At 41.9% G+C, this 144,179-nt stretch overlaps 2 protein-coding genes across 4 annotated transcripts in view; one reads left to right on the top strand and one right to left on the bottom strand.

The window, feature by feature from the left end:
- dusp8a (dual specificity phosphatase 8a) overlaps nucleotides 1–46,836 on the bottom strand; it is a 48,093-nt gene extending 1,257 nt beyond the window's left edge. The window contains exons 1-7 of one of the 3 annotated variants that reach the window (XM_056252123.1): nucleotides 46,566–46,836; nucleotides 34,406–34,762; nucleotides 27,002–27,140; nucleotides 2,895–3,061; nucleotides 2,609–2,768; nucleotides 2,235–2,358; nucleotides 1–1,959 (exon numbers count right to left, since the gene is read on the bottom strand). The exon at nucleotides 1–1,959 is cut by the window's left edge and continues 1,257 nt beyond it. In XM_056252123.1, coding sequence (XP_056108098.1) covers nucleotides 891–1,959; nucleotides 2,235–2,358; nucleotides 2,609–2,768; nucleotides 2,895–3,061; nucleotides 27,002–27,140; nucleotides 34,406–34,636 — 1,890 coding nt within the window. In that variant the 5' untranslated portion in view covers nucleotides 34,637–34,762; nucleotides 46,566–46,836 and the 3' untranslated portion in view covers nucleotides 1–890. Of the gene's footprint in view, nucleotides 1,960–2,234; nucleotides 2,359–2,608; nucleotides 2,769–2,894; nucleotides 3,062–6,692; nucleotides 7,153–27,001; nucleotides 27,141–34,405; nucleotides 34,763–43,295; nucleotides 43,499–46,565 lie in introns of those variants that run through there. The other 2 variants (XM_056252124.1, XM_056252125.1) reach the window with 2 other exon arrangements.
- Nucleotides 46,837–55,774: 8,938 nt separating this feature from the next.
- On the top strand, nucleotides 55,775–122,198 carry LOC130085977 (uncharacterized). The gene is made up of 14 exons (XM_056252054.1): nucleotides 55,775–56,016; nucleotides 69,848–69,875; nucleotides 71,623–71,679; nucleotides 72,240–72,305; nucleotides 76,389–76,445; nucleotides 80,484–80,549; nucleotides 85,332–85,388; nucleotides 89,438–89,503; nucleotides 90,660–90,716; nucleotides 101,605–101,670; nucleotides 101,977–102,033; nucleotides 103,890–103,955; nucleotides 114,192–114,233; nucleotides 121,702–122,198. Exons 1-14 carry the CDS (start codon nucleotides 55,951–55,953, stop codon nucleotides 122,196–122,198), a joined length of 1,248 nt encoding a protein of 415 aa, XP_056108029.1. The 5' UTR covers nucleotides 55,775–55,950.
- The last annotated feature ends 21,981 nt before the right edge of the window (nucleotides 122,199–144,179 follow it).

The following is a 144,179-nucleotide window of genomic DNA, read 5'->3' as shown; positions in this document are numbered from 1 at the left end:
GAAAAATAAAAACTCCACAATCTTTATATTATTTCTCATTACCAGAATGAACCAGTAGAATAAATTAAAAATGTAACTAAGAAAAATGACAAAAAAAAAAATTTAAACATCCATTGAAATCACTGTGTATAGTTCATATACTATTTGTTTGTAAGGAAAACAGCAGCCTCGAAGCATGCTCGGTGAGAGGAACGTGGGTTGCACAACAGTTCGAGCATCACCACTTGGGCACAGGAAGGGAAGAACAAGACCCTGAAATCTGGGTAACAAAAGAGTGACAGAACATTATGGGAATATGCCCACAATGCGTTTCCTTCATGACATGCCTGGTTCCTCCTCCAGGATTCCATGAATGCTAGGATACAGGACCAGGGTGGACAAGAGAACGGCACAAAGAGGCCTTCATTCAGCCAGTAAAAGCATGTACCACCAAGGCTAAGTCTATGCTGACTCCTTGTGCTGTGGCGGTGTAACTTCATAATATGGCATAATAAAAGAAACAAGTCTAAGCATAACAGCCATGCTTGATTCTCAATACACCAAAAGGCTGGAAAAGCTTTTATGAGGAAACCTGGGGGTCTGTTTCTAGAGTGAGGAAACGAGGGATTCTGCCACTGGAGTCTCAGCGCGTTGTCATCTGGGCATGGCTATGGCTTAAAAACAGTAGAAAGTCAAAAGCAAAGTCAATCTGTGTCAGGTTCCACTGGCTTAAAAAGACAAAAAAAAAAAGTGTCACATTTCTGAGAACCAGTCATTATCGACAAGCCTATGAACTAATATGAATGTTCCACACAACAGCCTCTCCAGGCCCACTCTCAGTCATCCTTGCTCATAAGTGACGCCTGTCCGCTGCCTGTGTGTAAAAGTCCTCAGGGGCTGTGCAGGTGATGTCAGGATACTTCAATGATCTCCATGCTCCCAGAGAAGCTGGATTGCTTGCTGATCTTTCCCAGTTCTTCCCTTGAACGTGTCTCTGATATCCCCTCTTCAAACTCCATCTGACAGCTGCGCCGCTTAAACTGCTTATCGGAAGCACAGGAAGTGGGAGCATCCTCGTGCCAGCTGCCCCTCGAGTCCCGTGGTTCCCCCACCTTCTCCCGCAGACGCACAGCCTCACACGGCCCAGGGAGACTGCTACAGCCTAGCGTAGGAAAGTGTACTGCCCCTCCTCCACCTCCATTACTGTTCATTGACTCCGAACTGTAGAACCAAGGGGCTTCGCCTGTTGGCGTAACAGGGGTTGTGGCCTGAACGGTGTCTCTATGCTTGGTCCACATGGGCCCGGTGCCCACAGTGGGAAGGCTGAGCAGCAGGGAGGGCTTCAGATTGTCATCAAGACTGGGACTTTTGTGTGCAGGGAGTGAGCGTCCGAAGTTTAGGTTGTGCGAGTGCACAGGAGAACTTCCAGCACTGCTACCATTGTGCTTGCTTTTCCTCCGTGAACGAGGTCTGGAGCTGCTCTCAGGAAACAGGCCTGGAGATTCAGCTAAACCGGGGCTGACTGAAACAGGTGAGTATTGGCATACACCATTGGCTTCTCCAGCCTCTGGGCTATCCAGCTTGCAGAGTTTAGGGACATCTTCGGTATGCACAGGTGCGAGGCGAGGACAGTGGTTGGGCTCGTAGACAGATTTTATGTCAAGTGAGAAAGAGCGCTTGAGACGGTTGGTGTCCAGGATACGCTCTGCCGAAAGATTCAAGCCATTAAAGCCCTGCTGGAGGGAGGTTGGAGAAGGTATCTTAACGTCAAATTCTGTGCGGTCTTTCTCCGCCTCCAGACGGCCCTTTTCAGGATCACTTGAAGATTCTCCTCTAGGTTCTGATAGTTCCTTTAACTGCTCCAACTTCTCCTGACCTGAGGACAGAGCTTTTAGCAACCTCAGACCCTTCTCAAACTCCAGCAGCTGTCCCAGGAAGTTGAAGTTGGGTGATATTGAAGGTCTGCGGTCCTTCACAAACCTGGAAAGACAAGAAGAGTAAGAATGATTACCCTAGGGACAAATCCGCATATAAGGATAGGAAGACATCTTCAACACAAAGACTCATCATGTGAGCTTGTAAAGGCCTTAAACAAAAATATGTGTTTAAGAAGGCTTCAACGGGTATTGTTTACTAGTTTCTATGTGGTCCATTTTACATGTTGCAGTAAATGGATATAAAATTACAGGTAGCAGAAAACGTTTTTTTTTCTGAGGCCGTGCAATTTAAGCTGCAGGGTGTCTGAGTGAGTTTACCTGTATGCGTCATCTGATGACAAGCCCATTGTCTTCATGATATAAGCAATGGCGATGGTGGCGGACCTGGAGATGCCAGCTAAACAATGGACAATGACTCGACAGTTGGAAACCTTGGCTTTGTCTGAAAGGGAGAAGGGAAACACGTGAGAAAACACAAAACATGCAAGACAACCAAATACCTGAAAAAAAACCCATATCATTTCTGAAAATATGCTTTTGAGGATCAAATTTGTTCTTCCTGATATCATAACAGGGCATGCTGCTCATTTTTCATGCTAACATGTGAAGTTCACATAAAAAAGATCAATCAGCAATGCAAAACTCTAATCAAGTGTTAAAACAACCTTCTAGAGTTACAAGCAGGTTCTTACCAATAAACTCGTTGGTTTTGTCTAGCCATGGCAGGAGTTTTTCACAGTAGTTGTCATTGACGGGTATACGCATGAAATGGCTTTCGGAGATGAACTCTGGCTTTGGGCAAGTGTTGCTTGCATTTAATACATATGTGATGCCATTTTGAGCCATTAGATCCTGAGAGTGCAAAGAACCAGGGTAAGAATTATGTAGCGTCATTACTTCTGTTTTGGATAAAATATTCAAACAATTATTTGGAAAAAATCTCTAACATTCCAAGATATTAGTTACAGTCAGTTGTACCTTGTTGAGCACATCTTTTTGTGAGCCAAGGTAGAGATGGGGCAGGATTCGTGTGGGACCAACATTTGCCACAGGCAGACATGGCTGAGACAAGCTCATAGGCAGAGTGGCCACTGGCTTGCCTTCACACAAGCCTGGAAAACAGGACGAGAATGCTGCAAAACCACCTGAGGAAACAGAAAAAAAGAGAGAACACATTAAGAACAAAATTACCCCCTACCTATGTGATAAAAGAAAGACAAGACCAACAAGAATGCTGGATTTTGCGACTGTCAACAGTCATTATGTATGGGATGCAACTCAAAATCTCTCAAGCAGGACAAAGAACTGAACAAAGAAGCTGCAACCTATAATAATAAAGGGCATGATTCAAGTAAAAACCTTTCATACTAACAAAGGACATGCTGATGTCACACATCATTTGTCAAAAACCAATAAAGAGAGGATTCAGATGTTATGAACAAGATTATGCCAATCTAGGTCAGTGCATGTAGGAACATAGCAGTCAAGTGAGCAAAGACCAGTTGGCCTAATGAAGGATCCTGTCTCTTTAAGAGGCGGGTGGCTCCAGTTTTGGCATTTGTCTGCTGGAGCTCCTTTTCCTGAATGACCTAATATCCTCAACTGAACAACTGCGTCAGGCTTAGAGAATGAGGGTGGTCACAGGTGCAGACCAGGCCCTTGATTCATAGCTTTAGGGTGTTGGGTGCGTGGGCAACAACATACACACATTCAAATGCAATGTATAAATTCGCAACTGCATTTACAACTATAAGCATTCACATTGTGCATGAAGCTGAACTAGAATGTATCAGTTTAATAGGGAAAGATGGAAACGTGGAATGGATTTACAGAGTAAGAAAGTTCAGTCTTCATCGAGCTGTGCAATGCTGCCAGAAAGTGTGAGCCCCAGCAGATGGGTTAAGACCTTAATCTCAGATGAGCTTCATGAGAATTTGGGACATGGTAACCCTGGGAGCGTGCAGACACAGCAGTCAACCAGGGAGCCATGAAATCATTTCGTCCCAGCCAGGAAACAGTGAAATAGTCCAAACAAAAGTGACTGTGTTAAACAGATCTGGGTGGGATGGAGTTAAAATGAAGTCAATAAAATGAGTCATGGCAAATAAAGAGTGAGGTGATAAGAAGGTTTACAACAAAGAAATGTAAGCCATGCTCAGAACATCATCTAGAGTCTATACAAGGGTGACACATCATATTTCAACACACTGTGAATTTTAAAAAGCCACCTGCTTTGCCCTAACGGACAACATGGAACACCTGTCCCTCTTATCCATGCATAAATCACCAAACAATTATTGTATGTTTGGGGGTGCCTGGTTTTTTAAGAGCTTGAGCGACAACCTGTCTGTTTCCTGCTATGAATGGCAACGATCGGTACAATGACATCATCTCTCAGCACAGAAGACTGAGAGGTGATTTGCATGTCACTCAAGCAGAACCAACGGGCCCCTGGTGCCTCCTCCATACGCCCTCGAAACTAGCGGTAGATGAATGACTACCGACCAAATGTTCTACGACCCCCATACTGGTTCAAATGCACCCTTCCCCCCAAACCCCACACACGTACACACACACACAAATACATTCAAACACATTGATACAACCATCTAATCTTGGATTTCTGTCCCCCTCCCCCAAATGCAACTCCCCTTAGCGGTCCAGTGACATAATCACCTAAAAATGTTGCTCATTATGTCAACACATTCAGCGATGCCTAAGATTCCAAATTTTACCTGGTTAAGGCTTGTTGAAACCTATCCCACATCTCTCAAATGCATTACTTAGGCCAAAACAGAAAAGCAATGCTGACCTCCCATCCCTCTCCCTTGAACTCAAAAGGTCAAGGATTTCAATGAGCATCTTGAATCTCTGAAAGGAAGACCACAGCTCTAAGCTCAAAAGGCAAGCAGACAGGATCTCCTTTTGCAAGTGATCTTTGATGCTCTTTTCATCTCAAGGATCTGGAATATTGCCCTGCTTCGAAGATCTAGAGGGGTGCTTTATATAGCTTCCTCGAAAAAATGTGTTTCTGTACCACAGCAACACAAACAGGAACAAGTACAGCACCACATTGTTGAAAAGCCAAGAGAGGAAATGCTTGAGTGAGGTCATCAGCTATCATTTCTAACTGGGTGGTGGTGGTGACAGTTAGGATTACAAGGAAACCATAAGCTTCCGTATCTGTCTTAACGTCAACAAACACCTCATTTTACTTTTGCAGCAAAAATATGAACAATTAATTGCACCGTAATAAGTAAAGTTAAAGAAGTTGTGCGAGGGACTATAACTGATAAAAAAAAATGCACAGACACACACTAACAGTTACAGTCACGGCGGACTTAGGCAACATTAGTCACTTTTATAGTCTCCAGTTGTGTAACAGGCCAGTGGTGACGTTTCTCAAAACCACAGGGAATATGAGTGCATGTGTGTTTTCAGCAAGAGAAGTGTGCCAGGGTCAAACTCACTCTGGACGAGAAGGCAATGTGCCACTCGCACACTTCCTCTATGTTTTTTTTTCCCTCTGTCTACAAACCTTACATAACCGTCCATTTGCCATCCAGCTTTCTCTGAAAACAGAACAGTGGAATAACCTTTCTTGTATGGAGGTACCACAACATTTATCTGAGTCTATAATGCTTGGGTCACCACAGACTTGTGGGATACTTACCTAACGTTCTACTGCAGCTTCAATGCCATGTTCCCCTACTGCGCAACAAAGAAGATGAGGTAAAAAGGTTACACTTTTCGGATATGGCCATGAACTATCAAGACCATGAACTATCGAGATGCATTTGTGTTTAATAACACAGAGTTGCAGAGTTCATTAACTCCAGCCTTTGATATCAGTTCATTGTCCTGCGGCACCTGACCTCCATCTTTAGGAGCCCCTCTGTTTTTCATCTTTTCAGCTGAGCTCTATAGGCACTCTCACACAGACTTCTATTCAAGGCTCTACATCCAGCGGCATTGATGGGCCCCTGAATGAAACTAATGCACACCAACAGACACACACACACACAAGTCTCCAGATGCAGAAGACATGACGCCATTGAGGAGCAGCCCCCATCTGTCCCCATCTCCGCGCACACACTCACTTATTAGCATCTCAATAAAGGCCCAATGACATCATTGTACACATGCATGCTGCACAATGAGGAACACAAAAACCAGCAGGGGGTTGGTGGCTACCTCATCACTCCCGGCGCTTTGTGTCATGCTTGACAGATTAGAAGTGTTAAACCCCGGGACCCTGTATCATCGAATCATTAACTGTTGCCGCTATTACAATTATTGCATTTCTGCCCTAAAGCCATTACGAAAACATAGACGTCACTGCAATAAAAGTAAATTGCTTGGCAAAGTCCAACTGTTTGACTTCTATTTGGTGACATCAGTAGAACGCACACACATGGTACCTCAAATATACTCTTGCATGTGTGCATAATGTTTCACAGGCTGTGAACTATGAACACACACGAAGACAGCGTTAATGTACTTAAATCATATAAAGCAACCCAATGCATGTCCATTTAAATTTGCTACTACTCTTGGAGATTATCATAGGAGCACTATAGCAACGCTAGGTTATTTTTTTACTTTTTAACATACATTTGTGGTAATAGAAAGACTGAAAAAGGAAGTTTAACATCAGTCAATTTAAAATATTTAGATAATAAGTAAACATAGCGCATAATCTCGAACCATACACGTGTTTGTGTTGGTACAGATGGGAAAGCACCATCTGTCCAGGTGACAACAGATGCTACACACCTCTAAGCTTGCGTTCCTTCCTCATCTTACGGACTCTGATTTTGAGCCTCATGTCTGTTCCCTGGATCCCCGGCCAGAAGCAATTCTCCGGAGGGGATATGACCACGTCTAGGGGCATCCGCACCAACTCAGAATGCACCAACTAGTCCAAACCACAGTCCAAGAACTATACGTCTGCAAGATGCTGGGTAACAAAAAAATGTAAGATCCTAAAAACAACACCTAGGAGGGAAACTCCACAGGAGAGAAACAACTGCATCCCCCTCACAGAAATAAGGGCAGAAGAAGTGTGTGGTCTTTCCTCAGGAGCGCCACGGATCCTTCCTCGATCTCATTCTGTGTGGCAACAACTGAAAGTGGAGCTCGCTATTGTTGTACAGCCTACGTTCAAGTCTTTCCCCGCCTTCTCTCTCTCTCTTTCTCTCTCTCTCTGCGTGACCTTAGAGTGAATGAGCTCATTTGCCGTGAGCATAGTCTGCCCTGTCTCTCTCCTCTCTCGCTTACTTTCACTCTGTCTCCCCCCCGTTTCTCTCTCTCTCTCTCTCTCTCTCTCTCTTACTGTGTGTGAGCTGAATCTGGCTCATGAGTAAGGCATGCAACCACATTCCTTACTCACCAAGCAAATATGCAGCCACCTTAGAGGCCCACTCTATGTTTTTCTGAAAATGAGAAAATATAACACTCTGTTTTAGACAGGAACCACCAGACTGCAAGTACACTCTTTATACAGTATATGTACGCTGAGATGCACATTTTAGCTTGAGCTTCTCTCTTCACACTCCCTAAATGCATCACATTTACTATAATACAAAATGCACTACATTGTGCAAATACATATAGAGGAAAAAACTAAAATTATATGCATATTAAATGCATTGACAATTATTTTTACTCTTATTGAGAGTGAATTTTGTATTTGTCTTCCAAAAATCAGAATTTTACATTTAAAATGCCGCTGAACTGGTGTAGCAATACTAAGGCCACGGTTTCTATTCCCAATAAATGCACATACTGAATGCACAAAGTCGCATTAGATAAATGAAATTTAAATGATTTTTTTTTTTTTTTGCAATATATTGATATATAACAAAGGCAATAAAGAAGCATTTGATTCGATCTATACAACAAGGTAAATTCACCTTACTTTAACAACATAAATCAATCAATTGCTCGAAACGGAGTGGGAAGAAGTCCGACTTATTTAGACCCACCCCGGTCTGTTACAATTAAAAAGAAAAACAACGGTAGCTGCTTCCTTAATTGCTAACGTTAGCATAACTCTCAATTACATATTTATATAAACACAAACATATCTTAATTACACACCATATTTTACCGCATGTAACAATTATAGTAATACGAACAATGGTAATCAGAATACCTACAAGGTAAGATAACACAGCCTATGAATACATGAATACATCACCAGACGATTAAGCTTGTACTGTGACAAGACCTTCTGTTCATAGAGTGCTTTGAACTGGTGAAAGCTTTGACATTGTTTGTGTTCGAGTAAATAATGCATCTGGCAAAAGTGTAAATGTAGTTTTATTTCTGAAATAAAAATGTCTAACATGTGCTGCAAGACGACACCTGCCTAAAACGCGTTAAATCCGACATAAAACGTAAGTTGCAATAGCCTTTTCTTCCCTATTGCGCCGTATATCCGAGTGAAGTGGCTTCTCAAACAAGAATAAATGTAGATTGGATCTTTGGATTGTTGTCGTATGTTATTGCTGTGATCTCATGTGAGGGAGAGGTTGTGAGATTATGAGGGTGCATAAATAAATAAACAAATAATGATGTGCATGGATAAATCATTTATAATAAACACTGCAAAATTCCATTAAAGATTAGAAATGTCAATTTAGATTTGATGGTGGTTTTGATTTTCATGCTGGTAGCAGTGATAACATTGCATGAATTAAATACAATGGCTGTTCTAAAGTGCTTTACTGCATGTTTCAAACACAGGTCCAGGTCCAGGCTGGTTTTTGCTAGTTAGTTCATTCACTGTCTGAAAGTTATTTGTAGTTCTTTGAACAACATGCAAGTACATCTGTACGAGTGATGCCCGTAAAGGTGCAGTAGGGAGCAGTTGTATCAGAATACAACATTACACAGCAGGATCATCTATCAGGAGAAGCAGAGAAGCTACGTCATTCGTGCAGTTTGACTGCAACTCCACTTGCCCGTATGTGGGGCTTAAGGAGTGTTGCCACAATATATTGAATCTATTTATACAAAGCTTTCGGACTCTAACAGAGGATGGTGTGTGTGTGTGTGCAAGAGACATTTTTGTGTGAATGCGTGAGTGGAGCAGGAAAACTGTTAGCGCTGATAGCTCTTGTTGTCAGAGCACCAGTGACATGTGATACGTGGATACATCAGTCCATGATGTAATGCTTACGGGGCCCCAGCTGTCATGCCTGAGGTGTGAGGTAGCCTCCAGTCGAGCACAACGCCAGCCTCAATCGCTCAACACTCACATGTGTGCATCAGTCTAAGTGTGTCTAAATCTCCCCGTCTGTGATAAAACAGCGTGAAATTTAGCTGGAGTTTGACAAACATATGACATAAATGGATCCCAGTGGGGCATCTCTCATTTACGCTCACGATATGGGGCGAAGGAGCTCGAATTCTCACTGCATGATTACGCTTCTAGATGTCTTGTGTATACAAGCCATAAGTGAAGTCATGATGAAGTCATGGAAAGAAAGAAACACGACACGCTGACATTAAATGCTAGCCATGCGTAGCTATATCATTTTACCGCCACCGAAACAGAGCAGATAGAAGCCATATTACAGAAAAATAAGCCTCTTTACTGCTGTGGTGTACCGTACTACTCTATATTTCATATCGTTTAATCACCATCATCCTTTGTTGGACCCAACTGTTGACGTGCTGTAAATCTGGCACACGTGCCGCAACAAATGTGCAATTTTAATTGTTTGTGTCAACTCGGACATATCCCAGCCGTTAGACAGCAGCCCACGTAGGAGTTTCCACACATGACATTTGGGAACGATATAGCTGAGCTGAGGTCAAGAAACAAAAAAAAAGTTGTGTATTTGAACCCTACAAAGTGTGATCTACCATTGGGTTCTTGAGAAAGACACTTCCCAGATTGCATGAGGGTGACGGTTTCTGTATTGGAAATTCCTCTTGAAACTTTTTCACTACACACTAAATTTGCCTAACACTATGTACTCTGCCATCAAGTATATGGATTTCAGAAGAATGATGTTGTCTCAAATTGGAACACTACTTTTTGACAACCATTTGCTGTTTTTCCATTTGAACAAAATTACATTTTAATTGCAGCTAATGTGTTGCTGCTAGTTTTAGCATCTTTCGCCCCTCCCCTTCCGCTATGTAGAGAAAGCTGCGACCATTGATTGTGGTCCAATATGTGGAAAAAAGGTCTGCGCACCCGGCGCATGGTCTAAAAGGGTTGGTCCTATTCTCTTAATGAGTAATGGGTGTGTTTTGGCGTAACGTGCAATAAACCAATCAGAGTCTCATCTCCCACTCCCTTTAAAAGCCAGTTGCACTCGCGCCATGGCGGATTCGCTATTTACATGGTGGAATTAGCAAGCGGAAAGACTGAACGCTTCTCTAGTCAGGAAACGGATCTGCTCGTGCACGAGGTTAAAGGGGTGGTTTACTGCTTTTTTTCTTTGCATGATTGTGTTTATGGGGTGCAATGTAACATGTATTTGTGGTTTTTCTTTTTTAAAAAGTCTTATTTTTCATAAATTTCACCTTTATTGTAAGCCTCTTTCTCCTCTGTCATTTGAACGACCGGTTGACTTCCTGATTCTATGAAACCACTCCCTCAGAAACAGGCAGTGGGCTCAGATTGGTTAGTTTGGGCCGGTGTGTTGTAATTGGCTAAACTGCGTAGCGCACGTTGTCCGGAACCGTCACGCCCCTTACCTTTACGGGCGTGAGTTTCATGTGCTCCGGTTAATGTAAATAATGGTGTCGATACTGCCGTATCAGTTTGAGCCCGAATCAGACCCAGAAAGCGGCGATGAAGAGTCAAACAGAACCTCCCCAAACACGGCTGTTACAAAACGTTTCTGAATGGTACGTTTTCGAATTATTATTATTCTATTCTTCTATTATTACATAAGAAGTTTGATACCCTGTTATACTTGAAAATGCTACTGCTGCTTGTTAGCTTTTTGAGATACGTTTATATCTTGATTAAACATTAAATACAAATGATTGCATGAGTAATACAGTTTTTAGCAACAGTTTCTTGTGGAATCCGGCATTGAATTGTTGGAGATTCTGGAAGCTGTCTTCAGTGAAATGTGCCGCACAAAGAGCTAAATTACGATTGTAATTGTCAGAAACATTATCAAACATAAATTGTAGCCATTGTTGACAAACTACAGCGTCCGTAAGACCTAACAGCTGGATGAAAATAACACACTTTCGACGGCATGGCTAGCTTCCTCTTCCTCTTCGGCAAAGCCGCAGAAATATGGCCATGCCCTTTTTTGCGTATTCCGGAGGGAGGGTTGATGCAAATGTATGGGTTAGTGACGTCTAAAACCCAGCTGTAGTCCCAATCGAGTCGTTTTTGTAGGCATTAACACTTCCTGATTTTTAAAAGACGATATCTCTGCTTACATTGAACTTTCAGCGCTGCAACTTTGCAGATACTGTTCATGCACCAACAGCAACATTACACACTATTTAAAATGAAAAAAGTGAAATCGCACTCAACCACCCCTTTAAAGCGCGTAAGCAGACCATCTAAGGGACAAAGTGTACGCGCGTTGTGGACCCGCCTATAGGCGCACATAACTAACACACTCTTTAAATAACAAAAAAATATTGTGCCATTGACTTTAGACCAGGTTTCAGTTGGTCAATGGCGCAGTCTATTTCAGTTGCCTCAAAATAGCAACGCGCCAATGCCAAGGTCAACGGCGCAAAGGACAAGACTATTCAGAGCTGGACAAAAATCGCGGACAATTTGTTAGATAAGCTGAGATGTTGACATCCTACATTTCCCTCTCTCCCCCCACCCCCAACTGGTATGATAAATAAAATAATAAATTGGATCACAAAAAAAAAAAAAAAAAAAACAGGCCAACAATGCGCCTGAACACACCTCGTTTTCAGACCAGCGCACAAATGGGCGCAAATGCAGTTGCTATTTAAACAACGTGGGCGTGGCACAGGACGTGAAAATGATAACTGCGTCAGGCTGAAACTAGCGAAAAACACTTGCGTCGCGCCTGGACCTGCACCGGGCTGATGATAGGGCCCTTGGTGTTGTAATTACGACTTCCCAACTTGTGATTACGAACTTCACAGGAGGACTTGAATGCACCATTACTACAAAATTAAAAAGTTTGTGAAATGCGACAAAACACTAGTTTTATTGTAAGTAATGTTACACATCCTCTTACAAGAGGATACAGCTATTTTTGCTGATACTGCTGTGACTCAATGTTTCTATCAATACCTCCAAATCTCCTAAAGCAAGCTGATCTATGAGGTGATAAACAGCATTGCCTGACATATCAGTTTTCATTTAACACTGCAAACCCTGTTAAGCACTATTAATGTTAAAAAGACTATGAACCAGATCTCACTCAGTTAAGAACAGACTCGAGGCTTCCAAGTGTAAGGGCTCAACAGGATGCCGTCACTCAGTACTGGGCTGAAACCCAGTGTACAGGTCAAAGGTCAAGTTCATTAATCAAGGTCTGCCATGTTTCAGCTATGTTACCGACAGCCGAAGGAGGACCCGGTTTAAACCGGTTTTAACACTCTTTTGGAAGCCAGTTACACCAGATTTAAATTTTCAGATGTTTTGCAAGGATGTGTTAACAGCCAAAAGCATAAAACCATCTTGAGTGATTCATATAGTTGGATGAGGAAATCGATGGTATTAAGCAAGCGATATGTTCTTCTTATGTCACTGTGACATGTGAAAAAGACAAGGTGTCCAGAGAAGATTATTGACAAACATTTGCACTTCTTTCTTTTCCTAAGCTTAAAATTAATGTCGTAATGTCAGATGTTCAAATATGAAGAGAAGACGAACACATAGAGAGCAGTTAGAGCCAGACATCCAACTTGTGGATATCTGCAAGCTTGTAAGTGCAAACCTCCAAAATGATATGCTTGAATGAAGAATTTTTATTTTGGGGTGAACTGTGCCTTTAACATGAGCACTGATGGTCCTCATAAATGGGTGAACATGCATTAAACCACACCTCCATCCATATTATATTTATATTTATATTTGACCACATTTCATGCATCAACTATTCCCATGTTATCCATCTTTCCTCACTAGAGAAGAAGGGGTGATTGAGAAACTAGGGTTGATCTATTAATATGGATAGACCCACCCTTCCCCCTTAAAAGACAGAGAAAGAAAGCGATCTAGACCCCCCTATGGAGAGCTATGATGTCATCGGGCCACATGTAAACCAGGATAGAGGTCTCCAGAGAGGGTTACACAACTGGGAGGATGTGCTTCGTGAGAGTGGGAAGGAAAGGGGGAGATGGAGAGCCTGAGAGAAAGAGAGATAAATGAGAGGGAGTATTAATGCTTCCAATAAGACAGACGAATTACGACAAAGCCCACATTCTTTACACAGGGGCTTCAAGCTCCGCTGGAAATCCAAATTTAGCCGAAGATGGAATGGAAGGACTTTGGGCCTCTATCAGGAAATGAGTGCTGGGTTGCGTCACTTGTTTGTGTATGTGCATGTCCTGTGTTCTGCAAACTTTTCCTGGAATTCATTGCATTCTTCAAGCGCCACCTTTGGAACTTTTGGAAGGTATTATAACTAGGAGTGTCGATTCAAAACTAGAACACATGTTCCTGTCAGCTTAAACATTCAAGCTGTTTAAAACCATTTGTAAAAAAATGTTTGAGCGCACGAAGACGCGAAAGAGAACTCAACACTGATTGTTTTCTGTGCGCACACACACACACAAAGAGCCACGCAGACGCACACCAACAACAAATTCCATTCTCTTGCGTGACTATTTGTGCTTGAACGTACACTTGCACACAAAATTATGTCAAAATCCCCATCTCAAAACACAGTCGCATATGGCTTACATGAACGCAAATAATTGAGAAAGAAAATGGATGTGTATTATTATATTGGATCCGTGCATTCGGTCTTAAAGTGACAGCAGCCTAATAAAACTGCTGCTGTCTGAGTTATTAATCTTAATCAAACAACAAAATACAAAGAGAAAAACACTTTTGTAGCTTTAACAAAGATTAATTATATTTAATTAATAAAGTGCAGACTATGCAGTGTTATTTTACATTTGATTATTCATTATTTGTACCTAAATACTGTTAAACGTACCTGAAAAGGCACTGTTTATTTAGTTTGTATCTTTGTTCTATTGTGTGCTTGTAATTTGTTTATTATTTTCTTTGCAGATTCATCCCCTAAAAAAAACACCCAATCATCCTTAAATGATTGATTCTATCCAAATAGAGCTATTCAATTCATCTAGTGATTTTTTTTTAAATATCGCAATATATTAACACAGAAAAACAAATATCACAATGTCAGTTTATTCCAATATCGTGCAACCCTAAGCTCATTTTAAGATGAACTACAGCAACAAAACGATCCAGAGAATTTACTGAAACTAAGCAGCACAGAAACGCCAGAAATTTCCATGACACTTCAAACACAAGCTAAATAACCTAAATTATTTGGCAGATGCCTTTTCCAAAGCAACTTACATTGCATTCAATGTATATATTGTATCAGTTCTTGCATTCCTTGGGAATAAAAAAAAAATAGCGTTTTGAAAATGGAGTAAAAACAAATTACTCAATACATTTCACACATAATTACAAAGAAACTGCAAGTTACACAATGAATTAAATGTGAAAATAGACTGAAATAGCCTTTTCTTGTTAGAAGAGTTACAAGAATTCCATAAACCATTTTTGCTTTCACTTGGCCCGTCCTGAATGAAATATGCTGGTGCTTGGAGGTTAGCCAATTATAACAAGTCATTTACATATAGAAATCTTTAAGCTACAGAAGCAAAAACGTTTTAATTTGAGAGGGTGTACAAATTAAATGATGCCCATTTTAATGCAAGAAAGCATCGCTAACAGTATAAAAGGGGGGAAATAAAATGCTAGAAAAGTGTTAACTATGTTCCTCTGGTTCTGTAAGTTGGACATAGAGTGGAAAAGTTTTCCTCCGTTTAATTAAGTGCAATGAACTTTTTTTTTATTTTTTGAGGGAAATGTGGATGATAGGTAGAATCCAGAAAGGAGAAGTGGGTGTGGGTAAACCGAGCGAGAAAAAGAGTGAAAAAAGAGGGAGACGGTAGCAGAGAGGAGAGGAGAAGTAGTCCATGTCATGCTGAAAGTATTTGGCACTGGTCGGCCCGCTGACATTTCTTCATTTCTTCAGCTTGTTTCTCAGAATTGACATAACACATATAATTTTGAGGTCTATGAGAGCACTGAGAAACTAAAGCCAAGTTTACAGTGGGCCATATGTAGGACAAATGCTACTCATTTCTTCATACCGCAAAGTGGTGTATGTGCATGTCGAGGGTACAGGGTGGAGACTGAAAGGTCATCTTTTTGACCCTTGCGAATCTGTGGCGTGTGTATGTGTGCCTGTTCAAGTAGGCGACTGGCGCCAGATGTGATGACCACAGGAGCCTGAACTAAAAATAGAGACATGCTCTAATCAGAAAGACATACAGCGAGAGAAAGACTTGAGTGTATGTGTGTGTTTGTTGAAAATAACAGAGCACCAAGATCGTCCCTCGAGAGCTTACCTCATCCTAATGGCAACAGTGGCTCTTTTTCAATTGAAACATTGATCCCCGTGCTGCCCTGGGACGATAATGGACACGGGTTACATCGACACAGGAAGTCAAGCTGCTACAGGACAATGTTTTAGATGTTAACCTTCTAAACTCATTCAAGATTCGTTTTATGGTGTGTCGTATTATGAGTAGGATTTAAATGTTCACATTATGTTGCTTTGATTCATGTAAGACACGTCGTCTTTAAGCATCTGACAAATAAATGATTCTAAAGGAAATGTGGTATTTGTTCGAGCAAATGAGTGGTGCTTGCTCGCGCAAAACTCGCCACTTGGGTGGTTTCAGGGGAAATGCTTTGTGGTTGCTAGGGTGTTTTGGGTGATTTCTAGGTGATTTCTACTGGCCCAAATCATAAGAAGCCCATCCCAAAGTCTCTAGATATGACTTGGGTCAAATGCAAGTTTGGGGATTTTCTTTGCCCATTTCATCCACCAGGCAAAAAATTCAAAAAAGTAATAGCATACTTTTCCTTGAAAGGCTGCACAATTTTAGGCTTCATTTAAATGTCTTGTTTTTTTTTTTACATTTATATGTAATAACTTCTAAAAGTACAGATGTTGAGCCTTGGCGCTTATATGCAGTGGTGGACGAAGTACACATCCCATGTACTTGAGTAAAAGTAAAGATACTCAAGGTAAAATATTACTCAAAGTTAAAGTAGAAGTGCTGCCTTTAAACATTCACTTGAGTAAAAGTACAAAAGTATTTGCCTTCAAATGTACTTAAGTATCCAAGTACTTAGATTTTTTTTTGGCTATAATGTCCTATTATAATTTGTCACAAGACTCTGGCTTAACTCAGTCTAAGTGAAGACTAATGTCACTCTTGGCACACCAATCTACTAATGAAATTACATTAATTAGTCTGATATATATATATATATTTGAATTTAATTAATTTTTTGTGTGTTTAATTTTGGAGGGAAGGGGACTGTTCCCATAAGGTATAAAACATTTACAGTATTTACTGTATATATTTTTCTCCAGCGCCTATGGTCATAATTATTAACATCTTAATGTTTTGATACATTCACATAAACCTGCACAACGCCATTATATATATATATATATATATATATATACACACACATATACACACACATACACACACACACATACACACGCGCGCGCACACACACACACACACACACATATATATTCTATATTTTATGTTATGGGAGCAGCCAATTTAAACACCGTTTTTAAACACAAAAACGTATTAATGCAGTGTTTCTGCTAGGCTACTCCCCAGAAAAAAAAGCTATTATAAGCAAGTCATTTTAGTGGCAACGTAAGCAATGTACATTATGCATCAATACTTACCGATAATTGCTGCAATAATAGCTGCTGCTCTCTGTCCCGCTTAAAATCATTGTCAACGCGATTTGTTTGGAACTATTGAGAGCTACACGAATAACGTGACCGCACGGCGGCGAGATCACTGTCACAACCATCTATGTTCGCACCTCTCTTTTAACGGCTCTGGTTCGCGCTTAGTAGATACGGTAGATACCGCCAAGGCAAGTTCAAAACAAAGCACGCGCGCTGTACTGTGATTGGTGGCTCGTTTGACCAGTTAGGGCCTACGTTTTTATCCACTCATAAATAAAAAGGAACGACTGATTTTGAAAATGTAGTAGAGTAAAAAGTAAGATATTTGACTTTGAAATGTAGTGGAGTTAAAGTAAAAGTCTCCCAACATGTAAATTCTTGAGTAAAGTACAGATACGCAAAAAAGCTACTTAAGTACAGTAACGAATTACATTTACTTCGTTACTGTCCACCACTGCTTATATGGAAAATGTAAGTTTGAATCTGGCCGACAATCCTTTTAGACAATTTTTCTTCACAAATTGTCCTTAAAAATAATCATAACATTAACGTGGTGTTTCTGACGTCACAAACTACTTTATAACCAATCAGGTCAATGTGTGATCATCAACGAGTGGATCTCTGAGCTGGTGTGAGTGAGTGGAGGCGGGGATCATTTGCATATTCATAGAACCACGTATACTAAATGAGGAAAGGGTGTAGTTACATACATGCTATTCTAAGACATGAGGACATTTTTTCATAGGAAAAAAAAAGTTTTATATGTCATTATAGTGATCAAATATGAGTTTTAAGGGATAACATTTTTGACTACAGGGGGACTTTAACTTTAACTGTATTTATTCTCTTTTCTAGTTTAGTTCCTCCTCTAGTTGTCTAATAAACCTGGCATTGTATATTGGCTCTATGACTAATTGCTTTTGTTCCTGGATAAAAGCGTCTGCTAAATGCATGCATGTAAAAAACAACAGCGGGATCTTATTTAGTGGCATTTTAGTGTTTAATTGACTTCAGAGTTGGAAGATTGACTGTACATTTATGTTTCAAAAATGCATCTTGGAACGCTGAATGTTTAGGCTAAAAATATGACTTGTCTTTCATAATCTTGGCTTACAACAGTTAAAGTCGCGCACATATAATCGGAAACATTTTTCCAGAGAAGTCTGTCAGACTTTTCCTGTGCTGGTTTAGATCATGAATGCCCTCCTGTCCTTTACCTCAACTGGGCGTAGAAACGGCGGCAAAACTGGAGCTTTGGCTGACCGTGGCGAGTCTGGAGTCTGAGAAAGAACGTAATGTTGAGGGCAGGCTTACAGTGAAAGGATATATTGATATTGTTTTAGAGCGAATGCGTCACCACCTGTTCATTACCTCATTTTGGCGAACACACACAAACACTTCAGCAAGAAACGCCCAGTTGCATAATAGAAGCCCGGGAGTTAGACAAAGCTGAATTCAGCTCCAAAAGCAGCGAAATACAAAGGGGGAAGGAACAGCCGCGCTCTGGTCCCTGCCAAGCTAAAACTTTCATCTTCTAATTGAGCATAATTTGCTACTTTCTGCTGAATTCCTCCCACTTTTGCTGAGTTAACTATTGGTGGTACAGAGGACATTTTATTCATCCTTTTTGAGTGGAATTGTGCAGCAGACAATTTTAGAGCATCTGGAAGTTTGTGTCAAGTTAGAAATTTACTCTCTGAAATTATGTTGGTTTCATATGATTTTGAAAAGCGTTTACACTATTTAAAAGAATTAAATAAAAATTGTATTAAACTGTCATGGTATTTTTTTTTTACTTGTGCATATCTTAATCACTCTCACAAAAGCTTTTAAATCTATTTTCAAGGTAAAAGTATCTTTTATGAACATTTTAATTGTAAAATCATAAATATCATTACGATTTTGTGGAGTTGCACCACATGACATTTTGCAATATGAACTAAACTTGGCTTGTCATAAAAAGGTCAAATTGTCTGATATTTTGAAAGACTTATTGACATTGACACACAGGCCTTGTTTACACCTGGTATTAAGATGGTCGATCGAATCACAAGTAGACGAGGGAGACCAATTGACCGTTCGCAAGCCCCTCCCCAAAAACGGCCATTGTCCAATCACACATCATAGCAACCGTTACTATGTGAGCAGGTCCGTCAAACATTGACTCCAAGCAAATGGTGAAGCGGTGCGCCCACGGCGTTTGTAAATCGGACACTAGATACCCCGAGAGATTGTCTGGAGGAGTTGTGTTCTTTCCATTCCTAAAGCCGAAAACACATCGTGAGCGGTGCCTACAATGGATAAAACAGTGTGGACGGCCCCACTCCCAGTTAAATGTGTCGAACATGGTTAACTCGCGTGCAGCACGCGTGAGAATGAGACACTGAGATTAGTCAAGAAACATGGAGAAAGCAGATCAAGAGGATCCACAAAGGAATTACGTTTTCTAAAGGGTTGTTGTTAACATGATATTTTCGGGGGGAAATGAGCAGCAGTCAACAGTGCAGCACCCGTAGCTACAGTTTAGAGGAGTGCACGTTCGCAACGGGGAACGCATGAAGCTTACTTGCCAACATCAGTTCATATATCGTTATCAATATCGTAATGAATAGAAATAACCTTAAATAATGTATGGTTATCTGCATCTTTCCATCTCTTATGTATAGTTACTTTTTAAACACGAAAATAGCATTCAGCATGACACGCAAGCGGTTGCCGTGGTAATGAACAACCTGCTTGTTAAAGCGAATGTATAATCCTGTATCTCAGGGAAAATTACTAAATATGCAGCGCGAGTTATATATTTCTAACTCCAAACAATTAGCCACTGAACCAGCTTATAAAATCTTCTTCCAGGCTGTGCTGGTTGTATTTGAGGTAACGTTACAGGTCATGGGGTTTCTCAGATTTCGCTTGAGACCGGTATAAGCATTCGCCTCGATAGTAGTCGTGTCTCCTTCATTGCGTATTTTTATGTTTTGAATATATCCCTCCACTGCATACTGTAACCCCTTGTGCCTCGATCGGGAGGATATCGCAGAGGTATTGCTCCAAAAAAGGTCACTGACACGCACGGGTTTACCTCTTTATCTGTGGCGCTGGTCGTGTTTGACCATTTGTTTGACGGGCGTAGTAACAATAACTAGGGGGCGTGGCTTTTGCAAACGGTCAATTACGTTTACACCTGGTGTTTAAAATGTGTTTTGCCAGAGACTATTTATATAGAGACATGCCACTTCATCAATCCTTAATACAACTATATAGGGAAAACCCGTAACGCCAAAGATGGCGGTTGTATGCACATGCCCCGCCCCTCCCGCTGGAAAGCCAATCGTCTGCTTTTAACAGTCAAGCCGGGAAACATTTAACCCTATCGTCTGGTTCCACTGACGCATGCGCACAGTTGAGGTTTGCGACAGCGCAAAATACGTTACTGTTTGAAAAGGCGGCAGATTTGATATGCAGTGTATGTGTGAGTTGTGTAATATCAGACATCAGAAGTCTCCCGCAGATTGGTAGCGGCTCCCTGATGCCCGCAAATTAGTTCAAATCTCCCGGAATCTAGAGCGAGCGAGCAAGAGCTCACACATACTGTGCTTCAAACTGTGTAGCGCGCGCACGACCGAGGGAGAGAACCCTTGCGCATGCATAGTAAAAGTATAACCTGTGGGGAAAAGGTGTTTTAAACCTTATTTTGGGGCAAAGTCATCAAACTTTTTCAGCGATTTTTATCATATTTTACTGCTGTTTCTATACATGCAGTTTTTATGTCCCGGTGACCAGTGAAACTGCAGTTCTGACTCTCTGCCCATTCATTTAGATAGGAGCCTGGTCTTGTTAGTCCGAAATAGCTGCCCGGAGGCCTTGCCAAGATGGTGGCCGAGTGGCATGACTTGCCTAAAAGGACTTTGGTTTTGCCCACTTTTAACCACTTCTGTCCTGATTTCTATGAAGGGAGGGGTCTATGGCTGGTTAAATATATGGGCTTTTCAGATCTTTCGATCTAATGAACGAAATAAGCTAAAGCAATTTACATAAGAGACGATGGAAAAAAAATATTAACATTTATTCAAATTTAAAAAATGTTGTCCAAAAATCTTAGTTATGTGGTATAACCAAAGACTATAGAATTACAGAAGACGCGTCACTCGTATTGTTTTGAATGGGGAAAAGTGCAACGCTCAATATGGCGGAATAAATAATAGCCAATCACGATTGGTAAAGTCATCGCGTCACTGCAGCGGACGTTAGAAGCTCCGGAGTCAGTCAGACTTGCGCATAAGCTTGATCCAGCAGGAAAAATTTTGTTTTCTGTCATGATTCGAGAGTCTTGAAACAGAATGTATTAGACAGTTGTCAGGTTTCATTGGTGGTTTCAAACATGAAATTTAATCGTAAGCTTGGCGAACAGTTTTGGAGAATTTGATGTTTCCCCATTTAAAAAGATAGGAGCTGCACTTGCATGCCCGAGAGGCGTTTCAAAGATGGCCGCCAAGTGAAGTGACTTGTCTTAAAGGGACTTTGGTATAACTAACATGCAGAACTACTGTACTTACATTTTTCTTTTCATGAAGTTCAATTTGAAGATTTTTTTCTTCGTTGTGATATCAGGACAATTGTATCAGACTGTATGTACCCCAAAAATATCAAAATATATTTTAATACCAAAAAAAACGAATTAACAGAGCAAAAAATGTGTATGATGTCATTGACCCATGTAATACCTGGAGAAAATGACACACATGCAAATGCATATATAGGTGACCCAGTGGAATTGACGTCCCACCATGCATAGAAAAAACAAAGGCAGATGGCGACAGGCTATCGAATTAAGAGTGATTGCACATCTGTAGGATGCACGCGTACGTTCTGCAGCACATCCCTGTGGGTAAGGTGTGAAAGCTTCAGGCTGTGAACTCCATGTGTGTAAATGTGTGTGTCATTCCAATAAGAAGGACAGCGTGGATGAGATGCCTGTGGAGGGAGATGGAAGATCAAATTCAACAACAGCACGCATAACATTTCAGTCCAAGAACCTGTGATCGCCACAGATTAACAGGAAACAGCAGGCCAACTCAACAGGCAACAAGGACAATCTTTATGACAGTCAACCGGGTGGACCCAAAGAGCTGGTTCAGATGTGTTCGAATTTCTTCACGCTAGGGATGTTCATTTGGGGGGTTTTCCCTAACCGACAAATGAAAGTCGTTAACCGATCATTAAAAGTGTGTTAAATTTGAATTAAAATAATTTAGAATTTATAAATGTCTGTGACCCATTAAAAATAACAAAATAATTTTTTTATGGGTTTCGTTTTTAGCAGCATAATAACAGAAAATTAGGATTCACACATCGTCACATCACGCATCTGCAGATATTCAGTGAATAGAGAAAAAATGAATAAAATTATATATGTATAGACGTTATCCTCCAGAGAAACATGGCCATGTATGTTTGCTAGCTTCCAAATTTGCACACTATACACCTACGGTTTCTTTGCTCTAATGCTTCACAATGCCTTAAATGTCAAACTGTGCCTAAAATGTGCCGAAATTATGGTAGCTTGTCAGATTAAATTTATGGTACATTGATATTTTTCATACAATGCATCTGTAAGGTTCACTGACCAAGATTTCACAACAGTTGCTAGACAAACTTCTTTAAGAACCACTCAAAAATGGCTTTTTTTTGTTACATAAAGTGGTAAAATTTTGTGAAATCTATTTGGAATGGTATTATCAAACAATGAAACCATCGCTTGCTTTCTGTTGCATCAGTCTGCACGTGTTTTGAGGGAGTTTCAAAGTTGATTTGTGCATAAACGAAACTCTCTAATCCAGATAGCATATATATAGTAAAGGAAACTGTGACGCCTGAGACAGGAAATGGTGATAAACTTCCTCTGAATTTAGACTCGCTTACTATCACTTACAATCATCACTATTCCGATCATAACACCTGATCTAATCTGCTGCTAAACCAAAAACATTGTTGCATAACTCAATGTTTCAAACCCTAGTGAGCAGGGTTTCTCTCTTCATAGGTAGCTTCTTAGTTAGGCATCCTAACAGTAGAATTATCATTGATCTGAAAAACTCTTCCTAGGCCGCAACTCCATTAATGATCACTCATTTGTACAACTGTGCTCCACCACTTAAGCCGCAAGCTTTTAGCTACTTGTGTAAAAATGGCGTAAAGTGAGGATGCTTTCAAAAATAATGTCATAAATAGATGTTATTTCTCAATTAACTTCTATTGCGTTTAAAACAGCTTGTGTCCTTGGTACACTTGCACATAGTTTTCCATGTAGCTTTGCAGGTAAGCGTCTTGGAGACGTCGCAACAGGTCTTCTGGATTTACTCTGTCTCAGTTTTTTTATGTGATCACAGACAGACTCAATGATGGTGAGATCAGATCTCCATTTTCAGCATACTGGCTGTTGTTACCGCCACAGAATAAAACATTTTAAAAGATTATTGCTACTTTTTATCTCACAAATGCAAGATATAAAGTCACAATTGCGAGAAATAAACTTGCAATTCTGCCTTTTTTTCTCGCAATTCTGACTTTATAACACGCAATTGCGAGTTTATGTCTCGCAATTCCGACATCTTTTCTCAGAATTGTGAGATATAAACTCGCAGAGTTATAAAGTCCAATTCTAAGGAAAAAAAATACTTTTTTCCTCAGAATTGCGAATTTATATCGCACAATTCTGACTTTATATCTCCCAATTGCAAATTCATTTCTTGAAATTGTGACTTTAAATCACGCAATTCTGTGGCGGAAACAAGCTGTCAGACTACTTGTGCATAGAAAAATTTCACTGGATTATTTAAATGAATGGCAAAAGGAATGTTTGGAAAGGTAAACTGATATTTCCTAGTCTACTGACACACTACAGCAAAAGATACAAATAACTGGCTTAAAACCATTTGTTTTTGGTGAAAATACTAACGTGCCTAAGACTTTTTCACAGTATTGTGTATGCTAAATGAAAACGAGTCGATACAAAATCCAGATCACATGAAACACATCACATTAAGTTAATATAATACTGCATGTGCTGGACTGAATACATCCAAAAACGTTACATCATCTCCTCTAGAGCTGTCCTTTAATGTTTATCAAAGGCCGCCAAGAGCCATTTGTCATTCAAATTGTCTTAATATGGTCTTAATAAAATAATGACGTCTTCTTTCCTGGCCTCATGTACACAAAGGACTATTTTCAGAGTCTGAAAATGATAATGCAAGCATGAATTCTGAAAAACACTTCATATTTCATGTCCCTAACAGCAATATTCCTGTATTTGCAGTGGTTGAGCAACAGTCGGTATAGTGATGCTTGCCTTAGCAAAGATGAGGAATGCCTTTTTAAAAATCAAGGTTGTGCTGTTTCGGCTTCAGTGATGGCCGTGTTAAAGGAGAACTCCGGTCAATTTTAACATTTAGCTCATTTTTTTGTACATTTGGAGTGCTGTCAGTACAGACAAAAACGACTAAAATCGGTGTTGCCTACACCGTGTTATCCTCTTTTTAAAATTCGCACCCTGTTGACTTCAATGGGGCAAGTTCTAAACCTGCTTTTAGCCTCTTAACAACCTTAATGTGTCATTGCAAGTGCACAGCCATGTGAGTGGTGTTATTAAGAGTGACCACGGTCAATCTGACTGCAGTAGATGTGAAAGATATTAATAAAAATGATGTCAATTGTCGAGTTTGCGCGCACGATCATTGGTAACTAATATAACTAATGATCGCGCGCGCGAACTCGACAATCGACTACTGTGGACTTCGAACGAAAACAGGAAGTAAATACAGGTATGTGAGCTGGCTGAATTAACATCATTTTTATTCATATCTTTCACATCTACTGCAGTCAGATTGACCGTGGTCACTCTTAATAACACCAATCACATGGCTGTGCACTTGCAATGACACATTAAGGTTGTTAAGAGGCTAAAAGCAGGTTTAGAACTTGCCCCATTGAAGTCAACAGGGTGCGAATTTTAAAAAGAGGATAACACGGTGTAGGCAACACCGATTTTTGTCGTTTTTGTCTGTACTGACAGCACTCCAAATGTACAAAAAATGAGCTCAATGTTAAAATTGACCGGAGTTCTCCTTTAAGTTTCCATGTCGTGCGTGACACTTCTAATTTAAGGTGGCAGAAGCTTAGCGAAAAAACACTAAATGTGACTTAAGCTTTAAAAGTGACAGACGCTTCAGCACAAGAAGCCACATAATCAAAGATTTGCAGAAGTGGTGAAATTCCCCCCAAATCCTGACTGAAATAAATTTGAGCTTCTTTTCACAGCTGACATATTTGGATCATGCAGCTTAGTAATAAGCGACAGAAGGAGGACGAAAAAAAAACATAAGCTTGCTTCACGCAGAAAACTGCCTACTCTGAGGGTTTCTACAGACTCATCACTTTGAGAGACAAACTTTGCTGTGACAGTCGCTATTAACCAAAAGTAATAATTATAGGTATTGGGAAGTGTGCAAAGAAGAAAGTGAAAAGAAGTCTGTATTTTTGGGATGTAAAAACTTTCTGAAGTGTTTTCTTAAGGTTTGCTCTGCATATGGCGGTTAACAATCATGCCTTTGGCAACTAGCAGCTCCTTTGTGAATGATGACATCATTATTTGATTGACAGCAGGAGATTCCTGTCAGACCAGTGCGTAGACACTGCAAACACTTAGCATTACATGATCCTTCACTCTTTCCCTCAGAAGTTTGCAGATAAGGATCGGCATTTGAGTAACACGCTCAACATACAAATAAATCAATAAAACAATTATGACGTACATAAAATTGTGTTTTATTATTGGTTTAAAAAAAGCTAACTTCAACACCTATTTAAAAAATAATCTTATAAATAATAGAGTGCAGCATTGTGACGTATTTTTCTTGGCCAACCCGAAGTTCGCATCACCACGGTTCCCTCGACAAAAACCCAATAGGATTTTTCCATTGGCTTTTGGATTATTGCAGAAATTAAACTCTGTGACCAACAAATGTTTATGATTCCTATACTTTTCGTTCATCATGATGATCTTCACAAATGAACACAACTTTAATGAAGCCTAAATACAATCACCATAAGTAGAAAGCTAAAGTTAGGCTATTAACGAACTACACCATTTATTTATTTTTTATTCCCTGAAAGTTTGAGTTTGAACGGTTTGCAAGAGCGGAATTATAAACACAAAGATGCTGTGAAAGTGAACTAGCGAGTAGATGAGTTCACCTGTTCGGCTGATGATGTTTAATGTCCCCGACAACCTCTATAGTCCCATTTAGCCACTTGTTAGCAACTGCCTTTTTCAAGACACGTAACAGATTTAAAAACTCACAATGGCGCAATCCTGATGTATTTGATAGCGTAGAATACACTGTGAAAATACCTTGAGCTTGTGTTCACCACAGACCTTATTTCAGGTATCTAACCAAAAACCAATAAAAAAAACCCATTGACAACGGGACGATGGAACAAGAAGTGCTAAAATGCTAACTCCGGGTTGCTAATTTTCCAGGTGTTGTCCGGAAAAAAAGGCAGAGCACTATAATCACTACAAATAAAATGACCAGTATGCATTGATTAAAGCATAAAAAGTGTCAAATAAATGAAAAACAACACCGGTAATGGAGGGATTTAGGTGAGTATATTTTGTTGGTGCCCACGCCAAGGAACACTGCAAATGAAAACTCAATTTGACAACAATGAATGTTTTTACTAGCCAACTACATGGTGCAAAATGAGTACTCGACAAGTTCGAGTGTGCGCATTCCTTAAATGGTGACATAACAAAAAATCTGTCAGTACACAACATTAATCATCAAGGCCTCTGATTCAATTGGACAGAAGAAAAAAAAAACACTCAGACAAGACAGAGCCGAAAGGGAAATTAAAAGAGAGAGAGAGAAACGTGTAAAGTAAATGTGAGGGAATGACAGCATAACGCAGGAGTGTGTTTGAGAATCTGTGATGTAAGAATCGCCATCTGCTGGTATAAACCAGAACCGATACGTCCCAGTCCCTGTCCTGCAGATCAGACCTCAGTTGCCCAGCGTAATCTCAGGAAATGCTGATGTTCTGTACCTGTGAGCAGAGACACCCTGTGGAAGGTGCCGTCCAGCTTGCTCAGGAGGATGTGGACGAAGCTGTCTTTGGAAAGCTGACCGGCGTCTTTAGTGCTCTGATCGTACACCACCACCTCCTGTCTGCGGGCCAGGTCCACCTTGAGTGCGCAAACACACAGGAACATATCAGTTAGAAGTCATAGATAGAAGCTGCAATGCAAACCTGCATCTGGCTATTTTCACAATATAGCAAGGCTGCCATGATGACATTGTAGCAAATGTTACATATAAAAAAAGCTAAAAATAATATTAATGACACATATCATTTATATAATCAGATACAACAATAATATATAAAGTGAAATGTATTGTTACATGCACGTGTATTAATACTGTAGTACATACGTACATTCAATAAGACAATGATGAATAATATATTACATGTGTAATTAGAAAAATTAATAATATATTAGACAATATTAACTATTTACAATATTTGATATTTATTATTTATAATATTTACAAGCATCTAAGAATTGTGAATATATATTATAAAACACAATATATTATTTAATACAAGCAAACACACACATACATACATACAAATATATATATATATATATATATATATATAGAGGGTTATTATTAATAACTATATTGTTAACTATAACGAACATTTATGTTAATAAAGCTCAAATAAAATATTAATATTAGTTGAAAAACTTCAATTTAACGAAAATTAAAAATGTTGCCTTGGCAATATATATATGATAATTTATAATATATTAGACAATGTGAATTATTTACAACTATATTTAATTTTTAGAATATGTACTCTAGGGCATTTAAACAGTATATTAGAATATAATATTATATAAATGATATATTATTAATAATAGGCTATATATTTACATACAGTATATACTGTATTATATATTGATAAGGATGTTGGGTTGTGTAACTTACAATATCATAATGCAATATATTATATGTCAATTATTACATAAACAATTAATACTAATATGTCTGTTTGAATGAGGGATATACTATAAATATAAACAATATACTATTAATACATCAGACAATTTATTGTGGAACTGACACAAGGGGGAGACAGCATTCTGGCCAGACGTGCATGTTTATTGGCCAATTAATCAATCCGTCCGATAAATCGCTCAATCACTGTACTATGACAGTGATCATTAAAGTGCATTTTTACGAACGGCCCCAGCTTTTTAATGTGCATTAATGTGGAACAGACAAACATGCGAGAATCAAGAGCAAAGGTGTGGTATCATTCTATTCCTGCTCCAAATGACACGCATTTCACACAAAACGTGTCGGCTGGAGGCTTTAGCGCGTGCACTAGTGCGTTACACCTGAATGGGAGTGCATGCACTTTGGGAGTGTGTGTGTGTGTTTGCGATGCAGCAGGAGTGTGAAGCTGTGTGTGGCTGCACGCGAGCCCGGCTGTCTCAATGTTGTCAGGCAGTTTTTGATCACATGACCATCAGCCGGAGGCGCTGCAGAATGACTCACTACAGTACTGGAGCACTACTGGAGAAAACAGAGAGAGAGAGGAGGGGAGATGGAACGAGGCCAGTGGCAGAGGAAGAAGATGAGGAAAGATGGAGGAGCAAAAAAGAGAGGATGAGAAGAGGGAAGTCATGCAGGAAGCGATATAGACGATTAAGGAATGCATAGATGGGTGTGTAGCAAAAACTGCTTTGGTTATATTGGTCAGCACTCCATTGTGATTTCCAATGACTTTAGTAACAAAAAAAGAAAAAGCAATTAATTAAATAAGCCAAGTATGACTACGGAATATGAAGATTTTTCCAGGGAAAAATGGAAAATAAACAGGGAATGAAGCTTTCAAGCCCTACAAAATATCATAATGTGGCCCATAAGACTGTTGTAAGAAACTTACATTTAAGTTGCTATTCAATTAAAATCTTGAAAATCCAGATTCATTTTAATTCAATAGTTCAAGCACTCCTCAGTGAGTTCACAAGAAATGACATAAATAATAGTGGTAACTGGCAACCTGTGGTGGCGAAATACTATTGGGTAAATTGGCAGCGTGCGATATCACACAGACCAAAGCAATAACACACATTCTGTGAACTCAGCATGTTTCCTAAATATCTGCAAACATATTATGGTATTTTATGCTTTAGTACAGTCAAAAACTTACATACAGCACCTTTAAGGTTGAAATCGACTAGTCGCTGATCATGGCCTATAGAGGGCGCAACAGGATAAGAAATCTCTGAAGTCCACTTTTACGCTCCGTTGCCAAACAGTAAAAATTACAAATAAATGCATACTCAGAGCGCTCCACAACATACGTTTGATTATACTATCTGGATGCTTAAAATTTATTGGGTGAATGCACATTTTAAACAGCTTATTGTACACGCAAGTTAATCGCCGTTCTAAACTAATGCGCAGCTGCATTGTAACACACACACAATCGTTCTCTCGCTAGTGCATAATTAATTCATCGTGCATTCATATAAATGCTTTACTGTGCTAAATATCTTTACTGTGCTACTTTATCTGTATCTTATTTAGAACAAGCAGAAATCTGTGAAATATAACGACCCAAAGACAAAAGAACTGATAAAAATAAGCTATATATTGATCATTTAATTCCAATCCACAGCACAACTAGTGAACCTTGCAACTGCAAAGTGTCTCTAAAAGTAAGTAAGAAGGTGAGAAGGTGTGTGTGAAAGAAAACGAAAGTCGGCGTGTGTACACACCACAACACCGTCAACTTGGCAGTGCGCCTAAAAGGTGATGTCACCTGCCGAAGGTCGGACTCGGGTGGAAGAGTACCAAGCGTTCCCTGCCAGCACAACTCGGCTGACTGAGAAAGTTCAATAATAGCTTCATAGTCCTGGTTTTAAAATATGTTTACACCTATCGTTCTTCATTTACCTTGACCGATTATGCAAGTGAAGCTTAGCTGTTAGATAAGGTATTAAACTGAGGCTATTGATTGACAGGGGATAGTGAGAAACTAGGCCTAAGCCTCCGTCCTCTTCGTCCTGCCCGTCTCCCACAGGCCCCTCCCGCTTCGGTACAAGGTGTTCCACCTTAATTGGATGAAAGCTAAATCCAGACATGACATCATCACCTGGGGATTATGGTCTTTTAGGAACATGGCCTCCCGTGAAGGCCTGCTGAACCTGGGTCACCTATAGGGCAAACACGAATGCTGCCACATTTACACATGTGACTTTGTTGTCAACTGTTTTTTTTACTTGTAAGTCCTTCTGTTGTATTATTTTTTATTTAGTATTTATTATTTTATGCATTTATTATTTTTATGTGATATTTCACACAGATAAGATTGATAAGATGAAATTGGAACAGTAATATTTTAAAAAATATGGTAGCACTTTATTTTACAGTCCTGTTCCCCATGTACTTACAGTAATAACTGGGAAATAACTAGGTACTAACCCTGATGCTACCCTTAAACCTAACCTTAACCCATGTAGTTACCTTATATTAGCCAGTCCTTTCTTAGCTAAGTACACTAAGTACACGTACTGTAAAATAAAGCGCAACCAAAAATATAGTTTATTCAGGTATTCCACACATACAGAAATTGACACAATGCAAATAGTATACAGTACATATTACAAACTGAAGGAATATAAAAAATATTATGGTAATATGCTATTCCGAAAATAGCCGGAGACACCTCGAAAATCCCATCAGCCAGTGCTGTGGGGTTGTAATTAGGTACCCACTTATTACTAAACCAAGCAATAGAGGTTCAGTAATAGTTAGGTGTCACCCACAAAGACGAGCATGTCAAATAGCTACATTTTCCAAGAACCACAGGATGTTCCCAAGGTCACTGTAGAGATCTGTAACATATTCGGATCGTTTGCATGCTGTGACATCAGCAGAATTTACAAAATGGCACGTTCAATTACTATTTATATCACCTGTCGGGGGCCTGTGTGGATACATATATCTTGAGACCATTGACCCGTGCCATTCAGCTCTCTGGCTCATTTATTATAATTTAACTTGTTGACAAGTATGTCCTCTGTCCTTTTACACGTTCAGTGAATCAGGATATAGTCAACAGTGTCGGAGTCAATTTTCGCATGAAAATATATATTCAGGAAGCTACAGTATAGGAAGCTACTTACTGCTTTTTAGTATGCTGATGTGATTTCAGATGTCGCATATATTTTAGCATACATATCGCTCAAGTCAAGTCACATTTAAGCATTTAGCATTTTATACAACACAGAATGATTCAAAGCAGCTTCACATTAATGAACAGGAATAGCATTGTTAATGTTGTAAAATTAATAAATTTAGCAGTAAAGCAGCTCTTTTGAGTTGATTCAGTGTTATTTCAAATCAGTTCAATAATTGTGTCGAATGCACCAGTTCATCAACTATGAAGCAAGTTCAATTCAGCTATAAGCTGCTCTATGGAAGGCATTAGTGTAACTATTCCACTCAGGTCAGTTCAAAGTCGATTCCATTCAGTTCAATAAGTGTCGATGATGCAAAGTTATAGTGTCTTTATTCAGCTCAATAACACTGAAGGAGGAACCCATGCATCATTGGTGCCAGAATCTCATTGAGACTTGGGAGTGGGCACATTTCTTTTCGCCATTAACCTGGCGGTGAGTTTTGCATGGAAAAACATCGTTAGAAAATAGAAAAATGTATTAGTGTCTACATGTGAAATTTTGAAAAGGTGATGTTCTACAAAGAGTGCAAGATAAAGCCCTGGATAATAACCTTCCTTTCTTAGGCCATTGTTCAATCCGTACATCCTTCAGATCTGTCTATTCGGCTGTCTTCGCTCTGGGCGACCACATAGCCATCTGTCAGTACCAGCTCAATGGAACATTCAGCAGCACAGATTACCATAAGCCAAGACTGTTCGTGGCTGCAAAGGAAGACCTGCTTCTGTACCATTGCACTCTATCTTCTGTACTTAACACTGACCCATTTACAATGCAGGCCAGGCAATTGGCGCATATGGTGCCTTCCGCTGATGTAATCTGAAATGGTCCGAACACAGAGCCATGGGGGACCTCGGGCATTATCTCAGTGTGGATGTGTGCTACCCATCCATTTATACCCTCTTTCACTTCCTTCCTTTATTCGCGCTTACAATGGACCACACTGGTGGCCTTTGGTTGCGGTGATGTCGTTACTTTCAGCTCACACATTGATGCCACAACTTCTGGCAATGGCAGCTGTCCAAAGCAGTGGGGGGGATGTAGGGGGTAGGGTTTTGTCTGGATCCAGTGCTAGTCGCGTAGACGATTTGCACGTGCTCAGCTAGCGCTCTGTCAGTGGCCACACTAAAGATTATGATGTCATGCTCATCCAATAACAAAGAGTTTCCTGAATTCGTCCCCCATCCCACCTCCCCCCACTTACACCCAGATAGCTCCAGCTTTATCCAGGACTTGCATTAATCACAAGTGTTATCCTCTTTACTGAGGGAGATAATAAAAGCCACACAGCCTCTAGGCTCGGCAGTGGAAAGAAATAGGGAATGCAGCGAAAGAGTGACCCAAGAAAACAGTGCCACTCTGTTAAGTTCAGATGGAACTGGTTTTGGCCAGAAAATCTGAATCAAAGTGCCTATTTTTTTTTGTTTTTTTGGAAACAAATAGCACACAAAGGCCCAGAGCTGACATGCTCAGTGCCAGTACCATACTAAAACATATGAAACATATTTTGAAGAAGTACCCAAAATATCAAGAGATGACGAATAGTTAAATCATACCATGACATAATCTAAATAATCGATATAAATTAAATATAGTTTAAAATGCAATTTGCCAAATTCGTAGAAACAGACCTTTTGTATTCATGTTGGTTTCGTCTGGTTATGAAAAACCATGACTCTAAAAATATAAAATATAACAAAATATTTACACACATCTTGAAATCTTAATCATTATTTTCAAAAAAAAATTTAAATATATTTTCAAGGCATCTAATTACCTGTTTTATGTTTTCTGCATGATTCTTTGTTCAAATATTGTTGTTGTTGCTTTTTAAAGAAATATTAATAGAGGACTATGCCAGCCTACTTAATATAGTTTTCTTTTCAACAATTGAATTATTTAATTTTTTCTTCATTATTATATCAGGACAGTTGCATCGCCCTGACATTTCTCAGTTTTTGCCACCCAAAAAATAAATCTATCCATCCATCAATCCATCCATCCCAGCATCTTCAGCTACAGGCAGGGGACACATTGGACGGATGGCCAGACGTTCACACTCTCATTTACACCTACAGACAATTTAGTGTCTTCAATTTCACCCAAAAAATATCAAAATGAATTTAAATTCCGAAATGAAAAACATTTATTCATGTATTCAAGTCATTGTAAGTGTGAATTGTGTAAATGAATAGATGGGACAAAAACGTGCATCTAAAAAAACTGTTGAAATGGGTTACAAAGAGCATGCAAACCTTCTAATTGCAAGCCAAACCGGAAAAGCACGAGTTGCATGCATGACAGGTGAACCTGAATATGAGGAACCGACAAAATAGATTTCATGAACCAACAATCAAAAAGGCAAGCTGTATCTATGCCCTCAAAAAAAAGGGTGTTGTGTCATGGTGGCTTTGAGACCATGACTTTGCTTTCAGTGTTCATCATTGGTGTGACATAAAATTGCACTGCATTCCCTATGCGGCATAATTTTTCCGGAAAGCGAGGTGCGCAATAAAGGCGGATCAGTTTTCGCCATTGACCTCATCAGTAATGGCATGAAGTTTTACGTGACATCTGTCGGTTGGACTTCCCCCTAAGAGTTCTGTCAGTTTCACAGAGTGCCTAAAAATATAAAGACTTGGCATGCCAGTCGGGCGGGAAAAATGATGTCATATTCGATGTAGAAGCAATGGAAAACTCAAGTCTCCAATTTCAGAGCCTCTGATAACCAATAAACCTACAGTGGTCCTCCAAATTTAGAAATGAGCAATCTGGGAAGATCAAGGGTAGCTGCTCGCCAGAAAACATCAAGACCCCTGATTTGTGTTCTCAAACATTTTCTTCGACTTCATACTGACTGTTGACTACTACACCTAATTACAAAATCATTTTACATAAGGAAGTGTCAAATACTATATGTGCATATGAATTTGCCTGCAGATGTTGCAAGTTGGCGCCAAAAGCAGGGACTCTTTAATGGGTGTTCACAAGTAAACATTAGTTCATTATAATATTGTGAAGCAACATGGTTGTGAAGTCCACACAAAACGAACAGCATTGTAAACTGAACCCTTCAAAGGCTCGCAGCTGTCCGCGTACAGACATCAACCGCCTTTGGATGTCACCGATAGTTCCCCAATTCCTTGATTACGTAAACTACCCACACATTCTCCCAAACACACGCTTGATACCTTGACCTTTCCGTTGGGTTGGAGGAGCTCGGTAACTGACACCTTGTCCTGCTGAAGCCTCCTCTTGACCAGTTTGGAACAGCAGACGTTGACGGCACCGTACACATGCGAGGCGTTGTACTCCGAGAAAGTCCGACTGTCGATGACCAGCAATCGCCCGGCTCCACGCTGGAGCAGCCCCGCCAGGCGCTTGATATCCATGACGCTGCGACGACCCTTTTCCCCCGCCATGGAGGTACCCAGAAGCCCTCTCTGGATGAAGGTTGCTCACGACGACAACCAAGGCAGAGGCGGTGGATCAGTGATAATAAAATCACTGACACGGGTCACAAAGAGACATCAAGGTGCGCATGGTGTCTGAGGAAAAACAAAAGCATCAGTTTTTTTATTGTTTTATTTCAATCATAACTGGGCAAGGTGAAACTCGTTTCGTTTTTTTTTTTGGTCACATAGGATTGTTGTTCCTTGTAAGGAAAAACTACACAGGACAAAAACAAGTTTGTTCCTGCTTGTTCTTCTTGTCAGGATATGAGCAAACATTACCTGTCAGAGCAAACATGTGAAAAAAATGATTGATAATGATGTACAGAAAATTTGTTTTTACATTTTACTTGACGGTTAAACCACATGTAACTTTTAAAGTCATTCAATTGAAACATTTCTTGTAAATGGTATAAGAGTCCTGTTAAGCCTTTACAATAATGTCCCATAAGTTGACATTAGTTAATGCTGAGTTTCACAAGCATTCGTGAATGTGGACTGAGACACACACACACACACAAAATAAATATTTACTTGCATGTCATGCAACCATTAACTGACATCAGAGAAGCAGAAGCTCAAACGCGCTGCGTAACACGAGAATGAACCTCATTGGTTCTTGCTAAAGCTCAAACGTGCTGCGTAACACGAGAATGAACCTCATTGGTTCTTGCTAAAGCTCAAACGTGCTGCGTAACACGAGAATGAACCTCATTGGTTCTCGCTGAAGCTCAAACGTGCTGCGTAACACGAGAATGAACCTCATTGGTTCTTGCTAAAGCTCAAACGTGCTGCGTAACACGAGAATGAACCTCATTGGTTCTTGCTAAAGCTCAAACGTGCGGCGTAACACGAGAATGAACCTCATTGGTTCTTGCTAAAGCTCAAACGTGCTGCGTAACACGAGAATGAACCTCATTGGTTCTTGCTAAAGCTCAAACGTGCGGCGTAACACGAGAATGAACCTCATTGGTTCTTGCTAAAGCTCAAACGTGCTGCGTAACACGAGAATGAACCTCATTGGTTCTTACAGAAGCTCAAACGTGCGGCGTAACACGAGAATGAACCTCATTGGTTCTTGCTAAAGCTCAAACGTGCTGCGTAACACGAGAATGAACCTCATTGGTTCTTGCTAAAGCTCAAACGTGCTGCGTAACACGAGAATGAACCTCATTGGTTCTCGCTGAAGCTCAAACGTGCTGCGTAACACGAGAATGAACCTCATTGGTTCTTACAAAAGCTCAAACGTGCTGCGTAACACGAGAATGAACCTCATTGGTTCTTACAGAAGCTCAAACGTGCGGCGTAACACGAGAATGAACCTCATTGGTTCTTGCTAAAGCTCAAACGTGCTGCGTAACACGAGAATGAACCTCATTGGTTCTTGCTAAAGCTCAAACGTGCTGCGTAACACGAGAATGAACCTCATTGGTTCTCGCTGAAGCTCAAACGTGCTGCGTAACACGAGAATGAACCTCATTGGTTCTTGCTAAAGCTCAAACGTGCTGCGTAACACGAGAATGAACCTCATTGGTTCTTGCTAAAGCTCAAACGTGCTGCGTAACACGAGAATGAACCTCATTGGTTCTTGCTAAAGCTCAAACGTGCTGCGTAACACGAGAATGAACCTCATTGGTTCTTGCCCATTAAGCGAACATGCTTGAGCTTCCATTTATCACAACTGATGTGTGAGTTGATGAAAGTTTATATGTGAATAAAAGCCTAAATTAAATCTGTTCATCATATAAAGCGAACGAGCCTCTTCAGAAAATTTTGACTAAACCGCTTAATTCATATGGATTAGTTTTACGATCTCTTTATGAACTTTTAGAAGCGTCAAAGTTCTAGTTGAGTAGCTGTCAATGGAGTGACAGAAAGCTCTCAGATTTCAATAAAAATATCTTCATTTGTGTTCCGAAGATGAAAGGAAGTCTTACGGGTTTGGAAGGACATGAGGGCGAGTAAATGATGATGACATTTTTATTTTAGGGTGAACTATCCCTTTAAATCTGTCAGACTGTATGCATTGTCAGCATTGTCATAAATGCATTTTATTAGCGGCGCTATAAAATGCATAAGAGTAAACTAACGTAAACTTCTAGATTAACTAGACTTAACTAGACTAGATTCTACAGTCAGAAGCTTGCTTAGCTAATTAATTCAATTAAATCACATGTTAATAGCTAGCAGTCTGAATAAGAAGAATTCTAGATTAATGGCAAAAACGTTTAAAGCTAAATGTATCGCTTCCTCGGGTATTGAGGTTTGCTACCGCCACAGTGCAAAAACACATGTTAGGTCTGCACAATGATACAGTGCACTTGCAATTCATTGGCCAAGCATTCACGTCTGCATTTGCGTAAGTTTCTGGCCTTAACGACACTAATGAAACAGGAACCACCTGCGTTAGGGCAAACTAAGCTCTGGGAGCATGAAAGCCAGCTGCAGCCCAAACAACATCTGCTGTCACACTAAAATCTTCAATAAATTCATCAAGTGCCCCCTCTCATTTATCGCCAGTGATCATAACATCAATTCTTAAATGCTCATTTAGATCCCAAATGCTAAAGTTACTGGAGAGTTACTTAAAAGGTATCGTAACACATCTTCTATGATAATTATACAGTATAGTTCATTTACAATACCTTTACCATAGCCAAAATGCCATAGTCACTACTGTTTATTTACATTTCTAATGCCATTCTAGCATGAAAGGCTGTATTCTTCGGAAAAAAATGTAATAATAAAAAATGACACATTATATAGGCCTAGTTAAATTCTTAAAATGACAATAACAACTATTTACAATCCTTCAGTTTAGTATTTGATAGAAAGGTGATGCTACTGTTAAATTGTAAGAAATGTATATTTAGGTAATGTTTTAAAATACTGTTTATTATACCCTTGTAGATTCGTTTAATCATTCATTTGTAATTCTTACCTTTTAGTTTGAGACTATAATGTTCCAAATAAAAATAATCTGATAAATATCCTTCATTTTAAGATATTTAATTCACTGTATTATACAAAAACAGTCATTACTACATTGATATTTAATATTTAAAACATGTTTTATCAAATTGTGAGCAACATAACTATATTATGATAAAGTTACCATAGTTTAACTGTATTTTGTGTAAATCTATGATTACCATCAAACTAATGCGTCCATAATGAAGCTGTAGGCTCATACAATTATGTTTTAAAGTATTTTATGAATGGCAATACTGATTCTAGCTCAGCAGATCTTTATCGGAAATATGCGATACATTACATACGGACCGTGTTTATATTACAGCCAGAGAGGATGTGACGTTAGGAAACTGAACCAAAACAGATTATGTAACAAGACTGGAAAACATGCCATTTATAGCCACGGCTGCAAGGATCATATATAGTCTTTTCAGTAATCCTGTTATTGCAGAGGCACATTTAGCCTAAATATTCCACTTGGCAGACTGAAAACAGTTTTATATGTTCAATGTACGTGCATCTGTGTTGGAGGAAGGCATCTGTGAGGGAGGGAGAGGAATTGTTTATGACTGTGTATGAGTGGGGTGATGTGTTGATCAGGCCTGAAAGAGCAGGAACCGCTTGAGTATGCAATGACCTTCTGAATGCTTCAATCTCCAAACCTCTCAATCCAATCTCTCACTCCTTTACATTATGCAGAGCAAAAGACTAAACCGAGCGCCAGTCGAGGATGAGGGAAGTATTCGTTTGCAGCAGCAACACTGCAGTGGGTTCATGTAATCTTATGAATAGAAAGCCATAACTACATTGCAGCAAAACACACAGCCTAGTTCAGCTGAGAAAAATGGTTGTGGTCGCGACCCATGCAGTCCAACACTTTACCATGATTACCGTAGTTACTATTATGTAACCGTTTCATTCTAAAAGGAAAGTCGACCCAAATATCCTGTCATCATTTATTCACCCTCATGTCATTAGCTATGTTTCCATCAACCTATTTTTTCGCCTAAAAATGCTGCGTAAATGCCAAGATGTACATCAATTCCTAAAATATGCATAAAAAATTTATGCAATAAATTGAGGTAGATATTTTTTATCCGATAAGAAGTACAATGGAAACACATTAACCACATAAATCCGTCGCAAAGCAACACAAAAAAACCTCATGTGACTTTGCCTCAACATGATGTGATTGGATAACTGGACTAACCAGCGGACCAATCGCATCTCAGATGTTAGTTTGGTCGTTCTGAAATGCCTGAGCCAAAGTCTGTCATCAAAATGGTTGGGTAACTGACCTCTCAGAACGGTATAGCCTAACACGTTTGCGTTCCCAATCACCAGGCATCCGGCTCTGAACGCAAGATAACATGACAGCTAGCGCTGGGCGCCGGTGTGATGATATATCGTTACCACGGTATACAATGTCTATCGTTAAAGAATGAGAATACATTTCTGTACTCATTTTAACTGCATGTTACATAAACCTATTGTACCTGCAAAACAAATTATTTGTTTCATTCATATTTTTTAGTTATTGTATTTGTTTGAAATTTGCTTCATTTTTTTCTTATTTTTAATAACACGAATAAGATCAAATAACACAAAATAACTATATTGTGATATATATCGTTATCGTAACATAAAATGTATCATATTGTGAAATAAGAATTTGGTCATTTATTGATTTCCACGGCCCAAATTATTTATGATTTGCATAAAAAGAGCCACAGAGGCTTCCCCCATTGAATCAACTTCCATTTTTATAACATATATTTTGTGCTAATTTTCCAGGAAGTGAGCGATTCTGTTCTCCTCAACACATGGAATGGAAACGCCGCTTTATTCAAAAAAAAATTATGCGATATTGCAATTTTGCACATAAGTTAAATTCGCAACTTTGGATGGAAACCAAGCTATTCTGTATGACTTTCATCTGAAGAACACAAAAAGATGTTTCAGCTGTTTATGTACATAATGTTGTTTCAAAATATCTTCCTTTATGTTTCACAGTCATGCAGGTTTGGCTTTATGATTTTACAGAAGTAACAGTTACTGTAATTGGAACCTATAATTAACATTGTTAAAAAAGAAAAACACATACAAATATCATAGTAGATCATCAAAGTCCTAAATTCTCAAACTAAATATCTCATGCGAGTCGTATTCCTCCAAACGTCTACTCTACGCAACACCCATCATAAAAAAAACATGGTGTTGGCTGTCACCCTCCTCCACTGGCTTACTAATGGAAGGTTAACCACACCAAAAGTGAAAGTGGAAAGAGGTAACCTTTCTCCTCCAACCGGACAAACATGTCACTCTATGGCAAATTCTGCTGCTTTAGAATTGGTGCCTTTGGCAGACCGAAGACTTACATATCATCAGTTTCCTAGAAAAAGCCCTTCTCACTGAACGCAGCAGAGCCTTGTGCACACGTTAGAGATAGCACACAGAACGAAGACAACCAAGGCTGTGGTTAAGGTTAAGGTTAAGCAGATGATCAGGATAAGCTCTCCTCTAACTGACTGGAAGCAAGGTTATTAAAGGTTTGGAAATTTAACTAGCTTTTTATTTAATACGTTTATTTTATGTTTAGTTTTTGTTCCATTGTATTTTAAAAAAAAATTGTATTTTTGTTCCATTTTCCTATAATGGCTCGAACAACCCTTAAAGGTTAAAGGTTATTATCATTTATCATAAGTTATATATTCTGCAGAATACAAAAGAAGATATTTTGAAGAACATTGGAACCAAACAGCATTGGTGCCCATTGACTTCCATTGTAAGGGAAAAAAAAACACTGAAACATTTCTCAGAATATCTTCTTTTGTGTTCCACAGAATCAATAAAGTAATATAGGTTTGGAATAACATTGGGGTGAGTAACTGATGACATTTTGGGTGAATTATTTCTTTATTAATAACAATCTGGTCTGTTGTTTTACATGATGATCAGACAGTTGCATCTTGTCTGAATGGTTGGTTCTTTTGAAAGAATACACCAATAGTCTAAAGTCAGGCTTAAAGCTAGGATAGGCAATTTCAGAAAGACTAGCAATAGCAAGCTAGCTTTGAAAGCATAAGATCCCCTCTCTTCTAAGTGCTGTCCTGAAGCTTCCTACACCGTAAACACACTAACGAACATTGACGTCGATTTTACCATATCAATCCGAGCGCGAGTCCGATGATGAAACACTAGAAGAACTAGTTATTCAACCGAACCTCCATCACAAGGACGACTGGAGCAGGACGTTTCTCAGTGATACGCTACTCAGTTTGAGGTACATTATGAGATGTAACAACTTTAATTCCTCACCATCAGCATTAACAAGTGCATGTCCATCAACAAGCCGATTATTTTACTTGTACTTATTTATTTACAGAGTATTTTTCTAATTTATTGTGGTGCACGTGTGGAAACTGTATCAATAACAGTGCATACATTAGCCGAGCTCTAGCGTGAATGACTGATGTAACATAAACGTTGGTAAAACAAATCTTACTCCATGCTTAATATTTCCTCAAAGTAGTGAGAACAACAGACAATCTGCATTAATAGACAGTTTTAGGTAATAATGACCCACAGCTGATTAATAGCAGAAGTATTTTAGTAAGACAGTAATAACGTAAGTTAGCCAGTTAGCAGGAGAGCTACACAATATAAAACTCAAAACTAAGTAGTTTGAACACCATCTTTCAAGAGCAAGCGGTTTGCGAATCCTAAATTGAACTCCGAGATTTGAGGAGCAGTCGTCAGTAAAATAAAGGGAACACAGCAAACGTTTAGGATTACACTGCTGTGGTATTGCGGTATCGTACCATTTCATTGACTCAGAGTCGACTCTTACTTTTGAAAGACAATAACTTTATATACGGTGCACTTTCAGATTTAAAACTTTGCAGGATGTTTTCATTCACTTAGAGCTATGTTACACACTACATGAAAGGTCATTTCAAAAATCCATGATAGGGGCCCTTAACAGTTCAGAGTAGAACGTCACAGGTTGCCATCTCGTAATTATCGGTAATTATGACATATGGCGTGAACATAGTAAAAGCTTGTTGTCTTGGTTCAGGAGGAACTGTAAAAGTGTTTGTTTGCGGTGCTCTGTGACTGACATCTGTCTAACTCTGCATTTGTCTCATGAACCGCGCTGATGACGTGTTATGTCTGCGTGAGCAGGTGTGTGAAGGTTTGCAATAGGTTGACAGGCAGGTAGGACATCCTATCATTGAATTTGGACCGAATGCAATGATTGGACAAAAATGTTTTGGTCCTCAGACTTCCAAAATAAGATATATGTATCTATCTATATATGCTATCAGGATTTGAAGAGAGTTTCAACCAGTATAACAAAAAGTGTTTATGAAAAACATTGCCTATACGCTACCTTTAAGAGATGAATTAAAGCAGTCCTTCCGACATTGATTGAAAATACGAAAACTCAAAAAATTACCAAACATCTATGAAGACTTTTTAAACTCCAAAAGAGTTTCTGTGTGCAAATGTTTTGGTTTTTATTTTACTTAAAACTAAACAAAAAATATATATATAAAGAAACAAGCATGACTATTTTTATCCAGTTTTATTAAGTTTTCATTGTATTTTATCACGCATTTATAGTTTTCGTTTTTGTCCGCTTGCAAACATTTTGTTTTTATTTTACTTAAAACTAAACAAAAAAATATATAAAGAAACAAGCATGACTATTTTTATCCAGTTTTATTAAGTTTTCATTGTATTTTATCACGCATTTATAGTTTTCGTTTTTGTCCGCTTGCAAACATTTTGTTTTTATTTTACTTAAAAAAATAAACAAAAAACACTATTAAGAAAAAACGAATGAAAAAAAATCATTTTAACCCAGATTTCAATTGTATTTTAGCGCACATTTATAGTTTATTTAGTTTTCGTTCACTTGCAAATGTTTTAGTTGTTATTTTACTTTAAAAAAAACTATGGAAAAAAACTAAGAATGATGAAAATGTATTGAGTTTTTATTTGTATTTTAGTGCACATTTACAGTTTGTTTAATTTTTGTTCAAAAATCAAAATCAAAATCTTTGTAATAGTTTTTGTTAACAATAATAACCTTGAATATAAGCTGCTTCAAACTTTCACACTTTATCTTTCTGTCTATTTCTCATTCTCTCTGCTGCTGCATTGAGGGAGGGTGATGCTGCAACGCTCAGATATCTGCAGCGCCTTGCAGAAATCACGAGGGAGAGATTGAGGCACACACACACACACACACATATATATATAAATAAAGGACTTTTTGCTATATAGGAAACAAAAGAAGAAAAACAATTATTCCAGCAGAATGTTTAAGAACATAAACAAACGCACACACACAATCTCCATTTCACTTCGCACTATCAGTGTTTCTCTCTAAACAGTTGTAAGTCAAATAATAATCCATCAGTTTCATAATGAAACGGCTCGTTTCACATCACGTCCACATATACAAACCCAGTGCGGTGCGAGAGCGACGCTGCCAGAGGACCAGCCTCACGCAACCAGCATCCCAACATGGACGCCTTTGTTTTGATCACCATCCCAGTCACCATAACCTGCATATTCTCACCAGAACACAAACACATGCAGGATTCCAGACAGGCAATAATCCACCAGAGACCGAAAACCTCCTTACCACCCTTCTGTCTCTTTAATCGCTCCACAGGAAGGATGTACAGCCACACCTTGGAGGAAAGAAACCCTCACTGTAACCTCTCCTGCAATCGGACGGTCGATAGCATGACAACAGCCCCCCCGCGGCCCGCAGGATGAGAGGAAGAAGTGGAGGCACGTCAGAGAATAACAAGGCTGACGCTGCATGTGTCTAATGGCGTTCCTTCGGCTTGACAACTCCAGTGGCAGGGTTGAGGCTGTGCACTGCAGTTTGACACTGTGTATGTCGAAATGAGAAGGTGTGTGTATTCTCTCGAGGCCACCGACCTTGTTCACTGTACAAAAATGATTGTTGGTTTAACTTAAAAAAGTAGCCCAAGTTACCTGGTCGCCTTAATTTTGAGTTCATTGAAATAACATATTTGAGTTAATACAATGAAGGAGATTGGTTTAATAAACAGAAAGTCAAAATATTATGTTATCTGCATTAATTATCAAAGTTGAAAGAAAAAAAAGTTGCGATAATAACAAATCAAGAAAAGATTTTTTTACAGTACACCTGTCTTGCATTTTCAAAGACGACAAGGTGTGACATGCTTTTTTATTTTAGTTGCATTGCATATTTTCCTCTACCGGACAATTTTTTTACATTTTATTTTATCCTCACATTTATTTGATCAAAAATACAGTAAAACAGTAATAGGTAACACTTTACAATAATGTTCCATTAGTTAATGCATTAACTAATATTAACTAACAATTAGAATGTATTCCTTTTTTTAGCATCATTACCACAGTTTTCAGTTTCACATGACCCTTCAGAAATGATTCTAAAATGAGGATATGGTGCTTAATTATTATAAATCATTTTTGGTACTCAATTATTAATAATGGTTCTTATTCTGCTTAGTATCGTTGTGGAAACTGTGATACTTTTTTTCAGGATTTTTTTAATGAATAATATAAATTTAATGCATTCTTGCTAAATCTTCCACAAAAATATTAAACTAAAACTGTTTTCAAGACTGATAATAAAAATAACAACAATAATAAATGTTTCTTGAGCAGCAAATCAGCATATTAGAGTGATTTCTGATTGATCATGTGACATGTGAGTAATGATGCTGAAAGTTCAGCTTTGCATCACAGGAATAAATTATGTTTTAAAATAGATTCAAATACCTAACAGTTATTTTGCACTGTAATAATATTTCCCTGATTTACTGTATTTTTTTGATCAAATAAAAACAGCCTTACTGAGCAGAAGAGACTTATTTCAAAGACACACAGAAAAAAAATCTGAATTATTCCAGACTGTATTTCTTTACTTCATCAAAAACACCGGCATAAACAACAGTGGTGCAAAGTGCTGATGTGGAGACAGAGTGAGACTACACAGTTGCCATGGCAACGGAATATAAAAACGGAAAAGGAAAAAAGTTGTCTGGGCATGCGGAGAGGTTGCGGAGGCTGTCGCCTCACATCCCAAAGCAAGAAACACACCAAACATCTGTTCTATTGATTTCCAGGGATTTGATGCTACTTCCGAGTAGCATGTCAGGAAACGACAAAAAAAAAAAAACAAATCTAGTTTTTTCTTTTTAGCTGAAATGGCCCATGACAGCAAAACAAAGAGAAGCGCATCTCTATTTAAAGTGACAGCGATTGCTTTATAATGACAGACTGCACCTGAACAACAGCCAACAAACATCACCGAATGGAAGATAAAAGAAAGCAAAATATCTTAATCCGGGTTATTCATTAACTATATGGATGACATCACTTATTTGGACTCTGTGCCATACGCACGCTGATATAGACCATTGTTCTGTCTGAGCCTGCATGTGTTTGTTAATCATTGTTGCAGTGATATCATCTGTTGTGATGAACTGGATTTGGTAACATGGGCCAATCTGCCGTTTACATTATGGAGCAAGAGCTTTTTAGTTTCATAACATTTCAAATCACACAAATATATCACAGCATTTCAAATCAATGCATCAATTATGTCCTTATTTACCATAAAGAAAGACAACGTTCTCAAAGTTTTCCTTCTGAGACAAATTATAACCATGTGCGCTCACTCAAAAATCATAATCACTGTAATAATAAAACACAGAGCAAGATCTAAACCCTGCAGCCTGAGATTAATACACTATCTATCTATCTATCTATCTATCTATCTATCTATCTATCTATCTATCTATCTATCTATCTATCTATCTATCTATCTATCTATCTATCTATCTATCTGAGCATTATTAGAACATTTGTGCTATATTTATGTAACAATAAAGCTAATTTATAGACTAGAGAACGTATACATTATAATAACATAATAAAAGCATATTACTAATTATCAAAATAAATAACACCATATTTTATATATTATAATGTCAATATCTATGATTAATCATTTAATGGCTGTATTGATATATAATATAAAAAACTATAATATAGAAAACTACATATTTTTATGTCTATTACTTTTTTATATTATGTTGTTAAATTATTACCAATAACAATAATGACGACATATTATTATTGTTACTGTTAATAATAATTATTCAAACTAAATATTATATTGTATATAGGTTATAATAGACGTTATATATTACAAAGTAAATCAAATTCAATTAAATAAAAAAATCAATTATACATATAAAATTGCATGTTAATAGGACTTTCAGGTGATCAAAATAATTATAATTAAATGCATATTATATTGTTATATTAGGCTACTAATAACAACAGCATATATCATTATTGATATTGTTAATAAATTAAGGATCACAATAAATAATATCATGTTTATATTTATAGAATGTGTTGTTTTGTTATTATTGTTTAATGTTATTGACATATATATATATATATAGGTACAGTATTATGGACATAATAGACATCCTTCAAGTAAATGAAATGTACAATAAACCTGATGATGTACATCCAGAGGACACAAGGCTCCCAGACATGCATGACAAGCCTCACTCAAATCAGAAGACAAACATGCAATATAATCTGTCATGAGATGACGATGACCATACAATACCTATTCAACAATAAACGATGGCCGATTGATGATACATTGTGATGACCACACTGTCTGGTTTAACATGTCATTGAGGCACATTGTTGCCCTCATTCAGACGAGACACTAGTGGTCGATACACGCCAGTACGTCCATCCCCCCAAAAACCACAGTCTCTCTTCGACTATCAACAAAATAAAGCCATATGCCTAAATGTGAGGTCTCAAATATCAATACGCCCCTTTCATAGCCTGCACTCACCTCCGTTTGCCCTGGTCCCGAGTGTTTCAGCTGCTCTCCATGTAGGGCACTGCGCTCCGATGGGAAGCCATTCGCCAGCAGACGTCACTAGTGTATACTAACCATGAGTCTGTACTGCTGTCTGTCACACACATGCGAATAACAAAACCATTAAAACCTGTTCATTCTTCTACAGCGCAACTGGGCCAGCGGGTGACGCCGTAACGAAAAGAGAGATAAGCGATAGTAGACATTAGCCAGCCGGGAAAACAGAAGGTGCACTTAGGCACTATAAATGAACTAAGGATGAGGTCATGGTTCAGGAGGGAAAAAAATGCCGTTGACGTCACCTCCAGCCAATGGGAGCGCGTGGCCCTGGGGGTTCGCTGACGTCAGCGCGCTGATCCGCAGATTAAAGGGACACTGAGGTTTTAAAGAGAGAGCGTGTTAGGGTTAGTGCGCACTTTGTAGGTCACTCGCTGGACATGAGATAAACCCGATACTGAATATTTACAGCTGTTTTGTTTCTTTGAACGAAAATAAACTACCAACAAATGAGCATAGGAAAGTGAACTTTTAGTGTAATAGGCCTACTGTTAGCATTATGCTAATGAAATACTAGTGTAATACTTAAAAGTGGGTCAAATGGGAATACATTTAATGGCAATGTTAAAGGGATAGTTCACCCAAAAATGAAAATGTTGTCATCATTTACTCACCGTTTGTTCCAAACCTGAATGAGTGTTTTTTTCTTCTTCTTATGGTGTTAACAAAAGAAGCTATTCTGAAGAATGTTGATAACCAGACAGTTTATGGACCCCATTGACTTCCATTGTATTTTTTTTTATCTACTATGGAAGTCAATGGCTACCATCAACTGTCTGATTACCGACATTCTACAAAATATCTTCTTTTGTGTTCAACAGAAGAAATAAACTCATACAGGTTTAGAAAAATTTGAGGGTAAGCAATAAGAGACGTTTTTGTTTTGGGTGAACTATACCTTTAATTGTACAGTTCAAATTCTATTTGCTGTAAATATAGGATGTATGACAGTGTAGAACGTCTCTAAACGAGCGCCCTCTTCTGGAGGAGGGAGAGAACTAACTATGGTATTTTTTGCTACAGTGAAGGTCTGTCATCTAGCGGCAAAAGGATGAATTACACTCTTCAAGCATTTATAAGTCACTTCCTGCAAATGGAACATTTTCGATTTACTCTGGTTTTCAAACAATGCCTAACAGTGAGCATATGTGCATCGCAGAAGAACTGTCATTTTTATTCTTTTTTTCAATATTTCCGCTACTTGTTATTTCTATCAATTATAGCCTATGTTGTGTTTAAAAGCATTGTGTAATGGAAATGATTGTGATACAGTTGACGTTATAAACATAATTTGAAAACCAGCTTGATTAGAAACCGTGCATAATAAAAATATTCAGTTCACAAATTATTATTATCTTATTTTTTCTTTGTTTTCTTTCTCGCATCACATGTGTTCATCTCAAGCATTTTATTCACCGACACTGCTGTCTACTTCATGTGCAAACTTATTAGGAGCACATTTTATTTGTAAGCAAGCATTTTACAGATATATGACATAAAACGTTTTTAAACCATAAACATTGAAATAGTTTATTTTCATTTTTTTAGATTATCAGTTTAAAAAAAATATCATACTTAATTAAGTTTTATTTTATTTTATTTTAGTGTAAGATGGTAAGTATGGGTCTGTAATTAGAGTAAAACAATAAATGCTTTATGATACAGTATACATACAGAACCAGATAAAACTCATGGATAAAGTTGCATAACATGCAAAATACACCATGCAAGTCAAGGTTATTTATTCGCCACTGCATAAGAGCAAGATTGTATTCTCAGGAAAAGTAGGCTATGATGACTGACCATAAGTAAGTTAGACTTTTATTAACGATTATGGAAAGTTGTGTGGGAATCAGTTGGCAATAGTGTACCTGTTACTGTTCTGTATAACCTGACTTTTTTTCTCACAAGGCCAAAGACTGGTATTCAGGAAAAGAAAACTAAGTAAATACAGAGTTAATGATCTAAAGAAAGGCCAATATCCAGCGGCCTTCGGGTTGCGGGACACCCGAGAACTGATCAGTCCTGCATTCCTACACACCTGGCTGGAGTATAGCATTTCAAGAATTTCGTGACTCCTGGTTCTGCCTTTGAAATTACATTTAAAACAAAGGGAATTTTTGGTTCTCTTTACACAAGGTTCTAATCAGGCGAGGTCAATCACTTTATCTTGAAAGTGTATCTGAAAGTTACACTTTACAGCACAGAATCCATCCTTGTAGTTAATGGATTATTATAATTGGTGATTAATGGCAACATCATACAGTCGTGCTCAGAATTAATGGCACCCCTGGTAAATATGATCAAAACCGGCTGTAAAAAATAAATCTGCATCGTTTCTCCTTTTGATCTTTCATTAAAAAAATTGCCAAAAATCTTGAAGGAAAAGAATTGAAAGTGGGGGGGGGAGCTTTTTGGCAGCAAACACGCTAGATGGGTTTGGTGCACACAAGGATAAAAAGTACCGCATGTGTACAATTTAATAAACCGTTGGATCTTTAATGTTGTGGGCATATTTTTCTGCTGGAGGTCCTGGACTTCTTGTTCAGATACATGGCATTGTGGATTCCATCAAATATCAACAGATAAAAAATCAGATTAACCTGACGCCTTCTGCTAGAAATCTTATAATGGGCTGTGGTTGGATCTTCCATCAGGACAGTGATCCAAAACAAACATCAAAATCAACACAAACATTTGTTACGGAGCACAAAATGAAGCTTCTGCCATGACCGTCCCAGTTCCCTGACCTGATTAGTGGAGTGAACTGAAGAGAAGAAGCACCAAGCCACCAACATGGATCTGGGAATCTGCAGGATCTGGAGAGATTCTGTATGGAGGAATGGTCACTAATCTCTTGTCAGGTGTTTCTCCAAACTCATCAGGCATTATAGGAGAAGACTCAGAGCTGGTCTCTTGGCAAAAGGAGATTGCAAAAAGTATTTAATAAAAGGGGGGCAATAATTGTGGCCAACGTGTTTTGGCGAAAAACATTTATTTCATAATGTGATTTCCCCCCCACTTTCAATTCTTTTACTTCATTTTAAGGTTAGATTTTTGGCAATTTTTTGAATGAAAGATCAAAAGGATAAACGATGCAGATTTATTTTTTACCGCCAGTTTTGAACATATTTACCAGGGGTGCCATTAATTCTGAGCACGACTGTATTAACTTTGGGGTCATTCACACAGAAAGTGTTCTTGCATTTAAATGCGCACGACGTCCAAAAAAATTACCCAGTTGGTCAAATGTTGAACGTCAATATGACGTTCAAGTTGGGTCATGGTTGGACGTCCGAATAGTGGACCAAGTTTAGACGTCGAATAGATGTCTAGAATTGGTCATGGACCGACAGACCCAATATAGACATGATCTGCACATCTATCTGACCTCAAATGTTTAGTGGGATAAAGTCTTTTCACTGTGAAAAAGCAGTTTTCACAGAGCAGAGTGTTTTACGAGTTTTATTTATTTGTAGTGTGTATGGTTTATAATAATGTAGGCTAATTGTCAGCGCACTAAGGTTTAAAAAAGGTAATTCACATGGTCAAATTTTTTCCCATCCGACCCTCAACCTAAAATGAGTTTAACACGCCTGCTCTAGCGTAAAAGCATTTCCAAACTAGCGCAGTGGAACAACGCAAGAATATTCCCAGCTAATCTTGAATGTGGATAGTGTTCTGCTATTCTGCTAAGAAAAATGCATGTTGCAGGTTACATGTTTACTGGTGCACTGTAAAATATCCAGTGATAAACAAACACTGTCCCAATCTATAGAGAGTAAAAGTAACACTAAAGCAGTGTTGCAGTTAGCGAAATAAAGATTCACTTTACAAGTAATGATTGAGCATTAGTTATGACACCTGTGGTTAACAACTAGAATCGTTAAAAAAAAGAGGAACAACAAGAACAGAAAAAAGGGAAGATAAGCAGAGAATACAGCAACCAACTGACTTACAGCGATACTAGCCTTATAAATCAACTGCAAATAAAATCAGTGACTTTGATTGATAATGTAATCATAACTAAAACGATTGAAAATTTCAGTTCTACTTTCGGCAGAGGGAGCAAAAGAAATTAAAGTGTTTTAATAATTCAATAAATCATATGTTTTAACTTTATATATTTTTTTCCTTTACATCATTAATGTGTTAAACACAGAAATATGCAAGCAAAAACAATGCTTGTCCCCAAAACATTGCTTGCACACAGACAACTGGCCTACTCACACTCAAGACCAGCTACACCAGCTCCGGTTTGCACCAGCTAGACCAGCAATACCATCATAAACCAGCCTGACCAGCACTATACCAGCATAAACCAGCCTGGACCAGCACTATACCAGCATAAACCAGCCTGGACGAGCACCATACCATCATAAACCAGCCTGGACGAGCACCATACCATCATAAACCAGCCTGGACGAGCACCATACCATCATAAACCAGCCTGGACCAGCAATATACCAGCCTAAACCAGCCTGGACGAGCACCATACCATCATAAACCAGCCTGGACGAGCACCATACCATCATAAACCAGCCTGGACGAGCACCATACCATCATAAACCAGCCTGGACCAGCAATATACCAGCATAAACCAGCCTGGACGAGCACCATACCATCATAAACCAGCCTGGACCAGCACTATACCAGCATAAACCAGCCTGGACCAGCAGGATACCAGCATAAACCAGCCTGGACGAGCACCATACCATCATAAACCAGCCTGGACGAGCACCATACCATCATAAACCAGCCTGGACCAGCACTATACCAGCATAAACCAGCCTGGACGAGCACCATACCATCATAAAACAGCCTGGACGAGCACCATACCATCATAAACCAGCCTGGACCAGCACTATACCAGCATAAACCAGCCTGGACGAGCACCATACTATCATAAACCAGCCTGGACGAGCACCATACCATCATAAACCAGCCTGGACCAGCACCATACCAGCATAAACCAGCCTGGACCAGCAGTATATCAAAACTAGGCCTCATCGACAAGACAACCATCGGCACTATCCTCAACAAACTCGTCTCCATACCCGCGTGACGACTCAGATCTTCAACCAGAGGGGACTGGATAATATTCTGAATGTTCTGATCCAATCTGACTTCTGACCTGTAATGCTGCCTGAATCATAATCATACACAGTTCGTTCGTTGGTCAGAGGAGAACTGGCCCCCGACTGAGATTGGTTTCTACCAAGGTTTCTTTCTCCATTCTGTCACTGATGCAGTTTTAGTTCCTTGCCACTGTCGCCTTTTTCGCCTTTGTCGCCATTGGATTTTGGCTTGCTTAGTTGGGGACATTTAATTTAATATTCAACAATATTATTGATCTGCCTACATTGACACCATTATATGAGAACAGAACTGAGATGGACGATGACGTCACTGTTTTCTCCAGAGCAGCTATTTATAAATTAACTAAATTAATAACTTTTTTACAACAAAAATGAAACATCACTGAACTTACTTAAGCTGGATTGTGATGCTATTTTCTTCTGGAAACAAACGTTGTTGTATTATTTTCCTGTTATTACTGTAAAGCTGCTTTGAAACAATCTGTATTGTAAAAAGCCCCATATAAAAAAAGGTGACTTGACTTGACTAACCAGCATAAACCAGCATAAACCAGCACTATACCATCATAAAGCACCCTGTACCAGCACTATAGTAACACTAACCAGCATAAACCAGCCTGGACCAGGCTGCTTTATGATGGTATAGTGCTGGTTTATGATGGTTTATGATGGTATAGTGCTGGTTAATGCTGTTTTATGGTGGTATAGTGCTGGTCCAGGCTGGTTTATGCTGGTTAGTCAAGTCAAGTCACCTTTATTTATATGGGGCTTTTTACAATACAGATTGTTTCAAAGCAGCTTTACAGTAATAACAGGAAAACAATACAACAAAGTTTGTTTTCAGAAGAAAATAGCATCGTAAGCCTGGACCAGCACTATACCAGCATAAACCAGCTCTATGCCAACACTAACCAGCATAAACCAGCCTGGACCAGCACTATACCAGCATAAACCAGCCTAGACCAGCACTATACCAGCATAAACCAGCCTAGACCAGCACTATACCAGCATAAACCAGCCTAGACCAGCACTATACCAGCATAAACCAGCCTAGACCAGCACTATACCAGCATAAACCAGCCTGGACCAGCAGTATACCAGCATAAACCAGCCTGGACCAGCAGTATACCAGCATAAACCAGTCTGGACCAGCAGTATACCAGCATAAACCAGCCTGGACCAGCAGTATACCAGCATAAACCAGCCTGGACCAGCACTATACCATCATAAACCAGCCTGGACGAGCACCATACCATCATAAACCAATCTGGACCATCACTATACCAACACTAACCAGCATAAACCAGCACTCTACCAACATTAACCAGCATAAAACAGCCTGGACCAGCATACGAACACTAACCATCATAAACCAGCCTGGAATCCATGTTGGTTTATGCTGTATTTTTCAGCAGGGTTGACAGATGCCAGCTCTTAGTTCTATTGTGGTAACTGATCCCTAGCTAACTTGGTTCTTCAAACGAATTTGCATATTTGATTAACATATCTGGATTAAACTGTCTGAGACTGAGGGTCGAGAGTACACGACAATGTTTTCAACTAAAACGGAAAACCTTTGATGTGTTTTGGCTGTTTTGGCCTTAAAACGCAAGCTTTTGAAAACGGGTTTCAAAGTGCACGTTTTTGAAAATGATACAGTTTTCGTCTCTGTGTAAAACACAAAAACGTGAATCTGTGAAAACGGTGACGGCATGTTCAGCCTTGTTCAGTAATCTGTCTTTACAAAGTGACATCGCCAACTACTGGCCTGGCATGCATACTACAACGTTTATAGACGTTTTCACGAATCCGTGTGAATAGGGATCGTTTTGATAACATTGTCATCTGCACAAAGAAAAACGTTTCCATTTTTAGTACATCCTTGTCATGTAAAGTAACCTTAGGATTACTGACTGTTATTGTGTTCATTGGAAAGAGCAGATTTATCGATAATCGAAACCATGATTAGCAATGCAGCGATTGGCTTGCGGAAAGACAGCAACGTAATATTAATATTAATAATAATAATAATTTTTTTTACATTGATAGCACTTTTATGGTTACTCAAAGCACTTAACATATGGATAGGGGGAATCTCGTCAACCACCACCAATGTGCAACATCTCCCGTATCCAGTACAATCCTGGATCATGTCAAATCGTCCACAGTAAAATCCAGATAACTGAGTAATCTATGTAAGAACGGGCTCCAAAATGTCACAGACATTTTGAAGCCCAGCGGTGGCCCAAACCAAGAAAAAGGGCACTCTCAAACACAGTCTAGGCAAAAACAATGCAAAATTTGGGCTGTCTGTGGAAATTTGATGGATGTCTAACCATGGCCCAAGAATAGATGCACAGGCTACGCATTGAACGTGTCAAAGAAATGAAACCAAACACCATATAATTCCTGTTGACTTTGCTACATCTCGCAAGTTATTTTTGGCAAAAACGACATGTAACCAAATTCAAGGTTATTTTGGCTAGAAGTGGGTTACTCATAGTCTAAAGTGAACCTAGATGGTGAAATGATGACTATCGCTTGCTTGGAAGCGACACAACTGACACCGTAGGTCACATGACAGGGACAACATGGCAAACATTTGAATTTCATTCATACGATATGCATTTATGTACTTGTTTAACAGTAACAAAGTAAGTTTCAAACCAAATACCTATATAAGCCCTGAACAAGCAAACCTGCAGTAATTAAATATGTTAAATAATACAAATGTGACTTATTATCTCACTTTATTAACCAATGTCTTCACTGCTGACTTTCGATGATCCAGTTCAACCATACTAATAAGCAAAAATTACTTTAGATAAACATTTCATTTGTTTAATTTTTGTTTTTGTTGCTAATGTAAAAGTGTTGAATATTCTTCTGCTTCCTTCTGCAAATCAAGGATGGCAGCACAGCTGAAGCGTTTAGTTGAGCTGCACTCTTTACTGTACAGACAGGAATTTGCATTTTCCTTTTGCATATACATTTTTGGTGTGAAGGGGCATTTACATTTTTCAAAAATAGAACAAACAAACAAGCCCATCCCAAGTAAGAAAAAGTATAACCCTAAAAGTGACCTAACACCTTACTTTCCATAAAAAGTAACTAAGTAATAGTTACTTTTTTAAGGAGTAACACAATATTGTAACTCAAAAGTAAATTAGTGCTGATTGACATTTTGACGTAACTAACAGGACAGCGAAAATAACAATATTGTAACATTTTACGGATTCAAAGAAAGTTGGGCATATAATGATATGATCTGTATGTTGGTGCCTTGGGTTTCTTTGATTACATGGTGCCCACTGGTTTTTAATTGAAGCTGGATAATGACCTCCCTGAGAGGAACCAGACCCAGGAGACATGGGACAGTGACAGGGCCCGTGGGCATCTCTCCATGGCCCTTTACAAAGATGAATCCGAAGCGATATCATACGGTCACCATAGTAAACACTGAATCTCCAAGAAAAGCTTCAGAACTTCTAAATATTTGTGTGCAAACATGGTCATTCCTCTCATGGGCATTGCGCAAGTATAATTAGGACTATTTTCGTCCCGAACTTAAGTAAACATGTTTAGAATGGGCTCTGGATCTACAGGAAGAGAAACATTACAATAGTCAGTTACAATGAAATGAATTTGTTGGGCCAAGGAGTTTAATAGAGTATATAAACAATTGACCACCTCCATGTCTCTGACTATATCAATATCAATGTTATATCATATTATCTATATAGTGCAACTTGAACAGGGGAAATGAAAGGAATTAAGAGAAACGATAAACACAAGTTATATTCAGTAAAAAAAAAAAAAAAAACATAGCCTCATTGGATATTGCCAAAAGAAAAAATAATAATTGACAAAAAAAAATTCCTTTCATGAAGTTTGCGCTTTACAGTGGCCTGTTTAAAATAGTGAACATTTTAACTTCCTGTTTGGACTTAGGGGGCGGAATAGCAGTCAATATTTTTTTTTTGTGATGTAGTGAAGCGATGCCATTAGTTCCCCGTAACAGGAACATTTAACTCTGGTGACAGCAAGAGCTCACACCTCTCTCACATCAGTGCTCGGTGCGGTTTTGACAAAGACCAGCCTGACAGTTTAAAGAGGTTCATCGTTGAGAAAAGTCGCGGGGAAACTTATCTGAAGATGATATGAGGATCGCTGCTCAGGAATATCAGGATTCGTGAATTAAGATGGGATGTCTTTCTGTCAAAACTGTATGTAAAGGCATAGCGCTTCTGTTCCTTGTCATTCTCCAGGTAAGACATCTTCTGTATTATGCATACGTTTCTATTGTTGTGATGTTTGATTGTTAAAACACAAGTTTAGTTCATGTAAGCACACTTGTTAACTGGATTTTGTGTTCCTAAAGTCTTGCCTGCAAAGAAAGATCGAACTAAAGTTGTGTTGGTTAAAGTAGCCCATGGGTTGTTGTCATTTGTGTTCATTGAAAAATTCTTGAACGTAGGTCATATTACTGTGTGTGTGTTTCATTTAACGGTTATTAATTACATGCTAGCCTACATCGAATGATAGAAAAAAAAAGAAGAAGATTTAAGTCACACTAAAAAAAATTAATGAATATCATTGGATGTCATAAAGTGCCATTTATTTTAATGAAAATTTGCACAGCACTCCCCCCCCCCCCACAGGTTATTCTGACACCTGTGTGAATTTGAAGTGAACTGACTTTATACACCCACTAAAACCCCAGTTTTTAACTGAGCTATAATCTGAGCTGATCCAAATAATGTACATTCTGGGTTCACAACTTCACAGTTATGAAAGTAAGATGCTGACAAATACATTTGCTGATCAAGTAGGCGAACCGTCTTTTCAGATCTAATTTAAACCCTCAGGATTCTAGATTAGCTAAGAAGACCCAGTTACACACTGAAGTTGTCTCCAGACATTATCTTTATTGGCTAATTTACAGTGCGATGTGTGTATTGTGTGTTTCTGACAATCTTGGGAAGTTTCTACATACTCTAGGAAGTCAGAATTGTAATATGTTGTGTTTTATGATATGATAAATTATAGACCAGGTTGTCCCAACTTCACGCCAGTATACGTCATCAGAGAAGAGAAGAGATACAAACTGTATATATATACAGTTATGTACAGAGGAATGTAAAGAAGTAGGACATTTTAAATAAATGTAAATATATTAATTATATAAATAATTAATTAACAGACAATAAAAATTATTTCATCCATGTGTCATTTCAAACCATTTCTTTCTGGTAAGGAAAATACATGTTTTAATATTGTTCTGTTCACTTCACTCTTTTATATGCAATTACAGTGAATGGGGGAATGGGGACTGAAGCTTTCAAGCTTCAAAAAGGACACAAAAACACCATATGTATTTTAACTGTGGTTTATGACATGTGCACTATTTTCCTCTTTTTGAAGTAATACGATGAGCTTTGTTTGATGAACAGACTGACATTTGCATTGAGTTCAGAAAAAACGAATCAGTCCAGTTCATGAACAAATCAACCAATTATAAACAGATCCAAAAAAAAGAGAAAATATTCCAAATCAGACATCACTAATTCACTCATGTTTCCTTCATATTTATCACAATGACAATAAAAATGTAGAAATGACAACAATTTTCAACGAACTATTGCTATGTGAAAAGGAAGTGCACTTATTTGTATTGAATGTGCACTTATAGTGTCCTTCAAATAATAAAAGTATATAATAAAAATGACTTGCAGGTAATACAATATTAAAGAAATAAAAGGCCACTTAGACGTACTTAAATAGAGTAGACTTTCATTTCATGTTACTTAGGTACACTTTTAAAAGGTGCACTTAGTTTGTAATAATGTCCAATTAAATGTTTCGCTTGTTTTCTAAAGAACATTGTGAATCATTATGTCTAAATAATCTTTTGTCATGGTTTAAAAAAGTACACTTACTTTGATGTTGACTAACATAATAAAGCACATATACCTTATTATAATTTTAACAGTAAATGTGTTATTTGAAATTACATTTAAAGGTAATATACTTTGAGGTCCAGATTTACTAAATAGGGCAAATTAGTGTGAGAGCGCGAATTCCAAAAAAAGCTCAGATGGGAGTGGAAAGTTCTGTGCATGATCTACTGACGACGCACAAATGAAAGAACGCCGACGCAGTCAGATCATTTCCATAATGACCAACGCAATCTACCAGGAGCAGTGCAAATTAGTGTCTGGTTTAAGACATGCTTTTTTGTGTGTGTGTGGGGGGGGGGGGGGGGGGGTAAATAATGGCGCAAATACCAGTAAATTGACGAGCGCAAAACTTAGTAAATCACCTTGCGTGATTCATTTAAATACTCTCCTCCCATAATTTTTGCATCTGAAAGGGAAATTTCTCTGTAACGTATGTAACCTTAGCTCCCTGAAGAGGGAACAGGACGCTGTGTCAAAACGCTGTGGGAATGCTTCTGTGTTAATGCTTCGTGAAGCACGTATGAAATCTGTCCAAGACTGCACCCACTGGGCAGTTAACTGGGTCCAACTGGTGACTTCCGCACCATGAAGTGAATAATCTCCACTTCAAGGCATAGAGTTTCCTCGTGGACGGAGCTCTGGAGTGGAGGATGGTCTCAACAACCTGTTGAGAGACCTGAACTTATGAGCTGGGCCCCCTCACAGGCCAAGCCCACAGCTTCCACAACTCTGGGCGGGGGTGAAGTAGGGCTGGGCGATATGGCCCAAAAAAAATTATCACGATAATTTTTTTATATCAGTCGATATCGATAATTATCACGATAAATGTCAAATCTTTATTTCTTTCAAGTTTAAAGGCAGATTTTTGCTCCTAAGTGAAATTTGTAGAAACCAGAGCGTTAATTGTGGTTTTAAACTACTCTTTATTGTCAGAACATATCATGACAAACACTTGCCAAACAGGTGAACATTTCACAAATCTGAGGTAAAATATCATTTGTCATTTTTCCTTAACAAAATAAATATCTGAATAGAAAAGTATATTTCTTAGTTTCTGCATGTGCTAATGGGGGATATTGTTAAGTCTTGAAACAGGTTTGTGTTGCCTGACTTTGATGGCATGTATCTTCAGCACAGTTTACAGTGCAGGCTGCAATATTAATATTACATGTTTTGTCTCAAAATGCATATTTGACAATGAATAGACAGTAAATCTGCATCCTAACTCAAGCTAATACTACTATGTTAAATTTATGTTCATTAACAAAAACAGTAACATGTGTTAAAAAAAATTTAACTACCACATTTTTATTTGGTAAAATGTAATATTCTGAGTTTTATTAAAATGAACCTATGGTCATCCAGTATCATGCATTTAGATCATGATAACCACAGATAAAGCCAGGCATAGCCTATAGCACCTCACTATCATGGCAAAATGTAACTTTATGGTTTCTATGGTATTTGTATGAAAAAAAGTAGCCTAAATACATTATTAAATACTGTAATTATATTCCATTAGTCATTTAAAACATTGTCTACATTAATAATATAATACAATTCAATGTGTATATCCCACATTTCATGGTGCAGTTAATATTACTAGGCTAACCTTACAGTCAATCCATGGTAAACGGATTCAGTATCAATTCATATTCTGACTGTATCACAGTGTTTCTCCTGTTTGTCAGCGCTGTTTCATCTGCCTTTAAACTGGTTTAAAACACTGAGACGTTTGTGTTCTTCGCTTTTTCAAGCGCTTCTCACTGGATCTCGTGAGCGAGGCCGCTCAGAGTAAACGCTCTGCTCTAGTGAGCTTGCGCGCGCTGCCGTTTGGACCTATGGTTTGAGCCGAGCGGATAAACAGTCCGTGAGGCGCGCGCGGTTCAAATGAGTTTCGTTCCGCTTTTGGCGCAAACACATTATCGAACATTTATCGAACTCTTGATATCGTTTTATCGAGAAAAATCATATCGCGATAATTATCGTTATCGTTTTATCGCCCAGCCCTAGGGTGAAGTATCGCCCCCTTCGCATGAGAAAGAAGCTCCTTCCTGGGCAGATTCTCCAGTGGAGAGCAGAGAAGAAGAATACCATTAGACTGATTTCATACGTGCTTCACGATGCAATCACGCAGAGGCGTTCCCACAGCGTTTCGACGCAGCGCAAGTTCCCTTGAAAGGGAACGCTCCTGCGTGATACAGCCTTGTCTTGACGCTTTGCGTGATGATGTCCTGAAGCACATGTAAAATCAGTCCAATGGTGTGGCGGAACGTCAGAGGCGGGTGACGTCATGAACCAGGAAACTATAAAGCCTATCCGAACAAAGCAGCGCTAGCTTCTGTGTCTTCACAAGCGGTCTATGTGAAACTGTTTTTGTCTATTTGGTGTTGTCTGTATATATATATATATATATATATATATTCAGTTATGGCGAGTAAGCAGCAGCAGTTCAGAATGTGTGTGCACCCCTGCCCGGGTGGTATTTAACGGGTGGGAACACACATGTTTTGTGTGTTGTTTGTTTGGGTAAGGAGCATGCACGGTCACCGCTCGAGGGCGCTGGCTGTGAGCACTGTGATGTGCTTCCATTGCGGACACTCCAATCCCGCCTGGCATTCTTTAGCGAGGACGCCCAGGCTCGCGTTCCCCAAGGCTGAGGTCCCGCTTCTGCTGACGCACAGCGAAGGCTTCAGACTCTGCCTTCACCTGACAGATCCAGTGCCTTCTCTCAGGGTTTGGAATCACGCGCTTCGGTTACTTCCGCCCGATTGAGACACAGACACTACAGCTATCTTGTTTCAAGGAATTATATGTTTTTAGTGTCGAAGCAGGAGATACTGAGGACTCGCCACCTCAGACTCATGCTTTTAAGGGACGTGGAGGTTGTAATGAGAGCGGTCGACAGATTAAGCATCGATTGGCCGGCAGATAAGCAGGACATTCGTTCTAAAAGCAAACTATATGAACGCTTCCAGCCCTCTCGTTCACAACCTCAATGCCGGGGCCTTCCGTTTTTTCCCCGATCTCCACACTGAGGTGTCGAAATCGTGGGAGAAACCAGTTTCTTAGTCCACAAACACTAGTCCTCTATTTCAAACTATAAAGAGCGCGGTTATGGGGAGATGCCAAAGGTGGAAGAGATGCTCGCGAGCTATCTCTCCCCTGAATCAGCATCTTCCCTCAAGGCCCCGGTATTACCCAAGCTAGTATAGAGTAACATCAGCTTTGGTGGGTAAGGCTTCTTCAGCGGCTGGTCAGGCTGCAGCGTGCCTTCATACAATGTCACTGCTGCAGGCTTACCAGGCTGAACTGTTAGGAGATCTTGATGTGGGCGGGGGTATTGGCCCGGACGCGGTTTGCAAACTGAGTCGGGCCACAGATTTGTCTCTCAGGGCCGCCAAGGAGACAGCTAAAACTATCGGCCGGTCTATGGCAGCCCTGGTGGCCACTGAGAGACATCTCTGGTTGAATTTGAGCAATATTAAGCATTTAAGGTAACCTCTAAGGTAACATTTAAGGTAACCTCCAAGAAGTTACCATAAATGCTTGTTAGTACATTCAGCAGTACGATTTAACCGTATTTCAAAGATAATATAATAAATTCTGAAATTTATTATAAAGATGTACCTAAGTCCTACTTAAGTGGGTTAAATTCTAAATGCGTTTAATATAAATTTAAACTACAATACATTTTCATTTAATTGTAAATAACATACAATCAAGTGTTTGAAAACACTACATTCAGCTCGCACTTATACCGTATATTATTAAGTTTTTTTTTTTTTATGTTAAAATGCGTACTTCTTTTTCACAAAGGAGCCCTTGTAGGTGTTCTTATATCTTAGGCCAAGATATGTTGATAAATGATTTTGCCAGCTCTGAATGGAAAGCAGGTAGATGAAATTACTTGCACAAATGCAAATGTGCTTGTTGCTTATAGAGGACCAGATCATGACAGGTGATGATGTGGGAATTTTGAATCACTATGTCAACTCAGTCATTTCATAAATTAAAATGATAGGCCTTGAAATGGTTGTTGTGACTGTTGCTACATAATTCAGGCTCTTAGCCAATATTAGCACATAATTTAGCCGGTAAATGAACATGTTTTGAAAGGGTTTAGAACCACCTTCTCTCCTGAGATTCAACAATAACATCTAGAAAAGAACAGCAAAAGTAGCCTTGTGTTTGTATCAACGCTTCAATATGAACCTGAGACTCAGTCCAGACTGTCTGGAGGTCACGGGGTGGAAAGCCCAACCTCAAGAAGTTTACATCATTCTTTTCCTGTTATTCTCACCACTCAATCGATTTGGCCATCCCGTTCTCCCAGCCCACCGGAAGTAGTACTGCTTTCAGGCCTGCCATTCTGGCACAATAACAGTATCCTAGAAGGTCAGGAATATAATGACCAAGCACAGCAAAATCCAGAAGAAACTTCAGTCATTCCAAAAGCAGCTTTTGAGTAGGCTTGAAGTTTTAGCCCCCACTAGAAGAATGACACTATTACATATCTTGAATAGGCGTTTACTGTGGCTAAATGGTCATTTCAAGTGACAAAAATTAACTCCTGATTGACTCCCCCATTCACTAAAAAGATTATGAGTGAATAATGACTTAAATATTTATTTATTCCTCACATAAAGCAATAGTCTGACTATGTTTAGCATATCTTTACATCTTTTTGAAGCTCAAATGAATATTCAGTACAAAGCAAGCTCAATCAACTGTGGCATACTGTTGATTACCACACAATTTTATTTCCACTTGTTCCTCCCTTTCTTTTCTTAAAAAAAAAGAAAAGATAAATCTACAGTGAGGCACTTGCATTGGAAATGAATAGGGCCAATTATTAAACACTTATGTTTCAATAGTATAGCCACAAGACGTAAACAATATGTTTATATACATAACATAGTATAGATAATATAATAATAGCTACTTAATAGAAATATATAATTATTAAATAAAAATAATATCAAATATAATAATAAAATAGTATAATAAAAAATATATAATAAATATATGAAAAAATACATGGTGTAAAAGTTATAATACTTAGAATTTAACAAAAAATCTACGTGTTTTTATAAAATTATATGCTTCACATTTTTAATCTCATTATTTTTTAAATTGGCCCAAATCACTTCAATTCTTACTGCCTCACTGTAACCTCTTTTTGTGAAGGTGGAACGAGTCGAAATATATTTTCGTGGTAATCGACATTATGCCACAAATTATACTGCTTAACGTGTACCTGTAGTATTCAAAGTTATGCCGCCATGGGGACTTACTAACTGCATGGAAAACAGCAACCAGTTTATGCTTCTCCTTGTGTGTCTAATGGAGGAAATAAAGTCATATGGTATAAAACAGCATGATGATATTCATTCATTCTGTGTTTGTGTCATGGCATGGTGTTTTTTTGTTTTTTGTTTTTTGCCTTCATGTTAGCCATTTTCTCTTAAAGAAATTTGCATCTCTTATGGTGCCAGCTTCCCTTTGCTTCTCACGAAATAATTTTAATATGGTGCAGGGCTATTCGGTCTATTGTGTATTTGGTAGGATAAGAAAGACGTACTATTTTGCATAGTTTATGAAAACTTTACAAACCCTGTTTTGTGTGCTCGGTTATAATAGCGTTCACAAAACGGATACTGTAATTGTATGTCTTTCAGATCAATATTTACCACACAGCATATCATTTTCCAGTATGCTGTAAACCTCTTATAAACCAGATTGTACAGTATGCATGCTTTTTGAATAGGCACAGAGCTACATATCACTTTTAAAATTTTCACTTGTTTTCATTTTTTTTTAGTGGAGTTTAAATGAACGACACATGACTTGAAACAGAGCAAGTATAGTCTATGTGATATACATAGGGAAATATACAGTATAGTGACGTATAAGGCCAATCTCATAAGGAACTAGACTAGAAATAATATACAAATAATAGGAAGTTTCTGTCTCTATAATTTACATATAGGTTATGAAGTGTATTTCAGCGAAATTCAACTGTGTCTATTAACTAGTGAAACTAAACTTTGGTTTTGTCCCATTTAAAAGCTTCACTTGCAATTACAAGTACAGTGCATATTCACAAATGTTTTAAATAAAAATTAAAAAATGCAGTGTTGCGATGTCAATGTTAATTGGATTTGGAAAACGAAACAAAATTTACAGTAACAGTGATTTTAATCGGGTAATCACTGATTTCAGTAATTATGATCATTGAAGACACATTTTTAAAACAAACTCATTGAAAGTCAGATTATTGAACAAGGTGAACAAGTGTTTTGCATCATTGTTGTTTCTATTGCTTGTTTTTATCAATTGAAATGCTGCATTGACCAAACAGCATTCAGGACTGGAAATATCCGTCATACTAGACAAGATAAAATATGTTTTTTTTTATTTTTTTTATTCTTTATTGAACATGTTAAAAGACAACAACAAAACTAAACGAGAACAAACAATCAACAGAAAAGATCATCCAAATAACAGTCATTTTCAAAGGGTATAAGAAGTTAGAATAACTTTTCTTGTCCTACCCCCACTTCAATGATATATTTTAGCAACTTAAATTGTTTGCATCATTTAGATATTCAAACTATTCAAACTAATGTTAATCCTCAATATAAATTTGCCTTATCATCTGGGTAAAGCTGTGGAAAAAAGGTAAAGCTGTGGGTTAGTGTAGACGATGAGTAGGAAAGAGGACACTTGAAACCAATAACTATAAACAATAAAATAATTAAGTAATTAGTTAGTATAATCAAATATTTTCCTCTTACTGATATTTGTCAGACTTGAAAAGTAACCAAACAATTTTCCATGGCTCTGATAAGGAAACCTATGCAAATGACACATGGAAAAACAAATTTAGTGTCTGTGAATGTGTAACAGTTGATGTGCTTAATCCCAGTGTTTTTACCAGCATGTTCCCAGGAAATCGAAACTAGCAAAATATAGCAAAATAATTTAATTATTTTTATTGCAGACATGAAAATTGTTATACCTTTTCGGTATAATATATGCAAACATGGGGGATTATAAGCACTATATAAATAAAACATTTAAACATTACACCACCTCACCACATTTTATCTCAGATATGCTCTGCAAATTTTGCATTAATAACATTTGGTGTATTTAGCATATGCTTTTTTTTAACTACAGGAGCACCACGATTGATAAAAGGCAGACACAAACTAATTTCTTAAAAATTGTGGATTTATGTAATCTACTGTAATTATCATTTATATTTAATGACAGAAAGACTCGTTTTACATGAAAAAAAAAAATACTTAAGGTTTTATGAAATGGCAAGAATGATTAAATAAACAGGGAGTGTGTTATTTGTGAAGTGTTTATTTTAATTTAAATATTATACATTTTAAATGATTATTTTGCCAAAAAGGACAAAAAATAATATGGCCAAAATACAAAAGTCTCTTATTCTGCTAGACGAGTTTTAATTGACAATATGCAGGTTAGTGTAGCTCACGAATAACAAAGCAGTATTAATGAATGACAACCCTGCTTTTTGGACAAACGCCTGTCAAAGAGCGCTTTGAGCTTGTTAGGAGAGGGACAGTTAATTTGTTGTTTATTATTTATATATACTAAATATGGCGCTGATAAGAAAGGGGGAGGCAGCCGTTCAATCACAAAATATGAGCAATATCACACGAGTAGCAGTGCAAAATGGTATGTAATCACAGCGTGCTGATATACAGCCATATTGCCTAGCTACGAGTGTGCTATTGCATTTATACAACAGTTTGACGGCACAAGTGTGTAATAAATAAGAAACAACAATAAAGTGTCTTTAAAAAAACTCTTTTGTGCAGAACTACTTACAGTTGACAGTTTAACAGTTGAGGCCAACCCTCCGTTACTAATTCTAAAACATCGCTTTAGAGCTAACGAAGGAAACTTGAGTCGCTTCATTGAAGCTTATTGTATTATGTGGAGTATTATGAGAGAGAGATCGACTAAACGAGTGTACTACCTGCATCTGATATAGCATTCACTCTTCAGGTCGATGTCCAAAATATTATATCCATTATAAAAAAGTTCTATAAAAATTCTTTTTTAAAAGAATGACAGCACCAAAACAACTTCCTTGTTTTCGGTCTTTGCCGCCATCTAATGGTAATCATGTAACTGCCACTGAAATTGCAATCATGGACCCTTTCTCAATACCAAACACGGCATAATATTTATATAAAATAATATTTATGCAAGCAATAAGGTACGAGAGGCTGTGCAGTATCATGAATAAGTCGCGTATGAAGGGGCGTTGTTCGCGTCGTGCCTGCAACCCCTTCAGCCGGGACTTATTCACGAAACAGCACTAGCCTCGAGTAGGCTACTGCATAAAACGGTTACCACACAATACAAATACAAAAGTATGTATCAATGCAACTTTCATGAAGTAAAATGAAATTACTAAAAGCCTTCCTTGTGCTTGACAAAGTTGTCCATGACCATGAACAGCAGCAGAAAATACATTATTACGCCATGATTAGAGACCGGCAAAGACGGTCTTTATGAGTGAGTCATTCAATAGCGAAAACTTTTAGATTGAAAGGACTTAAACTTGTTGTGAACACGGACAATCCAAATGACAAATGACTAGCGCTGTCAGTGTCAGGGCACGGGGAAACCCAAAAAGACAAGATATTGCAGGGTACATTCAAACGTATTATTTTATTATGGATATAGGACTGACCTGAAGGAAAATGCTATATTTAAATGCAGGTAATACACTTAGTCACTCAATCTCTCTCTCACACAATACCCTACTACCCTATATAATACAGTAAGCTTCAATGAACAATATCAATGAGAACAATGTTTAAGTTGCTAAGGGTGGTTGCTAAGGGTGTTTTGTAGTGATACACCAATCAGAATCAAGGACTGGAACTAAACGTTTTATTATCAACTATAAGTAAGCAATACGGTACGAGAGGCTGTGCTGTATTGTGAATAAGTCACAGCTGAAGGGCGTTGTTAGGCACGATGTTGTTAGGCACGACGGTTACCACACAATACAAATATTAAAGCCGGAAAATGTATGTCTATGCAACTTTCATGAAGGAAAATCACTAAATGCCTTCCTTCCGCTGAAAAAAATAGTCCCTGACTGTAAACACCAACAGAAGTTAAGTAGATTATTTCACCATTAGACTGCGGCAAAGACTGTCTTTATGAGTGAGTCAGTCAGTAGAGAAGACTTTTATATTGCAACGACTCAAACTTCTGAACACGGAAAAGCAAGACGCAACTGACAAATTAGGCCTAGGGCATGGGAAAACATATGTTTATGTTGCTAAGAGCTGTTGCTAGGGGTGTTGTGTAGTGATACATAGAACCGTTGGGTGTAGCGTCATAGCCGTGGTTTATCGTGAATAAAACACAGCTATCAACCAATCAGAGTCAAGGACTGGAACTAACCGTTTTATAATATTTAAATGAACAACAATAGCCATTATAAAAGTCAATAGGAAATAAACACAAGCAAAGAATTCAGTCAAACGTAAAAAAAGCAGCGCTCTAGTAGGCCATACAGGACTTAAGTTAAATATAAGTTAAATATATGTCTCATCCGTCCTTCGGATGAGACGTTAAACCGAGGTCCTGACTCTCTGTGGTCATTAAAAATCCCAGGATGTCTTTCGAAAGAGTAGGGGTGTAACCCCGGCATCCTGGCCAAATCTGCCCATTGGCCTCTGTCCACCATGGCCTCCTAATCATCCCCATATACTGATTGGCTTCTTCACTGTCTCCTCTCCACCAGTAAGCTAGTGTGTGGTGAGCGTTCTGGCGCAATATGGCTGCCGTCGCATCATCCAAGTGGATGCTGCACATTGGTGGTGGTTGAGGAGATCCCCCCCTCTATGTAAAGCGCTTTGAGTGCCTAGAAAAGCGCTATATAAATGTAATGAATTATTATTATTATTATAGCCTAAATATAAAGTTATGAAACTTAATTTTCCCCAAAATCGATTTGCTCTGTAACATGCAATAGATTAATAAGACCAACGATTGCCCATTTGATACACCCCAAATATACTATATCTCATGTTGATCCAGTATCTACATAAGAGCCAGCAGCAAATTCCCGAAGGATTGGCCGAGATAAAGCTGTTCTCTGCGGGTACATGAACGCTGAACTGCCGCCGATGGCCTGGAGCTCAATCTCCGAAAACTTCTAAATAAGTTGTAAAATAGGCACTATGTTTATATAAACGAGTCACATTTGAGGTCTAAATAACTACATTCTTGCCTAAAAAACTCTTAAAACTACATTCCGTGACACATCAACAGTAGTATTTGTTCGTCGGCCATGACAGTCGGCGCAAGTGGAGTAAAACAAATGGTTAAATGGTTATGAAAGCTGATACTGCGGGAATATCACACGGCTGGAAAAGGCTCTCAGCCAATCAGATTCGAGAACCAGAAAGAACTGTTGTATATACAGTATATACTGTACATGCTAACTGTATGATTTGTATTATCTCTTAAATCTGTTCATTTTTGACAAATGGCTATTATTTTGACAGAGTCAAATTGTAATGTATAAACCTGCATTTTCTGTAAAGCTGATTTGAAACTATATGTATTGTAGGCATCTATACGTATCTATAAGCATTCTACAAATAAATCGATAAATGAATTGAAATAGAATTAGAAACTTCCAATAAATGTTGTTGTATTGCGTGGATCATGATTTTAAAGTCACTTGACGGCAATAGATTAAGATGGTTTTATATTTAACAGTATAGTAAATATTTAATTGATTTAGCAAGTAGATGTTCCCGCAATCAGTGTTTTAAAAGGCTCTTTGTTTTGTGACAAGGAAGTTGGTGATGTCATTACTCATTTGATGTTTCACCTGGGGTATTTGGAGCAAAGTGTGTCATTGTTTCAAAAGCAGAGAGGGAAGAAGTTAGTTTCCATCTATGTTTTTTATTAAATTATTTTAGGTACACATTGTATTCTATACTTCCCCTGAAAGTCATTTTGCCATGTTGTAGGCTATTACTTCACCGTATCTCACTATTCCTGATGTCAGAAACTGCTTAAAGAAAAAAATGAAAGCATTCGCAACATCAAATTCACTAATAACTAAACTAACCCAGAAATAACTGTAATAATATGTTCTGGGTTAACTACGCATATTCATGTTCTTGTTGACCAGTTTAAAGAGGCAAAGACAAAAAAGGTAATGTCTCCATTTAGTGGTGAAACAGTGTATTTCATCTAATTTTAGGCATCAAAGGTAAATAGGCCTATAACAAAAACTATAGAAACTCAATAAAATAATAGTAATTTAAATACGGTTTCGGCACAGAGATTTAGTACTACACAAAATATCACACAAAGGCATCTTGTATTTAGTCACATAAAAAAAAAATATTGTTAGTATATATATAATATATGTACTTAATATAAACAATAATGGCCTGGTTTCACTGAGAGGGCTTAGATTAAGCCAGGATTAGGCCTTAGTTCAAATAGGGCTTTAAGGTAGCTTTTATAAAAATGCCTTAGAAAAAAAAAGTCGCTTCCAATTAAAACAGCTCAAACATGCATTTTAGTTTGGAAATTGGTTAAACCTTGTGTGTGAAACTGGGGGATTATGTAGTTATTATATTGTATTAACAAATTTACTGGAATGAAAGGCTGCAAAATTACTGGTGTTTCTATTCTCGACGCTGATGAAGATTGACCAATCACAATAAGTTGAGTAACATGCTGGACCAATCACAATATATGTTCATAATTGACCAATCAGAGTGGTATAGAAATACTTCATATTTCTAATTGAGTGTTAGTGAAAGTGTTTCTGGTGGGCTGCTCTTTGCATGGTGTGGATTTTACAGATGTCAGAGGTTGTTTGCTTTTATGTGTTCTATCTGTGTTGTCATTAATGGCTTTATATTGTTAAAATTAGTATATTAAATTAGTTTTGTTGAAGTTGATGGAAGTTGTTAAAAGTCTGGACTGAAGTTCAAGTCAAGTCTGAAGTCGACTGTTAATGAGTCAAAGTCAAGGTTTAAGTCATTTTTGTGTCCTCTCATATTTATGGATTCATCCTATTAATCATAAACATTTCTCCTAGGTGTTGAATGGAGAGAACAATTACACATGTGAGTATACAGTCACATCCTGAGTATCAAACATCAGATCCCAATTAAAAGTTATTCTTCTGACAATAATACATTGACTGTAATTGTATGAACATTGCTATTTTGTAAATACTATTTAGTAAATGTTTGTTTTTATTTTTTATAAATGCATATATCACAGCATCCCTTGACACTACAAGTATTTCTTCAACTGAGTCTAAAACATCATTTTCTACAAGTGGATATTTTTTCATGGATAATTGGGTAAACATGTTAATAGGAAAATGATATCAGTAGTTTATTCATGTGGTAAATTGTAATAAAAATTACATTAATTATACTGGATAATGACCTTAACCAAACACACGACTTAAAATACACACAGGATAATGAAAAACTAAACAAGACACAGGTTAACACAATTGGTAACCAAGGGAACAAATTAACTGAGTATAGATGTAACATTACCTCCCCCACCCCTGAGGTGGTTGGAGGGGGAGGTATAATCCATACTGGGCCAAGACACGGTTCATGGAAGGACCGGTGGAGAGATAAACTAAGGAGTGGCTTGTGAAGGAAAGAACCATGGAGGAGTAGGGGGAAGAGGCCTCTGTGAACACAGTGAATCCATTTCTGCTGATGATGCTGGAGGGCTGAAGGTCAACGGCGGTGCCCTCTGCGGTTTTCACCAGAGTGGAGCTGTGGGAACTGAAGACTGAGAAGGAGTCAGGTGGGCTGGATACCAAAGTGCAGATGGAGGGATGAAGGACCAAAGTGAAGCTGCAGGCACATGGATCCAAGGTGGAACCAGAGGGTCAGAGGACTGAGGCAGAGATGAGGGATTAGGCTCAGAAGATAAAGCCAATGGAGGAGCCGGGGTGAGACTCTGCGCCAGGATTTCCAAATGAATTAGTGCTTCTACTGGGACGGACGGGGCAGCTGGCTGTAGTTCAGGGTCAGTAGCAGGCGTGGGCTCAGACTATGAGGGTGAAGCTAGAGAAGCCAGCAGAGGGGGTGGAGCCAGGGACCTGCACAGAACAAGCGAAGACGAAGGAGCCAGGGAGCTGGGAGGAACCGGTGGAGAGATGAAGGAGCTGGGCAGAGCCAGCGGAGACAAAGGAGTTAATGGAGGAGGAAATGCTTGGGAACAAGTAGGAACTGGCGAGTCCCTGGAATAGAAGGGGATTCATTCTACCTTGTGATGAGGACATGGGTGGGGCTCTGCTCCAGGATGTCCAATTTAATTAGTGCTCCTACTGGGACGGACATGGCAGCTGGCTGTAGCTCCGGGACAGACTTGCATGCTCAGTCTCAGGGTCTGTAGCAGGCGTGGGCTCAGTCTATGGGTCCGTGGCAGGCAGGTGGTAATCATAGTCTTCCTGCACCTCACCCACAGTGAAAGAGGAACCACTCTTTGCAAGAACTAACTCTACAAAATCTATAAAACCTCCCTCAAGGACCAAAAACGGGCAGTGGAAATAGTTGTTTTATCTTGTCATTAAATCCAGTCCAAAAAAGGTGATCAGTTAACGGTCGTGGGTACGCCAGGTCTAGGGACTCACTGATGTGGTTCACAAAGGAGCGATCATACTGGGTACAAAATTATCCAAAAAATCCTAAATTATTTACTGTTTGTTATGTTCTTTTAATAGTAATTCTTGTAGTACAGTATGTTATAAAGTATATATGTTAAATATATATCCTTGTAAGCATGAGAAGAATTGCACATTGAAACTGTATTATTTCTTTCTATTTCAAAATATTCCAGCAGCCACTGCCACTACAATGTATTCTTCAACTGAGTCTCCAACATCAGCTCCTACAAGTGAGTATGTTTATTCATGGACATTTGAGTAAACATGATGATAGGAAAATTATATCAGTAGTTTATTCACATGCTCATGCTCAAGTAATATTCATGTACAGTTGTCTAAACACTTCCTTAGAAAGTTATTTTGTTTTACTGTTACACGTAATAGGTACTTCGGTATTTCAAATCACATCCTGAGAATCAAATATCAGCACCTGAAAAAAAAATGTGTACAGTTTTATGCCTATATTATATATTTGTGTGATAATAATTATTGTAATGCAGAATTTCATTGTATGCGAAAAAAGTCTTTGTAAACATGTCGACAAATATTAAAAAAATTCTAATAAGAATTGTACTTATTTCATGTCACTTCCTGAGTATCAAACATTAGTGCCTACCAGTTCAAAGATTTATAATGTCATATAATATAAGTTATTCTTCTAACAATAATACATTGATTGTTATAGAAAATTATTGTATGAGCATATGCTTGTTACCATATGCTTGTTAGCTTGTAAGTACTGTTTCGTAAATGTTTATTTTTTATTTCTTTATATGTCCATATATCACAGCATCCCCTGTCACTACAAGCATTTCTTCAACTGACCCTCAAACATCCACTGAAACAACTTCTACTAGTGAGTACTGTTCATGGACAACTGTGTAAACACTTATAGCTGTATTTTATTGAGTTTTATTACTAATGAAGTTTTATTATGATAATTGTGTCAAACAGCAGCACCTACAGTATGAGATGTAATTAATATACTAGATAGACTATTATGACATTTCAGTTGGGAAACCTGTATTCATGCAGTTCCCTTTCGTAGTCACTCCGAGTTACGTCGGATGACGGAGAATGGGGGTTTCGCCAGAAAACCAATCCTCTTCGAGTATTAAAAAACGAGCCAATGGCAAAGAAATGCCATGGGTCTGCGGAATTTGCATAATGTATCTCCGCCCCACCGCGTGGGTATTTAAGGAGAGACACCTGCAACAGCAGATCATGTTTTCGCTTCGGAGCCAAGAGAACCTCTTCACTCCACAGCCACAAGACCTGAGTTTACAAGTGACTCACCTCTTCGAGACGAGCGAACTCTCCAGTGTTGGTGTGACGGCGCTACCCAGCGAGTCTTCACATTGCCTGCGATCTGTGCAGTGGTCTGCCTGACTTTGTGTTTTCTCCCTGGTCGCCTCAGCATTGCAGAGTTTTTCCTCTCCTAAAAGAGCTGCACGTGGCACGTCTTTTTAAAGATGTCTCGCCCGTGTTCTTCTGGTTGCGGTCGATATTTGTCGTCTTCTGATGGGCACGAGCGCTGCTTTGTGTGTCTGGGCTTTGAACACGCTAAAGCAGCGCTCGTGGATGACTCATGTTCCTTCTGTGGGAACATGGCCATCGCAACACTAAGATTAAGACTCAATGATCTTTCAGTGAGAGTCCCCGCGTCCACCACCCGTTCTGCTTCCTCCACGAGAGGTGGTAGTTCGGCTGGGGGACAGGGTGATCTGAGGGTGACGGTGTGGAGCAATCCGACGATGCGTCCTCGGACCACGCCCCCCTCCGCTGTGTTGCAACCCGCGAGTGCCGCGGTGACTCAGGCGGGTCCTTCTTCGGAAGCCCCGCGTGTTTCATTCGGCACTCCAGAGGATGACACGATGTCGATCGTGGCATCACAAGGTGGGCTCGAGTCTTCGGGAAGTGAGGATGCGGCTGCGTTGCCTCCTTCGGGAGTCCCAGCGTTGCCCGTGTCGGATCCCGAGATGACAGCCATGCTGTCCCGGGCAGCCGTGAGCATCGGGCTAGAGTGGAACCCTCCGCCCTGCCCCGAGCGCTCGCGGCTGGACGATTGGTTTTTGGGTGCGGCTGCCGCCTCACGGCCTCAGCCAACCCCAATTCCTTTCTTCCCGGAGCTGCATGAGGAGCTGTCGAGATCATGGAAGGCTCCTTTGACCTCCAGTGAACGCTCGTCAGCTTTCTCCGCCTTTCCTCCCCTCGATGGCGCAGCTGTCCATGGGTACACTGGGATTCCCCCGGTGGAGCGCTCTGTTGCGATGCAACTGTGTCCTCAGAGCGCATCCTCTCGTGGTAATCCTAAGCACCCGTCCAAGGCCTGTAGATTCTCGTCATCTATGGTGGCGAGGTCTCACAGAGCTGCAGGACAGGCGGCTGCCGCCTTGCATGCGATGAGCACCTTACAGGTCTACCAGGCCCAGCTGCTCAGAGACATGCACGAGGGCAGGACTGACCCAGGGACGTTCGACGAACTGCGTGCCGCCACTGACATCGCTCTCCGGGCGACGAAGGTGGCCTCACGCTCCCTGGGTCAGGTGATGGCCACTAATGTGGTCCAGGAGCGTCACCTCTGGCTGAACCTGGCCGATATGCGGGACGTTGAGCGGACTCGTCTGCTCGACGCCCCCATGTCCCAGGCCGGCCTCTTCGGCGGAGCGGTTGAAGAGGCCTGGCCGATATGCGGGACGTTGAGCGGACTCGTCTGCTCGACGCCCCCATATCCCAGGCCGGCCTCTTCGGCGGAGCGGTTGAAGACTTCGCCCAGCAGTTTTCAACCGCACAGAAGCAGTCTGAGGCGATCAAACATATTCTGCCCCGACGGCCAGCTGCTGCCTCCACCCAGCCGTCGGCACAGACGCCTCAGCCTGCTCGCCGCCGAGTGCGCCCTCCTGCAGCTCCCGCCCCTCCCGCACGGCCCCAGCAGCAGCCTTCACCCGGGCCGCGTCGTGGAGGAAGCCGCAGGAAGGCGCCCCAGCCCCCTCAGGCCCCGCGCCCCGCTAAACGCCAGGCCAAGCGGCGTTCCTGAGACGGGCTGCTCAGTGATGGTGTCGGTTTTTTCCCAGGAGGCGGTTGCAGGCCCCCTCCTTCCCCCGGTGGAGGGCCGGGGGAGAATATTTTGTTCTCCACTCCCCGCTGCTCACCCACGGGTGGGCAGCACCCTAATGTGGTTAAAGAAAGAACCGAAATGTCCATCACTGAGCATACAGAGCCGGATGACAGTGTGCGACGCCCCCGTGCCTCGCCACTCTCGTCCTGCTCTGTCTCTGAGGGCGAGGATGACAGTGCGTGCCGTCCCCGGACCACACCACTCTCATCCCCCTCTATCGCCAGACCCCTGGCAGAGCAGACCCCCGCGGAACGCTGGTCCTTCCCTGGTCTCCTCTGTCAGGGCGCGGAGCTTGGCCCTTAGGGGACCTGCACGCATTCTCCGTTGACGAAGCGTGCCTGGAGTTCGGGCCCGGTCACTCTCACGTGATCCTGAGACCCCGGCCTGGATATGTGCCCAAGGTTCCCACCACTCCCTTCCGGGACCAGGTGGTGAACCTGCAAGCGCTGCCCCGGGAGAGGCAGACCCAGCCTTGGCACTGCTCTGTCCAGTACGCGCACTCCGTGCTTACGTAGACAGGACGCAGTGTTTCAGGACCTCAGACCAGCTCTTTGTCTGTTATGGTGGGAAGCTGAAGGGAAAGGCTCTCTCCAAACAAAGGTTGTCTCACTGGATAGTGGACGCCATTGCTTTGGCATACCAGCAGCAAGGTCGACCATGCCCCCTTGGTGTGACCGCCCACTCCACCCGGAGTGTGGCGTCCTCTTGGGCTTTAGCGCGTGGCGCCTCGCTGACAGACATCTGCAGAGCTGCAGGCTGGGCGACACCTAACACATTCGCCAGATTTTACAATCTCCGAGTGGAGCCAGTCTCCTCCCGTGTACTGTCTTTTTCAAGCTAACACGGGAACCGTTAGGTGTCTTCGCTTGCTCGCCACTCCACTCCACGGACTGGATACGTGCGATATTTCCTCAGGTAGCCTTCCTCTCTGAAGCCCTGAGTTCCTCCAGCACTGTTGACGCTGGCGCCAGTGTCTATTGCCTGTGCGTCGGCTAGGTGCCTCCGTGTGCATGGTTCCTCCTCCGAGCAACCCCCACATGTGTATTTCCACTGTAAGCCTCCTTGAGCATGTGTCGTTCCCTCGGCAAGCCACCTTGCCACTCCTGGAGTTGAAAGTAGATGCCACCCTACGGGTTGGTCACTCCAGTGTTCCTCCATATGAAGCCCCCTCGGGCCATATGTGTATTCTTAAGTCCTCCCTACGGGTAGGCATGCTGCGGCATATCTCCCCTGAGATATGCTTCCCAGTGTACCTTGGTATTCCTGTGTTAAGTAGGACTCCTTCGTCCGTGCCTATATCACGACAGGGAGCTCAGACTTCGCAGGGCACTGGAGGACAGCTGTGAAGGTGGCGTGATTACACGGGGACTACGAAAGGGAACGTCTCGGTTACGGATGTAACCCACGTTACGTCTCCGTGCCACTTCCGCTGTACCGCTGGGTCGACGCCTGAGTTCAGTCTCGGCTCCTCAGCGAAGACATGATCTGCTGTTGCAGGTGTCTCTCCTTAAATACCCACGCGGTGGGGCGGAGATACATTATGCAAATTCCGCAGACCCATGGCATTTCTTTGCCATTGGCTCGTTTTTTAATACTCGAAGAGGATTGGCTTTCTGGCGAAACCCCCATTCTCCGTCATCCGACGTAACGTCTCCGTTCCCTACTCAGGGAACGAGGGTTACATCCGTAACCGAGACGTTTACAGATGCTGTCATATAATTTTTGCGATACAGAATTTTATTTAATGCAGAAATGTCCTTTTAAGCATGTCAACAAATATTGCTTGGATTATTTTCCTATTCATACATTTAAATATTTTAGCACCCCTTGCCACTACAAGCTCTTCTTCAACGGAGTCTCAAACATCAGCTTCTTCAAGTGAGTATTTTTATTCATGGGTAATTGTGTAATTCATGTTAGTGTTAATGTGGTAAATTATAATAATAATTACAATAATAATATAGGATAATGAACTGAATCAAACACAGGACTTAAAATACACAAAGGATAATGAGAAACTTGGTAAATGGAGGTATAATCCATACTGGGGTGGCCACTTCTGCTGATGATGCTGGAGGGCTGAAGGTCCACGGCGGTGCCATCCCCTGTTTTGATCAGGGTGGAGCCTTGGGAACTGATGACCAAAGTGGAATCAGGTGGGCATGGGGGTCCAAGGTGGAAGCGGAGGGTCAGAGGACTGATGCGGAGATGAGGGATCGGAAGACAGAGCTGGAGGCTGTGTGAGTTAGTACAAAGGAGAAGCCGGAGGGATGGAGGAGCCGTTGGAGCGGAAGGGGTGGAGGGATGAGGCAGAGGCGGAGCCAGTGTCTTAGGAAGATGAGGCGGAGCCAGTCAGATCCAGCGGAAGTGAAGGAGTCAGGGAGCCGGGCGGAACCAGCGGAGACAAAGGAGTTAATGGAGGAGAAAGGGCTTGGGAACAAGTAGGAACTGGCGAGTCCACTATTCCAACTAGAACAGAAGGGATTCATTTTACCTCGTTATGGGGACATGGGTGGGTCTCTGATCCAGTATGTCCAATTTAATTAATGCTCCTACTGGGATGGACATGGCAGCTGGCTGTAGCTCCAGGACAGACTTGTATGCTCAGGCTCAGGGTCTGTAGCAGGCGGGGGCTCAGTCTATGAGTCCGTGGCAGGCGGGTGCTAATCATAGTCTTCCTGCACCTCACCCACAGTGAAAGAGGAACCACTCTTTGCAAGAACTAACTCTACAAAATCCATCAAACCTCCCTCAAGGACCAAAAATGGGCAGGGGAAAAAGTTGTTTTAAACAAAACAGAAAACAAACCAACACAGAACAAAATTTGGCGCAAGAGATAATCAAATAGCTAGGCATAAAACAAAGACAATACAGGTCATTGAACTGAACAAAACAGAGGGCTTAAAGGAACACTCCGACTTTTTGGGACTTTAGCCTATTCACCTTATCCCCCAGAGTTAGATTAGTCCATACCAGGGCCGTGCACAGGGGGGTGGCCCAGTGGCTAGAGCCACTGCCCTTCTGCCCTCATCAGCTGAGGTGCCCCTCTCGCCCCCTCCCTAACCCTCCAGAGGATTTCCATAAAAACGTTATGTTATCGCTCCAGAATTTTCGCACGTTAAAAAAATAAATACGACCTCACGTTATGTCAATCACACTTGCACACTGCCTCCGAAACTTTCGTCCGTCATAAAAAAATCTAATCGGGTAAAAATCTAATCGAACCGTAGCCAGCAGTTTGAATGGAGTTTGAATGGTGTTTTGACAATTCAGAGCCAACGAATCACGAATACGAAAAAACGCAGTGTGCAATATTCTGTATTTTTTTCTGTGCGTGCACACACACACACACACACACACACACACACAACCCGACGCGTGCAGCCCTGCACATAGACAGAGCAGCGCGCAAGGACTGAACTGAGCTCTCTTTCGCGTCTGAATGGACAAATACACACATCATTATGTCTAAATGTCCGTTTTGGAGATTATTCACTTAAACGCAGTCAGTTATGTCTTTACAGAACGTACAGTTGTGAGAACATCGGATGTGCATCAGTGCAATTGGATCTGCACACTCGGTCTTAAAGTGACAGTGCGTAATAAACCTAATGCCGTCTGTGCACTTAATATTAATCAAACAACAAAATAAAAAGAGAAAAGCATTCACTGCTCTTTAATAGCTTTAATAAGGATTAATTAGATTTAATTCAGACAAATAAATATGTCTGCTTGAAAGAATAAAGAATGATGTATGTAAGACTTTAATTTTAAGATATTATTTTATGTCACAGTGCTAAATATGTGTCTGTATTGCATGTTCAAACTTTAAAAATTATTAATATTATCAGGTTAATAGATGTTTTCTACGGGAATATATAATGGGTTTGGACATTTTAGAGAAATTCTAAATTAATGCATTACAATTTAACACTGAACCCATTAAATTTTAGTCGACTAAATCTACTGTAGATTTAGTCGACTAAAACCTTATTGTATTTCGTTGACTAAAACTAAAACAATTCAGATGACTAAAATATGACTAAAACTAAATGGTCATTTTAGTCAAAAGACTAAGACTAAATCAAAATTTGCTGTCAAAATTAACACTGATCTAAATGAATAGTACCTTAGTATATTAGCTAGGTTACAATGGGGTTAAAGGAACACCCTAACATTTGCTTTTCACATATGATTGCAGAAAAATATATGTTTGAAAATTGATGGAGCAACAGATTTTGTGTGAAAATAATCATGAAGGTGGTTTGTTAGTTTAAAAATCGTATTAATGTATGAGGTGGCAAGGAGGTAGCCTACACACGGGGTAAAACCAGCACAAAAGACACATAGTATTGATACAAATACTTTAGCTAAATTAATATACTTTTAATAATCCCTAAGTTGATACTTAAATTGGGGGAGGGGAGGGGGGTTGGGTCACCATCTTGCATGTTGCATGTTGTCAGTCAAACTCCTTATAGTGCCCCCTTTTTTGGTTTAAGCCACTGCCCTTCAAAATGTCTGTGCACGGCCCTGGTCCATACATACCTTTTTCATCTCCGGGCGTGCTATAAGTCTGTTTGACGCACCCACCGCTAGCCTAGCTTAGCACAAAGACTGGATGTAAATGGTTGCAGCTAGCATACTAATCCAAATAAGTGACAAAATAACGCAAACCTTTTCCTATTTACATGTTGTGATTTGTATAGTCACAGAGTGTACAAAAAACAAAGTCACATGAGACACAGACATATTTTAACCGTATAAATACTGGGAAGCAGTGCTTCGCCTTCAGAGAATATAGTTCCCAGTATTTATACGGTTAAAATATGTCTGTGTCTCATGTGACTTTGTTTTTTGTACAATCTGTGACTATACAAATCACAACATGTAAATAGGAAAAGGTTTGTGTTATTTTGTCACTTATTTGGATTAGTATGCTAGTTGCAACCATTTACACCCAGTCTTTGTGCTAAGCTAGGCTAGCGGTGGGTGCGTCAAACAGACTTATAGCACGCACGGAGATGAAAAAGGTATGTATGGACTTATATAACTCTGGGGGATAAGGTGAATAGGCTAAACTCCCAAAAAGTCGGAGTGTTCCTTTAAAATGCACACTGGATAAAGAGAAACTAAACAAGACACAAGTGAAGACAATTGGTCACATAGGGAATAAAGCTAACCCAGGGAAAACATGAACTAACAAACTAAGTCATTGGAAAAGTAAACTGTTTTAACAAAATGATTTACTCTTTGTCATATTCTTTTAAAAGTAATTATTGTAATACAGAATGTTACTGTATTCAAGTAAATATATATCCTTGTAAGCATGACAAGTATTGCACAGTGAAACTATATTATTTATTTCTATATCAAAATATTCCAGCAGCAACTGCCACTACAATGTATTCTTCAACTGAGTCTCAAACATCAGATCCTACAAGTGAGTATGTTTATTCATGGACATTTGAATAAACATGATAATAGGAAAATGATATCAGTAGTTTATTCACATGCTCAAGTAATATTCATGTACAGTTGTCTTTACACATCCTTAGAAAGCTATTCTGTTTTACTGTTACACGTAATAGATACTTCGGTATTTAAAATCACATCCTGAGTATAAAACAACAGCACCTAAAATAAAAAATGTCACAATTTCATTGTATACAAAAAGGTTTTGTAAACAAGTCAACAAATACAACTTTTTTTAAATAATAATAATTGTACTTATTTCATGTCACTTCCTATCAAACATCAGTTAAAATGTTTATAATGTAATATAAGTTATTCCTCTAACAATAATATTTTGATTGTAATACAAAAATTAATTGTATGAACATATGGCATTGTTAGCTTCTAAGTAATATTTCATAAATGTTTGTTTTTATTTCTCTATATGTCCATATATCACAGCATCCCCTGTCACTACAAGCATTTCTTCAACTGACCCTCAAACATCCACTGAAACAACTTCTACAAGTGAGTACTGTTCATGGACAACTGTGTAAACTAATAGCTGTATTTTATTACCAATGAAGTTGTATTATGATAATTGTGTCAAACAGCATCTCCTACGAGATGTAATTTATATAGATAGACAATTATGACATTTCAGTTGAAAAAACTATATTAACGTAGTTTACAGATGATGTCATATTATCTTTTATTAAAAGTTTTTGCAAAACAGAACTTAAAGGAGAACTCCGGCGCAAAATGAACCTTTGGTCTAATTACACATTGTTACCTAGTCAACCGTTATCTGAGATTTGTTTTCATGATTATCGAATGTAAATAGTTTTATCTCTAAAAACAGTTTAGCCTATAAAGCTAGTATAATGCTAGTATATTGGGCATAGTGTAATGACAAATAAAAATCGCTTGTTAATACCACTAACAAGGCTGAAAATAGCCCCACACTAACACGGTAGCATAATGAGGGTCCCTACCTTCAAACCGAAGCATTGAGAACTTTGTCAGTGTCCAGACAGTTTAATAAGAAGATATTTTAAACATACAGTCAACTTCGCGAATACAGGCAGGAGCCATCTTTGAAATACAGCCTTTACCAGTTGATCTACGAACGCCGATCCAAGCCTGCTGTTCGCGCTCACCTTATCACAACTTATAGCTTGTTCACATCTCACCAGCGCACTTGGATCGGCGTTCGTAGATCGACTGGTAAAGGCTGTATTTCAAAGATGGCTCCTGCCTGTATTCGCGAAGTTGACTGTATGTTTAAAATATCTTCTTATTAAACTGTCTGGACACTGACAAAGTTCTCAATGCTTCGGTTTGAAGGTAGGGACCCTCATTATGCTACCGTGTTAGTGTGGGGCTATTTTCAGCCTTGTTAGTGGTATTAACAAGCGATTTTTATTTGTCATCACACTATGCCCAATATACTAGCATTATACTAGCTTTATAGGCTAAACTGTTTTTAGAGATAAAACTATTTACATTCGATAATCATGAAAACAAATCTCAGATAACGGTTGACTAGGTAACAATGTGTAATTAGACCAAAGGTTCATTTTGCGCCGGAGTTCTCCTTTAATTTCATGCAGTAATGTCATTTTAAGTATGTCAACGAATATTACTTGCATAATGTTTCTATTAATACATCTAAATATTTTAGCACACCCTGCCACTACAAGCTCGACTTCAACTGACTCAGAAACATCAACTTTATCAAGTGAGTATTTTTATTCATGGACAACTGAGTAAACATGTTAATAGGACAATTATTTCAGTAGTTCATTAATTTTAGTGTTAATGTGGTAAATGTTAATAATCCTAACAATTACGACACTAGACTAGGAAGTGAACAATACACAAGACTTAAAAAGCACCCAGCATGACACAGGATAATCAGAAACTAAACAAGACACAGGTGAACACAATCATTAACCAAGGGAACAAACTAACTGAGCTTAGACGTAACATTACCTCCCCCACCCCTGAGGTGGTTGGAAGGGAAGGTATAATCCATTCAGGTGGGAAGGAGGGCCAAGACACCCAGAGTCCATGGAGGGACCGGTGGAGAGAAAAAAACAAGGAGTGGCTGGCGGAGGAAGGAACCACGGAGCAGTAGGAGGAGGAGGCCTCTGCGACACCAGTGAATCCACTTCTCCTGACGATGCTGGATGGCTGAAGGTCCGCAGCGTTGCCCTCTGCATTTTTCACCAGGGCGGAGCCATGGGAACTGAAGACCAAAGTGGAGTTTGGTGGGCTTGATACCAAGGTGTAGATGGAGGGATAAAGGACCTAATCGACACCAAGCACTGGGTTCTAAAGCGCAACCTTAGGGTCAGATGACTGAGGCGGCGATGAGGGCTCAGAAGACAGAGCCAGTGGGAGTGAGGACAAAGGAGTCATTGGAGGGATGGAGCCAGCTGGAGCCAGAGGAAGGGGTGGAGCCAGAGAACCCAATGAAGCCAGCAGAGGAGGCGTAGCCAGAAAACTGAATTGCAGAGGGGGTGGAGCTAGAGAGCTGAGTAGGACAAGCGAAGACGAACGAGCCACAGAGCTGTGTAGAACCGGTGGAGACGAAGGAGCCAGGCAGAACCAGCGGGCGGAGCAAACGGAGACAAAGGAGTTAATGGAGGAGGAAGGGCTTGGGAACAAGTAGGAACTGGCAAGTCCAATATTCCAACTGGAATAGAACCGAGTCTCAAACATCAGCATTTTATAGTGAGTAATTTTTATTTATGGAATATTAAGTAAGCATGTTGATAGGAAAATTAGATTAGTAGTTAACTCATTTTAGTGTTAATGTGGTAAATAATACAAATTATTACAATAACTATACAGGACAATGAACTGAACCAAACACAGGACTTAAAATACACACAGGATAATGAGAAACTAAACAAGACACAGGTGAACACAATCGGTAACCAAGAGAACAAACTAACTGAGCTTAGACGTGACATTAGGCAGTTGGAGTGAGGACAAAGGAGAAGCCGGAGGCACGGAGTAGCCGGTGGAGCCAAAAGGGTGGAGGGATGAGGCAGAGCCGGTGTCTCAAGAAGATGAGAAAAGCCGGGCAAATGAGCGGAGCCAGTGAAGGTTGTGGATCCACAGACCCAGCTGGAGCCAGCAGAGGGGGTAAAGCCAGAGAACCCAATGAAGTCAGCAGAGGAGGCGGAGCCAGTAAACTGGATGGAGCCTGCAGAGGGGGTGGAGCCATGGAGCTATGCAGAACAAGCCAAGACGAAGGAGCCAGGGAGCTGGGTGGAACCGGTGGAGATGAAGGAGCCGGGCAGAACCAGCGGAAATGAAGGAGCCAGGGAGCCGGGTGGAACCAGCTGAGACAAAGGAGTTAATGGTGGAGGAAGAACAAGTAGGAACTGGCGTGTCCAATATTCGAAACGTGATGGTGTCGGTTTTTTCCCAGGAGGCGGTTGCAGGCCCCCTCCTTCCCCCGGTGGAGGGCCGGGGGAGAATATTTTGTTCTCCACTCCCCGCTGCTCACCCACGGGTGGGCAGCACCCTAATGTGGTTAAAGAAAGAACCGAAATGTCCATCACTGAGCATACAGAGCCGGATGACAGTGTGCGACGCCCCCGTGCCTCGCCACTCTCGTCCTGCTCTGTCTCTGAGGGCGAGGATGACAGTGCGTGCCGTCCCCGGACCACACCACTCTCATCCCCCTCTATCGCCAGACCCCTGGCAGAGCAGACCCCCGCGGAACGCTGGTCCTTCCCTGGTCTCCTCTGTCAGGGCGCGGAGCTTGGCCCTTAGGGGACCTGCACGCATTCTCCGTTGACGAAGCGTGCCTGGAGTTCGGGCCCGGTCACTCTCACGTGATCCTGAGACCCCGGCCTGGATATGTGCCCAAGGTTCCCACCACTCCCTTCCGGGACCAGGTGGTGAACCTGCAAGCGCTGCCCCGGGAGAGGCAGACCCAGCCTTGGCACTGCTCTGTCCAGTACGCGCACTCCGTGCTTACGTAGACAGGACGCAGTGTTTCAGGACCTCAGACCAGCTCTTTGTCTGTTATGGTGGGAAGCTGAAGGGAAAGGCTCTCTCCAAACAAAGGTTGTCTCACTGGATAGTGGACGCCATTGCTTTGGCATACCAGCAGCAAGGTCGACCATGCCCCCTTGGTGTGACCGCCCACTCCACCCGGAGTGTGGCGTCCTCTTGGGCTTTAGCGCGTGGCGCCTCGCTGACAGACATCTGCAGAGCTGCAGGCTGGGCGACACCTAACACATTCGCCAGATTTTACAATCTCCGAGTGGAGCCAGTCTCCTCCCGTGTACTGTCTTTTTCAAGCTAACACGGGAACCGTTAGGTGTCTTCGCTTGCTCGCCACTCCACTCCACGGACTGGATACGTGCGATATTTCCTCAGGTAGCCTTCCTCTCTGAAGCCCTGAGTTCCTCCAGCACTGTTGACGCTGGCGCCAGTGTCTATTGCCTGTGCGTCGGCTAGGTGCCTCCGTGTGCATGGTTCCTCCTCCGAGCAACCCCCACATGTGTATTTCCACTGTAAGCCTCCTTGAGCATGTGTCGTTCCCTCGGCAAGCCACCTTGCCACTCCTGGAGTTGAAAGTAGATGCCACCCTACGGGTTGGTCACTCCAGTGTTCCTCCATATGAAGCCCCCTCGGGCCATATGTGTATTCTTAAGTCCTCCCTACGGGTAGGCATGCTGCGGCATATCTCCCCTGAGATATGCTTCCCAGTGTACCTTGGTATTCCTGTGTTAAGTAGGACTCCTTCGTCCGTGCCTATATCACGACAGGGAGCTCAGACTTCGCAGGGCACTGGAGGACAGCTGTGAAGGTGGCGTGATTACACGGGGACTACGAAAGGGAACGTCTCGGTTACGGATGTAACCCACGTTACGTCTCCGTGCCACTTCCGCTGTACCGCTGGGTCGACGCCTGAGTTCAGTCTCGGCTCCTCAGCGAAGACATGATCTGCTGTTGCAGGTGTCTCTCCTTAAATACCCACGCGGTGGGGCGGAGATACATTATGCAAATTCCGCAGACCCATGGCATTTCTTTGCCATTGGCTCGTTTTTTAATACTCGAAGAGGATTGGCTTTCTGGCGAAACCCCCATTCTCCGTCATCCGACGTAACGTCTCCGTTCCCTACTCAGGGAACGAGGGTTACATCCGTAACCGAGACGTTTACAGATGCTGTCATATAATTTTTGCGATACAGAATTTTATTTAATGCAGAAATGTCCTTTTAAGCATGTCAACAAATATTGCTTGGATTATTTTCCTATTCATACATTTAAATATTTTAGCACCCCTTGCCACTACAAGCTCTTCTTCAACGGAGTCTCAAACATCAGCTTCTTCAAGTGAGTATTTTTATTCATGGGTAATTGTGTAATTCATGTTAGTGTTAATGTGGTAAATTATAATAATAATTACAATAATAATATAGGATAATGAACTGAATCAAACACAGGACTTAAAATACACAAAGGATAATGAGAAACTTGGTAAATGGAGGTATAATCCATACTGGGGTGGCCACTTCTGCTGATGATGCTGGAGGGCTGAAGGTCCACGGCGGTGCCATCCCCTGTTTTGATCAGGGTGGAGCCTTGGGAACTGATGACCAAAGTGGAATCAGGTGGGCATGGGGGTCCAAGGTGGAAGCGGAGGGTCAGAGGACTGATGCGGAGATGAGGGATCGGAAGACAGAGCTGGAGGCTGTGTGAGTTAGTACAAAGGAGAAGCCGGAGGGATGGAGGAGCCGTTGGAGCGGAAGGGGTGGAGGGATGAGGCAGAGGCGGAGCCAGTGTCTTAGGAAGATGAGGCGGAGCCAGTCAGATCCAGCGGAAGTGAAGGAGTCAGGGAGCCGGGCGGAACCAGCGGAGACAAAGGAGTTAATGGAGGAGAAAGGGCTTGGGAACAAGTAGGAACTGGCGAGTCCACTATTCCAACTAGAACAGAAGGGATTCATTTTACCTCGTTATGGGGACATGGGTGGGTCTCTGATCCAGTATGTCCAATTTAATTAATGCTCCTACTGGGATGGACATGGCAGCTGGCTGTAGCTCCAGGACAGACTTGTATGCTCAGGCTCAGGGTCTGTAGCAGGCGGGGGCTCAGTCTATGAGTCCGTGGCAGGCGGGTGCTAATCATAGTCTTCCTGCACCTCACCCACAGTGAAAGAGGAACCACTCTTTGCAAGAACTAACTCTACAAAATCCATCAAACCTCCCTCAAGGACCAAAAATGGGCAGGGGAAAAAGTTGTTTTAAACAAAACAGAAAACAAACCAACACAGAACAAAATTTGGCGCAAGAGATAATCAAATAGCTAGGCATAAAACAAAGACAATACAGGTCATTGAACTGAACAAAACAGAGGGCTTAAAGGAACACTCCGACTTTTTGGGACTTTAGCCTATTCACCTTATCCCCCAGAGTTAGATTAGTCCATACCAGGGCCGTGCACAGGGGGGTGGCCCAGTGGCTAGAGCCACTGCCCTTCTGCCCTCATCAGCTGAGGTGCCCCTCTCGCCCCCTCCCTAACCCTCCAGAGGATTTCCATAAAAACGTTATGTTATCGCTCCAGAATTTTCGCACGTTAAAAAAATAAATACGACCTCACGTTATGTCAATCACACTTGCACACTGCCTCCGAAACTTTCGTCCGTCATAAAAAAATCTAATCGGGTAAAAATCTAATCGAACCGTAGCCAGCAGTTTGAATGGAGTTTGAATGGTGTTTTGACAATTCAGAGCCAACGAATCACGAATACGAAAAAACGCAGTGTGCAATGGCCCTTATTCTGTATTTTTTTCTGTGCGTGCACACACACACACACACACACACACACACACACACAACCCGACGCGTGCAGCCCTGCACATAGACAGAGCAGCGCGCAAGGACTGAACTGAGCTCTCTTTCGCGTCTGAATGGACAAATACACACATCATTATGTCTAAATGTCCGTTTTGGAGATTATTCACTTAAACGCAGTCAGTTATGTCTTTACAGAACGTACAGTTGTGAGAACATCGGATGTGCATCAGTGCAATTGGATCTGCACACTCGGTCTTAAAGTGACAGTGCGTAATAAACCTAATGCCGTCTGTGCACTTAATATTAATCAAACAACAAAATAAAAAGAGAAAAGCATTCACTGCTCTTTAATAGCTTTAATAAGGATTAATTAGATTTAATTCAGACAAATAAATATGTCTGCTTGAAAGAATAAAGAATGATGTATGTAAGACTTTAATTTTAAGATATTATTTTATGTCACAGTGCTAAATATGTGTCTGTATTGCATGTTCAAACTTTAAAAATTATTAATATTATCAGGTTAATAGATGTTTTCTACGGGAATATATAATGGGTTTGGACATTTTAGAGAAATTCTAAATTAATGCATTACAATTTAACACTGAACCCATTAAATTTTAGTCGACTAAATCTACTGTAGATTTAGTCGACTAAAACCTTATTGTATTTCGTTGACTAAAACTAAAACAATTCAGATGACTAAAATATGACTAAAACTAAATGGTCATTTTAGTCAAAAGACTAAGACTAAATCAAAATTTGCTGTCAAAATTAACACTGATCTAAATGAATAGTACCTTAGTATATTAGCTAGGTTACAATGGGGTTAAAGGAACACCCTAACATTTGCTTTTCACATATGATTGCAGAAAAATATATGTTTGAAAATTGATGGAGCAACAGATTTTGTGTGAAAATAATCATGAAGGTGGTTTGTTAGTTTAAAAATCGTATTAATGTATGAGGTGGCAAGGAGGTAGCCTACACACGGGGTAAAACCAGCACAAAAGACACATAGTATTGATACAAATACTTTAGCTAAATTAATATACTTTTAATAATCCCTAAGTTGATACTTAAATTGGGGGAGGGGAGGGGGGTTGGGTCACCATCTTGCATGTTGCATGTTGTCAGTCAAACTCCTTATAGTGCCCCCTTTTTTGGTTTAAGCCACTGGCCTTCAAAATGTCTGTGCACGGCCCTGGTCCATACATACCTTTTTCATCTCCGGGCGTGCTATAAGTCTGTTTGACGCACCCACCGCTAGCCTAGCTTAGCACAAAGACTGGATGTAAATGGTTGCAGCTAGCATACTAATCCAAATAAGTGACAAAATAACGCAAACCTTTTCCTATTTACATGTTGTGATTTGTATAGTCACAGAGTGTACAAAAAACAAAGTCACATGAGACACAGACATATTTTAACCGTATAAATACTGGGAAGCAGTGCTTCGCCTTCAGAGAATATAGTTCCCAGTATTTATACGGTTAAAATATGTCTGTGTCTCATGTGACTTTGTTTTTTGTACAATCTGTGACTATACAAATCACAACATGTAAATAGGAAAAGGTTTGTGTTATTTTGTCACTTATTTGGATTAGTATGCTAGTTGCAACCATTTACACCCAGTCTTTGTGCTAAGCTAGGCTAGCGGTGGGTGCGTCAAACAGACTTATAGCACGCACGGAGATGAAAAAGGTATGTATGGACTTATATAACTCTGGGGGATAAGGTGAATAGGCTAAACTCCCAAAAAGTCGGAGTGTTCCTTTAAAATGCACACTGGATAAAGAGACACTAAGCAAGACACAAGTGAAGACAATTGGTCACATAGGGAATAAAGCTAACCCAGGGAAAACATGAACTAACAAACTAAGTCATTGGAAAAGTAAACTGTTTTAACAAAATGATTTACTCTTTGTCATATTCTTTTAAAAGTAATTATTGTAATACAGAATGTTACTGTATTCAAGTAAATATATATCCTTGTAAGCATGACAAGTATTGCACAGTGAAACTATATTATTTATTTCTATATCAAAATATTCCAGCAGCAACTGCCACTACAATGTATTCTTCAACTGAGTCTCAAACATCAGATCCTACAAGTGAGTATGTTTATTCATGGACATTTGAATAAACATGATAATAGGAAAATGATATCAGTAGTTTATTCACATGCTCAAGTAATATTCATGTACAGTTGTCTTTACACATCCTTAGAAAGCTATTCTGTTTTACTGTTACACGTAATAGATACTTCGGTATTTAAAATCACATCCTGAGTATAAAACAACAGCACCTAAAATAAAAAATGTCACAATTTCATTGTATACAAAAAGGTTTTGTAAACAAGTCAACAAATACAACTTTTTTTAAATAATAATAATTGTACTTATTTCATGTCACTTCCTATCAAACATCAGTTAAAATGTTTATAATGTAATATAAGTTATTCCTCTAACAATAATATTTTGATTGTAATACAAAAATTAATTGTATGAACATATGGCATTGTTAGCTTCTAAGTAATATTTCATAAATGTTTGTTTTTATTTCTCTATATGTCCATATATCACAGCATCCCCTGTCACTACAAGCATTTCTTCAACTGACCCTCAAACATCCACTGAAACAACTTCTACAAGTGAGTACTGTTCATGGACAACTGTGTAAACTAATAGCTGTATTTTATTACCAATGAAGTTGTATTATGATAATTGTGTCAAACAGCATCTCCTACGAGATGTAATTTATATAGATAGACAATTATGACATTTCAGTTGAAAAAACTATATTAACGTAGTTTACAGATGATGTCATATTATCTTTTATTAAAAGTTTTTGCAAAACAGAACTTAAAGGAGAACTCCGGCGCAAAATGAACCTTTGGTCTAATTACACATTGTTACCTAGTCAACCGTTATCTGAGATTTGTTTTCATGATTATCGAATGTAAATAGTTTTATCTCTAAAAACAGTTTAGCCTATAAAGCTAGTATAATGCTAGTATATTGGGCATAGTGTAATGACAAATAAAAATCGCTTGTTAATACCACTAACAAGGCTGAAAATAGCCCCACACTAACACGGTAGCATAATGAGGGTCCCTACCTTCAAACCGAAGCATTGAGAACTTTGTCAGTGTCCAGACAGTTTAATAAGAAGATATTTTAAACATACAGTCAACTTCGCGAATACAGGCAGGAGCCATCTTTGAAATACAGCCTTTACCAGTTGATCTACGAACGCCGATCCAAGCCTGCTGTTCGCGCTCACCTTATCACAACTTATAGCTTGTTCACATCTCACCAGCGCACTTGGATCGGCGTTCGTAGATCGACTGGTAAAGGCTGTATTTCAAAGATGGCTCCTGCCTGTATTCGCGAAGTTGACTGTATGTTTAAAATATCTTCTTATTAAACTGTCTGGACACTGACAAAGTTCTCAATGCTTCGGTTTGAAGGTAGGGACCCTCATTATGCTACCGTGTTAGTGTGGGGCTATTTTCAGCCTTGTTAGTGGTATTAACAAGCGATTTTTATTTGTCATTACACTATGCCCAATATACTAGCATTATACTAGCTTTATAGGCTAAACTGTTTTTAGAGATAAAACTATTTACATTCGATAATCATGAAAACAAATCTCAGATAACGGTTGACTAGGTAACAATGTGTAATTAGACCAAAGGTTCATTTTGCGCCGGAGTTCTCCTTTAATTTCATGCAGTAATGTCATTTTAAGTATGTCAACGAATATTACTTGCATAATGTTTCTATTAATACATCTAAATATTTTAGCACACCCTGCCACTACAAGCTCGACTTCAACTGACTCAGAAACATCAACTTTATCAAGTGAGTATTTTTATTCATGGACAACTGAGTAAACATGTTAATAGGACAATTATTTCAGTAGTTCATTAATTTTAGTGTTAATGTGGTAAATGTTAATAATCCTAACAATTACGACACTAGACTAGGAAGTGAACAATACACAAGACTTAAAAAGCACCCAGCATGACACAGGATAATCAGAAACTAAACAAGACACAGGTGAACACAATCATTAACCAAGGGAACAAACTAACTGAGCTTAGACGTAACATTACCTCCCCCACCCCTGAGGTGGTTGGAAGGGAAGGTATAATCCATTCAGGTGGGAAGGAGGGCCAAGACACCCAGAGTCCATGGAGGGACCGGTGGAGAGAAAAAAACAAGGAGTGGCTGGCGGAGGAAGGAACCACGGAGCAGTAGGAGGAGGAGGCCTCTGCGACACCAGTGAATCCACTTCTCCTGACGATGCTGGATGGCTGAAGGTCCGCAGCGTTGCCCTCTGCATTTTTCACCAGGGCGGAGCCATGGGAACTGAAGACCAAAGTGGAGTTTGGTGGGCTTGATACCAAGGTGTAGATGGAGGGATAAAGGACCTAATCGACACCAAGCACTGGGTTCTAAAGCGCAACCTTAGGGTCAGATGACTGAGGCGGCGATGAGGGCTCAGAAGACAGAGCCAGTGGGAGTGAGGACAAAGGAGTCATTGGAGGGATGGAGCCAGCTGGAGCCAGAGGAAGGGGTGGAGCCAGAGAACCCAATGAAGCCAGCAGAGGAGGCGTAGCCAGAAAACTGAATTGCAGAGGGGGTGGAGCTAGAGAGCTGAGTAGGACAAGCGAAGACGAACGAGCCACAGAGCTGTGTAGAACCGGTGGAGACGAAGGAGCCAGGCAGAACCAGCGGGCGGAGCAAACGGAGACAAAGGAGTTAATGGAGGAGGAAGGGCTTGGGAACAAGTAGGAACTGGCAAGTCCAATATTCCAACTGGAATAGAACCGAGTCTCAAACATCAGCATTTTATAGTGAGTAATTTTTATTTATGGAATATTAAGTAAGCATGTTGATAGGAAAATTAGATTAGTAGTTAACTCATTTTAGTGTTAATGTGGTAAATAATACAAATTATTACAATAACTATACAGGACAATGAACTGAACCAAACACAGGACTTAAAATACACACAGGATAATGAGAAACTAAACAAGACACAGGTGAACACAATCGGTAACCAAGAGAACAAACTAACTGAGCTTAGACGTGACATTAGGCAGTTGGAGTGAGGACAAAGGAGAAGCCGGAGGCACGGAGTAGCCGGTGGAGCCAAAAGGGTGGAGGGATGAGGCAGAGCCGGTGTCTCAAGAAGATGAGAAAAGCCGGGCAAATGAGCGGAGCCAGTGAAGGTTGTGGATCCACAGACCCAGCTGGAGCCAGCAGAGGGGGTAAAGCCAGAGAACCCAATGAAGTCAGCAGAGGAGGCGGAGCCAGTAAACTGGATGGAGCCTGCAGAGGGGGTGGAGCCATGGAGCTATGCAGAACAAGCCAAGACGAAGGAGCCAGGGAGCTGGGTGGAACCGGTGGAGATGAAGGAGCCGGGCAGAACCAGCGGAAATGAAGGAGCCAGGGAGCCGGGTGGAACCAGCTGAGACAAAGGAGTTAATGGTGGAGGAAGAACAAGTAGGAACTGGCGTGTCCAATATTCGAAACGGAATAGAAGGGGATACATTCTACCCCGTTATGGAGACATGGGTGGGACTCTGCTCCAGGATGTCTAATTTAATTAGTGCTCCTACTGGGACGGACATGGCAGCTGGCTGTAGCTCCGGGACAGACTTGCATGCTCAGTCTCAGGGTCTGTAGCAGGCGTGGGCTCAGTCTATGGGTCCGTGGCAGGCAGGTGGTAATCATAGTCTTCCTGCACCTCACCCACAGTGAAAGAGGAACCACTCTTTGCAAGAACTAACTCTACAAAATCTATAAAACCTCCCCCAAGGATAAAAAAATGGGCAGGGAAATATTTGTTTTAACATGTCATTAAGTCCAGTCCAAAAATGGTGATCAGTGAGTGGTCGTGGTAATGGGTCTGATATGTTAGGTCTAGGGACTCACTGATGTGGTCCCCAAAGGAGCGATCATCCTGGGAGAGGAGGAAGCTGCAAATATCTGGAAGATGTGTTTATCTTCTCTAACCGCTGTATTCTGTTATGGTTTAGGTAGGCGAAGGATGAAAGGAAGAGGTGGATCCAATAACAGTCTTTTCACTTTTCTAATGAAACAAAACAAAGAAAACAAACCAACACGGAACAAAATTTGCCGCAAGAGATAATCTAACAGTTAGGCATCAAGCATAGACAATACAGGTCATTGAACTGAACCAATCAGAGGGCTTAAACGCACACAGGATAAAGAGAAACTAAACAAGACAGGGATGAAGACAATCTGTCACCAAGGGAATAAAGTAGACCCATGGGAAATCAGGAACTAACAAACTAAGTCATTGGAAAAGTAAACTGTTTTGACAAAATTATTTACTGTTTGTCATGTTCTTTTAATAGTAATTCTTGTAATACAGAATGTTATTGTATTAATTAAGTCAATTAATCTTTATTTATATAGCGCTTTTTACAATACAGATTTTATCAAAGCAGCTTCACAGTGATAACATGAAAATAAACACAAGAAGCTTGTTTCTAGAATAAAATTGCTTCATCGTCCACCTGAAGGCAGATCAAAAATATTGTTGAATAATTAAATGTCCCCACCTAAGCAAGCCAAAAGCCAAGGCAACAGTGGCAAGGAACCAAAACTCCATCAGGTGACAGAATGGAGAAAACAACCTTGGGAGAACCCAGGCTCAGTCGGTGGCCATGATTATGATTCAGGCAACATTACAGGTCAGAAGTCAAATTGGATCAGAACATTCACAATATTATACAGTTCCATCTGGTTGGAGGTCGGAGTCATCACGCCTATATGGAGACGAGTTTGTAGAGGTGTCCATGAGGCCTTCACAGGGCTGATGAGGCTGGCACTTCAGTGATGTGTTGTGGTCGTGTCCAGGCGCAGGTTCACCATCTGATCTGGATACAGCCCGGATTCGGCTGACTTTAGTAAACCTCGGAATAAATGGAAAGACTGACATTAGCGTAGATGCCATTATTCTTAAGATGTAACGAGTACATCGGGTGTTTTGGGAAGTGTCCCCGGTTCCGGCTGACCTAATCTATGCAGCCTAATAATCATTTACCTGATTTGAATAATATAAATGTATAATGTTCTACTGTATGTGAATGCCAGGTAAAAGAGATGTGTTTTTAGTCTAGATTTGAACTGACAGAGTGTGTCTGCTTCCCGGGCAATGTTAGAGAGACTGTTCCAAAGTTTAGGTGCTAAATAGGAAAAGGATCTACCGCCAGCAGTCGATTTTGATATTCTAGGTATTATCAACTGGCCGGAATTTTGAGATCGCAATAGACATGAAGGACTATAATGCGTTAAGAGCTCGCTTAAGTACTGGGGAGCTAAACCATTTAGTGCTTTGTAAGTAGACAGCAATATTTTAAAATGTATACACTGTTTAATAGGGAGCCAATGCAGTGTTGACAGAACGGGGCTAATATGGTCATACTTCCTGGTTCTAGTAAGAACTCTAACTGCTGCGTTTTGGACCAGCTGTAGTTTGTTTATTAAGCGTGCAGGGCAACCACCCAGTAGAGCATTACAATAATCTAGCCTTGAGGTCATGAATGCATGAACTAACTCTTCCGCATTTTTCATTGAAAGCATATGTCGTAATTTAGATATATTTTTAAGATGGAAGAATGCGGTTTTACAGATGCTAGAAACGTGACTTTCAAATGAAAGATTGGTATCAAAGAGCACACCAAGGTTCCTAACCGACGACGAATACTTGACAGAGCAGCCATCAATTGTTAGACAGTATTCTAGGTTATTAAGTGAGGAAGTTTTTTGGCCAATAATTAGAATCTCTGTTTTTTTCAGAGTTAAGTAGTAGGAAATTAACAGTCATCCAAATTTTTATATCAGCTATGCATTCCGTTAATTTTGTGAATTGGTGCGTTTCGTCAGGGCGCAAAGAAATATAGAGCTGAGGATCATCAGCATAACAGTGAAAACTAATGTCATGCTTCCTAATGATATCTCCCAAGGGTAGCATGTACAGAGTGAACAGTAACGGTCCTAGTACTGAGCCTTGAGGTACGCCATACTGAACTTTTGATCGATAAGACATCTCTTCGTTTACGGATACAAACTGATAACGGTCAGATAAGTATGATTTGAACCATGCTAATGCAATTCCACTAATGCCAACATCATTTTCGAGAAATTAAAAGAATATTGTGGTCAATGGTATCAAATGCAGCACTAAGATCGAGCAACATCAATAGAGAGATACAGCCACGATCGGATGACAAGAGCAAATCATTTGAGACTCTAATGAGAGCGGTCTCAGTACTATGGTACGATCTAAATCCGGACGGGAAATCCTCGCAGATATCATTTCTTTCTAAAAAGGAACATAGTTGTGAGGATACTGCCTTTTCAAGTATCTTTGACAGAAAAGGTAGATTCGAGATCGGCCTGTAATTGACTAATTCTCTAGGATCAAGTTGCATTTTTTTAATAAGAGGTTTAATAACAGCCAGCTTAAAAGTTTTCGGTACATATCCTAGTGACAAAGATGAATGAATGATATTAAGAAGAGGATCTATGACCTCTGGAAGCATCTCTTTCAATAGCTTAGTCGGTATAGGGTCTAACATACATGTTGTCGATTTAGATGATTTAATGAGTTTAGACAATTCTTCCTCTCCTATAGCAATGAATGAATCAAATTTTTCCTCTAGGAGACTACAATGCACTGTCTGATGCGATACTGTAGTAGACGGTTGCATAGTTATAATTTTCTCTCTAATATTATCAATCTTGTAAGTAAAGAAGTTCATAAAGTCATTACTGCTGTGCTGTTTGAGAACGTCCGGTGTTGAAGTTTTATTTTTCGTTAATTTAACTACTGTTTCGAATAAATACCTAGGGTTGTGTTTGTTTTCTTCTGAGAGTGTTGAAAAATAAGCAGATCGAGCAGCTTTTAAGGCCTCTCTGTACGTAATCGTGCTCTCTTTCCACAAAATAATTTTGTTTTCTTCCAGCTACGCTCCATTTTTCTGGCTGCTCTCTTAAGGGCATGAGTCTGCTCGTTGTACCACGGCATTGGACTATTTTCTTTAATCTTCTTTAGGCGCAAAGGAGCAACTGTGTCTAAAGTGCTGGAAAAGAGAGAGTCAATCATTTATTTTGCAACATCGAGTTCTTCTAAGCTATCTGGGATGCTGAGATGATGAAACTGATCAGGAAGATTATTTATAAAGCAATCTTTAATGGCAAAAGTGATAGTTCTACCATATTTGTAACACGGAGTCGGCTTTACAGCCTTGGCTAAATTAAGAACACATGAGATTAAATAATAATCTGAGATGTCATCGCTCTGCTGCAGAATTTCAACAGCATCAAAATTTATTCCATGTGATAATATTAGATCTAAAGTATGATTACGACAATGAGTAGGTCCTGACACGTGTTGTCTAACTCCAATATAGTTCAGAATGTCTTTAAATGCCAATCCCAATGCATCTTTTTCATTATCTACATGGATATTAAAATCACCAACAATTAGGACTTTATCTTCAGCCAGTACTAACTCTGATAGAAAATCAGCAAATTATTTGATAAAATCTGAATTTTGCCCTGGTGGCCTGTATACAGTAGCCAGCAAAAAAGTCAAATGTGATTTATCACTTACTCTACAGAACATTAAAGAAAGCATCATCACTTCAAATGAATTATATTTGAAACTAGATGTCTGAGTAATACTGAAGATATTGTTATAAATTACAGCAATCCCTTTTCCTTTTAAACGAGCCTTGTGTTTATAGTAGTAATCTTGGGGGGTGGACTCATTTAAAGTAATGTAATTGTTTCTGTCAAACACAGCACATCTAGGTTATGGTCTGTTATCATATCATTAACAAAAAGTGCTTTTGAAGAAAGGGATCGAATATTCAGCAACCCGAGCTTAATCATTTGTTCATCTGCATTATATTAATTTTGTATTTGTTTGGGAGTTTTTTGTATTTCCTAGATCGGGGAACAGACACAGTCTCTATTAGATAACATCTAGGTGAAAGAGTCTCTATGTGATGGGATTTATCTGACCTCAGTGACGTGAGACAGCTAGCAGACGGTCAGTTTAGCCAGTCTGTCTGCATCCTGACCTGAGCCCCAGATTGTCATGTTTGGGCTCTAAGACTATATGCCATATTACTAGAAAGAAGAGCAGCACTATCCCAGGAGGGATGAATACCATCTCTTTTCAACAGGTCAGGTCTGCCCCAAAAACTTTTCCAATTGTCTATGAATTCTATATTATTTTGCGGACTCCACTTCGACAACCACCATTGAGTGAGGACAGTCTACTAACTATCTCATCACTCCTGCGAACAGGAAAGGGCCAGAGCAAATTACAGTGGCTAACATCGTACTTGCAAGTTCACACACCTCTTTATTGTTAATTTTAGTGATCTTCGACTGGCGAAGTCGAACATCATTAATGCCGACGTGAATAATAATCTTAGAGAATTTACGATCAGCATTAGCCAGCACTTTTAAATTTGCTTTGATGTCAGGCGCTCTGGCTCCCGGCAAACATGTGACTATGGTGGCTGGTGTCTCTATTTTCACGTTCTGTGTAATAGAATCGCCAATAACTAGGGCACATTCAACAGGGTTCTCAGTGGGTGTTTCACTGAGTGGGAAGAACCGGTTTAATGTTGTAATCGGAACGGAAGAGCGGTGTTTTGTCCCACGACTACAGCGTCTCACGGTCACCCAATTGCCCTGCTGCGCGGGCTCTACAGCCGAAACCGAACAATGTACAGTGTTCACTAAGCTAGGCGCATCCAAAGCAGTATCTAAAGCCCTTGTACTCTTACTCTCCTCGATTAACGTTTGGATGCGTGTCTCTAGTTCTGAAATCTTCTCCATCAGCCTGACTGTCTACCTGCATTTATCACATGTAAATCCTATATTGCTGACAGAGAAGGCTATACTATACATGTGACATGAAGTCCAAGTGACAATAACAGGAGAAGACATTACTCACCGTGCTTGTAGACTGATCCTATACTTACACTCACCGTGTTTGTTGACTGGTCCTATACTTACCACAGTTATTTGATGGTTTCGTAAAATGCGCTAGCGCGCGCAAGACATAAATAAATAAATAAAGACGGCAGGCACGGATGGTTCGAGACAAAAATAAATAAACAAATAAAGACTGCAGGCACAGATGGCGAGAGAGAAGAAAATAATAATAAACAAATAAATAAATACGGCAGGCACGGATGGCGCGAGCGTGCGTGCGAGAAAAATAAATAAATAAAGACGACAGGCACGGATGGCGCATTAACAGGCTAGCGAGTTACTTGTGTGTTGTGCAGGCTAGTGAAATTACTAGTGTGTTGTTGTAACGTACGGACAGAGGCGGTCGGATCCATGTGCAGCACTTTATTATAACTTGAACATAAACGAGGCAAACAAATAAACAAGGGCAATCCAATAACTCGTGGTATAAACAGGCATAGGTCGAGGCAGGCAGCACAGGTTCGCAAACAGTCCAGGATACAGGCAGAGGTCGAGAGTCCAGGGAAACACGGAGAAACAGAACAGGGAATAACGCTCAGAAATGCACGCTTACAGTGTAACAAGACTTCGCCCCGGACAAAGGAGAAACACAGGTTTAAATCAGGAACTCAATAACCAATAATGAAACACAGCTGAACATAATAAAACATAATGAGTCCATGAGGAAAACATAACACAATGAGAGAGTGCCCTCCAGTGGCTCTCGAGGGCACTACAGCTGCCGATCGTCACATAACCCCCCCTCTAAGGAGCGGCTTCCAGACGCTCCTAAGAGCTCTGGAGGGAGGTCAACGGGGGCTGGGATGGAGGGCCAGGCCCGTGGAGAGGCAGGAGGTCAGCCCCATGGAGAGACCTGGGGCCTGGAGACCAGAGCAGGGCAAGAGACCACGGGGAAGCACGCGTCGAAGACAACCAGGGTGGAACACACTTAACAGGAGACCAGAGTTGAACACACTTGGAAGGGTACCAGGACGGAGCAGACTCAGACGGAGACGAGGCCGGAGCAGACTGAGGCAAAGGCCAGGGCGGAGCAGGATTAGGCGAAGGCCAGGATGGTGAAGCCCCTGCAGACAACCATGGCGGCGCAGCCTTCATGGTCTCCTCACCGGACCCTTGCCCCCCCCCCAAAAAAATACTTGGGGAAATCCACGGGTTCAGGAAAGCCCTCCCGGAGCTTGAAGGGCGCAGGCAGGGCGAGGCGCAGAGGCGGGGCCGGCAGGGCGAGGCGTCTGGGAACACCCACCGGAGCCTGGCAAACCAAACGAGTCCTCCTTCTCCTCCTGCGACGGCGAGTCACTGGGCTTGATACTCTCCCTTGGCTAGATTCACTCACTTGGTTTATATGTTACGTGAGTGTTGTAGCCTGTTGGAGTTAATGAGTGTTGTAATTTGAGAGCCTCATTGTTACCAAGTCAAATTCCTAGTTTGTCTCTGCAAACATGGCCAATAAAGCTGATTCAAGATTCAAGATTCAAGATTCAAGATTGGTTAGATTCGGCACTTGACTCACTTGTTTCGGCATTTGACTCACTTGACTTGGCACTTGACTCACTCGATTCACTTGATTCACTTGACACGGCACTTGATTCAGTTGACTCGCTTGACTCGGGACTTGACTCGCTTGACTCGGGACTTGACTCGCTTGACTCGGGATTGACTCGCTTGACTCGGGACTTGACTCGCTTGACTCGGGACTTGACTCGGGACTTGACTCACTTGACTCGGCGGCACTTGACTCACTTGATTCGGCAGCACTTGACTCACTTGATTCATTCGGCTCGGCACTTGACTCGGGACTTGATTCGGGGCTAGATTCACTTGACTTGGAACTTGACTCAGGGCTAGATTCACTTGACTCGGGATTCGATTCTTTCGAGTCGGCTGGCACGTGCTCAAACTCCAGTTCGGCCGGCGAAACCTCCGCTGTATCCGGATTAGCAAGTTCAACAAAACCAGTGCGGAATGAGTGAGAGAAACCAGCCGCAAACGAACCTCCTCGACGCAGGGACAAGAGCAGTTCCTCAGGATCTTCTCCTGCGGGGAGTTCAAAAGCCTCTCTGAATAGGGCAATAAATACCTCATAAGAAGGGAACGACATCCGACCTGGTTCCCAGAATGTACCGACCCACTCCAGAGCCTTTCCAGTGAGCAGTGAGCAGATGAAGGAAATGCGGTCGTCATCCGAGGTGTACAACTGGGGCTGAAGATTCGTATATACGCTGCACTGCTGAAGGAATCCTTCACACGCCACAGGTGAGCCATCAAACTTGTCAGGCAATGCCAGACTGAGATAGTCACACTGGGTTGCGGTGGAACAGGTGCAGCGGCAGTTCGGGCTTGATTAGCCGTTGTGCTTGAGCTCTGCGTAGACCAGGTTTGCACGGAGCTTGCTAGTTCCTCGAGGAGAGAAGTTAGTCTTGCCAGCTGAGAACGATGAGAGGCTAGCATGGAAGCTCGGGTCTTGACCACGGTGGAAAGATGCTGAAAGTCTGCTGGATCCATGTTTGGCGAAGTCTTCTGTAACGTACGGACAGAGGCGGTCGGATCCATATGCAGCACTTTATTATAACTTGAACATAAACGAGGCACACAAATAAACAAGGGCAATCCAATAACTCGTGGTGTAAACAGGCATAGGTCGAGGCAGGCAGCACAGGTTCGCAAACAGTCCAGGATACAGGCAGAGGTCGAGAGTCCAGGGAAACACGGAGAAACAGAACAGGGAATAACGCTCAGAAATGCACGCTTACAGTGTAACAAGACTTCGCTCCGGACAAAGGAGAAACACAGGTTTAAATCGGGAACTCAATAACCAATAATGAAACACAGCTGAACATAATAAAACATAATGAGTCCATGAGGAAAACATAACACAATGAATGAGTGCCCTCCAGTGGCTCTCGAGGGCACTACAGCTGCCGATCGTCACAGTTGTGCTAGTTATAACGATTTAGATAGAAGCTAGCGATGTCAGATTAATGTGTGGTGATAAGTAAGATATAATTAGCTATATAAACTACACAAAATGATAGTAAATAAAGATTCAAAACAGAAAGCAATACGGAGCTAACAGACGTAAACCTCTCAGCCGCAGGCAGACTAGAGCAATCCCAATTAAATTTTTTTATTAAAAATATCCTTGTAAGCATAACAAGTATTGCACATTGAAACTGTATTAATTATTTCTATATTAAAATATTCTCAAACATCAGCTCCTACAAGTGAGTATGTTTATTCATGGACATTTGAGTAAACATGATAATAGGAAAATTATTCCAGTAGCTTATTCACATGCTCATGTTACACGTAATAGGTATTTCGGTATTTCAAATCACATCCTAGTATCAAACATCAGCACCTAAAATAGAAATTGTGTACTGTTTTATGCCTATATTTGTGTGATAATAATTCTTGAAATGCAGAATTTCATTGTATACAAAAAAAGGTTTTGTAAACATGTCTACAAATAAAACTTTTTTTAATAATAATTGTACTTATTTCGCGTCACTTCCTGAGTATCAAACATCAGTGCCTACCAGTTAAAATGTTTATAATGTAATATAAGTTATTCTTCTAACAATAATACTTTGATTGTAATACAAAAATGAATTGTATGAACACATGCCATTGTTAGCTTCTAAGTAATATTTCGTAAATGTTTGTTTTTATTTCATTATATGTCCATATATCACAGCATCCCCTGTCACTACAAGCATTTCTTCAACTGGCCCTCAAACATCCACTGAAACACATTCTACAAGTGAGTACTGTTCATGGACAACTGTGTAAACTAATAGCTGTATTTTATAATTTTTTATTACCAATGAAGTTGTATTATGATAATTGTGTCAAACAGCATCTCCTACGAGATGTAATTTATATAGATAGACAATTATGACATTTCAGTTGAAAAAACTGTATTAACGCAGTTTACAGATGCTGTCATATTATCTTTTATTAAAAGTTTTTGCAAAACAGAATTTAATTTCATGCAGTAATGTCATTTTAAGTATGTCAACGAATATTACTTGCATAATGTTTCTATTCATACATCTAAATATTTTAGCACACCCTGCCACTACAAGCTCTACTTCAACTGACTCAGAAACATCAACTTTATCAAGTGAGTATTTTTATTCATGGACAACTGAGTAAACATGTTAATAGGAAAATTATTTCAGTAGTTCATTAATTTTAGTGTCAATGTGGTAAATGTTAATAATCATAACAATAACGACACTAGACTAGGAAGTGAACAACACACAATACTTAAAAAGCACCCAGCATGACACAGCATGATAATCAGAATCTAAACAAGACACAGGTGAACACAATCATTAACCAAGGGAACAAACTAACTGAGCTTAGACGTAACATTACCTCCCCTACCCCTGAGGTGGTTGGAAGGGAAGGTATAATCCATTCAGGTGGGAAGGAGGGCCAAGACACCCAGAGTCCATGGAGGGACCGGTGGAGAGAAAATAAACAAGGAGTGGCTGGCGGAGGAAGGAACCACGGAGCAGTAGGAGGAGGAGGCCTCTGCGACACCAGTGAATCCATTTCTCTTGATGATGCTGGATGGCTGAAGGTCCGCAGCGTTGCCCTCTGCATTTTTCACCAGGGCGGAGCCATGGGAACTGAAGACCAAAGTGGAGTTTGGTGGGCTTGATACCAAGGTGCAGATGGAGGGATAAAGGACCAAATCGACACCAAGCACAGGGGTCTAAAGTGGAACCAGAGGGTCAGAGGAGTGAGGCGGTGATGAAGGCTCAGAAGACAGAGCCAGTAGGAGCGAGGACAAAGGAGTCGTCGGATGGATGGAGCCAGCCGGAGCCAGAGGAGTGGGTGAAGCCAGAGAACCCAATGAAGTCAGCAGAGGAGGTGGAGCCAGAAAACTGAATTGAGGCTGCAGAGGGGGTGGAGCCACAGAGCTGGGTAGAACAAGCGAAGACGAACGAGCCATAGAGCCGTGTAGTACCGGTGGAGACGAAGGAGCCAGGCAGAACCAGCGGAAACGAAGGAGCAAGGGAGCCGGGCGGAACAAGCGGAGACAAAGGAGTTAATGGAGGAGGAAGGGCTTGGGAACAAGTAGGAACCGGCGAGTCCAATATTCCAACTGGACAATACAGTACAGACAATACAGGTCATTGAACAATCAGAGGGCTTAAACGCACACAGGATAAAGAGAAACTAAACAAGACAGGGGTGAAGACAATTTGTCACCAAGGGAATAAAGTAGACCCATGGGAAATCAGGAACTAACAAACTAAGTCATTGGAAAAGTAAACTGTTTTGACAAAATTATTTACTGTTTGTCATGTTCTTTTAATAGTAATTCTTGTAATACACAATGCTATTTTATTAATTAGACATATCCTTGTAAGCATAACAAGTATTGCACATTGAAACTGTATTAATTCTTTCTACATTAAAATATTCCAGCAGCCACTGCCACTACAATCTCTTCTTCAACTACTTCTCTAACATCAGCTCCTACAAGTGAGTATATTTATTCATGGACATTTGAGTAAACATGATAATAGGAAAATTAAACCAGTAGTTTATTCACATGCTCATGTTACACGTAATAGGTACTTCGGTATTTCAAATCACATCCTAGTATCAAACATCAGCACCTAAAATAAACAATGTGTACCGTTTTATGCCTATATTATATATTTGTGTGATAATAATTCTTGAAATGCAGAATTTCATTGTATACAAAAAAAAGCTTTTGTAAACATGTCTACAAATAAAACTTTTTTAATAATAATTGTACTTATTTCATGTCACTTCCTGAGTATCAAACATCAGCGCCTACCAGTTAAAATGTTTATAATGTAATATAAGTTATTCTTCTAACAATAATACTTTGATTGTAATACAAAAATGAATTATTTGAACATATGCCATTGTTAGCTTCTAAGCAATATTTCATATATGTTTGTTTTTATTTCATTATATGTCCATATATCACAGCATCCCCTGTCACTACAAGCATTTCTTCAACTGGCCCTCAAACATCCACTGAAACACATTCTACAAGTGAGTACTGTTCATGGACAACTGTGTAAACTAATAGCTGTATTTTATAAATTGTTATCACCAATGAAGTTGTATTATGATAATTGTGTCAAACAGCATCTCCTACGAGATGTAATTTATATAGATAGACAATTATGACATTTCAGTTGAAAAAAACGTCTCGGTTACGTATGTAACCCTCGTTACGTCGGATGACGGAGAATGGGGGTTTCGCCTAGAAAGCCAATTATCTTCGAGTATTATAAAACGAGCCAATGGCGATGAAATGCCATGGGTCTGCGGAATTTGCTAGGGATGCACCGAATCCAGATTTGTGGGGTTCGGCCGAATACCGAATCCACTGGTTAAGATTCTGCCGAATCGAAACCGAATACCGAATCCTACTCTCATCCTCAGTCCATTAACACAGTAAACACATTAATGATGTAAACAAAGTGGATTTTTCATTTTATTTTATTACTGTAAATAATAAACACTACTTTTACTTTTATAACTGTAAAAAAAAAAAAGAATAAGCAACATTATGCATTTTAACAGCAGCGATGTTGTGTAGCCTATAGAGTCCCTACCACCATGAGACAAATCGGCATTGCAAATTGAACATGTAGCTCGACTTGAATTGCCTTCTTTTCACTGAAAATACTGCCAAACAACACTTTTTCTGCTCACGAGTTCCATTTTCACTTTCTCACAGCCTACTGCATTCGAACGGTCCACCTTTTTCTTCCTGACACAACGCGTTACACTACAGGCTTGTTCAACTTGAACCGGCGCTGCACAGACAGATCAGTTTATGACATCAAAGTAGGCTACAGCGAGAGCAATTCAAAAGCATAAGGAGCCGTCTGCTCTCTATTCGTTCACGCGGTACTTTACTTTGATGTCATTCACTGATCGGTGACTTCGACGTAGCGCGCGTAGTGCAAGCCTAGGGTTCGGTTCGGTGGAAAAAAATTCTGAGGTTCGGCAGAAACCGAACCCCGTTAAAAATCCCAATATTCGGCCGAATCCGAATCCTGAATTCGGTGCATCCCTAGAATTTGCATAGCGTATCTCCGCCCCACCGCGTGGGTATATAAGGAGAGCGCGGACGCAAAGGCAGTATGTCTTCGCTGAGGAGCCGAGACTGAACTCAGGCGTCTACCCAGCGGTACAGCGGAAGTGGCAGGGAGACGTAACGTCTCCGTTCCCTACTCAGGGAACGAGGGTTACATAAGTAACCGAGATGTTCCCTTTCGTAGTCACTCCGAGTTACGTCGGATGACGGAGAATGGGGGTCCCCGTGTAATCACGCCACCTTCACAGCTGTCTTCCAGTGCCCTGCGAAATTCTGAACCCCCTGTCGTGACACTGGCACGGACGAAGGAGTCCTACTTAACACAGGAATACCAAGGTACACTGGGAAGCATATCTCAGGGGAAATATGCCGCAGCACGCCTACCCATAGGAAAGACTTAGGAATACGCATATGGCCCAAAGGGAGGCTACATATGGAGGAACACTGGAGTGACCAGCCCGAGGGGTGGCAACTTTCAACTCCAGGAGTGGCAAGGTGGCTTGCCGAGGGAAAGATACATGCTCAAAGAGGCTTACAGTGGAAATACACATGTGGGGGTTACTCAGGGTAGGAACCATGCACACGGAGGCACCTAGCCGACGCACAGTCAATAGACACTGGCGCCAGCGTCAACAGTGCTGGAGGAACTCAGGGCTTCTAAATGGAAGGCTCACCTGAGGAAATATCGCACGTATCCAGTCCGTGGAGTGGAATGGCGAGCAAGCGAAGACACCTGAGCGGGTCCAGTACTAGCTGACTGAAGCGAGTACACGAGAGGACACAGGCTCCACTCGGAGATTATAGAATCTGGCGAATGTGTTGGGTGTCGCCCAGCCTGCAGCTCTGCTCAGATACTTACCTTCAACTGCTTCGTGATATGCGGCAATAGCGGCCACATACACCTTCAGGGTGGAGGGAGACAGCCTTCGCTCCAACCCATCTTGCAGGAAGGAAAGCACGACACTGATCGAGCATCTCCTGGGGTCTTCTCGGTGAGAAGAGCACCAGTTGACGAAGAGGTTCCACTTCAACGCATAGGCATGTCCCGTGGACGATGCTTTAGCGGAAGTGATGGTAGCCGCCACCGCTGGTGGCAGGGTGCTCAAACCTGCCTCGTCCCATCCAGGAGCCACATGTGGAGGTTCCAAAGATCGGGACGAGGGTGCCATAGGGTGCCCCGTCTCTGAGAAAGGAGGTCCTTCCTCAGAGGAATTGGCCAAGGAGGTGCTGTCGCGAGGAGTATCAGTTCGGAGAACCAGGTCCGGGTGGGCCAGTACGGTGCAACCAGAATGACCTGCTCCTCGTATTCCTTGATCTTGCACAGGGTCCGTGGAGAAGGCTCACTGGGGGAAACGCATACTTGCGTAGGCCCTGCGGCCAGCTGTGCGCCAGTGCATCCGTGCCGAGCGTGCCCTCGGTCAGGGAGTAATACTGGGCACAGTGGGATGAGTCGTGGGAGGCAAACAGGTCTACCTGTGCGTCCCCGAACTGGTCCCAAATCAGCTGGACCGACTGGGGATGGAGTCGCCATTCGCCGGAGATGGGCCGAAACCGTGACAGCTCGTCGGCTGCAAAGTTCCGATCTCCCGGAATGTAAATAGCACAAAGGGACCTCAGGTGCTTCTGACTCCATAAGAGGAGGTGGCGTGCGAGTTGCGACATACTGCGGGAGCGTAGACCACCCTGACGGTTGATGTACGCTACTGTCGCCGTATTGTCTGAACGGACTAGTACGCGTTGACCCTTGAGCAACGCTCGAAAATGGTGCAGGGCAAGGCGTACTGCCAGCAACTCGAGGCAATTGACATGCAGAAGGCGCTAGGGTCCTGTCCAGGAGCCCGCGGCAGCATGTCCGTTACACATGGCGCCCCAGCCCCTGGAAGAGGCATCTGTGGAGACAACAACATGCCTGGAAACTCGTTCTAGGGGAACTCCGGCCCGTAGAAAACTGAGGTGCCTCCATGGGGTGAAGGTCTGACGGCAGGTCGGAGTCACGGGGACTCGGAACGTGCCATGATGCCATGCCCACCTCGGGACTCGATCGCGAAGCCACAGCTGAAGCAGTCTCATATGAAGCAATTCGAGTGGCGTTGCCGCGGCTGCAGATGCCATATGCCCCAGGAGCCTCTGAAACAATTTCAGTGGGACCGCACTCTTGCCTTCGAACTGTCGAAGACAAGTCAGCAGTGAGTGTGCGCGCTCGCTCGTAAGCTGCGCGGACATGGCGACCGAGTCGATCTCCATACCGAGAAAAGAGATCCTCTGCACGGGGCAGAGTTTGCTCTTCTCCCAGTTGACCCGAAGACCCAGACGGGCTAGGTGCCGGAGCACTAGGTCTCTGTGTTCGCAAAACTGATCTCGAGAGTGAGCTAATATTAGCCAGTCGTCGAGATAATTCAGGATGCGAACCCCGTGTTCGCGTAGGGGAACAAGGGCTGCCTCGACGACCTTCGTAAAGACGCGAGACAGAGCCAGCCCGAATGGGAGAACCGCGTACTGGTATGCCTGCCCCTCGAAAGCAAACCGAAGAAACGGTCTGTGTCGAGGTAAAATGGAGACATGAAAGTAGGCGTCCTTCAGGTCGATCGCTGCAAACCAATCCTGTGGCCGCACGCATTCGAAAATGCGTTTGGCCGTGAGCATCTTGAACGGCAGCCTGTGAAGGGAGCGGTTCAAGACGGGCAGGTCCAGGATTGGCCGTAACCCACCGGTTTTCTTGGGGAGAAAGAAGTACGGGCTGTAAAACCCGGACTTCATCTCGGCTGGAGGGACAGTCTCGATTGCACCCTTCGCCAACAGGGTGGCAACCTCCGCTCTCATGATAGGGGCATTGCCACCGACCATAGTAAAGCGGAATCCCCTGAAGCGGGGAGGAGACCGTGCGAACTGAATCGCATAGCCGAGCCTGATAGTTCGAGCGACCCAGCGGGACAGGTTGGGAAGCTCTAACCAAGCTCCCAGAAACTGAACCAGCGGGGTCATGTGAACCACAGACATCCCCCCGGAGGGGCAGCGGAGCGGAGTGACCGGCCCAGTTGTGGGTGGCATAGCGGCCCGGTGCGAGGGCGCGGTCATGCTCCGTGTCCTGACAGAGGAGACCAGGGAATGACCAGCGTTCCACGGGGGTCTGCTCTGCCAGGGGTCTGGCGACAGAGGGGGACAGGAGTGGCGAGGCCCGAGGGCGGCGCACACTGTGGTCCGAGAAATCTGTGACAGAGAGGGATGAGAGCGGCGAGGCCCGGGGGCGTCGCACACTGTCATCCTGCTCTGTGTGCTCAGTGATGGATGTATCGATTCTTTCTTTGACCACAATAGGGTGCTGCCCACCTCTGGGTGAGCAGCGGGGAGTGGAGAACAAAATATTCTCCCCCGGCCGGGGGAAGGAGGGGGCCTGCAACCGCCTCCTGGGAAAAAAACAATACCATCACTGAGCAGCCCGTCTCAGGAGTCCCGCTTAGCCTGGCGTTTAGTGGGGCGCGGGGCTGGAGAGGGCTGTGGCGCCTTCCTGCGGCTTCCTCCACGACGCGGCCTGGGTGAAGGCTGCTGCTGGGGCCGTGCGGGAGGGGACCTCTGCGGTGAGCAGGCTGAGGCGTCTGAACCGACGGCTGGGTGGAGGCAGCAGCGGGCCGTCAGGGCAGAATATGCTTAATCGCCTCAGACTGCTTCTGTGCGGTTGAGAACTGCTGAGCGAAGTCCTCAACCGCTCCACCGAAGAGGCCGGCCTGTGATATGGGGGCGTCGAGCAGACGAGTCCGCTCAACGTCCCGCATATCGGCCAGGTTCAGCCACAGGTGACGCTCCTGGACCACAGAGGTGGCCATCACCTGACCCAGGGAGCGTGAGGCCACTTTCGTCGCTCAGAGAGCGAGGTCAGTGGCGGCACGCAGCTCATCAAAGAGCCCGGGGTCAGTCCTGCCCTCGTGCATATCTCTGAGCAGCTGGGCCTGGTAGACCTGCAAGGTGCTCATCGCATGCAGAGCGGCGGCCGCCTGTCCTGCAGCTCTGTGAGACTTCGGCACCAGGGTAGACGAAAATCTACAGGCCTTGGATGGGTGCTTAGGATTGCCCCGAGAAGAAGCGCTCTGAGGACACAGTTGCATCGCAACAGAGCGTTCAACCGGGGGAATCCCAGTGTACCCATGGGCGACCGCGCCATCGAGGGGAGGAAAGGCGGAGAAAGCTGTCGAACGATCACGGGAGGTCAATGGAGCCTTCCATGACTTCAACAGCTCCTCATGCACTTCCTGGAAGAATGGGATTGGGGTTGGCTGCGGCCGTGAAGCCGCAGCCGCACCCAAAAACCAATCATCCAACTGTGAGCGCTCGGGGCAGGGCGGAGGGTTCCACTATAGCCCGATGCTCGCGGCGGCCCGGGAAAGCATGGCTTTCATCTCGGCTAATAGCTGTATTTTATAAACTGTTATCACCAATGAAGTTGTATTATGATAATTGTGTCAAACAGCATCTCCTACGAGATGTAATTTATATAGATAGACAATTATGACATTTCAGTTGAAAAAACTGTATTAACGCAGTTTGCAGATGCTGTCATATTATATTTTATTAAAAGTTTTTGCAAAACAGAATTTAATTTCATGCAGTAATGACATTAAGTATGTCAACGGATATTACTTGCATAATGTTTCTATTCTACATCTAAATATTTTAGCACACCCTGCCACTACAAGCTCTACTTCAACTGACTCAGAAACATCAACTTTATCAAGTGAGTATTTTTATTCATGGACAACTGAGTAAACATGTTAATAGGAAAATTATTTCAGTAGTTCATTAATTTTTGTGTTAATGTGGTAAATGTTAATAATCATAACAATAACGACACTAGACTAGGAAGTGAACAATACACAAGACTTAAAAAGCACCCAGCATGACACAGCACGATAATCAGAAAGTCATTGGAAAAGTAAACTGTTTTGGCAAAATTATTTACTGTTTGTCATGTTCTTTTAGTAATTCTTGTAATACAGAATGTTATTGTATTAATTAAAAATATCCTTGTAAGCATAACAAGTATTGCACATTGAAACTGTATTAATTCTTTCTATATTAAAATATTCCAGCAGCCACTGCCACTACAATCTCTTCTTCAACTACTTCTCTAACATCAGCTCCTACAAGTGAGTATGTTTATTCATGGACATTTGTGTAAACATGATAATAGGAAAATGATACCAGTAGTTTATTCACATGCTCATGTTATACGTAATAGGTACTTCGGTATTTCAAATCACATCCTAGTATCAAACATCAGCACCTAAAATGTATTTTTTTTAACCATTTTATGCCTACATTATTTATTTGTGTGATAATAATTCTTGAAATGCAGAATTTCATTGTATACAAAAAAAAGGTTTTGTAAACATGTCTACAAATAAAACTTTTTTTAATAATAATTGTACTTATTTCACATCACTTCCTGAGTATCAAACATCAGCGCCTACCAGTTAAAATGTTTATAATGTTATAAGTTATTCTTCTAACAATAATACTTAAATTGTAATACAAAAATGAATTGTATGAACATATGCCATTGTTTGCTTCTAAGCAATATTTTGTATATGTTTGTTTTTATTTCATTATATGTCCATATATCACAGCATCCCCTGTCAATAACGACTCTAGACTAGGAAGTGAATTATACACAAGACATAAAAAGCACCCAGCTTGACACAGGATAATCAGAAACTAAACAAGACACAGGTGAACACAATCATTAACCAAGGGAACAAACTAACTGAGCTTAGACTTAACATTACCTCCCCCACCCCGAGGTGGTTGGAAGGGAAGGTATAATCCATTCAGGTGGGAAGGAGGGCTAAGACACCGAGGGCCCTATCTTGCACTCGGCGCAAATGACTTTGTACACTGACGCATGTATCATTCCTATTTTCCACCCGCGCAAAGTGGGCTTTTCCCTCCACAGACGCACGTCGGTTAACTAAGAAATACACTTGCGCTCCCCGGGGCGGTTCAGCGCAAAGAGGAGGCGTGTTCCGGCGCAAACTTTCCCTCATGCTATTTTGCTGTTCTATAAAACAATTGCGCCACTGACCAGAAAAAAACTAGTCTAAAGTCAGTGGCGCGTTGCGCGTTGTTCATAATGCTATTTTAAGGGCGCATGCTTGGCCATAATCAATGTAGCCAGCGTGAGCACAACGCGCATACACGTTGATTCTCTCATCTAAGCAGCAGTTTTCATTTTTGCAAATCATACATTATTACGATAGATAGATAGATAGATAGATAGATAGATAGATAGATAGACAATTTATTATAAAAGCAACATGTAGCTTACACATTTACCCAAATTATCATACGCCTGTTTAACAGAAGTTAATTTGGGTGGGTTTCTCCATCCCCAATGTCACTTCTCTGTGTTTTACGGCCCTGACGAGAACGTTGCTCTCCTCGGCTGTGAACCGCTCCTGGCGCGCGCCTGGCAAATCCGCCGTTATAATAGGAATCCGCTTTAGAACAAGCGCGCCTGCTCTTAAAGGGAATGTGAGATGACGCTCTGATTGGTTTATTTCACGTTACGCCCAAACCACACCTATGAATAATGAAGCTACTTCAGACCAACCCCTTTTAGATTTGCGCCAGGCGCAAGAGGCATTTATCCCGCCGGGAAAATAGCAACAGCGCCGGGATCCGCCCACAAAGTTACTTGCGCTTTGCGCTTTGACACTTGCGTTTCAGATCGTTAAATAGGGCCCCCAGAGTCCATGGAGGGACCGGTGGAGAGAAAAAAAACAAGGAGTGGCTGGCGGAGGAAGGAACCACGGAGCAGTAGGAGGAGGAGGCCTCTGCGACACCAGTGAATCCACTTCTCCTGACGATGCTGGATGGCTGAAGGTCCGCAGCGTTGCCCTCTGCATTTTTCACCTGGGCGGAGCCATGGGAACTGAAAACCAAAGTAGAGTTAGGTGGGCTTGATACCAAGGTGCAGATGGAGGGATAAAGGACCAAATCGACACCAAGCACAGGGGTCTAAAGTGCAACCAGAGGGTCAGAGGAGTAAGGTGGCGATGAAGGGTCAGAAGACAGAGCCAGTGGGAGTGAGGACAAAGGAGTCGTCGGAGGGATGGAGCCAGCCGGAGCCAGAGGAGTGGGTGGAGCCAGATAACCCAATGAAGCCAGCAGAGGAGGCGGAGCCAGAAAACTGAATTGAGGCTGCAGAGAGGGTGGAGCCAGAGAGCTGGGTAGAACAAGCGAAAAGAAAACCAAGGAGTGGCTGGTGGCGGAAGGAACCACATAAGAGTAGATGGGGAAGGCTTCTTGCGACACCAGTGAATCCACTTCTGCTGATGATTCTGGAGGGCTGAAGGTCCACGGCGGTGCCCTCCCCGGTTTTGACCGGGGCGGAGCCGTGGGAACTGAAGACCAAAGTGGAGTAAGGTGTGCTGGATACCAAGGGGCAGATGGAGGGATGAAGGACCAAATTGACACCCCAGGCATGGGGGTCCAAGGCGGAACCGAAGGGTCAGAGGACTGAGGTGGAGAAGAGGGCTCGGAAGACCTAGCTGGAGGCAGTTGGAGTGAGGACAAAGGAGAAGCCGGAGGGACGGAGTAGCCAGTGGAGCCAAAAGGGTGGAGGGATGAGGCATAGCCAGAGGCAGAGCCGGTGTCTCAGGAAGATGAGGCAAGCCGGGAAAATGAGCGGAGCCAGTGAAGGGTGTGGATCCACGGACCCAGCTGGAGCCAGCAGAGGGGGTAAAGCCAGATAACCCAATGAAGTAAACAGAGGAGACGGAGCCAGTCAACTGGATGGAGTCTGCAGAGGGGGTGGAGCCAGGGAGCTGTGCAGAACAAGTCAAGACGAAGGAGCCAGGGAGCTGGGAGGAACCGGTGGAGATGAAGGAGCCGGGCAGAACCAGCGGAAATGAAGGAACCAGTGACCCGGACGGAACCAGCTTGGACATGGTAGTTAATGGTGGAGGAAGGACTTGGAAACAAGTAGGAACTGTAGGAAGTAGGAAGCGTGTCCAATATTCGAAATGTAATAGAAGGGGATACATTCTACCTCGTTATGGAGACATGGGTGGGACTCTGCTCCAGGATGTTCAGAGGAATTAGTGCTCCTACTAGGACGGACATGGCAGCTGGCTGTAGCTCCAGGATAGATTTGTATGCTTAGTCTCAGGGTCTGTAGCAGGCGTGTTCTCAGGCTATGGGTCCATGGCAGGCAGGTGATAATCATAGTCTTCCTCCACCTCACCTACGGTGAAAAAGGAACCACTCTTTGCAAGCACTAACTCTACAAAATCCATAAAACCTCCCTAAAGGACCAAAACTGGGCAGGAGAAATTGATTTTTTAACATGTCATTAATTCCAGTCCTAAAAAAAAGTTATCAGTGACCGGTCGGGTAATGGGTCTGATACACCCACCAGGGGTGCTTCTCAATATCCCTCCTCATTTTCATGGCCTCCTTCCTTCATCCTATGACCTGGAAACCAAAGGAGCTCAGCCATCTTGAAGGACATCTCAATTCTCTAATTGCACCGCGAGGAACGAGGAGTGAGGAAGCTTCCTGAGAAGCTATGAGAGAGGACGCACAAGTCTTTCTTGTCGAGAAACCTGATGCACGTATAAATTCTCCTCCCCCTTCACATCTGTCACAATAATTTTAATTTTTTCTTTACCTTTTTAGTTTAAATAAATCATATCACACATATATCAACATGGCATCTTGCTTTATCTTTATTATTTATTAATTTCGTAAATAACCAACCTTTAACAACATAAGGGCAGATCATTTGAGCGCAGCTGATGACACAGTGAAGCGAGGGCTACTTCAGTATTTCAAATCACATCCTAAGTGTCAAACATCAGCACTTTAAGTAAAAAAAAATTGGGACTTTTTATGTCTATATTATATATTTGTGTAAAAATAATTCTTGAAATGCAGAATTCCTTTGCATGCAAAAAATAGTCTTTGTAGACATGTCAATAAATATAAAGAAAACTGTAATACTAATTGTACTTATTTCATGTCACTTCCTGAGTATCAAACATCAGCACCTACCAGTTAAAACGTTTACATTGATTGATGTTAATACATTGATTGTAATACAAAACTTAATTGTATGAACATATGCCATTGTTAGCTTGTACTATTTCATAAATGTTTTTATTTCTTTATTCGTCCATATATCACAGCATCCCTTGTCACTACAACCATTTCTTCAACTACTCCTACGAGTGAGTATTGTTCATGGACAACACTGTGTAAACTAATAGCTGTATTTTATATTTTTTAAATACTAATGACGTTTCATTATGATACTTGTGTCAAACAACAGAACCTTCATGTAGTCCTGTCAGGATAATTAAATAATTAATGTCTAATTGCGATTAATGATCTAACAACCGTGATTATTGCGACATACATAGTCATACATAGACCAAAAGAATAGACAAGCACCAGTTAAGTTTTTGTGCACTATATTCAAAGTCATCTAAAGTCATTCCATAGCTTAATGTGAGGGACAGAAGAATATTTATATAATTAAATCAGTTCACGGAAACTTGTCCTTCCTCCGCTGCGGCTGTCAATTATTCTCCGTTCAGCATTCACACAGCGTGTCGCATTCTGTTACGACTCTCAGCACGGTAAAACTCTCTCCAATATGATATATGGCAGAAATATTTTTTTTTATAATTATTAAATCAATAGCCTATTTATTTTGATTAGCTCTATAAAATCGACTATGTTCTTATTTTAGATGTACCCTATTGATGGTCATTTGTTTTGTGTGGATGTATTCATACATGCATTACATTCATTAAAATTATTTTACCATGCTTAATAAGCCGAGGAACAGTAACAGTTGCTTCACTGCCAATTTCAAAGTTCCGTGTGACTGCCACTAGGAGGCGAAATGCAACAATCGTATGCGAATGTCTTTTGCAGTGGAAAGGCGGCTTAAGCACTTCATTCTGCACCTGCAATGTGCATAATCACATTTTTGGTTCAAAAATCACAGGTTTGTGCTGCTCTGTTTTGATCAAGGGGGTAATCCACCAGCCGGAAACCTCTTAGGTTACGTATGTAACCCTGGTTCCCTGATAGGGAACGAGATGCTGCGTTTGAGACGCGGTGGGAACGCTCTGCGTGATTGCGTCATGAAGCATGTGTAAAATCAGTCCAATGGAAGCCCGATACGTCATAGGTGACGTCATAGACCAGGAAACTATAAAGCACCCCTGGCCCTGAAAACAGACCGCGACAGCTTCTGAAAACCCTGAAGCAAGTCGATCAGGGCATGCAGGAAGTATGGCAGATGAACGCAGCGTCTCGTTCCCTATCAGGGAACCAGGGTTACATACGTAACCTGAGACGTTCGCTTTCAAGGGAACTCGAGCTGCGTTTGAGACCTGGTGGGAACCCGATACCCACTATGCCATACACTGTAAAAAGTGAAACATTGGATTAACCTAATAAAATTGAAGTAACCATTCACAATAAAGATTTTACATTGGCCTAATGTTCAGAAACCATTCAGTTCAAACTAATTTTCTGCATTTCATGCAAACTCTTTTCTGAATTTGTTGTAAATCAATATTTTAAATTGGCTTAAATGGAAAAAAGAAGGTTTTTAACAGACTTGATTTCATGCAAACTCTTTTCTGAATTTGGTGTAAATCATTATTTTAAATTGGCTTAAATAAAAAAAAGTGTTTTTAGCAGACTTCAGCAGATCTAAATTGAGTTTTCTTCAATCTGAAATATTCATTCCAAATAATACAAAAGGCTTCACAATTGGCATAACATCAATGAGTCAGATCAAACGTTCTTTTAAATATTTATTAAGTCTTGAATGAAAATCACTGTTTTTAAGATTAGACTCTTTTTTGGCAAAACAAACTTACACTTGTAATTCTTAGACAGTTCAAGTAATCAGTTCATTTAAAATTGAATTTCATATATAGCAGTATTAAAATGTGAATATATCATAAGAACAATAATAAGAAAAAAGAACAAATACCTAAAAACAATTGGTCTGGTTCTCTCAGAAATTTTTGTCAGAAGAAATAAATGTAAATCAAATACAAAACATAGATATTGCCACATTCAGTAAACAACAAACAACTACTGAACTACTATTACGATGTAGTTGAGACTGGGGTAAAGGCGTTTCTCCCATCCTGTGTGTGTGTTCATCAAAGTACTGAAATGGAGGCTGTCAGTCAGTCATTGACAATGCAGCAGAGTGCAGAGGCGACATAGTTAATTTCAGTTCTTTTGGAAATTTGAGGTTTAGCACATGCAGTCCAAATAAAACTGTTACAGCAGCTGCGGTTGAGGGCACGTTACTGAGGACCTCTGTGCTCTCAATGCTCTCACTGATGAAGATGGCCATTGGTTGCTCCGGCTATCACCTGGCATATCCTGGCGAGACAATACATAGTAATGAATAAAGAGTGCTAACCAAACAGTTGATGGAGTATCTCAGAAAATTAAAATATCACATATAACCAATAAAAACAAGGATTTGTAATACAGAATGTATGCCTTAAGAAAAGCATTTTCATGTTCAGTCAGTAATTGGTTGGAACACTATTTTTTCCATGTCAGTAATTGTTTGGAACACTATTTGTGGAACCACTATGAGTGGTTGGTAGCACTGTTGCCGTCTTTTATTTTTTGGGTACAGATCTCGTAGCCTAGGCTGCCTACAGACGCGTTTTTTTTGGGGTTTTTTTGACGGCCTGCTTATGGGGCGTGCAGTTAGCGGATCATGAGGATGAATGATCATTTATGTTTGTGCCTGCAATCGCTGATACAACCTTTAAAACAACCTGGGCATTCAGCTGTGCCACATGCAGATTGCCTCCATACTGATGCAGCAATTCAAGCAAAAGGAGGCCAAAATACCAGGTATTTAGTGCATATACGTGAACATAGCTATAAGCTGCAATCAACAGAAGTAGCACAAATAATTGCGTGAAATATATATATATATAATGCATGAGTTACACTTTTTTGTAACTTTTTTTTCTCAAATTACTGAACTTAGACTACATTCTAATTTTTTGTATGTACTGTATGTACAGTATGGAAGTATGTGCGTGGATTGCTGAGCGATGTACGTACCTGAATTTTCTTGATGAGATGGTGAACAGATTCACCAAAGCAGATGAATAAACATTTAAGAACTGATTCCCTCCTTGTGTTGTCCACGACCTGAACAAAATGCATTCATTAAAATTACATGCTCCTTTTTTATCACATACAGTAGAAATACGGTTTGAAAAAGACAAAGTATAATGAAACATGATAAAAAATTTGACCATTCATCATGGAGCATTTTTTTTTATAATGCCATGCCTGCCTGACACATTTAGAACACATTTAGCCTAAAGGTGCAAAAAGCTCACAATGTTAGTGTTAGGGGCATCATGCTCAGTATAAATCACTGTTTTATAAACCATAAACAAGGTTCAAAGTAGCCCCACACTTCGTTGGTAGTATAATTAAGGTTCTAACATTTGAAACAAGGCATTGATAACTTTGTAAGTGTACATATAGTTTATTAAAAAGACTGTTTTTATTGAAACACAGTAAAGTTACCTTGACTTCTCCAATAATCATTTGCTCCTGCCCTGCAATCTGTATTGAACGCAAAAACAACTTACCCGTGTCAGTGAAGACTTGACAGACAACCAAAACTGCCCAAAACTAGGAACCATGCCAACCAAGCAGCAGCTTTCCTAAAATTCAAATCCAAACAGTCATTAATCCGTTTTAGTTTTGCAGTTTCAAAGTGTAAATTTATTTTCCTCACATTAATTTCCGCCTTCGCAAATTTAATACATAAAACATAACGTTATAAAATCTGCGTTCATATTGAAAGCCGGGGGAGAGGCAGTTAGCCTGACTTTAAACTCTGGGCGGGAAACGTTAACGTTAAGTTGTTAGCTAGCTAACTTAAACGTCACTCCCATATTGAGGTGATTCATTTAACGTTAGCAGCTAATTGTCGTTACTCAAAACTCAGTCATGAATACATCGTTTTTTTAACAACATTCATCATTTTTTCCTTTCATAATATCCATTCAATCGGTCTAACGGTATATAATCTTAAGTTCTTGGATTTCCCTGGAAAATCGTTAGCACCTAGCTGTAAAATGGCGCGTTAACGCTACTTACCACTATAATGTCAAAATGAATGTTATAATAACTTCTAATCTGCGTGTCTGTTCATTAAAATGATATGACGTTAATACTTTTCAAGTATTTAAATGCTGAATGGTACCCCCTTACCTGACAAACGTGTCCTGTTCGCTTCGCGTTGTTCAACAGATGACTCTCCGACTTCTGCGCTCGGTCTCTTCTAGAACCTTCTCTCGAGTTTTCACGTGTGCGCATGCGCAAACCATGCTTTATCTAATAAAAGTCGTTTGATCGAATGTATAATTTAAAATTCATTGTAATGTTATAATTTTATATTGTACCAATCTAAGAAAATAGACTGAAAGACACATACAAATCACAAAATGTAATTTTACTTAACAATCTAATAATTTTAGGCTATTGGAAAAAAAAAAAAATCAAACGAAAAACACCAATGTTTTACTTTTTACAGTGTAGTGACAAATGCCCATTCTGTGTGAAGTCCTGCGCACACTAAGAAGCAAGCAACCTCGCCCCTGGAGTGGAGAGGTCAAGGTCATAAAACCTGACAAATGTATGCGGAGAGGACCATCCTGCCGCATTGCAAATATCAAGAAGGGAAACACCCGAAAATAAGGCCGTAGAGGCCGCCATACTCCTTGTAGAATGGGCCCGTACAGCCATAGGTGAAGGCTGACCGGTCGCTTCATAAGCCAATGATATAGCCTCGACTATCCATTTGCTCATCACCTGTTTAGATGCAGGGCACCTCTCTTGAGTGACCCAAAGCAGACAAATAATTGTTCAGACTTACGCCACAGGGCAGCTCTGTAAACGTAGGCATCTAATGCCCGAACTGGACATAACAGGTTCAGTTGTTCCTGATCTGGGGTATTAAAAGGTGGAGGATAAAAGGCCTGCAGCACTATTGGGCCCCCAACATTAACTGGGACCTTAGGAATATAACACGGTCTAGGGTAGAGAAACGCCTTCACCATACCAGGTGCAAATTCCAAACATGAAGGAGCAACCGACAGGGCATGCAAATCTCCAATTCTCTTGATAGATGAAATAGCAAGGAGAAACAAAGCTTTCAAGGTGAGGAATTTTTCTGAAACCTCTTCAATAGGCTCGAAGGGAGCCAAAGCCAGACCCTCAAGTACAATGGCCAAATCCCAAGCCGGTGCTCTAGAGTGCAGTGCAGGTCTCAACCTCAATGTACCATGGAGAAAACGAGTAATAAAAGGATCTTTCCCGATAGAAGTACCCCCCAGAGGGGTGTGGTAGGCCTATATAGCCGCCACATAAACTTTTAAGGTGGAAGGAGATAATCCAGCAGAGAAACGGTCTTGCAGGAAATCAAGAACTGAACCAACAGGGCAGTTAACAGGATCTAACTGACGCTCACCACACCAGGTGGAGAATAATTTCCATTTCAGTGCATTTCAGAGTTTTCTCGTGGAAGGAGCTCTGGATTGGAGAATGGTCTCAACGACCTCAGTCGAGAGACCGGATTCTATGAGCCGGGCCCCCTCAGAGGCCAGGCCCACAGTTTCCACAACTCCGGCTGAGGGTGAAATATCGTGCCCCCTGCCTGGGACAGCAGGTCCCTCCTAATTGAAATCTCCATGGAAGAGCCGTTCAGAAGAGACACCAAGTCCGAGAACCAAACTCGGGCCGGCCAGTAAGGGGCTATCAGTAGCAGACAAGCCCCTTTCCGGCGAACCCTGTCCAGAACCCCCGGAAGCATAGATATCGGGGGGAATGCATACAGGTGCAGCCTCGGCCACACCTGCACCATCGCATCCAGTCCGAGAGGACCTGGGTGCGTGTGGGAGAACCACATGGGACAATGGGTTGTATCTGACGATTCGAAAAGGTCTACTTGAGCTCGACCAAACTTCTCCCACAGGAGCTCCACCACCTCGGGGTGAAGTCTCCACTCTCCAGGCCTCAGCCCCTGCCTCGACAGGATATCCGCTCCCACATTCTGACGCCCCGGAATGTAAACTGCTCTGAGAGATAGCAACTTCCCCTGGGCCCATAGGAGGATCTGATGGGCCTGCTTGCAAAGGCGACGTGATCTCAGACCCCCCTGATGGTTGATATAGGAGACCACCGACGTGTTGTCCGTACGGACCAACACATGATGGCCTCTCAGGTCTGGCAGGAAATATTTGAGAGCTCGAAATACCGCCATCATCTCCAAACAATTTATGTGCCAAGAAAGATGATGGTCCTGCCACAGACCTTGCGCCAAACGGCCACTCATGACCGCCCCCCATCCCGTGAGGGAAGCATCTGTCGAAAGCGTGACGTGTCGACAAGAAGCCCCCAGCACTGGGCCTTGGGCGAGGAACCAAAGTTTCTTCCACATGACCAAGGCACGAAGGCATAGCCGCGTGACCTTGATCTTGCGGAACGGATTTCCCCTCGGAGAAAACCCCTTGGTTCTGAGACACCACTGCAGGGGTCTCATGTACAGCAGGCCAAAAGTAATCACGTTGGACGCCGCTGCCATGAGTCCCAACAGTCTCTGAAACTGTTTTACAGTGAGTGACTGGCCTAGTTTTACGTTCTTTACGGCTATGAGAATCGCAGAAATACGAGCAGGAGACAGACATGCCTGCATTGTGGTCGAATCCCAAATTACACCTAGAAAACTGGTCCTCTGAGCCGGGAGGAGAACACTCTTTTTGATGTTGAGCCGCAACCCCAAACTCTTTATGTGGGACAGAACGACATCTCGATGCCGAACTGCCAACTGCTCTGACTGAGCTAAAATCAACCAATCGTCGATGTAGTTTAATATGCGAATGCCCTGGAGTCTCAAAGGAGCCAGAGCTGCATCCACGCATTTTGTAAAGGTGCGGGGTGATAAACCTAGGCCAAATGGAAGAACCCGATACTGGTATGCTTCGCCCCTGAAAGCGAACCTCAGGAACTTCCTGTGATGAGGATGGATAGATACATGGAAGTACGTGTCCTTCAAGTCTATTGTGACAAACCAGTCCTCGGACTGAATCTGTGATCCAATCTGTCTGAGTGTAAGCATTCTGAACTTGAGTTTCTGAACTCTGCTGTTTAAATGGCGCAGATCTAGAATAGGACGCAACCCTCCATCCTTCTTGAACAATGAAGTAACGGCTGTAAAACCCTGACTCTCTGCTGGGAGGAGGCACCCCCTCTATAGCTCCTTTTTGAAGAAGTGTCAGTACTCCTGCTCCATAACCAGAGCCTGCTGTGAGTCCACCACTGTGGGAAGGACCCCTTGAAATCTGGGCGGACGAGAACCGAACTGAATTCTGTAACCCTTTTCTATTATGTGCAGGACCCATATAGAAATATTTGGCAGAAGTTTCCACGCTGCCAGAAATTCCGATAAGGGAACCAGTCTCTCGAGACTGGCCTCTGGATTTGATTGAACAATCATTTCGGCGCCCTGAAGCGGCGAACCGGCAGGGAACAACCGAACTGACCGTTCTACAACCCTCCTCAGAGGATTGCACGGGGACGCTGACACCTCGGTGCCCTGAAACGGCGAACCGGCAGGAAACAACCGACGTGGCAGCGCTGCGATTCCCCTCGGAGAATCGCCCCCCGGAGGGCGCCAAGGAGGGACGGTTCCTCGGAATCGTTCCTCCCTGGAGGGGAAAACCCTCAGAAGCCTGACAGAGTCGGCGTCAGGACTTCTTCTTAGTCCAAGCTCTCTTGGAGATGACAGTCCTCAGATCCTGTCTACCTCCAACAGGCCTGGACTGCGAACGCCACTCGGGAACCCCGGATTGCGGATGAGCCCGAGCGGCGACGCTCTGTTTCTGCTGGAACCTGTGTGCGGAGCTCGTAGACGGACCAGGCTGCTCAATCTTTACATTACGAGCGGCCTCGGGGACACTGGACCGGCGAGGAAGAAACCTCTGAAACGCAGCCGCTTGTTTTTTGTTTTCTTGAAACCTATCGACAACACAATTTATAGCATCGCCGAACAGACTTGTAGGAGAAAGCAGTGCGTCCAGAAGAACAGACCTATCTTTGTCTTTAATATCTGACAGATTTAACCACAAATGACATTCCGTGGCCACCATGGCTGCCATAGAACGGCCCACAGATTTGGCCGTCTCCTTGGTGGCACAACAGATAGGTCTGTTGTGAGACGCAATTCTCGAATTGCATCGGCACTAACTTCCTCATAATCGTCCATGTCCCTCAGCAGGTCAGCCTGGTATGCTTGTAAAATTGACATGGTATGTAAGCATGCCGCGGCCTGACCTGCTGCCGAATACGCTTTACCCACTAGAAATGATGTATTCTTTAATGGTTTTGTCGGTAACGTCGGGGCTTTCAGTGATGATGATGACTCAGGGGAGAGATAGCTCGCAAGCGTCTCTTCCGCACGAGGCATCGCCAAATAACCATAGTGATCAATCCCTTTAACTTTACTATAGTTACTAGTCTGTGGATTATGTACTCTGAAAGACGCCGGTTTATTCCACGACCTCGACACCTCGGTGTGGAGATCGGGAAAAAACGGGAGTTCCCGACGAGGAGGTCGTGATCTAGATGTTAAATAACGTTCATCTAAAATATCTTTTTCTAGATTCCACATCAATATCATCAGCTGGCCAGTCGATATTTAATTTAGCAACAGCACGAGATAAGACCTCCAAAAGCTCCTCATCAGCAGGGGTATGAGCTGGCGAAGACTCAAATTCCCCCATATCCACGACATCCAGTTCCTCAGAACTGGATAGCCGCAACATTGGTGCCTCAACCTGGGGAGGAGAAACCGCAGCGCGGGCTCCTTCCTGGGCTGAGACACCGGATCCATCAGGTAAGGGCTGAGAAAGGGCGGGGCCCGTCTCAAACCCCGCTACTAAATCCATCTGCGAACCCCAAGATGCACGCCGCCGCTGTGCCTCGGCAGCAGCGGGACCCGCACCTCGGGGAACGCGAACCGAACCGTCCTCCTCAAAGAACGCCCGGCGAGAGCGGAGAGTTTTCATGGACAAACTCATGCAATGCTCACAATCAGCCCCCTCGAGGACTGACTGGGCATGCTCCACTCTCAAACAAGCAACACACATCTGATGTGTGTCCCCACCCGTAATGAAACGAGGGCAGGGAACAACACAACGTTTGTAATCTTACAACAATAAATAGAAAAGGACAGATTCACAGAGAGCGCTTGCTGAAGGCAACAGAAGCTGTCGCGGTCTGTTTTCAGGGGTGATTTATAGTTTCCTGGTCTATGACGTCACCTATGACGTATCGGGCTTCCATTGGACTGATTTTACACGTGCTTCATGACGCAATCACGCAGAGCGTTCCCACCGCGTCTCAAACGCAGCTTGAGTTCCCTTGAAAGGGAACTGAAGCTACCCTGGGGGCCGCCATTGGCTAGCAAGCCTTAACCTGCTGTTAGCATTCCATTGATTTCCATTCATTTTGGCGTCACTTTGACAGCGAATAACTTTACATCTGAGGCGTTTAAAGACTCCATTTGTCCATTGTTTATTTCTAAAGAAACTCGACAATGTATAAAAGGCTCCATTACCTTGTATCTTACGTTATGGCCCCGTAGAAGCAGTTTTTGTAAAAATATGCTAACGATTACGTCATAACACGCGACTCTCTGTCGCACAGAAGAGAAATTACCGTATAGACAGGAGGAGAAGCTTGCGGGCAATCGGGGGGACTTGGAGGCATAAAGTCAAGGGAATAAAGTAGACCCATGGGAAATCAGGAACTAACAAACTAAGTCATTGGAAAAGTAAACTGTTTTGACAAAATTATTTACTGTTTGTCATGTTCTTTTAGTAATTCTTGTTATACAGAATGTTATTGTATTAATTAAAAATATCCTTGTAAGCATAACAAGTATTGCACATTGAAACTGTATTAATTCTTTCTATATTGAAATATTCCAGCAGCCACTGCCACTACAATCTCTTCTTCAACTACTTCTCTAACATCAGCTCCTACAAGTGAGTATGTTTATTCATGGACATTTGTGTAAACATGATAATAGGAAAATTATACCTGTAGTTTATTCACATGCTCATGTTACACGTAATAGGTACTTCGGTATTTCAAATCACATCCTAGTATCAAACATCAGCACCTAAAATAAAAAATTTGTACCGTTTTATGCCTATATTATATATTTGTGTGATAATAATTCTTGAAATGCAGAATTTCATTGTATACAAAAAAAAAGGTTTTGTAAACATGTCTACAAATAAAACTTTTTTAAATAATAATTGTACTTATTTCACGTCACTTCCTGAGTATCAAACATCAGTGCCTACCAGTTAAAATGTTTATAATGTTATATAAGTTATTTTTCTAACAATAATACTTAAATTGTAATACAAAAATGAATTGTATGAACATGTGCCATTGTTTGCTTCCAAGCAATATTTTGTATATGTTTGTTTTTATTTCATTATATGTCCATATATCACAGCATCCCCTGTCACTACAAGCATTTCTTCAACTGGCCCTCAAACATCCACTGAAACACATTCTACAAGTGAGTACTGTTCATGGACAACTGTGTAAACTAATCGCTGTATTTTATAATTGTTTATTACCAATGAAGTTGATTATGATAATTGTGTCAAACAGCATCTCCTACGAGATGTAATTTATATAGATAGACAATTATGACATTTCAGTTGAAAAAAACTGTATTAACGCAGTTTACAGATGCTGTCATATTATTTTTTATTAAAAGTTTTTGCAAAACAGAATTTAATTACATGCAGTAATGTCATTTTAAGTATGTCAACGAATATTACTTGCATAATGTTTCTATTCAAACATCTAAATATTTTAGCACACCCTGCCACTACAAGCTCTACTTCAACTGACTCAGAAACATCAACTTTATCAAGTGAGTATTTTTATTCATGTACAACTGAGTAAACATGTTAATAGGAAAATTATTTCAGTAGGTCATTAATTTTAGTGTCAATGTGGCAAATGTTAATAATCATAAAAATAATGACACTAGATTAGGAAGTGAATTATACCCAAGACTTAAAAAGCACCCAGCTTGACACAGGATAATCAGAAACTAAACAAGACACAGGTGAACACAATCATTAACCAAGGGAACAAACTAACTGAGCTTAGACGTAACATTACCTCCCCCACCCCTGAGGTGGTTGGAAGGGAAGGTATAATCCATTCAGGTGGGAAGGAGGGCAAAGACACCCAGGGCCCTATCTTGCACTCGGCGCAAATGACTTTGTACACTGACGCATGTATCATTCCTTTTTTGCACCCACGCAAAGTGGGCTTTTCCCTCCACAGACACACGTCGGTTAACTAAGAAATACACTTGCGCTCCCCGGGGCGGTTCAGCGCAAAAAGGAGGCGTGTTCCGGCGCAAACTTTCCCTCATGCTATTTTGCTGTTCTATGTAACAAATGCGCCACTGACCAGAAAAAAATAGTCTAAAGTCAGTGGCGCGTTGCGCGTTGTTCATTATGCTATTTTAAGGGCGCATGCTTGGCCATAATCAATGTAGCGTGTGCACAACGCGCATACACTTTGATTCTCTCATCTAAGCAGCAGTTTTCATTTTTGCAAATCATACATTATTACGATAGATAGATAGATAGATAGATAGATAGATAGATAGATAGATAGATAGATAGGCAATTTATTATAAAAGCATACATGTAGCTTACACATTTACCCAAATTATCATACGCCTGTTTAACAGAAGTTAATTTGGGTGGGTTTCTACATCCCCAATGTCACTTCTCTGTGTTTTACGGCCCTGACGAGAACGTTGCTCTCCTCGGCTGTGAACCGCTCCTGGCGCGCGCCTTGCAAATCCGCCGTTATAATAGGAATCCGCTTTAGAACAAGCGCGCCTGCTCTTAAAGGGAATGTGAGATGACGCTCTGATTGGTTTATTTCACGTTACGCCCAAACCACACCTATGAATAATGAAGCTACTTCAGACCAACCCCTTTTAGATTTGCGCCAGGCGCAAGAGGCATTTATCCCGCCGGGAAAATAGCAACAGCGCCGGGATCCGCCCACAAAGTTACTTGCGCTTTGCGCTTTGACACTTGCGTTTCAGATCGTTAAAATAGGGCCCCCAGAGTCCATGGAGGGACCGGCGGAGAGAAAAAAAACAAGGAGTGGCTGGCGGAGGAAGGAACCACGGAGCAGTAGGAGGAGGATGCCTCTGCAACACCAGTGAATCCATTTCTCCTGATGATGCTGGATGGCTGAAGGTCCGCAGCGTTGCCCTCAGCATTTTTCACCTGGGCGGAGCCATGGGAACTGAAAACCAAAGTAGAGTTAGGTGGGCTTGATACCAAGGTGCAGATGTAGGGATAAAGGACCAAATCGACACCAAGCACAGGGGTCTAAAGTGGAACCAGAGGGTCAGAGGAGTAAGGTGGCGATGAAGGCTCAGAAGACAGAGCCAGTGGGAGTGAGGGCAAAGGAGTCGTCGGAGGGATGGAGCCAGCCGGAGCCAGAGGAGGGGGTGGAGCCAGAGAACCCAATGAAGCCAGCAGAGGAGGCGGAGCCAGAAAACTGAATTGAGGCTGCAGAGAGGGTGGAGCCAGAGAGCTAGGTAGAACAAGCGAAAAGAAAACCAAGGAGGGGCTGGTGGCGGAAGGAACCACAGAGGAGTAGATGGGGAAGGCTTCTTGCGACACCAGTGAATCCACTTCTGCTGATGATTCTGGAGGGCTGAAGGTCGGAAGACCTAGCTGGAGGCAGTTGGAGTGAGGACAAAGGAGAAGCCGGAGGGACGGAGTAGCCAGTGGAGCCAAAAGGGTGGAGGGATGACGCATAGCCAGAGGCAGAGCCGGTGTCTCAGGAAGATGAGGCAAGCCGGGAAAATGAGCGGAGCCAGTGAAGGGTGTGGATCCACGGACCCAGCTGGAGCCAGCAGAGGGGGTAAAGCCAGAGATCCCATTGAAGTAAACAGAGGAGACGGAGCCAGTCAACTGGATGGAGTCTGTAGAGGGGGTGGAGCCAGGAAGCTGTGCAGAACAAGTCAAAACGAAGGAGCCAGGCAGCTGGGAGGAACCGGTGGAGATGAAGGAGCCGGGCAGAACCAGCGGAAATGAAGGAACCAGGGACCTGGACGGAACCAGCTTGGACATAGGAGTTAATGGTGGAGGAAGGACTTGGAAACAAGTAGAAACTGTAGGAAGTAGGAAGCGTGTCCAATATTAAAAATGTAATGGAAGGGGATACATTCTACCTCGTTATGGGGACATGGGTGGGACTCTGCTCCAGGATGTTCAGAGGAATTAGTGCTCCTACTGGGACGGACATGGCAGCTGGCTGTAGCTCCAGGATAGATTTGTATGCTTAGTCTCAGGGTCTGTAGCAGGCGTGTTCTCAGGCTATGGGTCCGTGGCAGGCAGGTGGTAATCATAGTCTTCCTCCACCTCACCTACGGTGAAAAAGGAACCACTCTTTGCAAGCACTAACTCTACAAAATCCATAAAACCTCCCTAAAGGACCAAAACTGGGCAGAAGAAATAGATTTTTTAACATGTCATAATTCCAGTCCTAAAAAAAAGTTATCAGTGAGCTGTCGGGTAATGGGTCTGATACACCCACCAGGGGTGCTTCTCAATATCCCTCCTCATTTTCATGGCCTCCTTCCTTCATCCTATGACCTGGAAACCAAAGGAGCTCAGCCATCTTGAAGGACATCTCAATTCTCTAATTGCACCGCAAGGAACGAGGAGTGAGGAAGCTTCCTGAGAAGCTATGAGAGAGGACGCACAGGTTTACCCTTTGCGGAAGTCTTTCTTGTCGAGAAACCTGATGCACGTATAAATTCTCCTCCCCCTTTACATCTGTCACAATAATTTTAATTTTTTCTTTACCTTTTTAGTTTAAATTAATCATATCACACATATATCAACATGGCATCTTGCTTTATCTTTATTATTTATTAATTTCATAAATAACAAAACTTTAACAACATAAGAGCAGATCCTTTGAGCGCAGCTGATGACACAGTGAAGTGAGGGCTACTTCAGTATTTCAAATCACATCCTGAGTGTCAAACATCAGCATTTTAAGTAAAAAAAAATGTGCACTTTTTATGTCTATATTATATATTTGTGTAATAATAATTCTTGAAATGCAGAATTCCTTTGCATGCAAAAAATAGTCTTTGTAGACATGTCAATAAATATAAAGAAAATTGTAATACTAATTGTACTTATTTCATGTCAGTTCCTGAGTATCAAACATCAGCACCTACCAGTTAAAACGTTTACATTGATTGATGTTAATACATTGATTGTAATACAAAACTTAATTGTATGAACATATGCCATTGTTAGCTTGTACTATTTCATAAATGTTTTTATTTCTTTATTCGTCCATATATCACAGCATCCCTTGTCACTACAACCATTTCTTCAACTACTCCTAAGAGTGAGTATTGTTCATGGACAACACTGTGTAAACTAATAGCTGTATTTTATATTTTTTAAATACTAATGACGTTTCATTATGATAATTGTGTCAAACAACAGAACCTTCATGTAGTCCTGTCAGGATAATTAAATAATTAATGTCTAATTGCGATTAATGATCTAACAACCGTGATTATTGCGACATACTAGTCATACATAGACCAAAAGAATAGACAAGCACCAGTTAAGCTTTTGTGCACTATATTCAAAGTCATCTAAAGCCATTCCATAGCTTAATGTGAGGGACAGAAGAATATTTACATAATTTAATCAGTTCACGGAAACTTGTCCTTCCTCCGCTGCGGCTGTCAATTATTCTCCGTTCAGCATTCACACAGCGTGTCGCATTCTGTTACGTCTCTCAGCACGGTAAAACTCTCTCCAATATGATATATGGCAGAAATAATTTTTTTTATAATTATTAAATCAATAGCCTATTTATTTTGATTAGCTCTATAAAATCTACTATGTTCTTATTTTAGATGTACCCTATTGATGGTCATTTGTTTTGTGTGGATGTATTCATACATCAGTTGCTTCACTGCCAATTTCAAAGTTCCGTGCGACTGCCGCTAGGAGGCGAAATGCAACAATCGTATGCGAATGTCTTTTGCAGTGGAAAGGCGGCTTAAGCACTTCATTCTGCACCTGCGATGTGCATAATCGGTTTGTGCTGCTCTGTTTTGATCAAGGGGATAATCCACCAGCCGGAAACGTCTCAGGTTACGTATGTAACCCTGGTTCCCTGATAGGGAACGAGACGCTGCGTTTGAGACGCGGTGGGAACGCTCTGCGTGATTGCGTCATGAAGCACGTGTAAAATCAGTCCAATGGAAGCCCGATACGTCATAGGTGACGTCATAGACCAGGAAACTATAAAGCACCCCTGAAAACAGACCGCGACAGCTTCTGAAAAGCCTGAAGCAAGTCGATCAGGGCATGCAGGAAGTATGGCAGATGAACGCAGCGTCTCGTTCCCTATCAGGGATCCAGGGTTACATAAGTAACCTAAGACGTTCCCTTTCAAGGGAACTCGAGCTGCGTTTAAGACGCGGTGGGAACCCCATACCCACTATGCCATAGTGACAAATGCCCGTTCTGTGTGAAGTCCTGCGCACACTAAGAAGCAAGCAACCTCGCCCCTGGAGTGGAGAGGTCAAGGTCATAAAACCTGACAAATGTATGCGGAGAGGACCATCCTGCCGCATTGCAAATATCAAGAAGGGAAACACCCGAAATTAAGACCGTAGAGGCCGCCATACTCCTTGTAGAATGGGCCCGTACAGCTATAGGTGAAGGCTGACCGGCCGCTTCATAAGCCAATGATATAGCCTCGACTATCCATTTGCTCATCACCTGTTTAGATGCAGGGCACCCTCTCTTGAGTGACCCAAAGCAGACAAATAATTGTTCAGACTTACGCCACAGGGCAGCTCTGTGAACGTAGGCATCTAATGCCCGAACTGGACATAACAGGTTCAGTTGTTCCTGATCTGGGGTATTAAAAGGTGGAGGATAAAAGGCCTGCAGCACTATTGGGCCCCCAACATTAACTGGGACCTTAGGAATATAACCTGGTCTAGGGTAGAGAAACGCCTTCACCATACCAGGTGCAAATTCCAAACATGAAGGAGCAACCGACAGGGCATGCAAATCTCCAATTCTCTTGATAGATGAAATAGCAAGGAGAAACAAAGCTTTCAAGGTGAGGAATTTTTCTGAAACCTCTTCAATAGGCTCGAAGGGAGCCAAAGCCAGACCCTCAAGCACAATGGCCAAATCCCAAGCCGGTGCTCTAGAGTGCAGTGCAGGTCTCAACCTCAATGTACCACGGAGAAAACGAGTAATAAAAGGATCTCTCCCGATAGAAGTACCCCCCAGAGGGGTGTGGTAGGCCGATATAGCTGCCACATAAACTTTTAAGGTGGAAGGAGATAATCCAGCAGAGAAACGGTCTTGCAGGAAATCAAGAACTGAACCAACAGGGCAGTTAACAGGATCTAACTGACGCTCACCACACCAGGTGGAGAATAATTTCCATTTCAGTGCATAGAGTTTTCTCGTGGAAGGAGCTTTGGATTGGAGAATGGTCTCAATGACCTCAGTCGAGAGACCGGATTCTATGAGCCGGGCCCCCTCAGAGTCCAGGCCCACAGTTTCCACAACTCCGGCTGAGGGTGAAATATCGTGCCCCCTGCCTGGGACAGCAGGTACCTCCTGATTGGAATCTCCATGGGAGAGCCGTTCAGAAGAGACACCAAGTCCGAGAACCAAACTCAGGTCGGCCAGTAAGGGGCTATCAGTAGCAGACGAGCCCCTTCCCGGCGAAACCCTCTCCAGAACCCCCGGAAGCATAGATATCGGGGGGAATGCACCATCGCATCCAGTCCAAGAGGAGCTGGGTGCGTGAGGGAGAACCACATGGGACAATGGGTTGTATCTGACGATGCGAAAAAGGTCTACTTGAGCTCGACCAAACTTCTCCCACAGGAGCTCCACCCCCTCGGGGTGAAGTCTCCACTCCCCGGGCCTCAGCCCCTGCCTCGACAGGATATCCGCTCCCACATTCTGACGCCCCGGAATGTAAACTGCTCTGAGAGATAGCAACTTCCCCTGGGCCCATAGGAGGATCTGATGGGCCTGCTTGCAAAGGCGACGTGACCTCAGACCCCCCTGATGGTTGATATAGGAGACCACCGACGTGTTGTCCGTACGGACCAACACATGATGGCCTCTCAGGTCTGGCAGGAAATATTTGAGAGCTCGAAATACCGCCATCATCTCCAAACAATTTATGTGCCAAGAAAGATGATGGTCCTGCCACAGACCTTGCGCCGAGCGGCCACTCATGACCGCCCCCCATCCCGTGAGAGAAGCATCCGTCGAAAGCGTGACGCGTCGACAAGAAGCCCCCAGCACTGGGCCTTGGGCGAGGAACCAAAGTTTCTTCCACATGACCAAGGCACGAAGGCATAGCCGCGTGACCTTGATCTTGCGGAATGGATTTCCCCTCGGAGAAAACCCCTTGGTTCTGAGCCACCACTGCAGGGGTCTCATGTACAGTAGGCCAAAAGTAATCACGTTGGACGCCGCTGCCATGAGTCCCAACAGTCTCTGAAACTGTTTTACAGTGAGTGACTGGCCTAGTTTTACGTTCTTTACGGCTAAGAGAATCGCAGAAATACGAGCCGGAGACAGACATGCCTGCATTGTGGTCGAATCCCAAATTACACCTAGAAAACTGGTCCTCTGAGCCGGGAGGAGAACACTCTTTTTGATGTTGAGCCGCAACCCCAAACTCTTTATGTGGGACAGAACGACATCTCGATGCCGAACTGCCAACTGCTCTGACTGAGCTAAAATCAACCAATCGTCGATGTAGTTTAATATGCGAATGCCCTGGAGTCTCAAAGGAGCCAGAGCTGCATCCACGCATTTTGTAAAGGTGCGGGGTGATAAACCTAGGCCAAATGGCGGGGTCATAAACCTAGGCCAAAAGAACCCGATACTGGTATGCTTCGCCCCTGAAAGCGAACCTCAGGAACTTCCTGTGATGAGGATGGATAGATACATGGAAGCACGCGTCCTTCAAGTCTATTGTGACAAACCAGTCCTCGGACTGAATCTGTGATCCAATCTGTTTGAGTGTAAGCATTCTGAACTTGAGTTTCTGAACTCTGCTGTTTAAATGGCGCAGATCTAGAATAGGACGCAACCCTCCATCCTTCTTTGGAACAATGAAGTAACGGCTGTAAAACCCTGACTCTCTGCTGGGAGGAGGCACCCCCTCTATAGCTCCTTTTTGAAGAAGTGTCAGTACTTCCTGCTCCATAACCAGAGCCTGCTGTGAGTCCACCACTGTGGGAAGGACCCCTTGAAATCTGGGCGGACGAGAACCGAACTGAATTCTGTAACCCTTTTCTATTATGTGCAGGACCCATATAGAAATATTTGCCAGAAGTTTCCACGCTGCCAGAAATTCCGATAAGGGAACCAGTCTCTCGAGACTGGCCTCTGGATTTGATTGAACAATCATTTCGGCGCCCTGAAGCGGCGAACCGGCAGGGAACAACCGAACTGACCGTTCTACAACCCTCCTCAGAGGATTGCACGGGGACGCTGACACCTCGGTGCCCTGAAACGGCGAACCGGCAGGGAACAACCGACGTGGCAGCGCTGCGATTCCCCTCGGAGAATCGCCCCCCGGAGGGCGCCAAGGAGGGACGGTTCCTCGGAATCGTTCCTCCCTGGAGGGGAAAACCCTCAGAAGCCTGACAGAGTCGGCGTCAGGACTTCTTCTTAGTCCAAGCTCTCTTGGAGATGACAGTCCTCAGATCCTGTCTACCTCCAACAGGCCTGGACTGCGAACGCCACTCGGGAACCCCGGATTGCGGATGAGCCCGAGCGGCGACGCTCTGTTTCTGCTGGAACCTGTGTGCGCAGTTCGTAGACGGACCAGGCTGCTCAATCTTTACATTACGAGCGGCCTCGGGGACACTGGACCGGCGAGGAAGAAACCTCTGAAACGCAGTTGCTTGTTTTTTGTTTTCTTGAAACCGATCGACAACAGACTTGTAGGAGAAAGCGGTGCGTCCAGAAGAACAGACCTATCTTTGTCTTTAATATCTGACAGATTTAACCACAAATGACGTTCCGTGGCCACCATGGCTGCTATAGAACGGCCCACAGATTTGGCCGTCTCCTTGGTGGCACAACAGATAGGTCTGTTGTGCGACGCAATTCTCGAATTGCATCGGCACTAACTTCCTCATAATCGTCCATGTCCCTCAGCAGGTCAGCCTGGTATGCTTGTAAAATTGACATGGTATGTAAGCATGCCGCGGCCTGACCTGCTGCCGAATACGCTTTACCCACTAGAAATTATGTATTCTTTAATGGTTTTGTGGGTAACGTCGGGGCTTTCAGTGATGATGATGACTATAGTTATCTATAGTTACTAGTCTGTGGATTATGTACTCTGAAAGACGCCGGTTTATTCCACGACCTCGACACCTCGGTGTGGAGATCGGGAAAAAACGGGAGTTCCCGACGAGGAGGTCGTGATCTAGATGTTAAATAACGTTCATCTAAAAGATCTTTTTCTAGATTCCACATCAATATCATCAGCTGGCCAGTCGATATTTAATTTAGCAACAGCACGAGATAAGACCTCCAAAAGCTCCTCATCAGCAGGGGTATGAGCTGGCGTAGACTCAAATTCCCCCATATCCACGACATCCAGTTCCTCAGAAATAAAAGCGTAGCGTAAGTTCCGCCAGGAAGACTCAATTGTTACGTCATATATTACCTTCTCATCTATCCAATCGCGTTCTAATACGTGAAGTATAAAAGATCCTTACTTACACTCGTCTGAGTTCGCAGATGCTGACGCTTTCACTTTCCACCATCCTCCCCACCTCCACCAAGACGGTCTTCGTTCCATCCTTTCCACCACCACCAGGTCGGTCCCTTCCAAAACCCCAAGGGGGGGTCGGCTGCGCCCCTGCCTTCATCTTCAGGCAGGATATGCAGAATCCGTACCCTCGGATCGCGAGTTATGGACGCCAAAGAACTTTATTGCATATAAGGCTTGCTAGGCTGTTAATAAAATGCATTATTGTACAGTATCTTATCTCCCGAGTCTTTCTGGTAGAACTGGATAGCCGCAACATTGGTGCCTCAACCTGGGGAGGAAAAACCGCAGCGCGGGCTCCTTCCTGGGCTGAGACACCGGATCCAGCAGATAAAGGCTGAGAAAGGGCGGGGCCCGTCTCAAACCCCGCTACTAAATCCATCTGCGAACCCCAAGATGCACGCCGCCGCTGTGCCTCGACAGCAGCGGGACCCGCACTTCGGGGAACGCGAAACGAAACGTCCTCCTCAAAGAACGCCCGGCGAGAGCGGAGAGTTTTCATGGACAAACTCATGCAATGCTCGCAATCAGCCCACTCGAGGACTGACTGGGCATGCTCCACTCCCAAACAAGCAACACACATCTGATGTGTGTCCCCACCCGTAATGAAACGAGGGCAGGGAACAACACAACGTTTGTAATCTTGCTTGCTCGCCATAATGAGTAAATCAATGAATATAATGCTTTGACAGACAACAATAAATAGACAAGGACAGATTCACAGAGAGCGCTTGCTGAAGGCAATAGAAGCTGTCGCGGTCTGTTTTCAGGGGTGCTTTATAGTTTCCTGGTCTATGACGTCACCTATGACGTATCGGGCTTCCATTGGACTGATTTTACACGTGCTTCATGACGCAATCACGCAGAGCATTCCCACCGCGTCTCAAACGCAGCTCGAGTTCCCTTGAAAGGGAACTGAAGCTACCCTGGGGGCCGCCATTGGCTAGCAAGCCTTAACCTGCTGTTAGCATTCCATTGATTTCCATTCATTTTGACGTCACTTTGACTGCGAATAACTTTACATCTGAGCCGTTTAAAGACTCCATTTGTCCATTGTTTATTTCTAAAGAAACTCGACAATGTATAAAAGGCTCCATTACCTTGTATCTTATGTTATGGCCCCGTAGAAGCAGTTTTTGTAAAAATAGGCTAACGATTACGTCATAACACGCTCTGTCGCACAGAAGAGAAATTACCGTATAGACAGGAGGAGAAGCTTGCGGGCAATCGGGGGGACGTGGAGGCACAAAGTCAAGGGAATAAAGTAGACCCATGGGAAATCAGGAACTAACAAACTAAGTCATTGGAAAAGTAAACTGTTTTGACAAAATTATTTACTGTTTGTCATGTTCTTTTAGTAATTCTTGTAATACAGAATGTTATTGTATTAATTAAAAATATCCTTGTAAGCAAAACAAGTATTGCACATTGAAACTGTATTAATTCTTTCTATATTAAAATATTCCAGCAGCCACTGCCACTACAATCTCTTCTTCAACTACTTCTCTAACATCAGCTCCTACAAGTGAGTATGTTTATTCATGGACATTTGTGTAAACATAATAATAGGAAAATTATACCAGTAGTTTATTCACATGCTCATTTTACACGTAATAGGTACTTCGGTATTTCAAATCACATCCTAGTATCAAACATCAGCACCTAAAAAATTTTTTTTTACCGTTTTATGCCTATATTATATATTTGTGTGATAATAATTCTTGAAATGCAGAATTTCATTGTATACAAAAAAAAGTTTTGGAAACATATCTACAAATAAAACGTCTCAGGTTACAAATGTAACCTTTGTTCCCTGAGAACAGGGAACGAGACAATACGTCATTCGACGCTATGGGGAACGCCTCAGGCGTGACAGGTGTCTGAAATCACTATCAAATCACGTCAATCACATTGACCGGCGACAGCCCGTGAATCATTAGCGTGAATGATTAACGTGCGACCTGGAAGTATATAAGGGCGCCTTTTAAACATGACAAATCACCTTATCGTCAGAAGGGACTGTACGGCAGGCAAGCCCCGAGGCATGGCAGGGAGACGTATTGTCTCGTTCCCTGTTCTCAGGGAACAAAGGTTACATTTGTAACCTGAGACGTTCCCTTTCGAAGGCAACTCAACAATACGTCATTCGACGCTATGGGGAACGAAATACCCACTCCGCCATGCTGAGGGAGTGCATGCCCAAAGGCAGTGACAACTGTCAGAACCAGCAATTTCAAATGAAACGCTAGAACCACTCACCGTCAGGTCACACTGGGCTGTCAGTGACAGCATTCCCTACGGTCATAGCCCAAGCTATAAGCCTCACAGGAAAACCTCCATAAACATGGTTAAATGAAAGGCCTACCTGGGCCTGCTCAAAGGCCTAGGACCACAACTTCAATTAGAAGGGGTCCCTTCTAGGGAATGTGGCTAGGGAACCCGAAGGAACCCCAGCCAGTCACTATTCAGGGGAACGTACTCACCCCGAAGTGCCACCAGGACGGCCTGACCTGGCGTCAGAGCATAGACACTTAGTCTGGCCACTTCCTGTCTGTCCGAAGACAGAGCCTCTGGACACTTGCCCTAAGTAAGGCATCCAACCCGAGGGACTGCGAAGCTGGCAGTGAACCACTCGGCCCGGATCTCAGAGACGGGATATCCCGGAGAGTATGACTCAGCATAGTGCTTTCTAACCCTTGCTAGCGAGGGGAGTTTCTCTACTCGATCCACGGATCAACCCAGTGTCTGTGTTTCAAAACACTGAGGAGGCCTGTGAAGGCCTAAGGACTGATCTAACTGGGAGGCCTCACGAGAGGCCTACGACCGTCTGACCAGACTCAGGAGTCCGCGTGCTCACAGTGACCCTCAATGAGGGGAGCATATGGTCCCCCTGGTAGGCAAAACCAGGCTGTAGGCAGGAAAGAGGTTCCGAGAGGGAACCAGCAGCAGAGAATGAACACTTCAGTCGAGCCAGGGCGCAAGCTCGCCTTCAGCAGCTGCCTGATAAGGCCAGCTGAAATGATAGCAAGAGGCCACTAGCTTCCTGAACCCAGCACTGCTAGGGAACCACTCACAAGGAGGCCTGGTGAGGCCTACTACCTGATAGCAACAGTATGTGGTCACCTACAGGGAGGCCTAGAGAGGCCTACTACCCGATAACGATAGTACGTGGGGAACTCACCCTCAGGGAGGCCTGGTGAGGCCTACTACCTGATAATCACAGCATGTGGGAACTCGTCTTCAGGGAGGCCTGGTGAGGCCTACTACCTGACAGCCATAATATCTGGGAGCTTTTTCTGCTACCCGATAGAAAGTCTGGCTAGCTGTCCAGTTGTCTGTCCTTGGGCTTGTCTCCAGGGAGGCCTGGTGAGGCCTACTACCTGATAGCCAATGTAGGTGGGGATTCGCCTTCAGGGAGGCCGGGTGAGGCCTACTACCTGATAACCATCTTAAGTGGGAATTCACCTTCAGGGAGGCCTGAGGGGCCTACTACCTGATAGCAACTGGTAGCTGAGTCCGGGTGACAGTTCCAAGGCGGCCTGCTAAGGCCAGCCAGCTGGGGACTCGCCTATCAGGGAGGCCCGGTTGGGCCTACTAGCTGATAGCAAGTCAAATCTGCAACAAAGGAACACTGTTGGGAACCATACTACACCAATGTAACTATTGGGCCCACCCACAGGAGGCCTAGTACGGCTAGCTACCTGTAGCGGCATTAAAGCATGTCCCACAATGTTGGGACTCACCTCCGAGGAGGCCTGTTTAAGGCCTACTACCCACCGGTGAGTCAACTGCCCGAACCACCAAGGCCAACCAATTCTCTCGAGAAGTGGCCTACAGCGCCCTATTGGGAGCTGCCCATACAAGGAGGCCTGCTGAGGCCTACTACCTGATGGCGCAGCCTTCGTTGGCAGATAAGCTGTTTACACAGCGCCTACAGCATCCTGGTGCCTAATCACATTGCCCATGGCAGTGTACTCAGCATAGAGAGCTAATACCCTTAGAACAAGGGGAGTACAACATACGCCACTCTGCCTCAGTGGAGGCCCCAGTTAGTCAGGGGCCTACCCATGGGCGTCAGTTTGGTTTGAAATGTGGTGGGGACAGAGACGCATTCGGAAGGGCATTTTCAAAAGTGCTGGGTACAATGACGCATTCATTCTTTTTTCTCTTTCGCGCAGGTCATGGTTTGAAAGACGATGTCCTGTAGCTTACTGATTTAAATAAATAAAAATGTATACAAAGATGTGATGATGTCTGACCAAAAATGTGATGGTAGGCCTACTTTGGGTTTAAATTTAATTGGTCGTAAAATGAGATCTAATATAATGTTGTTTGTTAGTATCGTGAATTTGTACGTGAATATATACATAGATCCGCCTGCGACGCTTATGTACTGTAATGGTCCAGTGGCGGAATATTTGCCAAGCGTGTCGGGGGTTGAGGGTTCTAATCCGCACTCGTATAGTATTTTTTCCCTCATCAAAACCGATAATGTTTATCAGTGGTTGTATGTCAAGAATCTTGATATACTTTATCACTGATAAACATTATCGGTTTTGATGAGGGGGAAAAAAAACTATACGAGTGCGGATGGATTAGAACCCAGAGAAGCAGGGACACGTTTGTGTGCATTTTGAATTGTGATTTCTCTGGAACGAATAGAATCTCTGCAACGGATTGAAGCGCGCGTCCGAGTGAAGACAACACATTTCAGCGGTAGATCGCCTCTTATTTAACAAATGAATGAAACGAATGCTGCTAGTTAACTGGAGATGTTTTATTTGTATTGGTACCCGTGACGCGAGATGTTTCAAAAGTGGTGGGGACAATATCGACCCTGGCAAAAAGTGGTGGGGACATGTCCCACCCGTCCCCCCCGTAAATGACGCCTATGGGCCTACCATCTATGCATGGGCGTCAGCACAGGGCAATGCTCTGGCTTCAGGGGAGCAAACTTCGACCAAAGAAGAAGTGAAGGCTTACTTCATACTCGACCCGAGCCATAGTAGTGCGAGGTAGGATAAAAACAGAACTGGGAGTGAAGTACTCAGACCTACCCTGAATCACAGGGGAATACTCACACCTCACCCTGAGGTTACCAGGGGGCGGGCCTGCCAGCGGCTCTAGGGGTGACAGAAATGTATCTGTGCCCAACCTAGGGGAGTGGGGCTTGAATGAAAGCCAACCACCTACAACCCGGCGCTCGAGCAGTAGCTCAGCGAGGTAAGTGAAGCCCATACTGGCGGCCTAAATCCGTAGGCCAGTTCTGAACGGCAGGGTCGGGCAGGAGACTCAGTCTTCTTCGTGAAGCGAAAGACAGCCTAACCCTGCTCAAAAGGACTTATATACCACAGAGGCCTAACTGAGGCCTACCATGTCCTTAAAAACCATCCTCTGCACCACGCTGCATTACTCTAGTCACCCCAGAATGCAGAGAAGGGGGCGGGCCTTGGCCTAACGACTCCCATGGGAGGAGGCTGATTATACAGGGATGCCAAAACCTACATTCACAAAGTGAAGGGTCAGAGGAAGAAATGCTAATTTTAGCAGAACGCCTCTAATATCCCTGGCACAGCCTAGGCCATACAGAGGCGGCCCTGGTGAGGGCCAACCTGTAAGCATAGATCTATCTGAGGGCTCAGAGGAGCCACAGCCTACTAAAGAATATAGTCTGTATTATTCCATACAAAGGGCTGCAGAACGCTCAACCTAATGAAAACTCAACAGAGCTCAAGGGGCGAAATACTCAGAAAAGTCAAAACGGTCCCATGGGCCGGACATAAGATCTATCTGAAGCTCTAGCGTCAGTCAACACTCTAAGTAAAACATTCTATCAGAGAGAGACCAACTACTCTACCCTGAGGTGGCTAATAGCCCGAAGGCTAACACAGTTATCGTTCTGGCCACCTAACGGGGAACTTCAGGGCCCTGATAATCCAAAAAAGTTCTCTTACCTTATTACCTTGACATGGCCCCATAACTCTATACAGGGAACGAGGTCTGTAAAGAGAAACATATTATTTTTTAATCACAAAAAATACTCTTTGAAAGACCAGCAGCTCACCTGCGGCGTGCGAAGTGAAGACTCACCAGACAGTTCTTCATGAACATGGGGTCTACCACCTTTACATACCTGAAAGAGGCACTCTCACTAACCAAGCCGAGGCGGGCCATCAGAACATTGTTCTAACCATGAGCCCAGCCTCAGGCCTGATGTAAGAAGCGCCTGGGGAGTCGGGGAAGAGAGGAAAGGGCTAAGATATAATCACGCCCTCAGGGAAGATGATCCATGACCAACGCAACGTGCGTTTGTGCCGGATCACAATCACGGATCACGGATCAGTCCATGGAGGGACCGGTGGAGAGAAAAAAAACAAGGAGTGGCTGATGGAGGAAGGAACCACGGAGCAGTAGGAGGAGGAGGCCTCTGCGACACCAGTGAATCCACTTCTCCTGACGATGCTGGATGGCTGAAGGTCCGCAGCGTTGCCCTCTGCATTTTTCACCTGGGCGGAGCCATGGGAACTGAAAACCAAAGTAGAGTTAGGTGGGCTTGATACCAAGGTGCAGATGGAGGGATAAAGGACCAAATCGACACCAAGCACAGGGGTCTAAAGTGGAACCAGAGGGTCAGAGGAGTAAGGTGGCGATGAAGGCTCAGAAGACAGAGCCAGTGGGAGTGAGGGCAAAGGAGTCGTCGGAGGGATGGAGCCAGCCGGAGCCAGAGGAGGGGGTGGAGCCAGAGAACCCAATGAAGCCAGCAGAGGAGGCGGAGCCAGAAAACTGAATTGAGGCTGCAGAGAGGGTGGAGCCAGAGAGCTAGGTAGAACAAGCGAAAAGAAAACCAAGGAGGGGCTGGTGGCGGAAGGAACCACAGAAAATGAGCGGAGCCAGTGAAGGGTGTGGATCCACGGACCCCCAGCCGGGAAAATGAGCGGAGCCAGTGAAGGGTGTGGATCCACGGACCCAGCTGGAGCCAGCAGAGGGGGTAAAGCCAGAGAACCCAATGAAGTCAACAGAGGAGACGGAGCCAGTCAACTGGATGGAGTCTGCAGAGGGGGTGGAGCCAGGGAGCTGTGCAGAACAAGTCAAGACGAAGGAGCCAGGGAGCTGGGAGGAACCGGTGGAGATGAAGGAGCCGGGCAGAACCAGCGGAAATGAAGGAACCAGGGACCCGGACGGAACCAGCTTGGACATAGGAGTTAATGGTGGAGGAAGGACTTGGAAACAAGTAGGAACTGTAGGAAGTAGGAAGCGTGTCCAATATTCGAAATGTAATAGAAGGGGAAACATTCTACATCGTTATGGGGACATGGGTGGGACTCTGCTCCAGGATGTTCAGAGGAATTAGTGCTCCTACTAGGACGGACATGGCAGCTGGCTGTAGCTCCAGGATAGATTTGGATGCTTAGTCTCAGGGTCTGTAGCAGGCGTGTTCTCAGGCTATGGGTCCGTGGCAGGCAGGTGGTAATCATAGTCTTCCTCCACCTCACCTACGGTGAAAAAGGAACCACTCTTTGCAAGCACTAACTCTACAAAATCCATAAAACCTCCCTAAAGGACCAAAACTGGGCAGGAGAAATAGATTTTTTAACATGTCATTAATTCCAGTCCTAAAAAAAAGTTATCAGTGACCGGTCGGGTAATGGGTCTGATACACCCACCAGGGGTGCTTCTCAATATCCCTCCTCATTTTTATGGCCTCCTTCCTTCATCCTATGACCTGGAAACCAAAGGAGCTCAGCCATCTTGAAGGACATTTCAATTCTCTAATTGCACCGCGAGGAACGAGGAGTTAGGAAGCTTCCTGAGAAGCTATGAGCGAGGACGCACAGGTTTACCCTTTGCGGAAGTCTTTCTTGTCGAGAAACCTGATGCACATATAAATTCTCCTCCCCCTTCACATCTGTCACAATAATTTTAATTTTGTCTTTACCTTTTTAGTTTAAATAAATCATATCACACATATATCAACATGGCATCTTGCTTTATCTTTATTATTTATTAATTTCGTAAATAACCAAACTTTAACAACAAGGGCAGATCCTTTGAGCGCAGCTGATGACACAGTGAAGTGAGGGCTACTTCAGTATTTCAAATCACATCCTGAGTGTCAAACATCAGCATTTTAAGTAAAAAAAATGTGCACTTTTTATGTCTATATTATATATTTGTGTAATAATAATTCTTGAAATGCAGAATTCCTTTGCATGCAAAAAAAAGTCTTTGTAGACGTGTCAATAAATATAAAGAAAACTGTAATACTAATTGTACTTATTTCATGTCACTTCCTGAGTATCAAACATCAGCACCTACCAGTTAAACGTTTACATTGATTGATGTTAATACATTGATTGTAATATAAAACTTAATTGTATGAACATATGCCATTGTTAGCTTGTACTATTTCATAATTGTTTTTATTTCTTTATTCGTCCATATATCACAGCATCCCTTGTCACTACAACCATTTCTTCAACTACTCCTACGAGTGAGTATTGTTCATGGACAACACTGTGTAAACTAATAGCTGTATTTTATATTTTTTAAATACTAATGACGTTTCATTATGATAATTGTATCAAACAACAGAACCTTCATGTAGTCCTGTCAGGATAATTAAATAATTAATGTCTAATTGCGATTAATGATCTAACAACCGTGATTATTGCGACATACATAGTCATACATAGACCAAAAGAATAGACAAGCACCAGTTGAGTCTTTGTGCACTATATTCAAAGTCATCTAAAGCCATTCCATAGCTTAATGTGAGGGACAGAAGAATATTTACATAATTAAATCAGTTCACGGAAACTTGTCCTTCCTCCGCTGCGGCTGTCAATTATTCTCCGTTCAGCATTCACACAGCGTGTCGCATTCTGTTACGACTCTCAGCACGGTAAAACTCTCCAATATGATATATGGCAGAAATAATTTTTTTTATAATTATTAAATCAATAGCCTATTTATGTTGATTAGCTCTATAAAATCTACTATGTTCTTATTTTAGATGTACCCTATTGATGGTCATTTGTTTTGTGTGGATGTATTCATACATGCATTACATTCATTAAAATTATTTTACCATGCTTAATAAGCCGAGGAACAGTAACAGTTGCTTCACTGCCAATTTAAAAGTTCCGTGCGACTGCCGCTAGGAGGCGAAATGCAACAATCGTATGCGAATGTCTTTTGCAGTGGAAAGGCGGCTTAAGCAGTTCATTCTGCTCCTGCAATGTGCATAATCGGTTTGTGCTGCTCTGCTTTGATCAAGGGGGTAATCCACCAGCCGGAAACGTCTCAGGTTATGTATGTAACCCTGGTTCCCTGATAGGGAACGAGACGCTGCGTTTGAGACGCGGTGGGAACGCTCTGCGTGATTGCGTCATGAAGCACGTGTAAAATCAGTCCAATGGAAGCCCGATACGTCATAGGTGAGGAAATAGACCATCATAGACCAGGAAACTATAAAGCACCCCTGAAAACTGACCGCGACAGCTTCTGAAAAGCCTGAAGCAAGTTGATCGGGGCATGCAGGAAGTATGGCAGATGAACGCAGTGTCTCATTTCCTATCAGGGAACCAGGGTTACATACGTAACCTGAGACGTTCCCTTTCAAGGGAACTCGAGCTGCGTTTGAGACGCGGTGGGAACCCCATACCCACTATGTCACAGTGACAAATGCCCGTTCTTTGTGAAGTCCTGCGCACACTAAGAAGCAAGCAACCTCGCCCCTGGAGTGGAGAGGTCAAGGTCATAAAACCTGACAAATGTATGCGGAGAGGACCATCCTGCCGCATTGCAAATATCAAGAAGGGAAACACCCGAAATTAAGGCCGTAGAGGCCGCCATACTCCTTGTAGAATGGGCCCGTACAGCCAGAGGTGAAGGCTGATCGGCCGCTTAATAAGCCAATGATATAGCCTCGCCTATCCATTTCTTCATCACCTGTTTAGATGCAGGGCACCCTCTCTTGAGTGACCCAAAGCAGACAAATAATTGTTCAGACTTACGCCACAGGGCAGCTCTGTGAACGTAGGCATCTAATGCCCGAACTGGACATAACAGGTTCAGTTGTTCCTGATCTGGGGTATTAAAAGGTGGAGGATAAAAGGCCTGCAGCACTATTGGGCCCC

The sequence above is a fragment of the Rhinichthys klamathensis genome, unplaced genomic scaffold, assembly GCF_029890125.1.
Source record: "Rhinichthys klamathensis goyatoka isolate OS25496 unplaced genomic scaffold, OSU_Roscu_1.1 h1tg000092l_1, whole genome shotgun sequence".
Taxonomy (NCBI): domain Eukaryota; kingdom Metazoa; phylum Chordata; class Actinopteri; order Cypriniformes; family Leuciscidae; genus Rhinichthys; species Rhinichthys klamathensis.
Note: the sequence above shows the minus strand (reverse complement) of the source record. Positions and strands in the feature narration are given on the sequence as shown.

Coding starts and splice junctions, on each gene's coding strand:
- LOC130085977 (XM_056252054.1), top strand. CDS start 55,951: ATGGGATGTCTTTCTGTCAAAACTGTATGTAAAGGCATAGCGCTTCTG. Junction 71,680..72,239: donor TCCAACATCAGCTCCTACAA/GTGAGTATGTTT, acceptor CATATATCACAG/CATCCCCTGTCACTACAAGC. Junction 102,034..103,889: donor AGAAACATCAACTTTATCAA/GTGAGTATTTTT, acceptor CATATATCACAG/CATCCCCTGTCACTACAAGC.